Below are 144179 nucleotides of genomic sequence, written 5' to 3'. Positions count from 1 at the left end.
GCAGAGCCGGTTGGATAGTGTTGAAAGCACTGGAGAAGTCAAAAAACATAATTCTGACCGTGCTGCCCAGATCTTCCAGGTGGGTGAAAGCCTTGTGGAGCATGTAGGTGATGGCGTCATCAACTCCAATGTCAGCCTGGTAGGCAAACTGAAGGGGGTCCTGGTGATCACTGACCGCCGGTCTCAGTTGGTTTAGAACCAGCCGTTCGAAGACCTTCATGACCTGTGAAGTCAGGGCGACCGGTCTGTAGTCATTGAGGACCGAGGGACGGGTCTTCTTAGGCACTGGTACAATGCAGGAGGACTTCCACAGCTGTGGTACCTTCCCCGTCCTCAGGGAGAGGTTGAAGAGATGCATAAACGGGACAGCGAGCTGCTCTGCGCAAACCTTAAGCACCTTAGAGTTGATGTTATCAGGTCCCGCTGCTTTCCTGGTGTTGACTTTTCCGAGTTGGCGCCTCACTTGCTCGGTGGTGAGAATCAGGGGAGGTGAAGGAGCAGGGGGAGGGACCGGAACAGGAGAGGGGGGTGCGGGGTGGGAGGGGGGATGTGGGGTGGGTTGGGGGGGAGAAGGTGCAGGGGAGGAAACAGGGCGGCAACCGAGGTCACCGTTTGACCCAGCAGCTGCTTGTTGAACACTAACAGGAGCGCCGTCGAACCGATTGAAAAAACGGTTCATCTCGTTTGCCAGCTCCTCCGTGCCTGGCACAGAAGAGGTGGCAGAGCCGTACCCCGTGATCTTCCTGAAACCCCCCCACACTTGTCTCGTGTTGTTCTCCTGTAGACAGTTCTCTAGCTTAGCTTTGTAGCTCCCTTTTGCCTGGGCCTTGACTGTTTTAAGCTCCTCCACCACCACCCTCACGCCCTCCAAGTCTCCTGCATGGAACAGATCCCTTTTCCTCTTAAGGAGGTGAATGATTTCTTTTGTCATCCACGGCTTGTTGTTGGAGAAGCAACGAACCTTCTTAGTAGGAACGCATACCTTCTCGCAGAAGCAGATATAGTCAGTGATGACCTGACAAAGGCTATCTACATCATCACCATGTTCACTGAAAAATGACTCCCAGTCTGTCATTTCAAAATCAAATCTGAGTCTCTCCTCCACCTCCCCCGACCAGCACTGAACTTCTCTGTTGATTGGAAGCACTCTCTTCACAACAGGAAGATAAGATGGCTCCAGTTTCACCATAGAATGGTCAGAGCCGCCCACTGGGGGGAGGGAGACACAGTTGTATGCGTTCCTAACATTAGCATACAAAAGATCAAGAGTGTTCTCACCTCTGGTTTTGCAAGTGACATACTGGGAGAAATCAGAGAGTGCACATGCGACGTTCACCTGGTTAAAGTCCCCGTTCAGCAGAATAAGGGAGCTAGGGTAGTGCGTTTGAAAACTAGCCACAGTTGAAAAAATAGTGTCCCTAGCTACAGCTGCGCTGCCACTAGGTGGACAGTACACGGTCAACAGGACAACGCACGAGAATTCCCGCGGGAGATAAAATGGTCTCAAAACGACCCCCAGTAGTTCGATGTCTGGGTTACATATGACCTTTTTCACTGTGGCATGTTTTTCCCTGCACCAGCCCTTATTGATGTAAAGCAAAATCCCACCTGCTCTTTTCAATTTGCCATTATTTTTCATTATCTCTCCGTCTGCTCTTATCATACTAAAGCCATTTACAGAGATGGAGTTATCTGGGCATGAACTGTTCAGCCATGATTCTGTTAGACAGATGATGTTAGCATTTCTGTAATCACTCTGAGATGACATGAGAGTAACTAGTTCATCTGCATTATCAGCATCATTGAGAGATCGCACATTCCCTAACACAATAGAAGGAACGCAGTACCGAGTAGTAGGGGGAGGGGGGGGGGGGTGGGGAGGTAGAGGAGGAAGGAGAGGTATTATTATTATTATTTCTCCACTGGGCTCGCTTTCCCGTCTGAATTCCACTGTTTTCCCTTCTCCTCAGGGAGGGAATAATGTCATTACTGGGTAAGGAGTGTTGATCTTTTAGTGAGAGAAGTTCCTCTCTACTGTACCGTAATCGAGCGTCACCACGCGCCGGCGAGCCGTGCGCCCAAATCCTTCCTCCACGCCTCGCTCCGTTCTTCCCTGTCTCCCGCGATACTGTTCATGTCCATAATCCACCGCATCCAACGACTCGAAGGGCTCGGTGAACCGTGTGAGCACCGTTAACCAAGCAACAGCCCAGCTGCCCAGTTACACGACGTTGAAAGAGAAAAACACACGACAACATCCGCAGGTCCGCGCGTAAAAGTCCGCGCGTAAAAGTAGTCCCGGCGGTGGCCGTGTTTTGACTCTCCAGACTGTTCTAGCCTGAGATGCCTCCACGGATCGTATCAAAAAGAAAAACCCGCACCGGTCGATTCAGGCACCGTTAACCGTGTAGGCCTACGGCCTGAATTGCTACTTTAGATAAAGAAAAAAGAAAAAAACGGCACCGTTCGGAAACTCCGCTCACTAAACAGGCTGCGTCCAAGAGTCCTTTGTTCACAGTCTCCGACCAGCTGGTCAGGGCCGAACCAAAAAAACACACGTAAACACACGTAAATACACTAAAAAACAGAAAAAAACAAGGGCACAGACCAGATCTGGCCAGTGATATGATGCCACCCACGCGCCGACAAACGGTTCATGAGATATAGAGGCACTTCCTGTTTGGCAAAGGGCACTTCCTAAGGTCAAGGACTCTTAATCAAGTCATATGACGCCACCCACGCGTCTGTACGACAAACGGTTCATGAGATATAGAGGCTCTTCCTTTTTGGTCCGTCCGTCCGTCCGTCCGGGGTGGGGTACCCCTCGGGGGACCCCCTTGCAGCCGGCCCCGTCTCTCCCGGTGGCAGAGTTACGGCCTTTTTTACCCGCCTGCAGTACCGGCGTTCAGCCACCAGGCGCTCCGCCACGGCCGGCTCCGGGTCCCCGAGCCGGACGTGTGGGTACCGGTCCCGTCTCGAACGGTCACTCGATTCAGGCACCGTTAACCGTGTAGGCCTACGGCCTGAATTGCTACTTTAGATAAAGAAAAAAGAAAAAAACGGCACCGTTCGGAAACTCCGCTCACTAAACAGGCTGCGTCCAAGAGTCCTTTGTTCACAGTCTCCGACCAGCTGGTCAGGGCCGAACCAAAAAAACACACGTAAACACACGTAAATACACTAAAAAACAGAAAAAAACAAGGGCACAGACCAGATCTGGCCAGTGATATGATGCCACCCACGCGTCTGTACGACAAACGGTTCATGAGATATAGAGGCACTTATTGTTTGGCGAAGGGCACTTCCTGTTGCACCAATTAAGGTCAAGGACTCTTAATCATGTCATATGGCGCCACCCACGCGTCTGTACGACAAACGGTTCATGAGATATAGAGGCACTTCCTGTTTGGCGAAGGGCACTTCCTGTTGCACCAATTAAGGTCAAGGACTCCTAATCAAGTGATATGAGGCCACCCACGCGTCTGTACGACAAACGGTTCATGAAATATAGAGGCACTTCCTGTTTGGCGAAGGGCACTTCCTGTTGCACCAATTAAGGTCAAGGACTCCTAATCAAGTCATATGACGCAACCCACGCGTCTGTACGACAAACGGTTCATGAGATATAGAGGCACTTCCTGTTTGGCAAAGGGCACTTCCTAAGGTCAAGGACTCTTAATCAAGTCATATGACGCCACCCACGCGTCTGTACGACAAACGGTTCATGAGATATAGAGGCTCTTCCTTTTTGGTCCGTCCGTCCGTCCGTCCGGGGTGGGGTACCCCTCGGGGGACCCCCCTGCAGCCGGCCCCGTCTCTCCCGGTGGCAGAGTTACGGCCTTTTTTACCCACCTGCAGTACCGGCGTTCAGCCACCAGGCGCTCCGCCACGGCCGGCTCCGGGTCCCCGAGCCGGACGTGTGGGTACCGGTCCCGTCTCGAACGGTCACTCCTAGCCCGAGTTATGGGGTTTTATGTGCCCTGCAGTACCAGGGGGCTGCCACCAGGCCGCGCTGTCACGTTTGCCCCGGTCCCGTCACCCATGGAGGGGGTCCGCAGTCTCCGCACGGTCAAAGTCCCGAATTTCCCATGAAAGTGCCGCTCCTATTTTTGAGCCTCTTCGGAGCCCCTTAGCGGCGGCGCCAGGGGTCCGCGAGGGTCCCCGGAGCTCCAGGGGGTCCCCGGGGGGTCCCTCGGCCGATGCCGAGGCCCCTTTATTTAAAATAAGTACAATAAAACATATGATGACTCCATAGATCTATTAATAGAACATGGGGATGGGCATATAGATCTGAAAACATATGGATGACTCCCTAGATCTATAGAACTATGTATTTTTTATTTATATCATTTTGTTATTTATTTCATTTCATTTCATTGTAGTATTTATGTATTATTTTTTGAGCATTTAGACCTCCATAGGGACTGGTGATGGAATTAGCTAAAATTATGGATAAGAAAGCCCAGAGTACTCACTTTTAGAAGACATGGCAACAGCTGGTTGCCATGCCAACTCCGGAGCCTTTTGATTGGCTAGTGGGACAGGCCTCACATCATTGGCTCTATGCCTATCATGTGATTTTTGGCAGTGTCCTAACTGCTGATTGAGATTCGTACTCGTGCAGATGATGAAAGCATTCGTGATGAAGTAACCAAAAAAACTACTCGTAAAACAGTAAGAAAATATTCGTATTTTGGCTTGTTTTTTTTAGTTTTGGCATAATAATCACTGCAGCTTCCAAAAAAACATTCATACTTTTTTTTTTTTTACTTAAATCATGAACACAGCGTGCAATGTTTGTGAAATTGTGCATGGACATTCCCACTAGGCCGAGGAAGAAATGCCACTTCAAACTTTTCAAATCAGCCTCATGGTGGCGCTATAACAGGCCGCCTGGCCTGGTGGAGACCTGTGCTCGGAAGAGCACTGCTTCTAGTTTGCTTTGTGTTTTCAGAGTTGTCAATTTGGTATGGGGCCTACTGGTCCAGGCGCATACCACTTATGCATTGCCACATAGTCATGGATGCCTGGCGGCGTCGCCGGTTCGATTCCCGATCCGGACCACCTTTGCAGCGTGACGCTCCCCATCTCTCCTCCCATTTCCTGTCAGTCTACGGTGGTTTCATTAGTGTTAATCAAGCTCTGCATTGACTGACACACACACACACACACACACACACACACACACACACACACACACACACACACACACACACACACACACAGTTTACAGTTTAGGCATTTAGCAGATGCTTTTAATCCAAAGCGACTTACAATAAGCAAATAACATCACAATAATAAACAAGTGTCAGTACATCAGCAGCAATATAACAAATGCAAATTAATATCTACCTAGAAAAAAACAATATAATCTGTAAAGGAAAAAAAAGGTTTCTAAAAAAACCTAAAAACAAATGCTAACTAGCTTCATGTATGGTCATTGATTTTTCCAATAGTGCTAAGGGTTTAGGTGGAGTCTGAAAAGTCGAGTCTTCCACGGCGAAAGCTAGTGAGTGAGTCTGTTTGTCTGTGAGTCTGTTCTAAGTGCGACAGCTTTATTCCACAGCTTGGGAGCCAGGAGGGCAAACTGTCTCGGACGAGTGGATTTTTGCCCTGGGGTTTTTAGCGAGGGTTCTGTCAGCATCCCTGTGTTGGTTGATCTAAGTGCACGGGTGGGGGTGTAGGGGTTGATCAGGTTTTGGATGTATGGAGGAGCCATACCTTTGGCTGCTTTGAAGGTCAGCATCAGTGTTTTGTATTCCGTGCGGGCAGCAACTGGGAGCCAGTGGAAGACCAGTCGTGCCGCGGCATTTTGGATCAGTTGGAGAGGTTTAAGTGCACATGCCGGGAGACCAGTGAGGAGAGAATTACAATAGTCAAGTTTTGATATGACAGATGTCTAGATGAGGAGCTGGGCTGCCTCCTGGGTGAGGAAAGTAGGGATGTCAAAAATGGACCTTTATCAAAATCGATTATTCTATAGCAATATTCGAATATTATTCGAAAATCGATAATTAATTATTATTATTTTTTTATAAAAAAAAAAAAAAAAACTTTTTTTTTTTCTTCTGTTTTTCGTTTTTTTTTTTTTTTTACTGGATTTCAATGCACATTTACATATGTACAACATGGCTCTTCAGGTAATTGGTAGCCTAACTACTACTCTTCATCTTTCTTTTTAGTGTGCCAGTGTACTGTTCACCTAATCTCTCAAGAACAGATTCTGTGATGCTTTACAATACAGAGGACGCTGTTTTCCCTTTTCTTTGATGATGGCCACCAAGTACCAAACAATCAAGCCTGAATCAATCACACCTGTGTCTGAGACAGGGGGGGGAGGGGAGTGTGTAGCAGGCAGCCACTCTGCTGTGCTCCTTCACTCTACAGTTTACAGTTGGTGCTGGTGTGAATAATAAATCAATGGCCATTTACTATTATCATTAATACTATTGTTAACCTATATTCTATATTTTGGTTGAAACTAACTAACTAAGCCAAAAAATAGTATTAAAAAAAAAAAAAAAAAAAAAACGAAAAAAAAAAGAAAAAAAATCGATTATGAAATATTAAAATCGAATATTGATTAATCTAACGAATATTCGAAAATCGATTATTCGGTGACATCCCTAGAGGAAAGGTCGTATTTTACGGATGTTATAGAGTGTGAACCTACAGGACCGGGTGACTGATGCAATGTGTGCCTTGAATGATAGCTGGCTGTCCAGGACCACACCAAGGTTTCTAGCAGTTGGAACTGAAGTCACCAATGCATTATCTATGGAAATAGTGAGATCTTGCATGGGGCAAGACTTAGCTGGGAAGAAGAGAAGCTCCGTCTTGTCCGGGTTCAGCTTGAGGTGGTGGGCTGACATCCACTGCGAGATGTCGGCCAAACATGCAGCAATGCGTTCTTCCACCTGGGTGGCAGAGGGGGGGAAGGACAAAAACAGTTGAGTGTCATCAGTATGCCTAGGTCAGCAAGGGTGTCCAGGAGCAGCTGATGATTCACTGTGTCGAATGCCGCTGATAGATCCAGAAGAATCAGGACATCAGAGTGGGAGGCAGCCTGACTGCTAGGAGTGCCGTTTCTGTGGAATGGGCCGGTTTAAAACCTGACTGGTTGGGATCCAGCAGGTTGTTCTGTGAGAGATGGAGAGAAAGCTGGTTAGAGACCACACGTTCAAGGGTTTTTGAAAGAAAGGATAGGAGGGATACTGGTCTGTAGTTCTTGACGTCCGAGGGGTCAAGAGTTGGTTTCTTGAGGAGTGGTGATACTCTAGCTGCCTTAAAGGCAGATGGGACACAGCCTGAAGTTACAGAACTGTTGATGATAGCGGTTATGAAGGGAAGTAGGTCAGGTGCAATCGTCTGGAAGATTGGAGAAGGGATTGGGTCGAGGGCGCAGGTGGTAGGTCTCGAGGAGGTCATTAGTTTTAGGACATCATCTGCAGAGAGAGTAGGTTTTCAAAGTAGGTGACAAAATCATCCGCTGAGAGAGAAGAGGGTGGGGGGGGGGGGGGGGGAGGGGGGGGGGTGGAGGAGGTTTGAGGAGGGTCGAGAAAGTGCTAAATAGTTTCCTAGGGTTTGAGGTACATGATTGAATCTTTGTGTGGTAGAATGCTGATTTTGCAGTGGAGAGTGAGAGGGAGAAACCTGACAGGAGTGAGTGAAAGTGAGATAGGTCCTCTGGTTGCTTCGTCTTGTGCCATGTCCTCTCTGCCGCCCTGAGAGGTGTTCGCTCAGTTCTGAGGGTTTCAGACACACACACACACACACACACACACACACACACACACACACACACACACACACACACACACACACACACACACCACAAATCATGTGGACTTTGTGATTGGCCAACTCCGACGGCTGGGCTCCACGGATTGGCCGAGCTTCGTGTGACCACTCCGCTGTAGTAATTAAAGTGTCACCAGGCACAATAGAACTACATTCTGCCAGAGAGCAACACATAGCAATACATATATTATTATTATTACCTAGATAGACAGACAGACAGACAGACAGACAGACAGACAGACAGACAGACAGACAGACAGACAGACGGACAGACTGTAGCAGGAGGCAGCAAAGCAGTTACTGGTGAACAATGCAAATACAGTAACGAGTAGTATCAGAGAACCCAGAATCACAGGTATAGCGTATAGCAACATACCAACATATCAACAGGGCAGTACATTGCGAACCCCCCTCTTCTCTTAACTCACTGGAAGCGACAGTAAGTGAGTCTGTGTGAAAAAAACATTCATATAGTCTTGAAAGCAAGCGGCTGTGCAACACGGTCGGTAGTGTTGAGGAGTGACGTTAGCAAGTCAGTGGACTTGGCAAGGCTGATCAGGTCCGAACCAGTAAAATATATATCTATTTTTCAGTGACCCATCAGGGGATCCTGAGGAGTTGGGTGGTCACATCCATATCACAGGATGTACCGCTGGACTGTGGATCTGGACCGAGTACCTGGAGGAGACCACCGTGTGGCTGTGGCAGTGGGACAGGACATCTACGCCATCGGATTCTTCAAAAACCTCAACGACCATTTGACGACCGACATGCATGTCTTCAACACAGTGTCTCTGCGCTGGACCAAGTTGCCTCCGTTGACGATCCCGAGAGGAGAATGTCCTCTCGACGGCCTTCTCAAATATTTTCCCGACGCGGCTTTGTTGATCGACGGTATTGTCTACATCTTGGGGTTTCTTTTTAATCGCAATCAATTTCACTTTATGCTCTTTGCGTTCGACTTGGAAAGCCGCAGACTGTTTAAGCCGGAGGTTTCAGGGAACGGTCCGGAGGTGACGCCGTGCGGCCGTGCGGCCGCCTGTGTCTCGCGGCGGGTCATTTATGTCTTTCTGACTGACCCCAGTCCTAGTGAGATCTGCAAGCTGGACACCACCACAATGGTCTGGTCTTTCATTAACGCCGGGGGCACGGCGCCATCCTCTTCAGGAGGAGAAGGGAGTCGTAATTCCGTCGCCAACATCCCAAACATCATCGGAACAAAGATGTTTGTAGTCGGGTGCGGAAAGATGCACGGAGAGTACATGTGGTACGTGAGCGTGTTCGACACGGAGACCAACTGCTGGCTGAGCTCGCCTCGTGCCTTGTCTTCTTCTACGGAAACGTTCACACAGTATGACTGCGTGGTTGCCTACAGTGGAGAGCTGTACATGTTGGCGGCTCGTCCTCCGCAGCACACCACAATAGATCTGTGGAAGTTAAATCCGGCGACCTTCACCTGGAAGAGGATCCAGGCCAAGGGGAAAGTCCCGCATACACATTTTGGGATGCAGTGCTGCGTGGTGGGAGACCGAATTGTGGTCTTTGGCAGCATGAATTGGGCATCTGATGATAATCTCCACATCTTGGACTTGAACACCAGTCTCAAGACGTTATGCAAGCTGTCGGTTATTCAGTACGATCTGGAGCAGTCTGAATTGCCACAGCACGTCAGATGGGAACTGGCAGCCATGAAGACCAAAGAGCCAGAGAGACCCTTTATTTGTCCTTGTGGAAATTCAGTAGGATTATGGAGTAGTGTCCATGTCCATCCCTAGCCTTGCACGGCCAAAACCGTGGCCAAAAATACGTTCTGATTTCCAATCAAATGGCTGCATTTGGAGTGACCCGCCTCACACCGCTCCTGATTGGTCGAACGGCTGCAGCAGCTCTCACATTTTGAAAACAAACATGGCGGCCCCCATACCCGATGCGAGTTTACAAATCGCAAATAAAAGCTGTATTAAGCGAAGTTTTATCTGAAATCAACGGCATCTCAGAACAGTTTGCACTTTTGGAATTTCTGTCTGGAAAAGACGTATTTGCTGTTCTGACTACGGATGACTACGGACTGATGACTACGGACTGGACCTGTCAGTCAAAGTGAGTAACTACGTCATCGTAAAGCGTTGTCTATGGAGGACTCCCAGACTCTCCCCTGAGAGAGTCTGGGAGTCCATCCCCACCTCAGACTCTCCCCTGAGAGAGTCTGGGAGTCCTCTATGGAGGACTCCCAGGGAGTCCATCCCCACCTCAGAGATGATACTGAGTAAGGCTGGGCAATATATCGAAAATGTATCGATATGGAGGTATCAACATGCAAGGTACCATTGTTCCCTATTGAGCTTGGCACATTTCCTGGGGCAAGCTGCCCAGATCACACTTGTCACACATGTCACACGTGTCTTCTTATTCTTTTGTCTGCGCCCTTTGAGGGAAGCAGTCGCATCTCAGTTCGGCTCTGCAGTTTTTTTCCTACTTTCTCTTTTTCTTGCTTTTTTTCCTGTCTTCTTTTTTTTCTTGTGGTGACTCATCACATTGCCCAAGCTGTGCATGTCTTGAGGAACTTTGTTTTATTCGTGTATATAGTAGTTTAGGCTTTTTTCCTGTTTTTTTTCTGATCGGCTGGCAGATAACGTGGGGGAAGGGCCTTCTGTGCCTTGCGTGGAACAATGCATAGGATACAGCGGCCTACCTCTTATCTGTTTAACTTGAGCCTGTTTTAAGCGTGTGGCCCTGGGGCTACGGGACTGTCTCGTTGCTTTGGTGTTTTTATGGACACATCAGTCTGTTGGTGCCGTGGGCATGGAGATGTACGTGGACCTTTTTGTGGATGCATGTGAACATGGCGGCGGGACTCGGGAGTCAGATCAGATCCGGAGTAAACTACATCCGCGCGATGTTCACGCAGGAGAGGAGAGGAGGCCTACACGCTGTCGTCGTGAAAGTCTGTGACTTGGGCCGGAGAGTGCCTGGAAAGTAGTGGCTTTGAAACTACATTGCAGTGCTAGGGGTGTAACGATACATTTTAATAGCGATTCGATACATATCACGATACATGGTTGACGATACGATACATAGACGATATTGGTTCATTCATGGAGATACGATACGATTCGATTCAATGATTTAAAATCGATATAGTAACTATTTAGCAAAGAAATTAAATCTGTGTGAAAGGTGTGGATAGTGCAGGTTTTTAAGGGAAACATGTATTATTATGGATAGAAATAAGTAAACACAGTGATTATCTGCCAAATACATGGCCATTGCATATGGACAAACCTGCACCTTGACATGAACCCAGAGATTACACACATTTATCGATAGACCAGTGTAGCTATATGGAAAGGAAAAGTAATTAAACCCCTCCTTTTCATTTATTCTTCTTAAAAATACTAAATACAATGCACAAGTAGGTAGTATCGATACAATCGATTCTTTGCACTGCCGATTCGATACGATACAAAATAAAACGATACGATTCGATTTTAGCTGTTTTCATTTCGATCTACTTCGATTTTTTAAGTTAAAAACGATATTTCGATACAGTTACTATATCGTTACACCCCTATGCAGTGCACATCACGGGGTGATCACTGCTTGGCTCCTGTGACTTGTTTTATTTTCATTTTTGTTTATGTTCTGTTTATTTCGTTGCTGAGTGAGGTCAGCAGACAAACTGACGTGAGTGAGATGAAAAAAACCTGGGTGAAGTGTGCCAATCTCAACAGGAAACAATGGTGTACATATCGCCGAAGACGGCTTGAAATGAGGTATTGGTGTATGTGTCAAATTAATTAACAGACACACTATGCATGCTCGTAGCACGTGCAAAAAATCAGTCCATCTGTAACCAGGTGTGGTTATTTCAATAAAACCATTGTTATAAAATGGAAATAAGGCATTTAATGTCTTTATGTGTGCTGTGCAGTGTGCATGCATGGGTAGTGCTATTCATTATCTGGGTTATTCTATGTGTACTGTGCAGTGTGCATGCATGGGTATGCTATTCATTATCTGGGTTAGGCAGGCAGTGGACCAAGAGCAGAAAAAAACATTAAAAACAATATAAATTATGCATTTCTTTTTTACATATCGTGACTAATATCGATATTGAGGTATTCAACAAGTTTTCGAATATAAAAGGTCTTCCTAGTATCTCCCAGCCTTTTAGTGCAGTATGCTATGTAATCCCTAGGAATTTTTAGCCAATTTTTTGCTGTTTTGGCTTCTATAGGGACCAAACTATTAGAAAATGACGGGGGTCAAATTTTCAGACCCCTCCCTCATTTCCTGGGGGCGTGTCACTTCAGTTTTGGCCCTATTCGGCCTTGTTTTCCCAATTTCCTATAGGACTTTTTTGCCCAAATTGATTGTTTTGCTGTTTTGGCTTCTATAGGGACCAAACTATCAGAAAATGACGGGGGTCACATTTTCAGACCCCTCCCTCATTTCCTGTGGGCGGGTCACTTCAGTTTTGGCCCTATTCGGCTATGTTTTCCCAATTTCCCATAGGAGTTTTTTGCTAAAATTGATTTGTTTGCTGTTTTGGCATCAGAAAAGTATTGGTTTCAAATTTTCAGACCCCTCCCTCATTTCCTGGGGGCGGGTCACTTCAGTTTTAGCCTTATTCGGCTATGTTTTCCCAATCTCCCATAGGATTGTTTTGCTAAAATATATTTTTTCTTTTGGGGTTCCAATTTTCAGACCCCTCCCTCATATCCTGGGGGGAGTACTTTACAGTACTTTATAAACAACTTCACAGTATATTCTGAGGCTATTCAATAGTTTAGGTAGGAACAGTTCAAGTGAGGAGGATGGGGTAGCATTTATACTTCTGACCTGTTATTATTCTTGTCAAATACAGGATCTATTCATCATCACTGGTATCTATGTCCTCCCTTAATGCTCATCCCCACTGGGCCAGATAAACAGATACAGAAATATCTTTCTCCATTCAAGTGGATGGTAAGATACAGATAAAAGAAAATATCTGTCAGATATTCTTTATCTGTGTCTTACCATCCACTTGAATGGAGAAAGATATTTCTTTAGCTGTTAATCTGGCCCAGTGAGAATGAGCCTTTATACTGTTGGCAAAGTCTCCAGTCCAGTGCCATAGCACTTGTAGAGACTGACTGTCCCTTGCAACCTGCTTTGCAACCACATGTGATGAGCTCAAGTGGGGGCAAGACACCTGACTGGAACATACCCTCCACTCTCTGAATTACATCAATTGTCTTCAATTGGTGGAAGCTCAGGGCTCAGGGCAATTGGACAACGGTGTCAGCAGCCTCTTCGATGTGTGCACCTCCTCAAAATCATGTCCCTTGATGAAGGTATCATAAATGACAAAGAGCATGAAAGAACTGTCTGTCCCTTGAGAAATACTCAAGCAGTCCCTGGCCTAACACATGTCAACTTCTCCTTGGTTGATTACACAGTCAGGAGTTCCTTGATGGACATAGTGAGCTTCATCTCTGGATGAAGACTTCGTATTTTTTAATGACTGATCTATATACCTATTACCTACCAAAGAGCGATCCGATTCCGGATAAACGGTTGAAGATGGATGGATGGATGGACCTACCAAAGACAACTCGACCCTCAACATAGCCAGCCATCATCGTTATGATGCGTTTGTTGAATGCATCCTGAAGATCTGACAGCTTTTTGTCTTTTTCATGTTCTGAAGCACACCCATGGCATTAACAATAAGAACTTTGATAGAATAATCGTCCTCCGTCAGATCATGCTATGGGACACATGGAAGATCTTCCTACAGGGGCTCTGCCCTGGCATCTTCAATTGCATGCATACCCCTATCGGGCCCCTGTGCTTAAGTAGGATCTGATGCCTTTCTTCAGAGAGTTCAGTGATCAGAGGTCAGGAATCACAACCACCTGAACCTGGAACTGGTACTGACCAGCAGGGTGCTGGTACTGACCAGCAGGGCCATCCTCTGGAAGAAGAAAAGTTCTTTGGTAGATTTTTTTGATTACCATAGAAGTCATTTTTTCACTGGAAAGATTAGCCTCCATATACTGTAGGATGCAACCCAAATTGGTAATTTCGTCTTTTCTTGTTTTTACATCGTCACCCATTGTGATTGTGAAGTTATCGACTTTGCTGAGGTTAGGAATCGACACAAAGAGGATGGTTGATAGTTTGTTGTCATTGAGCCAAGTGCAGATCTTATCTACTTCAGAGCCAAGGGCCTTTTCAACCTGCAATTTGTCCCCGTCCGAGACAAGGAGAGCCGAGTCATCCGCGAACAGGAACAGGTTGCAGTCACAAGCAGATGCCATGTAGTTTACATATAGGAACAATAGAGTCCCTAGTATACTTCCTTGAGGAACACCGCAGCTTACTGGGAAGGGGGGGGCAAGGTTCCGTTCACTTCCACCACCTGTTCTTTCCCCACCAGATTGCTTCCATCTCACTGCTGCGCTGTCTTTATGCCCTGTTTTATGCAGGGGGGTTACTTTTGCTATGACCGAATGTCGACCGAATGTCTGTCAGATATGCATGCTGAAACAGTGCCCAAATATGGAGATAACTGACATCACTCATACATATTAAACCCTACTATGATGTCACTGATACCACTGCCATGGTAACAGCCGCACGTTGAAACAGTGCCCAAATTGGGAGATGACTGACACCACTGATATGTCTTAAATCCTACTATCATTATATATATATATATATATATATATATATATATATATATATATATATATATATATATATATATATATATATTTATATATATATATCAGGGACGTGCTGGACCCCTGATTCAGCCCGGGAAAAAGAGTTGGAGAGGCCCTCATTGCACGCTATAGAGAGAGATCTCTCTATAGCGCTGATTCGCCATTTCAGATCATGAGAAGTGACAAGCCAGTGGGCCAATTACATGAGTTCTATTTCGTCGTCGTCAGGTGGAAACCATGTCCAAAACCGTTTGTTTTGTATTTATCATTTTAAAAATGATTTAAACTGCGGTGCGAGGCGTTGTGTGCTTGTAGATCGGCTGTTTTCACTACTTTTGTGTAAACAGTTTAATTTTTACTTTTGTGCAAACAGTTTAATTCTTTCCTAATGGCCGGCCTGGACCGGCCGGGAATGAAGTTCCGGCCGTTCGGGAGTTGTCCCGCTTTTCCCAATGGCCAGCACGTCCCATATACTCTACTCTACTGTGTGTGTGTGTGTGTGTGTGTGTGTGTGTGTGTGTGTGTGTGTGTGTGTGTGTGTGTGTGTGTGTGTGTGTGTGTGTGTGTGTGTGTGTGTGTGTGGGCTGTGCAACAGTATGTACCAGTAGATGACAGATGGCATTTAGCTGGTGAACAGTGACATCTAGTGACATCTATCAGTTGCACAAACAGCGCACTGATCAGAAACACACTTTCTGTGACCATAATACAACTTCACAGTTCAGCAACAATACAACTACACCTCTACCTATTTTTCTTTTCTTTTTTTTAATTAAAAGGTCAGTGACTTGGGGGTTGGCAGGCTGACGTAAATTAAAATGTTATTTCAGAGGTATCAGGTATCAGGTCTATCAATATTTTACACAGACAATTACAGAATGCGGCTGAAAATGTCAAATGGTGTAACCACATAAATCAAAAATGTGAAATAATGAATATTTTATCCACTTCAAGTGTGTGTGTGTGTGTGTGTGTGTGTGTGTGTGTGTGTGTGTGTGTGTGTGTGTGTGTGTGTGTGTGTGCGTGCGTGCGTGCGTGCGTGCGTGGGTGGGTGGGTGGGTGCGTGCGTGTTTATTTGTAAGGCATACTTTATGGAAAAATAGAACAGAATTATCTTGCCCATTGTGACCTTTCACACACAACACAAATGTATAATTAAGAGGACAACGCACCAATGGAGTCAGAGTGCGGCAGTAAGTTATAGTTACTGTATTTCATCAGTTATATTTACTGTATATCTGATATATTTACTGTATATCTGATATATTTACTGTATATCAGCAGCAAATCAAAGGTTGCAAATTGAAATATGTCAGGTTTTCGCTGTTCCACATTTTGCTGTGCAAATGTGGGACGCACGCACGCACACGCGCACGCGCACACACACAAACACACACACACACACACACACACACACACACACACACACACACACACACACACACACACACACACACACACACACACACACACACACACACACACACTTCTTCTGAACCTCAACCACTACACACACAGTTCCTGTTTCCTGTGAGTAAATGTGTAACGGTAATCGTGTCACGCACCATAAATCCGTGGTGGTGAGCGTAGTGAGCTCATATAAATGAGCTGTTTTATAGAAATGGCGTTGAGGAAAAAAAAAATGATAATTTTTGTGCAGTCAACTGTTATGTTTCCACTTATCTTTGATAGCATTCCTGAATGAAGAGCCCTCTCATTCAGCTATACTCATTTATTTAAATAAAATCTCTCTCTCTCTCTCTCTCTCTCTCTCTCTCTCTCCCTCTCCCTCTCCCTCTCTCTCTCTCTCTCTCTCTCTCTCTCTCTCTCTCTCTCTCTCTCTCTCTCTCTCTCTCTCTCTCTCTCACTCTGCAAACATGCATTAATAAATGTAGAACGGCTCCACTTGAATGCTCATTAACGCCCTAAAAGATGAACATTTGTCTTGGTTCTGCTCTCTGCTCTCAGAGCAGCCTCTGACGACCCGGTGAAGAGCAGCCATGCAGGGGAGTGTACAGTAGCTCCATGGAGCTTAAAGTTCTGATCATTCCATCCCATCGCTTCTAACAAGACGTCTGTCACTGATGCTCAGTATACCATGTTGGTTGGTTGGTACTGCAAAGAACTGGTGTAAAACACACTCGCCCCTGTGTAGCAAACTGACACTGTGGGAGCCCAGCCAAAGCACAGCCAGGAAGGGAAAGCGAGTCACCAGTCAGTCACCTACATAGACAGACTGGCACAAAGTGGATCACCAGTCACCTACATAGACAGACTGGCACAAAGTGGATCACCAGTCACCTACATAGACAGACTGGCACAAAGTGGATCACCAGTCACCTACATAGACAGACTGGCACAAAGTGGATCACCAGTCACCTACATAGACAGACTGGCACAAAGTGGATCACCAGTCACCTACATAGACAGACTGGCACAAAGTGGATCACCAGTCACCTACATAGACAGACTGGCACAAAGTGGATCACCAGTCACCTACATAGACAGACTGGCACAAAGTGGATCACCAGTCACCTACATAGACAGACTGGCACAAAGTGGATCACCAGTCACCTACATAGACAGACTGGCACAAAGTGGATCACCAGTCACCTACATAGACAGACTGGCACAAAGTGGATCACCAGTCACCTACATAGACAGACTGGCACAAAGTGGATCACCAGTCACCTACATAGGCAGACTGGCACAAAGTGGATCACCAGTCACCTACATAGACAGACTGGCACAAAGTGGATCACCAGTCACCTACATAGACAGACTGGCACAAAGTGGATCACCAGTCACCTACATAGACAGACTGGCACAAAGTGGATCACCAGTCACCTACATAGACAGACTGGCACAAAGTGGATCACCAGTCACCTACATAGACAGACTGGCACAAAGTGGATCACCAGTCACCTACATAGACAGACTGGCACAAAGTGGATCACCAGTCACCTACATAGACAGACTGGCACAAAGTGGATCACCTGTAACATAGGCAGACTGGCACAAAGTGGATCACCTGTAACATAGACAGACTGGCACAAAGTGGGTCACCAGTCACCTACATAGACAGACTGGCACAAAGTGGATCACCAGTCACCCACATAGACAGACAGGCACAAAGTGGATCACCAGTCACCTACATAGACAGACTGGCACAAAGTGGATCACCTGTAACATAGGCAGACTGGCACAAAGTGGATCACCTGTAACATAGACAGACTGGCACAAAGTGGGTCACCAGTCACCTACATAGACAGACTGGCACAAAGTGGGTCACCAGTCACCTACATAGACAGACAGGCACAAAGTGGATCACCAGTCACCTACATAGACAGACTGGCACAAAGTGGATCACCTGTAACATAGGCAGACTGGCACAAAGTGGATCACCTGTAACATAGACAGACTGGCACAAAGTGGGTCACCAGTCACCTACATAGACAGACTGGCACAAAGTGGGTCACCAGTCAGCTACATAGACAGACAGGCACAAAGTGGATCACCAGTCACCTACATAGACAGACTGGCACAAAGTGGATCACCAGTAACATAGACAGACTGGCACAAAGTGGATCACCTGTAACATAGACAGACTGGCACAAAGTGGATCACCAGTCACCTACATAGACAGACTGGCACAAAGTGGATCACCAGTCACCTACATAGACAGACAGGCACAAAGTGGATCACCAGTCACCTACATAGACAGACTGGCACAAAGTGGATCACCTGTAACATAGGCAGACTGGCACAAAGTGGATCAACTGTAACATAGACAGACTGGCACAAAGTGGGTCACCAGTCACCTACATAGACAGACTGGCACAAAGTGGATCACCAGTCACCTACATAGACAGACTGGCACAAAGTGGATCACCAGTCACCTACATAGACAGACTGGCACAAAGTGGATCACCAGTCACCTACATAGACAGACTGGCACAAAGTGGATCACCAGTCACCTACATAGACAGACTGGCACAAAGTGGATCACCAGTCACCTACATAGACAGACTGGCACAAAGTGGATCACCAGTCACCTACATAGACAGACTGGCACAAAGTGGATCACCTGTAACATAGGCAGACTGGCACAAAGTGGATCACCTGTAACATAGACAGACTGGCACAAAGTGGGTCACCAGTCACCTACATAGACAGACTGGCACAAAGTGGATCACCAGTCACCTACATAGACAGACAGGCACAAAGTGGATCACCAGTCACCTACATAGACAGACTGGCACAAAGTGGATCACCTGTAACATAGGCAGACTGGCACAAAGTGGATCACCTGTAACATAGACAGACTGGCACAAAGTGGGTCACCAGTCACCTACATAGACAGACTGGCACAAAGTGGGTCACCAGTCACCTACATAGACAGACAGGCACAAAGTGGATCACCAGTCACCTACATAGACAGACTGGCACAAAGTGGATCACCTGTAACATAGGCAGACTGGCACAAAGTGGATCACCTGTAACATAGACAGACTGGCACAAAGTGGGTCACCAGTCACCTACATAGACAGACTGGCACAAAGTGGGTCACCAGTCAGCTACATAGACAGACAGGCACAAAGTGGATCACCAGTCACCTACATAGACAGACTGGCACAAAGTGGATCACCAGTAACATAGACAGACTGGCACAAAGTGGATCACCTGTAACATAGACAGACTGGCACAAAGTGGATCACCAGTCACCTACATAGACAGACTGGCACAAAGTGGATCACCAGTCACCTACATAGACAGACAGGCACAAAGTGGATCACCAGTCACCTACATAGACAGACTGGCACAAAGTGGATCACCTGTAACATAGGCAGACTGGCACAAAGTGGATCAACTGTAACATAGACAGACTGGCACAAAGTGGGTCACCAGTCACCTACATAGACAGACTGGCACAAAGTGGGTCACCAGTCACCTACATAGACAGACAGGCACAAAGTGGATCACCAGTCACCTACATAGACAGACTGGCACAAAGTGGATCACCTGTAACATAGGCAGACTGGCACAAAGTGGATCACCTGTAACATAGACAGACTGGCACAAAGTGGGTCACCAGTCACCTACATAGACAGACTGGCACAAAGTGGGTCACCAGTCACCTACATAGACAGACTGGCACAAAGTGGATCACCAGTAACATAGACAGACTGGCACAAAGTGGATCACCTGTAACATAGACAGACTGGCACAAAGTGGATCACCAGTCACCTACATAGACAGACTGGCACAAAGTGGATCACCAGTCACCTACATAGACAGACAGGCACAAAGTGGATCACCAGTCACCTACATAGACAGACTGGCACAAAGTGGATCACCTGTAACATAGGCAGACTGGCACAAAGTGGATCACCTGTAACATAGACAGACTGGCACAAAGTGGGTCACCAGTCACCTACATAGACAGACTGGCACAAAGTGGGTCACCAGTCACCTACATAGACAGACAGGCACAAAGTGGATCACCAGTCACCTACATAGACAGACTGGCACAAAGTGGATCACCTGTAACATAGGCAGACTGGCACAAAGTGGATCACCTGTAACATAGACAGACTGGCACAAAGTGGGTCACCAGTCACCTACATAGACAGACTGGCACAAAGTGGATCACCAGTCACCTACATAGACAGACTGGCACAAAGTGGATCACCAGTCACCTACATAGACAGACTGGCACAAAGTGGATCACCTGTAACATAGGCAGACTGGCACAAAGTGGATCACCAGTCACCTACATAGACAGACTGGCACAAAGTGGATCACCAGTCACCTACATAGACAGACTGGCACAAAGTGGATCACCAGTCACCTACATAGATAGACTGGCACAAAGTGGATCACCTGTAACATAGGCAGACTGGCACAAAGTGGATCACCTGTAACATAGACAGACTGGCACAAAGTGGGTCACCAGTCACCTACATAGACAGACTGGCACAAAGTGGGTCACCAGTCACCTACATAGACAGACAGGCACAAAGTGGATCACCAGTCACCTACATAGACAGACTGGCACAAAGTGGATCACCTGTAACATAGGCAGACTGGCACAAAGTGGATCACCTGTCATCTACATAGACAGACTGGCACAAAGTGGATCACCTGTAACATAGGCAGACTGGCACAAAGTGGATCACCAGTCACCTACATAGACAGACTGGCACAAAGTGGATCACCTGTAACATAGGCAGACTGGCACAAAGTGGATCACCAGTCACCTACATAGACAGACTGGCACAAAGTGGATCACCTGTAACATAGGCAGACTGGCACAAAGTGGATCACCAGTAACATAGACAGACTGGCACAAAGTGGATCACCTGTAACATAGACAGACTGGCACAAAGTGGATCACCAGTAACATAGACAGACTGGCACAAAGTGGATCACCTGTAACATAGACAGACAGGCACAAAGTGGATCACCAGTCACCTACATAGACAGACTGGCACAAAGTGGATCACCTGTAACATAGACAGACTGGCACAAAGTGGATCACCTGTAACATAGACAGACAGGCACAAAGTGGATCACCAGTCACCTACATAGACAGACTGGCACAAAGTGGATCACCAGTCACCTACATAGACAGACTGGCACAAAGTGGATCACCAGTCACCTACATAGACAGACTGGCACAAAGTGGATCACCAGTCACCTACATAGACAGACTGGCACAAAGTGGATCACCAGTCACCTACATAGACAGACTGGCACAAAGTGGATCACCAGTCACCTACATAGGCAGACTGGCACAAAGTGGATCACCAGTCACCTACATAGACAGACTGGCACAAAGTGGATCACCAGTCACCTACATAGACAGACTGGCACAAAGTGGATCACCAGTCACCTACATAGGCAGACTGGCACAAAGTGGATCACCAGTCACCTACATAGGCAGACTGGCACAAAGTGGATCACCAGTCACCTACATAGGCAGACTGGCACAAAGTGGATCACCAGTAACATAGACAGACTGGCACAAAGTGGATCACCAGTAACATAGGCAGACTGGCACAAAGTGGATCACCAGTAACATAGACAGACTGGCACAAAGTGGATCACCAGTAACATAGACAGACTGGCACAAAGTGGATCACCAGTAACATAGACAGACTGGCACAAAGTGGATCACCAGTAACATAGACAGACTGGCACAAAGTGGATCACCAGTAACATAGACAGACTGGCACAAAGTGGATCACCAGTAACATAGACAGACTGGCACAAAGTGGATCACCTGTAACATAGACAGACTGGCACAAAGTGGATCACCAGTAACATAGACAGACTGGCACAAAGTGGATCACCAGTAACATAGACAGACTGGCACAAAGTGGATCACCAGTAACATAGGCAGACAGGCACAAAGTGGATCACCAGTAACATAGACAGACTGGCACAAAGTGGATCACCAGTAACATAGACAGACTGGCACAAAGTGGATCACCAGTAACATAGACAGACTGGCACAAAGTGGATCACCAGTAACATAGACAGACTGGCACAAAGTGGATCACCAGTAACATAGACAGACTGGCACAAAGTGGATCACCAGTAACATAGACAGACTGACACAAAGTGGATCACCAGTAACATAGACAGACTGGCACAAAGTGGATCACCTGTAACATAGACAGACTGGCACAAAGTGGATCACCAGTAACATAGACAGACTGGCACAAAGTGGATCACCAGTAACATAGGCAGACAGGCACAAAGTGGATCACCAGTAACATAGACAGACTGGCACAAAGTGGATCACCAGTAACATAGACAGACTGGCACAAAGTGGATCACCTGTAACATAGACAGACTGGCACAAAGTGGATCACCAGTAACATAGACAGACTGGCACAAAGTGGATCACCAGTAACATAGACAGACTGGCACAAAGTGGATCACCTGTAACATAGACAGACTGGCACAAAGTGGATCACCAGTAACATAGACAGACTGGCACAAAGTGGATCACCAGTAACATAGACAGACTGGCACAAAGTGGATCACCTGTAACATAGACAGACTGGCACAAAGTGGATCACCAGTAACATAGACAGACTGGCACAAAGTGGATCACCAGTAACATAGACAGACTGGCACAAAGTGGATCACCTGTAACATAGACAGACTGGCACAAAGTGGATCACCAGTAACATAGACAGACTGGCACAACAGCAGAGAACACTCAAGAAGACTCGGAAAGGAGGGTGTGATTCAGGCATCACATCACATGTAGTAAATGGTAAATGGTAAATGGTGCATTTATATAGCGCTTTTAATCCAAAGCGCTTTACATAGATTGTGCATTACATTCACCCATTCACACGCACATTCATACACCGGTGGCGGAGGAAGCCATGCAAGGCACCAACCTACTCACCGGAGGCAATTAGGGGTTCAGAGTCTTGCCCAAGGACCCTTTGACATTAACTCAGGGGGAGCCCGGATTCGAACTGGGAACCCTTCGGGATTTATACCCTTCGTGCTCTAATACCAGTTTCTCTACCCCTGAGCTATGCCGCCCCTACTGTACCTGAAAGTCAAACCCAGGCCTCCTGCACGAGACACCAAATGACTCCCAACCATGATCCTGGTCTCAGCACCAGTGTAACACCAGTGTAACACCAGTGTAACACCAGTGTAACACCAGTGTAACACCAGAGATTCCAACCGAGAGCAGAAAAACAGAACAGACAAATGTCCCTTCTTCAGCTGATAAAAGTAGGGAGCGTGTTGTTGTTTCTACATGTCATCTTTTCGACAACCGAACCAAACCTAACCCAAACCCTAACCTCCGTGGGGTGAGGCGCTATCCTGCCGATGCTCCGTTGTCGAAATGATGCGTTGTCGAAAGAGTGAGATTTCTCCTATAAGTATTGTACCTTAAATGTTTCCAATGAACACATATGGGTATGCGCGTAACATCATCATCATACCCGGAAGTTATGCTGGAACGCCTACTGAGTGGCAAGAAAATACTTTCTGGCCTTGACAGAAAACTTTTTTAAATGATAAATACAAAACAAACGGTTTTTGACATACAAGGTTTCCAGTTCCACCCGACAACGACAAAATATAACTCATGTACAGTAATTGGCCCACTGGCTTGTCACTTGTCTTGATCTGAAATGGCAAATCTTTGAGTAGCAGCAAGGTTTAAAGTTCTGATTTGGATTACAGTGCAGGCTTTGTCAAACCACTACCAAAACACTCACAAGCGTAATTTGTATAGGGTTGATGGGTTTAATAAACCCAAGGGCCCCCCTACTGGGGACAGTATTATAAATTCATAGGCTATTATATCGTCATTGTCGGGCAGAAACCTTGTATCTCCAAGTTTCTAATTTGCGTTTTTTTCGCAAACTAAAGCCCTGAATCATCATACAAGGCCGTCGCACCAAGGTAGTGAAAACAGCAGATCTACAAGCACACAACGCCTCGCACTCGCGGTGCGAGGCGTTGTGTGCTTGTAGATCGGCTGTTTCCACTAGTTTAAATCATTTTTAAAATGATAAATGCAAGACGAAGAGTTTTGGACAAGCCAAGGTTCCCCCCCCACACCCCCCCCCCACACCCCCCACAGCCCTGCCTATATTATATTAATATGAAATAAAACCTCACAACAGGGACACCCAAAGAATGTTAGAGAGGCAGGGGCTGAAATCTCTAAAAGGGGCTTTTGGCGAAAATATCGAAAATAGCAGACCTCCAAGCCCACAACGCATCGCACTTGATTCCACACTGAACTAAGCATAATCAAGTCAATACTGGAGATGTGGCGTACATACGGCTTGGATTTCTACACAGAGAAGATGCTGCGTTTAAGTTCAGGAGAGTTTGGACAAGGCAATTCTCTTGAATGCTGCCTTCCGGTATGGCATGGAAAGAGGGGGCTTTTGCATTTCTTTCACCACAGTAAAAACTGCATTCATGGTCTGGAGAGGGCACTTTTTACTGACAGATAAAAGGGCAGGGGCTCAAGCCCCCTTTGATGTCTATGTGTGTATGTGCCTGCCTGACAACAGAGAATAAATGAATATCTTCATCAAAACAACACAACACAAGTTGTTCCGTACACTACATTTAGGTGTTAAATATTCATCCATCCTTTTAACCAATATATTCCCATATTGTTATCACCAAGTATGTGTCTTAAAATATAACCTTTCACACATTTATATGGCATTGTCACCACAAGCGTAATTTGTATAGGGTTGATGGGTTTAATAAACCCAAGGGCCCCCCTACTGGTGACAGTATTATACATTATCGTCGTCGTGGGGTGAAAACCTTGTATGTCCAAAACTGTTAGTTTTGCATTTTTCATTTAAAAAATGACTTAAGTGAAAACAGCCGATCTACAAGCACACAACGCCTCGCGGTGCGAGGCGTTGTGTGCTTGTAGATCTGCTGTTTTCACTACTTTTGTGCGACGGCCTTGCACGATGAAGCAGGGCTTTGCTTTGCAAAAGAACATACAAATTTGAAACTTGGAGATACAAGGTTTACACCCGACAACGACACTATGTATTTTGTAATTTCCAATATATTAGGGGTCTCTAATCTCCTAATCTTGGGCCCCCCCTCACAGCAGTACAGGGTGCTTTTGATCTGAAAACCCATGCAGAATAAGATCTAATTTCGCCCCTGATTGTCACGTTACGTAGCTGGATGGCTACTGGGTACTAGTACTGGCACAAAGGTCACTGATCCAGGACCTGCTGATTCATGTAGCCTACTCCTTTGGTTGATCACATGTCACTAATCTAGGATCTGAACATTATTGTATTTTGGACTTGTGTTATTGTTTAATTTTCATTACATAAAAAACGGATAGTACTTTGATGTAGATTATTATTACAAACCACACATTGTTAGCTTGTAGATCGGCTATTTTCAAAAGATTGTATACATTTTGAACTTGTGAAATGGGGCATTCTGCACATTGAGTACTTTTCACGTTGGTACCATACCCGTACAGTACTATCTACACTGCAGTATTGATACTTTTACTTAAGTAAAACGTGTACTTCATCCATACTGTTTGTGTATTGTCTATTTAATACACAAACAATAAAGTGAGGTATAGTGTATTGTCTATTTAATACACAAACAATAAAGTGAGGTAGAGTGTATTGTCTATTTAATACACAAACAATACAGTGAGGTATAGTGTATTGTCTATTTAATACACAAACAATACAGTGAGGTATAGTGTATTGTCTATTTAATACACAAACAATAAAGTGAGGTAGAGTGTATTGTCTATTTAATACACAAACAATAAAGTGAGGTAGAGTGTATTATTGTCTATTTAATACACAAACAATACAGTGAGGTATAGTGTATTGTCTATTTAATACACAAACAATACAGTGAGGTATAGTGTATTGTCTATTTAATACACAAACAATAAAGTGAGGTAGTGTATTGTCTATTTAAAACACAAACAATAAAGTGAGGTAGAGTGTATTGTCTATTTAAAACACAAACAATAAAGTGAGGTAGAGTGTATTGTCTATTTAATACACAAACAATAAAGTGAGGTAGTGTATTGTCTATTTAATACACAAACAATACAGTGAGGTATAGTGTATTGTCTATTTAATACACAAACAATAAAGTGAGGTAGTGTATTGTCTATTTAAAACACAAACAATAAAGTGAGGTAGAGTGTATTGTCTATTTAAAACACAAACAATAAAGTGAGGTAGTGTATTGTCTATTTAATACACAAACAATAAAGTGAGGTATGGTGTACTGTAGACTCAGACTGCCAAGTTAACGCTCCTTAAAGTTATTACTGTCAACTGCAATTCACAGCAACAACACCACCCACAATGCCTTTCTGGATTTGGGACAATGAAGCAAACCTGGCTTCAATTCACTTTCTATTACCTCACGTCTGGGAAAAGGCTGGTACATTTACAGCAAATCAGTACATTTGCAGCAAGTCACTGGAGTGGGAAGAAGAGGTTTTAAAAACCCTAACCCTAACCCCCGGAGATATTTCTAATCAGTGTTTCCTTATTGGAAAGAATGTGCTGAAAATGATGAGCTATGTTAAAAAGTTGTCAAAATGTCCCTACTACCCCAAAACCCCCCTTTTGCTATAGGTTCTGATGACATTGTGTACAGCCAAATATTAATTCACAAAAATTAAATAAATAGACATGGAAGTCTGAAATGTGGCATGGAGTATCCTGACACATACTGTACATGTAGGGGTAAGTAGCAGAATAGGATTTTGGGGCTTGCTGCAAATGTATTTTCATTATGACCAATATCATCCCCGGAAACATCAAAAATATACTATCCCCTTGACAAATAACGACGAGGATGATTAATTTCCAGCACTTTATGGTGAATATCACTGCCTCATTTGTCTATAGAAAACTACCTCTCCTCCTAAGCTTCAATTCTATCTATCTATCTTGAAAATTACTCTTTCTGTAGCCAAGATTCTGCTCTATATATAGCCTCAATTCAGAGAAAATAGGATATTCAGTCAGTAGATTTCCTGAAGCCCTAGAGGTATCCTGCACCCCCGGATATAATTTATATTTCTAATCAATGTTTCCTTATTGGAAAAAAAATAAACGGTCAAAGCCAGCGGTTGGAGCTTATCTCCTGTTCCAGGATCAATAAGATGAAGACTGCAGTCAAATCAAAATGTATAATATTATTACAAATAAAATCCTATAATTGGATAAATCACTTAAAAACACAGAGGTCAAGTGGTAGTGTAAGTCAGAGCCATAGAAGCACAAGTCTCAGTCTGTCTCACCACCAGTACATTTATGAAATAGACCTTCATTTTAATGTTGGTCTATTTCATGAATACTGGTGGTGAGAACACTTAATAAGTGTTCTGGCAGGAACATGGAATGAAATATGTAATATATGAATTGGTGCCCGGTTGTTAAGTGCCAATAATGTATAGTAAGAACATATGGCTATAGGCAGGGGTGTGCAGTGTTGTAAGAACATATGGCGATAGGCAGGGGCATGCGGTATTGCCAGCTATGGACTGAGAGTTACCTGATTTTGGAGGTAATCCAGTAAAAAAAGCAGCAATACGGTAATTCAATCAGTTTGTAACATTAGCACTCCCGCATCTTTATGATTTAAAAAGTAAAACGGTAGGAGGCTGCTTCACCGCTCCAAAAATGTCTCAAACTTTGTCTGTTCCCTTAATTGAAGGGGTAGCTTTTTTCGTCTAACCTTGTTCAAATATGAATGAACATATAGATCAGATCAAGGGCCCGATTCTAATCAAATCTCCCTTTTCTGCCTTTTAGTCTTAGCTTATAATCTTTTTTCTTTGTGTAGTGAAGCACAGGAGCGGGAATCAAACACCACTCTCCCACTCGCCAGTCCGATGCACAAACCACTGTGCCAATAGAGCTGAGCTCGATTGGCAGGGCATTTGCGGGTCGGTTTATTGGCTGGGGCTACAATCACCCCCTCGATCTTTCGAAGCGCATCCTCGCGCTTCACACTTCACGCCGCGGACCACCGCACACGACGTCCCTCATGTCCCTCACGCAAGGATTTCACGCTCCTCATCCCTGCCGACAACGCCAGATTGTAGTGATGCACGGAAGCGGGGATTGAACCCGGGACTCCCACTCGCCAGTCCAACGCACAACCAGTCGTGCTAATAGGGCTGAGCCCAATTAGCAGGGCTGTTGTCCTGGTTCATGGCTGGTACTAACTGTGGGGGCTACATTTGCAAAAATGTTGCCTTTTAATTATTTCTCTTCATTTACTTTTTTTTATCAATAAAGTAAAAGTAAGTCATGAAGAGCATGACTGTTGGGTCATAGTTGAAAATCTATGCATGTAAATAATAAATAAAATAAACAATTCAAAATGTTCTTTTAGTTACACACAAACACATTGTGAGGCACATCATCAAATCATTGCCATGATTAATGGTACTAACATTGATTAATGTTGCTACCCATTGCAGCTTTAGATTAGTTTCTATACAGGAGAAAATGTAAATAACTAACTAATATTTCTAATTTAATATATCTTTGTAAAATAATATCTGTAATGGGTGAAATGTGATGGTTTTGAATCAGTGTGACCTAAATGTGCTTGTGGGGTTTTCAAACCTTTTTTTGACTCAGGGCACCCCTGTAAATAACGTTATCATCCACGACACCCCTGAATTACACTGTTAACTTTTACAATCTTACATCCTATTGGAGAAATATCCGTTTCCATCAGAACTGACTGAAAATAACGTTATACTTGACGTTTAACTTGACGGTTCACCAAAAATAGCAGATCTACAAGCTCACAACGTGTCACAATGTGATGCCTTGTGAGCTTGTTGTGAGCTTGTAGATCTGCTATTTTTGGTGAAGAGAGTTGTCGTAGATAGAAAAAGAACTCAAGTACAGTGCAAATCAGTTCTGTTTTACTAAGCATAGTGAAGTGATATTGATGAATTCCAAATGTTATCAATTTGTCTCGCTGCACCCCTGGACTGGCATCAAGGCACCCCAGGGTGCCCCGTCACCCACTTTGAAAACCCCTGTTGTAGATGATGCACTGACACTTTGGCTGTATTCATTCGTCCATTCACAAGCCACAACCAGCTCCCTTTGAGGAATGTTGTGATCGTACTGGTCAGCTCCCAGTAACCTGTAGAATGATTATGGTTACAATGGTCAGCTCACAATAACCAATAGAATTACAACATAATGGTTGTACTGGTCAGCTCTGAGGGACCAGTAAAATTCTGTGGTTGTTGTACTGGTCAGATCCTAGTGACCAGTAGAATTCTTTGCTTGAACTGATCACCTGCCAGTAACCACTAACCAGTAATACATGGTTGTACTGGTCATCTCCCAGTGACCAACAGTAGACTGTGGTTGTACTGGTCAGCTCCTATAGTGACCAACAGTAGTAGACTGTGGTTGTACTGGTCAGCTCCTATAGTGACCAACAGTAGAAGACTGTGGTTGTACTGGTCAGCTCCCAGTGACCAGTAGAATTTGTGGTTGTACTGGTCAGCTCCCAGTTGTGTATGTGTCTGTTGAAGGCCAGCCAACCATGATGTTGGCTCTCCACAACAATTTAATCCAAAACTCGTTTAATTTTTAGAACTTTTATTTATAAAACAACAGAAAAAAAACTGTCTATATCATGTATAAAATGAGGTCACAAGGGCTTGTTACCTCCTCAACCGTTGGATGTTACCCTGTTTGTTTACGAGCTTCAATGAACTGAATTGATCATGAATACTTCCAAAATACTGTCTGAAAGTCAGTCATTTATTTGATCAAAATTTTACACAAACAAAATCTCCCAAAACAAAACAAGCAGTAGATAGGTCCCATTATCATAACTTCTATCTTAACATAATATCCTAACAATCCTAGCATATTAAGCTTGGCAGCAGTCCGGTCTGGGGGCATTGTGGTAAATTGATCAGCTGTTTATTGATCGGCAGCCTATATCAGCGGTTCTCAAAGTAGAGTCCGGGGACCCCCAGGGGTCATTGAAGAGGTTCCAGGGGGTCTCCAGTAAAACATTTTAGCATCAAAAATACATGTAACCACTTTAACCCCATACAAATATTTGAAAACAGCAGATCTACAACTTCCTTGACACGGAAAAGTACAGAGAAGCAGCGTTCTGTCTCCCATCCAGGCTGGTTATGAAGACACGTACCAGTGTTGTTTTTGACAGCAAATTTTGATTTAGTTTTAGTCATAGTCTTTTGAATAAAATGTCATTTAATTTTAGTCCTAATTTAGTCACCTGAAAAGTTTTAGTTTTAGTCTAATTTTAGTCGACTAAATATAAGTTTTTTAGGCGACTAAATCAACAGTTGATTTAGTCAACTAAAATGTATTTTGGCAGGCCTTGATGGCATATCGTAATGACTGATTTTACACTTGGTTGTGTGCTGAAAATAGCAGATCTACAAGCTCACAACGCGTCACGCTGCGACGCGTTGTGAGCTTGTAGATCTGCTATTTTCAGCATGCAACACCTGAGAGCAACCAAACATAAAATGACTCTCTTCTCCACTATTCCCTCCCTAACGTTTTAGTCTAGTTTTTTATTTTGTTGACGAAATTGTCAATATATCTAGTTTTAGTCATCACAGCTTAGTTTTTTTTAGTTTTAATCAGTGAAAAAACCCGCAATCGACAAATATTTTCCGTCATAGTTTTAGTCGACGAAATCAACACTGACACACACGTACAGCATTCATCAGTCCGGCGTCTCCGCGTCTCCTCCCCTCGTATCCGGCTGGACACCGGATTGGTCAGGGACGGGGGGGAAGGGGGTGTGGCCCGGGGAGGGGTTAGTAGTGTCGTGGGTGGAGTCAGAGACGGAGTTGTGAACGGTGTCGTGGGTGGAGTCGGCGGGTAAAGGGGTGGAGCTGGAGTCAGAATGTCTGTCCGGTGCCCTGCGATGATGACGCGACGTTGCCGCCTCCTCCCGCCGAACCTTCGTCTCCACCGCTAGCTTGGCCGTCGCCGCCAGAGGCTCCGCCCGACCCACCGACCCGCCTACGGATCCGACTCGCCCCCTCACCGCCACTGCCCCCTCCTCTCTGCCACCCCGCCCCAGACTCTGGCCCCTCCCATTCCTCAGCTTGCTCCTCCCCCTGGGCAGGGTGTGTCTGCCTCGGCTCTGAGGCGCCGAGGTCGACAGCAGCTGCTGCTGCTGCTGCTGCTGCGTCCTCGCGTTAACCTTCTGCTTGTGTTTGTTCCTGTGCGCGGCGGCAGCGTCCCGGGCGTCTTGGCGGTCCCGCTGACTCCCCGCCTCCCTGGCGGTCTTGTCCTGGCGCTGCAGCAGGGCCACGCCCCCCAGGTCGGAGTGGGACGAGGTGCTGTCGATGAGCCTGCGGCCCAGCTTGAGCGGCCGCACAGGCAGCGCCAGCCGCAGCCGCTTCCAGAAGCCCGAGCCGCGGGGCTCCGAGCGGCGCGCCCCGCGCCACGGCACGGTGCTGGCCGCCGCCCGCCGCAGCTGCACCAGCTCCGGGCAGGTGGTGGCGCTGTGGAGCGAGCGGTTGTAGCCCACCACCACAATGGTGGCGCCGGCGCCGGAGCCGCCGCGCCGCCCGTGGTGGAGGTAGAGCGACAGGCGGCACTCCAGCAGGCTGAAGCTCTTCTCTGCCATGTAGTCTGGGCTCACCACCAGCAGCACACGACGACTCACCGACATGCACTGCAGCACCGCCTCCGATAGGTCTGTGCGAAACATGGAGGAGAGGAGAGGAGAGGAGAGGAGAGGAGAGGAGAGGAGAGGCAAAGAATCAAGGGAAAACTAAATCCTTTAATTTTTTCTTTTTCTTTTTTCTTTAGTGCCCTGGACTGGGCACTAAAGTTTTACTGTTAGCCACAGTTGGCACTCATTTAAAGGAATATGTAACTTTAAGACTATTAAAACATGTATATGTATATACATTTTTAGCAGTCATTTCCCTTCATCAGTCACTATATTATTGTGCTGGGGTGTTTCCTTGCAGAAAGACACATCCCCTGGCTGTATTTCTGTTCTGTTCCTCTCTTTATGTTGACATTAAATGTCAACAGAAACAGTGGAGGGACGTTTTTGTCAGGGGGAGCTCAGCCAGAGCTCTTAATTGCTCCCTTTGAACTTCAAAGGTAATTGATTGGGCCATAAAAGTGTCAAGTCCTCGTTAGTGATCTCTCTAATCAATGAAAGCATCAAAGACAACTAACTACCTGTTTGATGCCTGTCATAGAGGGGAGGGGGGGGGGATGTTTTTGTGTAAACAAAGCTTGCATATTTTTCCTTTAAAGGACCTACACCATGAATTTTCACTTTTTCTATTTTAAAACCTTTTTTTGGGGTCCCACTGGCACCTTCTATCCTCACAAAGTCCTATTTCTGAACATTGTGTCTTTCTCTGGTTTTGGGAAGACAGAGATGAAAAGCTTTCCATGGGTTCTCAGAACAGTGCTGTTCTGAGAGTTGATCCGTGTGACGTCACACGGATTCCCGTTTTTTTTTCAGAGTCAAAAAACATTTTTTTTTTCAAAACAAATTTTTTTCAAAAATTTATTTTTTCAAAAATTTGTTTTTTTTCAAAAGACATTTTTTTTTCAAACTTTTTTTTTTCAAAAAACTTTTTTTCCAAAAAACTTTTTTTTTCAAAAAACTTTTCTTTTTTTTCTCAAACATTTTTTTTCAAAACATTTTTTTTTACATAAATACAATGCAGGTGGGGTTGATTGTCTAATGTAGATTAACTTTCTGTAATGTCTGGTCTAGCAACGGTCGCCCTGTGTCATTTGACAGTAGGCCTATATAACATACAACACAGGCCTACAGTAGGCTATAATCAGAGCTGCAACATTATCCTATTTTTGTATTGGCCCAATATTAACATTATTTGTTGTCAACGTGGGGTCCGGGGAGGAGTGAAGAGGAGGGGAGGGGGGAGGGGTGGAAAAACCCCACTAGATGCGCCCCTGAGCAAACAGAGGCCGTTTTGGTATTGCAGCTGGAGAGCCTCATTATAGTAGAGCTAGAACAAACAAAAAGAATGGTCAGAGTGTTTGTTGAGGGTTAAAACCTGTCTAAGACTCAATTTTGAGCATATATTTATACAAAAAATATAGTTTTAAAAGCATGGTGTAGGCCCTTTAAAATCATACTGTCGGTAATTACAGCCAAACCACACCAAATAAAGGTACATTTCTGAATTTGATGTGTTTGCAACTTTACCTCACAACTTCTACTTCCATGACATCCATTGATTACAATATCCCGGCCCACAATCCTTGCCGAGACAAGTTTAAGTTATGTTTTAATTCCAACTCCACTGTCTTTCTTCAGAGATAATGAGTAAACGAGGTAGGCCTACATGTATCTCACAATATTGCCAATATCTCCAACTTGTGCCCTACTTTTTTCAACACGCACAGTGAAAATGGTTAAGCTTTGTGAAATGTTCAATTTTTAAATACAGGGAAAATAGCAGATCTACAATCTCATCACGCTTTGAGATGAAACACGTGAGCTTGTAGCCTAAATCTGCATATTTAGCTACAAGTTGAATTGTACCATGAAAATCAAGTTCTTCTATGCCCATGTACTGTATGTACCCGCTACCCTTTTCTGTTTTCTCTCACCGTTTCACTTCTGCTACTTTATAATTTGATATGGTTTCTTGTTAATCTGCTACTCTTGAAGCTTTTTGGGCAGTTTTCAGTTTTGGACATTATGATGTTTCACCTGACAAGATATGTTTATAGTGAATGAATGAATGAATGAATGAATGAATGATAGCCATGAGATGAGTCATTTATTTACATAAAAAGAATTGAAAAAGTGCAGATTCTTTAGCATTTCATCACAATTACAAAGTTTTTACTTTTTCTTAACAGCATAAGAACAATAAAGTACATTTTACTTTACAAAATTACGAAAATACCTTTACATATAAAATTGGGAAATGTTGGATGACATAAAAAGTGCAGATTAAAATTAAAACCTCGCTCGATACTTTACTTAACAAACTTGATTTACAGCAGAATGTCAAATGAGAAAATAAATTATGACAATACATTTCTACTACTGTTTTTATCATAATGTATTTTCCATTTCTGAATGTGTACAGCACAGAACTTCTTCTCATACATATAAGACGTGCAGTTTTATGTGTATATGAAATGATTATAGATCACTGCTTCTGTTTAAGTTGAACCAGACTAAAACAAGTTGAAAACTAAGCTGGACTCAGTTTGATTGTAAACACTGTATTGTTTGAAGAGTGAAAGATAACAGAAGAACCACAGCAATGATAAGCAGCCACAAAGGTGGTTTGAAACTCCTTGAGTCAACAAAGGATTTTCCAATCTTGCTACAGTATGTGCCAGGGACGTGCTGGGCCCCTGATTCAGCCCAGGAAAAAAGAGTTGTAGAGGCCCTCATTGCGCGCCATTGAGAGAGATCTCTCTCTATAGCGCTGCTGCTACTCAAAGATTTGCCATTTCAGATCATGACAAGTGACAAGCCAGTGACCAAAGCCAATTACATGAGTTATATTTCGTTGTTGTCGGGTGAAAACCGTGTATGTCCAAAACCGTTTGTTTTGTATTTATCATTTTAAAAATGATTTAAACTAGTGAAAACAGCCGATCTACAAGCACACAACGCGTCGCACCGCGAGGCGTTGTGTGCTTGTAGATCTGCTGTTTTGACTACTTTTGTGCAATGGCCTTGTATGATGAAGCAGGGCTTTGCTTTGCGAAAAGAAAAATTACAAATTTGAAACTTGGAGATACGAGGTTTCTGCCCGACAGTGACGATTTACTTTGTTGGCCGCCCAGCCCCCAAAATGGAACGAAGGCCGACATTTTAATTAATTTTTTTGTCCTAATGGCCGGCCTGGACCGGCCAGGAATGAACCGGCCGTTCGGGAGTTGTCCCGCTTTTCCCAACGGCCAGCACGTCCCTGGTATGTGTACATAATATGACGGCTGTTTGCATACATATGGCCGTAAGCTTGGGACAATTCTACTTGCAGCAAAGCGGCAAACACAGCTCTAATAGAAAACTACAACTTATAATATTAGACAAATACAAACAATTCACACCTAACACCTAAACAGGGCTAAAAGTAACACCGTTGCAGCTGTGAAACGCAGTGAGGACTGAGGACTGTGTGAATGTGTAACTTAACCAGCTTATAATATAACACTCCCTCATCATTAGAGAACAAGACGACTATAATTATATTTGTTTATTACACGGCTTGGATTAATGCTCGATTCTGATTGGTCAATCACTGAATTTAGTGGTCTGCTATTTTCCCCCAAAATACAGCTGAATGCAATAACAGACAGCTGTCTAATCTGCATTGCTTGATTTCAGCTGTATCCAACATTGCCATGATGTAAACAGACACACAATGCCATTTAAAGCTAAACAGTCCATCCAAGAAGTATTTTGAAAACATTTGAGGCGAGAAATAGACAAGGCAGTAAAATAATTCAGACATTTTCTGCCCGATTAAGGCACACCAAAGGGCAAGTTAAAAAATCTCAAGGCACACCTCCTCCATTCATATCAAAAATAGCCTCTATTTGCGTATAGAAATGTTCTCTGCGTGAGTGCATGAGTGTGCACACAATACTGATATAGTAAATTAAAATATAATAACATAACCTTTTGTATAGATCCACAGTGAGTGAATATTGAAATAATAATGTGTGATTGTCACACCTGGATCTGTCTCACAGCACCACAGTAACAACTGGCTTACAGTAGATGCTTATGGCCTTAATAACAACTTAGCTGTAAAAAACTGACTTGGGAACAGATATAAAAAACGAAATATAAAAACATAATTCAAAGTAGTGAGAAGGCTTACTTTCATGTCTTCTACATACAAGGCTTTTGTGGTTCAATCAGCCTCTGTTGTAGGACAATATGGGCACAAAAGCACAATGAAATGGGTTTGATATTGGGTGCGTTCGGAAATGTGCACCGGGTGTGTGCTCGCTCAGTGTGGTGAGTGCAGTGGGCGTGACGTTGTAGAGTGCATTCAGTGTGGCTTATTTATGAAGGACCAGTTAAGAAGCAGCTGTGCGCTTTTTTAGTCGGAAAACGTTCTGAATGCTAACGTAACGTTGCTATTGATAGGTAATTTAATTCATAACATTGGTCTACCTGCTGTTAGTTTACACGTTGATGCGTGTGTAACAATAAAGCCCAAAGGACCATTAAAGCAGCAAATGGTGCATTTTGTTATCATTTCCTCCATTGTTCACAGCTGAGAAGCGTGAGAAAACCAACCAATCAAAACACCGCACCGACGCACCACACTTTCAAACCCCAACTTCTGAGTCGGGTCGGTGAGTGCGTGCACTCAGCACACTCGGTGCGCCGCGCACTGGATTTCCGAACGACAACACACCAAGTGCACCGAATAAACGAAGGACAACTTGCCACACCAGTGCGTTGAGTGCATATTTCCGAACGCACCCATTATTTGCACCCAACAGCTCACAGCTCAAGAAGCTGACGAAGATAATTCCCCCTCCCTTCCTCTGACTCCCTCTACACCTCTCATTAAAAATGATCATAGAAATTGGAAAACGCTAAGAAACCCTCTCAGAATCTGCGCACAAAGCTCAGCGGGAATCCAATTGATTATTCAGTAGGTGGTGTTTTTGTACACATTGATCCGTTATGCGGAACATCACCTTCTCTGAAGCAGGTTAGGAGTTCAGCATCACATACTGTACCATGGCATAAGGTACCTTGTAATGCCATACTGTACCATGGCAAGGTACCCTTGGTGAGAAGTGCACCACTGTGTCATAACCCTGGTGTGGTTGTAGGGGAGAGTGTATCACCTTTGCTGTTACTTTACATTGTGTTCGCATCGGTCTAATGCACCATTTACCATATCGTCGTTGTCGGGTGGAAACCTTGTATGTCCAAAACCGTTTGTTTTGTATTTATCATTTTTAAAATGATTTAAACTAGTGAAAACAGCCGATCTACAAGCACAGTGCTTGTAGATCAGCTGTTTTCACTACTTTTGTGCGATGGCCTTGTATGATGAAGCAGTGCTTTACTTTGCGAAAATTGTACAAATTTGAAACTTGGAGATACAAGGTTTCTGCCCGACAGTGACGATATGCATTCACCACTTTGGTTGTTGAGTTCACCCTCCCCTACAACCACATCCTCCCCTGGATGATGATGCGTACGCCCAGAGGCAAATGAACCCACTTTTCTGAGCCTAGAGAATTTAAAAAAATGATAGATTACAGAAAAAACTGTGAATGTTGAAAGTTCAGGTGTTTTTGGTGTAATCAGGAAACATGGAAAAAAAAATACTAAAAAGAATTAAGCCTGAATGTACCTCACTGTAAAACTAGGGTTAAACATCAATGTAAACCCAGAGTTATGCCTGAATGTACCTCACTGTAAACCCAGAGTTAAACCTCACTGTAAACTCAGAGTTAAGCCTGAAGTTACCTCAGTGCAGAGGTGTGGACTTGAGACTTGGACTAGAGTAACTCATGTTATGACTGTTACTGTTATGAAATGTTAAGGCCCATTCCCACTGGGCCAGATAAAAGATATCTGGAGATATTTCTCCAGATATTTTTCCATGCAAAGTGGATGGTAGATACAGATAAAAAAAAAGTATACCACAGATATTTGCCACAGATACTTTTATCTGTGGCAAATATTTTTTTTATCTGTATCTACCATCCACTTTGCATGGAAAAATATCTGGAGAAATATCTCCAGATATCTGTTATCTGGCCCAGTGGGAATGGGCCTTTAGACTTATTCGATCAAATGAAATACTTGGACTCGACTTGGACTTCAACGCCCAATGACTTGTGACTTGACTTGAGCGCTCTCTTGACTTGTGACTTCAAGTCTTTTAAATTCACTTGATTCTAAAGGACTTGTTTGGGACTTGGACTCAAATAGAACTTGGACTTTACTTGGGACTTGCCTGTCTTGACTTGGGGCTTGACTCGATACTTGAGAGCAAAGACTTGAGACTTACAGTACTACCCACCTCATGCCTTACTGTGAACCCAGTGATAAATCTGAATGTACCTCAGTGGAATGCATCAGGCAACATGAGAGTTACAGACCCGTAAGGATCCCTTTGGTTCCTAGCTATCAGTCATTTATCTGCGGGGACCCCCTGGAACCACAGCTCTTATAGTGCAGGAATTCTATTGAAAAGAAGGGGTTAACCAATAAAAATCAAACTAGGGCTTCGTCATCATTCTGAATCCATTGCAAGCATTTGTTTTGCGTGAAAAACATTCCTTGGGTTAACTTTCGGCAACCCAAAACTGTGAAAAGTGGGAAAAAAAGGGATGACTCATCACTTTTCACAGTTTTGGGGGGCCGAAATCTAACCCAAGGAATGTTTTTCATGCAAAACAAATGCTTGCAATGGATTCAGAATCGTGAAGAAGCCCTAGTTTGACCCCTCACATGCTAATTAAAGCAGACATTTTTTCTTTTTTTAAATATTTCTAGTAGCCGGGGACCCACAAGCCCAAAAGCTCAAGGAATAGGGTAGGACATGTGATTTTCTGCCGTACTTTTTATTTCTGTTTTATCTATTAGTTTGGTCATTAAGGTCCACAGAATGAGAGGCCTGCTCTGCCGGAAACATCGCGAAAAAAAGTTATGGCCATGTGTATATTCACTGTCCCATTGACTCCACTAGAAATATTAAAAAAAGGAAAAACATCTGCTTTAATTAGCATGTGGGGGGTCAAACTAGGGGTTCTTCATGATTCTGAATCCATTGCAAGCATTTGTTTTGCATAAAAAACATTGCTTGGGTTAATTTTCGGCAGCCCAAAACTGTGAAAAGTGGAAAAAAGTGATGACTCATCACTTATGACTGTTTTGGGGGGCCGATATCTAGCCCAAGGAATGTTTTTCATACAAAACAAATGCTTGCAATGGATTCAGAATCACGAAGAACCCCTAGTTTGACCCCTCACATGCTAATTAAAGCAGACTTTTTTTTTTTTTATATATATATATTTGTAGTGGAGTCAATGGGACAGTGAATATACAAATGGCCATAACTTTTTTTCGCAATGTTTCCAGCAGAGCAGGCCTCTCATTCTGTGGACCTTAATGACCAAACTAATAGATAAAACAGAAATAAAAAGTACGGCAGAAAATCACAGGTACCCTCCCATTTTGGTGACTGGGTCCCCGGCTATATCATTTCTTGCACTATTAGCAGGGTGAGAGCAGAGCAGTCTGGGAGCTGTTGCTGCTCTGACTCTGATAGGTCCTATAGGTGGCCTTCTCCTTCCCCCCTCCTCCCCCTCCTCCCCCCGCCTCTCTCCTGACGGGCAGCTCCACCCGGAGCCTCTTCCAGAACCTGGAGTTGAGCTCCCCATCCTCCCGCTCCCCCCTCCAGCGGACCAGCGCCAGCGCCAGCCGGGCCCGGCGCAGCTCGCTGACGCCGCCGCGGTGGTGGCGCGGTGGCGACGCGCCGTACTGCACCAGGATGACGCGCTGGTGGCCCCCCAGGGCCATGCCCTCCAGGCCCGCCCGCAGCTCCAGCAGGCCCTGGGAGCCCCGCTCCCCGTAGCCGCCGCCCAGGACCACCAGGAGGCGCCGGCTGCGAGCCACGAAGGTCAGGGTGTCGTCTGTGATGGCTGGACGGATGGAGGGATGGATGGATGGAAGGATGGAGGGATGGGGGGATGGAGGGATGGAAGGATGGAGGGATGGAGGAGATGAGAGAGGGGTGAGTTAATGCAGTGGTTCTCAACCGGTGGGTCGGGACCCAAAACTATTTTGGGGGGGGGGTCCCCAGGTCATTAGCTTAAAGGACAACTCCTCCCTAAAACACTTCTAGGCTCCTTTTCCTACTTATATTGATCCATAAAGACTGTCCATGGGGTCTATTAGGCAGCAATGCCCCAGTTGTCCAGTTTCCCCAGCAGAACCCAGCAGCTCTCATAGCATAGAGTGTGATGGCTTGTGTGGGACAACGATGACATGGATGTGTTTGTAATGACAACTAGTACTACATTCATGAAAAATAAAAACACTTTCGACCACAACAAATAGTGCAAAAGCGATAGACCTTATAGGCTCCACTCTATGCTATGAGAGCTGCTGGGTTCTGCAGGGCAAACTGGACAACAGGGGCATTTCTGCCTAATAGACCCCATGGACAGTCTTTTTGGATCAATATAAGTAGGAAAATGAGAAACTAGAAGTGATTTAGGGCAGAGTTGTCCTTTAATGTGAAACATTGTTTTCTCACCCAACAGTAAACAAACCAACATACAGTGTAAGTATATAGAGGGTATCTGCACATTTATAAAGTGACAATTTAAGGACTTTTAAGACCCTTTTAATACCTACCTATAATAAAAAATTAAACGTTGGCCATATTGTCAAATATTAGAGGCAGGAATTGTGAAAATTGCCTCACAACGCAGTGAGCATGTAGATCGGCTATTTTCACAACAGAACCGTGTTAAACTAAATGTACTGTAATGCCTCAAGTCTTACAACTCCAATAGCTTGTCAGGGTGGGGGGGTTCCCAGTTCAAAAAATATTATTTGGGGGGTCGTGGCCTGAAAAGGTTGAGGACCACTGAGTTAATGGATGGATGGATGGATAAGACAGGCATGACATATGGACCCTAACCCTAGATGGCTGTCTAGATCTGTCTGGACAGAAACACAGACAGCAGACATCATTCATCTATTCAACCACTCACTAAAGGCCTTTGTACTTTGCGTTTTTCTTGCACGGAAAAAAACGGACGATTTCATTTTTTTAAAGAAAACAATGTTTCTCTATGACCTCATGCACACCGGCTCCGAATTTGCCATGCGGCAGGTGGCTGCGGCAGTGCGTTTTTTTCCCGATCGAACCCAGTTCGATTTGTGCGTCTTGTCGCATGCGGGGAAAACTCATCAACTCCTTTTATGAGTCCTTTTTGGATCCACAGTGTGGATTCCACACAGCCTTGCACACCAAATGCAACGCGTTTTACTCATGCAGCAAACGGAAAAAACGCAACGGCCCTGTGTGCAAAGCCCTTTACTCAACATTCATTCATTCATTCATTAATTCATTCATTCAATCAGATACATACTTCCTCTAGAGTTCTCAAATTCTGCCCGAACCCGACCCGACATTTAGGGTAGGGTAGGGCCTAAAATGTATGCTAATTAGTCGGGCCGGGTAGGGCCTCGGGCTCAATGAAAAAATAAAATATATCTTTCTATTATTGTATTACTATTACTCTGTGATAAACCCGACCATACCCGACCCGATGTTTTCGGGCCGGGTATAGGGCCTAAAATGTATCCTAACTAGTCGGGCCGGGTAGGGCCTCAGGCCGGCCCAGTTAGGGCCCAGTTAGGGCCCAGTTAGGGACGGTCCTTAATTTTCAGGCATGTTGAGAACTCTTAACTTCCTCCAGGCAGGCTAAACAGAAATGTAATTGTCACGGACGAAAACACAATTAAATCGTTAATTATTTGAGTGACAATTAATCGTCATGTAAAATGTCATAATAAGCCTTATTCACGGCCCGCCCACTCAGCAAATTTTTCAGCATCCCCCGGGTGCTGACATCAATTTAGAAGGGGAAACTATAACAGAAATAGCTGGACTTAAAGCCAACGAATCATTATTTCGAACGGTAAAGTAAATTATACTGCTTTGTGCCTTTTACTATCTTGTGTTCTTGATCATGCTAGCCGTATTTTATACTTTACTATTCGGAAATTGCATTAAATTTGCGATTTCTGTGTTAACTCTATGGGCTTTAGTAGGATTTTCCCCTTAAAAATGTGACTTCAGCACCCGGGGGATGCTGATAAGCCTAATTGTGACAGCCCTACAGCCATTGATTGATTGATCCATCCATCCATCCGTGTACTTCCTCCTAGCAGGCTGTCTCTATCAAAGATACACACATTCGGTGCTTTTAAAGGGCAGTTGAAGCAATGGCTAAAACGCTCACAAACATGTAACCACTTATAAGAAAATATTTGATGCCTGTACGAATTACTCTGCCAGGTTAGTCTCTCCTGTGTGGTTTTTAACTTACTTCTGGCACAAGGCACCGTGTCGCACCAGGCAAGCGGTTGCGCCAAGCACCTTGTTTTTGTTGTGTTGTTGTTCGCCCTGTACTGTTCTGTTCTTGTTTTTGTTAGTCTTGTTTTGTTTCTTGTTTTATGTCCTGAGGACAACGGATGAAATTTAGCTTTAAGCCAACTCCGGCTGGTTTACACTAAGATCCTTGTATGTTGTATTATGCAATATGTCATTATCTCTGTGTCCATGAACTGGTACTGTCCTGTCTAAATAAACAAATAAAGTAAAGTAAAGATACACACGGTGTATCCTATACCCATATACGTACTTCCTCTATCAAAGATACACACGGTGTATCCTATACCCATATACGTACTTCCTCTATCAAAGATACACACGGTGTATCCTATACCCATATACGTACTTCCTCTATCAAAGATACACACGGTGTATCCTATACCCATATACGTACTTCCTCTATCAAAGATACACACGGTGTATCCTATACCCATATACGTACTTCCTCCTAGCAGACTGTCTCTATCAAAGATACACACGGTGTATCCTATACCCATATACGTACTTCCTCCTGGCAGGCTGTCTCTATCAAAGATACACACGGTGTATCCTATACCCATATACGTACTTCCTCCTGGCAGGCTGTCTCTATCAAAGATACACACGGTGTATCCTATACCCATATACGTACTTCCTCCAGGCAGGCTGTCTCTATCAAAGATACACACGGTGTATCCTATACCCATATACGTACTTCCTCCTGGCAGGCTGTCTCTATCAAAGATACACACGGTGTATCCCAGCTCCTGCTCCAGAACCTTCCTCAGGGTGTTCAGAACAAAGTGCTCCTCCTCGCTGTTCCTGGCGTACGAGATGTACACGTCGTACTCCTTGTTGTCTGCAGGACCAAGCAAACGCACGCACGCACGCACGCACACGCACGCGCAGACGCACACACACACACACGCACGCACGCACGCGCAGACGCACACACACACACACACACACACACACACACACACACACACACACACGCGCACAGACTTTAGTTACTTTGTAGATTTTGATTACTACTACAACACATACATTAACTACCTCAGCCCTATATACCGATGTTTCCTGTAGAAACCGGCACATTTCACCCAGGTTTTTTTTTCATCTCACTCATGTCACTTTGTCTGCTGACCTCACTCAGCAACAAAATAAAAAACAAAACAAAAATAAAAATAAAACAATTCACAGGAGGCAAGCAGTGATCACCCCATGATGTGCACTGCAATGTAGTTTCAAATGCACTACATTGCAGGCGCTTTTTGAGAGTGAACAAATAAGAAGACACGTTGTGTGACATGTGTGATCTGGGCAGCTTGTCCCCAGGAAATGTGCCAAGCTCAACAGGAAACAACAGTACTTTTGGCTAATATAAGATATAGCTACAAGATATACACACAAGCTCACAACTGAATTTCCCCCTTGGGATAATAAAGGTATCTATCTATCTATCTATCTATCTATCTACAACGCGTAATACAATACAGTTAGCAATATAGTGCAGCACAGTAGATAGTAGGGCATTCACCAACTATTCAAATATTCAAATATCAAAGTCACTATTCGACGTTGTTCACCGAAGTCGAATATTCGCTTATTTTTTTTCATTTTTATTTTTGTATTGTTTTCTCTTTAAAAAAAACATAATAGTTTATAAAGCTTGGCTAGATAGGAAGGTTGTTAATGCTCTATACCAGGGGTTCTCAAACCTTTTCAGGACGTGACCCCCAAAATAAACATATTTGAACTGGGGACCCCCTAGCCTGACACTTCAGTCCGCACATCACCAACCCCTGCTGGTGGGTGGTGTGTAGTGTGGACTGAAGCTGCACACATTTTAATCTATTTCGAAAGCGCCCAAAGAGCGGGCGCATTGAATGGGCCAATCAGGGTTGTATGCTTGGGGCACGTGGTGTGGCTGCTCCGGTCCCAGCCCCCTCCAAACAGAGCTCTTGAGCTCACGTGAGACTCGCTCGTGGACTCTGATTGGTGTCCTCTGCCCACGTGAGAGTCTAGTGGACTCTGATTGGTCCGTGAAAACTGTCATGGCGGAGTCAGACTCGACTCGTATTATTTTAATAAACTATGAAATAGTGCCATTTCTTCACGTTTTAATACCATTTTGCACTAACGTAAACATGCAGACATATAATATGTTATGAGAAATAACGTATTTTTGCAATGTCACGCCACGTCGCCGTCGCGTGTGTGTGTGTGTGTGTATGTGTGTGTGTGTGACGTCAATAGGCTTTAGCCCCCCCCGCCGAAATAGAATGTCTGCCCTCAATTTCAGACTCTCATCCCGAAGTGAAACGTAGTGTGAGATGTCTGGCGCTCGCAGTCAGGCAAGGGACCCCCACCCTGACAAGCACTTGGAATTGTAGGTATTACATTTAATGTGACTCGGTTCCGCAGATAAATATTGTGATGAAAAAAAAAAAAACATGCTCACAACGACTCGCGTTGCAAGGTGTTGTGAGCATGTAGATCTGCTATTTTCACAATGTTCGCCTCTTGCTTACTTAATATTTGACAGTTTGGCCAGTCCTGTCGAATATTCGACTATTCGAATACTTTGAGGTCGAATAATTCGAATACTAAAAATCACTATTGGTGAATGCCCTAGTAGATATACAAACATACACTGTCATACATGCTGTTGACTGACTCTGTTTGAATATGTCTGTCATGGCTCTACTGTAACCAGGAAGCTGTAAAACATCAACAGCTGCTCCTTTATGAAGGCTTATCACATGAAATAATTTACTTTACAGCCTGCTGTTCATCACGGCTTAGAAACATTATTTGATCTGAGTAAATAACAGCTGCTACTGTATATACTGTACAAGGTAATGAGATCACAGTGTTTAGACAACAGAAAACATGTTGAATCTGCAGAAGGGCTGAATAAAACAATGGTTGTACACATGTAGAGTCCTTAGTGTTCATTCATCTACTTGTAACTGAGAGTTAACCAAATGACCTTATAGCAGCAACAGCAGTAAGAATGGAACGCAGGACAGGTACAAGTTAAGAGTGTAAAAATCACACCCAGTGTGAAGTGAGCGGTGCTATTTATGAGTCAATTTCATTAAGTGTCCCGTGAAGCTTGGCCAATGTGGGTCAAAGAGACACCAAATGACCAATGACAGTCCGGACAGAAGTGGGACAAGCAGCTTGGCCAATGTGACCCTGGACGTACAACACACGTTGGGCGCTTTGTGCAAAGGTGTAGGCCAGATGTGACCACAAAGGTGTAGGCCAGATGTGACCACAAAGGTGTAGGCCAGATGTGACCACAAAGGTGTAGGCCAGATGTGACCACAAAGGTGTAGGCCAGATGTGACCACAAAGGTGTAGGCCAGATGTGACCACAAAGGTGTAGGCCAGATGTGACCACAAAGGTGTAGGCCAGATGTGACCACAAAGGCGTAGGCCAGATGTGACCACAAAGGCGTAGGCCAGATGTGACCACAAAGGCGTAGGCCAGATGTGACCACAAAGGCGTAGGCCAGATGTGACCACAAAGGCGTAGGCCAGATGTGACCACAAAGGCGTAGGCCAGATGTGACCACAAAGGCGTAGGCCAGATGTGACCACAAAGGCGTAGGCCAGATGTGACCACAAAGGCGTAGGCCAGATGTGACCACAAAGGCGTAGGCCAGATGTGACCACAAAGGTGTAGGCCAGATGTGACCACAAAGGTGTAGGCCAGATGTGACCACAAAGGTGTAGGCCAGATATGACCACAAAGGTGTAGGCCAGATGTGACCACAAAGGCGTAGGCCAGATGTGACCACAAAGGCGTAGGCCAGATGTGACCACAAAGGCGTAGGCCAGATGTGACCACAAAGGCGTAGGCCAGATGTGACCACAAAGGCGTAGGCCAGATGTGACCACAAAGGCGTAGGCCAGATGTGACCACAAAGGCGTAGGCCAGATGTGACCACAAAGGCGTAGGCCAGATGTGACCACAAAGGCGTAGGCCAGATGTGACCACAAAGGCGTAGGCCAGATGTGACCACAAAGGCGTAGGCCAGATGTGACCACAAAGGCGTAGGCCAGATGTGACCACAAAGGCGTAGGCCAGATGTGACCACAAAGGCGTAGGCCAGATGTGACCACAAAGGCGTAGGCCAGATGTGACCACAAAGGCGTAGGCCAGATGTGACCACAAAGGCGTAGGCCAGATGTGACCACAAAGGCGTAGGCCAGATGTGACCACAAAGGTGTAGGCCAGATGTGACCACAAAGGTGTAGGCCAGATGTGACCACAAAGGTGTAGGCCAGATGTGACCACAAAGCCAGATGTTGGAGCTTAGCTCCTTCTAGGAGCAACCGCTCAAAAAACAAACCAAGATGAACAAGATCAGTTAAAACAATGGCATCAAATATCTGCAATCTGTCTCTGAATGAATAACTGTACAGTCTAACAACAATAGGTACAGTATATGAATGAATATACAGTCTAATATCAACCATGAATATGAGTGACTATATATTTACAGATGGGTGAAATGAAATGAAAACTGTCTAGGTCACTGGTTCTCAACCTGTAGGTCGGGAACCCCAGGGGGGTCCCCAAATTATTTTGCGGGGTCCCCAGATGATTAACTTAAAGTGCAACATTGTTTTCTCACTCAACAGTAAACAAACCAACATAAGGTTTAAGTGTATAGAGGGTATCTTCACATTTCTAAAGTCACAATTTAAGGACTTTTTAATACTCCTAAAATGACAAATTAAACAATGACCAAATTGAGGCAGAAATTGTGAAAATAGCCAATCTACATGCTCACAACGCCTTGCAACACAAGGCGTTGTACATAATACTTATGTATAGATAGTGGAAAAACAGTATATCTCCAACAGTTTGTGGAACAACAGTATAAGTCCGTACAAACAATATTCAGCAGACAAAGGGAGCAGATAACATTAAAACCGACAATCAAACACAATGAGGGGGGAGTGCATTAACAATTTAACAGATTAAAAATGACTAGTTTGTGGTTTACAGTCTGGTAAATCCAAGAGAGAGGGGGGGGGGGGGGGTCCCCAGTTAAAATATGATTATTTTGGGGGTCACAGCCTGATTCTAGAACAGTACAAGTCAAGTCATTTGGGGTTTAGACGTTGTTGGTGAAGAGCTCCCATAGGTGTTCAGCTGGGCTGAGACCCGGGGACTGTGAAGTTTTGCTTCATTTCCATACATTTTCATACATGAATTACAGTTTCCCATTGACTTTAATGGGAAGCCCCAGTTTGGCACACTACTCCTCCCAAGCCATATGTCGAATACAACCGGCTTCATCAGGAATGGTGTGCTTCCATTTTGCTAAGAGATATCTTGAATAGTTTAAATGTATATGAATTTATTAGTGAATTCAATTTTCCCATGGACTTTAATGGGGACCCCTCCTTGTGCCCTGTGTCATCCAGGAAGGGACCCCTCCCATCAGGACAGAAGGGACCCCTCCCATCAGGACAGAAGGCGACCACAGTTTTCCCGGTGAACCAAAGCGCAACGGTGGGGGCGCGGGAGTGTGGGGAACACACACCACTGACTATTGCCCATGATGGAGAGGTTCTATAGCCCTGAATACATGACGGGCATATGTACAGTATTCAGGGCTAAGAGGTTATATAGCTTTATGTATTGAGAGGCACTTTTGCAGATTTCGTAAGAGACTCATCGCCAATTGCAAGATATTTAAAAGTTATTTGGGGCCATGATGATAATCTCTTCTTCCCACTACTAGGATTTATATTGACTGTGTTATTGTTTACAACCACAATTAGTCAGGTGTGGCAATATCGCTGTTCTACTAGTTTTACAGTAGGCTAGCCTAGTGTAGGATTAGAAGCTTTTTCAGAAGTTTTCCATTTAATGATTTCATTTATCCTCATCTAATCTTGCGCTAAATGCATGCAACTGTTTTCGCCAGGTTTTAAGGTCTTATTTTAGTTGTTTCTCATGAGCTCACAACCCTCCTTGCCCATCGGCCCCCACCGTTGCGCTCAGGTTCACAGGGAAAACTGCGGTCGCGGACATAAGTGTTTCATCCTGGGATGAAGGTGATCACTTAGCCTGATTATTAGAATCCAGCTAGAAGCTTGGGTCTCCACTCTTAACTCAGTGATTGCCAAGGCCCGAGTTTCCCGAGTTATTACAGTAGTCCCAGGCTGCCACAGCCCGAGTTTCTCAAGTTGGCAGCCATTTTTTTTTTCTTTTTTTTTTTTTTCTTATAAAAAAAATTCCAAAAAAATGCCTAAAATGTATTAGGCATGATCGCAATCGCGAAATTGCATGTTTAGCCCCATAACAAACACATCTTTCAAAATGGCAAAATGTTTGTTTTGTCTGACTTTGAAGGCTTCTATCTCATGAATGCCTGAACGGATTTCCAAGCGGATTTTTTTGTTTGAAAGCTGTACAGCTGAAAGAAGTACTACACATATGGTGCATAATCTAGGCATGGGCGTGCACGATCCGTGCACTAAAAATTGATCCGTGCACTAGAAATTTAGGAACGTGGCATCCTACTTGGCGGCCATCTTGAAAAGGGCAATCAATGAGTTAAGAGGTTTCCAAGGCAGAGTGCATCAGACTGCCCCTAAACCAATCACCAGAGATTAACATCCTCTGCCCTCAAGGTAAATGGTTGTAGTTTGAGCCAATCGTCAATCAAATAAACATGTTTACCATATTCCCATAGGAGGCACATTTCGAGTACATGACGCAACACGAGTGCCTGGAATTTAGATCCCATAGCCCAAGGGTCTTACACAGGGGTCCTTTTTTTCCCTCTTTCTGTTTTCACGACTTTTCAAAAAATGTCGGTGCCGCGCTGTGAGCTTGTACATCTGCTATCTTTCAATTCCCTCAACTGCGTTATTATTATTATTTCTCTCCAGCGCGCACAGCCTGACAACGGCCAGCGGGCGCTGATTGGCTAAATGTTAGACCCACGCCTCCTCAGTGTTGGATAATGGCCTTTTCAATCGTTCTAAACACAAGAGGCCGAGTCGATGATCGGGATCCAGTGATCAGTCAGAGTAACGTTGCATTGATTTGCAGGGACCCTCCCCTCTACTCCAAGGGCACAGAGTGACCCCATCCATTCCAGGAAAAAGCCACCCACAGCATAACAGAACCCTGTCGCTGTAGGCGTCAACATTCATGCTCAGACCGTTCTCTGGGTCCATGCACGCTACACGTGCACTCAACCTACTTGACCAAGGAGTGTGGATTAGAGGATGACACGGGAGTGGATTTCCACTCCTGTCCCGTCCCACTCCCGCAGAAAAAATCCTGTCCCATCCCAATCCTGGGCCAGAGTAAAAAAATAGATCCCGTCCTGTCCCACTCCTGTACAATGACTCCTGGTCCCTTCCCGCTCCTGGTCAAAATTACTCCCTTTCACATCCCGCTCCCGAATTTTTTTTTTATTAAATAAATCGCGCATGATGTTTTTCTATTTTGATCCATATTATATTTGATATCATGTTTATTATTATATAACGTATAATTTTATAATGTTAGCAGTTCAAAGACCTCACTTTCATGTGCAATTTATTTCTGCGATTTGATAAACTGGTCTGGGATGATTCCCGCTCCTGCCCACTCCTGTTGATTTTCATTCCTATCCCGTCCCGATCCTGGCATTAATACAAATTTGACTCCTGTCCTGCGGGAATCCCACGGGACCCACGGGAATTCCTGTCAAATGTCATCCTCTAAGTGTGGATCACTAGCATCCTTTAAAATCGCCCTGAAAAGCCACTTACAGGCAGCAGCCGTTCGCAACTGGTAAAAAACAAACATAGCCCAGCCCTACCCTCCCCTGACCCCTCTTTGTGTTTACCTACTGTATGTTTTTATTTAATTTTTTTGAAAGTTTTCTTTTTTTCCTGACTATATCTACTGCATAGTACTGTGTTCTATCCGTCTGTCATTCAATGTTATATGAGATACTTCAATGGTTTCCTATGGAAATAAGCTTTTTCTAGGATCTCCTTTTAGTAGACCTTGTACCAGGGAACTGTACCGTCATGAAACTGTACCTTTTCCTATGCAAACTGACAATAAAGTCTTCAATCAATCAATCAAACCAAAACGTGATGAAGGATGACTCATATGACCATTATCACTAATTCTCCCCACATCACTGTAGACAAATGCCTATGATTTGTGCTCCACCGAACTCAAATCTGCGTGTTTTGTCTTTGTAATGAAGGTTTTATGTATCTAATATAACACCTGTCTCTATCTAGTTCAAGGGTCTTCAACAGGGGGTCCGGGACCCCTAAGGGGTCCTCAGAGTTACTACAGGGGGTCCTCCAAATCGTTATGTAACTTTTTTCTCCTTTTTTATATTAACCACTTGAACCCTAGTGTCCATATTCTGAGAACTTTAGCCAAAAATAGCAGATCTACAAGCTCACAACGCTTGTAGATCGGCTATTTTCGGCAAAGAGGTTTGGTGTAGAGGGGGAAAAGAGCAGACTAAGTACATTACAGAGTGAAAGGTCAAGTTTATTAAGTATTGAAGGTTCAAGTGGTTAAATATCTGAAAACACAAATTGACATGAATCCAAAACACATTGATGATTGTGCTGTCAAACAATGAAATATGGAATCTATGAACAGGTTGTGGGGGTCCCTGCTTCATCTCTCTCTCAACTAAGGGGTCCTTGGCCTGAAAACGTTGAAGACCCCTGCACTAGTTGATGAGTCTGATCACGTCCCGCCTTGACATTCTCCTTCTCATGCTAGTCTGCTGTAGCCAGACGATCAATATGTCTGCTGACATCTACTTTAAATTCAATGAACAGGCTGAAACCGGGTGGTTTATGGAAAAAAATAATTGCGACCGAAGGTTGCATTTACCCTGAAAAACCTTGTCGCTTGAGTGACCTTCTGTAATCTTTCTGTACAGGAAGTGATGTCAGTGTGATGTCAGCGATTTGTGACATCACTTCCTGTACGGGGCGGCTACACAAGACTAAGAAAGACAAAAAAAAAAGAGAAGGATACACAAGACTAAGAAAGACAAAAAAAAGGGAAGAATAAAAAAGAAAAAAAGGAGGAGGAGGATAAAGCTACCAAAAGGAGAGAGAAGAAAGGGTGGATGAGGTACAATGTGCAGTCGGCAGTCTCAGAAAAGACCAGATAAAGTTAGACCAGATAAAGTTATTAGGACTGGATCTGACTTTAAGTCGACACACAGGATTCCAGAAGTGTAGTGCTTATTTGCTCTTGTATCAAACCGGTACTCGAAACGTTCTTAGAATTTAACATATTTTCTATAGTAAATATGGGGCGGCTGTAAGAATGTTTCGTTGTCAAGCTCAGCGTTGGGCATTTGGACCTATACATGGAGAAATGGAGCAAACCTGTTTGGCCTAAACATAGAGATGTGGAGAACACTATATATGGAGATAGTCCAGTCCATCATGTCATATGGGACTACTGTCATAGACAGTAGCCATTGTTAGGCCGGAGTCAATGGCTGTCTGTCTGACTGTCTGTACAGGAAGTGATGTCACATACTTTTTATGCCCATATAGGAGTCATTCTGTACCACATCTCCATGTTTAGGCAAACTCCACACAGAAAGGCCCTATCGCCAACCCCAACTAGGGTGTGTTCTCCCCGTGTCTCCTAGGTTTGATACCCTCACAAAAGCATGAACAAACTCCCCCCAGAATGACAACAACTAGAATCGTCAGAGAAACGCTGTGGTTGGCCAGATGGTCAAGAATTGGCGCGACCTCGCCGTTTAGGGCGAGGTCGCATGTCACCCTGAGGTCGCATGTCACGCTCAGGTGTCTTACTAGTAATATGGGGAAAAAATGACAAAAGCAGAACCAATGCAAAGACTGGAGGGCGGTTCTTCTCATGGCACCACCTGCGCGCGCCAGCAGAGCTAACAAGGAGTCCCCGGCGCCCAAAGTTGGTGTTGGCGAAACCGCACTCTGCATGGCTTTGGTTTTCACAGCGGTGAGATGGTGTTAGCGGTCGTTCCCCGCGCTGTTCAAGCCCATACATTGAATTTAGATTCCCCCAGATGTAGACAGTAGAAAGAGCTGGGCGCGTAGCGATATTTCCATGTCCCGATGTTTCGAGGTCCCAGCAGTCCGAGGCTAACCTGCCGACGCTGGTGAACGCTAACCTGCCGACGCTGGTGAACGCTAACCTGCTGACGCTGGTGAACGCTAACCTGCTGACGCTGGTGAACGCTAACCTGATGACGCTGGTCAATGCCAACCTGGTGAATGGTAACCCTACCTCTACCCCTATCCCTAATCCTAACCCTAACCATAGTACTGGGACCTTGAAACAACGAAATATCGAGATTTGGGCGGGGGAGCGCTCTGATGATCTGACTAAAGCGAGACGGTGTTTCTCCACTCAGATATCCAGGTTTTTCCTTTCATTTATCACCCTTCTGTATTAGTATAAGTTAGCCTATTGTTACATACATCTGGGAACTAAATCTAAATCACTAGCTTTCTTCACAAATGTGTTCATAAAGGTGTCTACTATCACCTCTGAACTTTGTCAAACCCAACTCCCTTGACATACTTTGTGGGAGCCAATCAAAGTTATTGGGTATCCCGAGGGCCTGGGATTAAAGGGGGAAAAATTAAAAATGGCCAATATGAACGTATGAGGTGGGTAATTTGGGTATTTTGGGGCTGCTGAATCCATTCCAACCATTAGTTTTCAGTTAAAATGACTCCTTGGCCATAAAATAGGCCACAGCTACTTTTGTCTGTCCATGAGACATATAATATTGGCAATAAAAAAAGGTTGGAGTAGGGTTTGAATTCATGAAAACTATTTAAGATCAGGTGGGTAAGCGCACATCATGACACACATGATAACATGATACAATCTGACAAGGAACACTCAAACACAGGCAGTAGAGAGGGTTGATACATTCAAGCTCCTTGGAATACAGCTCTCCTCTGACCTGAAATGGGATGCACAAGTTCAGTTTATGCTAAAGAAGGCTCAGCCAAGGGTTCACTATCTGAGCGTGGCCAGACGAGCACAGCTCCCCCCAGATGTGTTGACCCAGGTATACGTGACCTTCATCAGACCAGTGCTGGAATATGCATCACCTGTCTGGGCCGGCCTTCCAAAACACCTGACCCAGGAACTGGAGTGTCTGCAGAGAAGGTGTTGCCGCATTATTGGGATACCAACTAATTCCTTCCCTACTCTGGAGGCGAGGAGAGAGGAGGCCACTCTTAGAGAATTCAATCGACTACTGAGAGAAGGGACCAGTCCGATGATACAGAGCCTGTCTGCAAACCCAAGCCGCTACAACCTGAGGAACGGGAGGACACTCACACAACCTGTGAGTCACACACAAAGGCACCAGATGTCATTCCTCCCAAGAGCATACAAGCTTTACCAGAAGTAATATAAATGTTTTTATTGTTGTATTTTCATATTTGATGATCTGTTTTTATTTTTTAATAGAGCGGTCCTCTTGTTTTATTTTTCTGAACTGTAAGAAACATCAAAATTCATACTGTTATGATGTTTTCTAATAAAACTTGAACTTGAACTTGAACAGGGTTTAAAACATAGGGACTAACAGGACACAGGTGAACTCGAATGACATGATTGGCTAAGCCTTAGCCAATTAGGCCAATTTTTCCCCCTTTAAACCCAGGCCCTGGGTAACACGGGAGGCTCTCTCCATTCCGACATGTCGCCACTCCGAAATTGACTTCTTATTGTCGGAGTGGCGACACTCCCATAGGCCTAAGGTTTAGGGTTAGAGATAGGGTTAGTGTCGGAATGGAGACATGTCGGAAAGAAGACATGTCGGAGTGGAGAGATGCACTCGGGTAACACGATACCCCCAACTTTGATTGGCTCCCCCGAAGTATGTCAAGGGAGTTGGGTTTGACAAAGTTCAGAGGTGATAGTAGACACCTTTATGAACACATTAAGAAGAAAGCTAGTGATTTAGATTTAGTTCCCAGATTGATGTAGCAATAGGCTAACTTTCCCTTACTATATAATGATGCTCTAATGTATTACATTAATGAGACAGGCTGTGAAGCTTGTAGAACGGCACTCAAATATTTGATATCCTGAGTTAAGCCCTTTGCACACATGCACGTTTATCCGCACGGATAAAACAGACAATTTCATTTTTTTTAAAGAAAACAATGATTCTCTACGACCTCATGCACACCGGATCCGAATTAGCCGTGCGACTAGTGGCTGCGGCCGTGCGTTTTTTTCTCGATCGAACCCAGTTCGATTTGTGCGTCTTGTCGCATGCGGTAAAAAACTCATCACTCCTTTTATGACTCCTTTTGGGATCCGCAGCGCTGATTCCGCACAGCATTGCACACCAAATCCAATGCGTTTTATTCATGCAGCAAAAGAAAAAAAAAAAAGAAAAAAAAGAAAACGCAACTGTCCTGTGTGCAAAGGGCTTTATTGTTGCTTTACTTTAGCAAACCCCTCGAAGAGGCACAAGGTTAGGTCCATTAGTAGCCATGGATTATTATGGGATATGGAATATTTGTCAGCTTATATGTGCTTGCTGCATACAATTACAACACATTGTTTTTGGTTATAAAGTGACAGCGGAATATTGCTAAAAATGCATTGCTTGATGCATTTACATCCAGCATAGGCTTGAAGGACAGTGAATGAAAGAAAAGTTTTTTTCTGCAAGAAAGGCATGTGGTGCTAAAGATAATGAGAACTAACTAGACCAGAGTTTGGTTTGTTCAAAGGTTGATATAAATAAATAAAAAGTCTGGCGAAAGTCGTGCGAGCACCTGGCGAAAGGTCGGGCGAAAAATATCCGCCTTTTTTTGGGGTGAACGGCCAGGAGGGCGAACAGACTTTTATTCAGGGGCGTTACAAGGGGGGGGGGGGGGGGGGGAGTGGGACTGAGTTACAGTACCAGGGCCCAAGGTGGAGGGGCCTTGATTATTTTATACTTTAGCTATTGAAAAATAGCAGATATACAAGCTCACAGCGCGGCACCGAGTGCCGCGCTGCGAGCTTGTAGATCTGCTATTTTTGAAAAGTCGTGAAAATATGTGCAAATCTTTGACTATGTATTTTTTTTAAGCGAACATTTGTAACAAAAAATGTGCTTCTGGGGAGTCCCTGGGACTAAATATTTTGACATGGGGGTCTGTGGCCAAATATATATCATTTTGGGGGTCCTTCACATGAAAAAGTTTGAGCTCGACTGACATAGAAAGGTTTTTCAAAAAACCTTAGAAGGATTTGAAATATTCAAAGACTTGCACAAATGTTCACGATTAAAAATAAAAAAAGATCTACTGCAGATCTACAAGATTGCAGATCTACTGTGAGCTTGTATATTTGCTATTTTTCAGTAGTTAAAGCACAACATGTGAGAGTGGGTCCTTGTACCCTGGGCCCAGAATTTGGTGAAACACCCCTGGGTTGTGTTTACCTGTGTAGCGTTGTGTTTACCTGTGTAGCGTTGTGTTTAACTGTGTAGCGTTGTGTTTACCTGTGTAGCGTTGTGTTTAACTGTGTAGCGTTGTGTTTACCTGTGTAGCGTTGTGTTTACCTGTGTAGCGTTGTGTTTACCTGTGTAGCGTTGTGTTTACCTGTGTAGAGTTGTGTTTACCTGTGTAGCGTTGTGTTTACCTGTGTAGAGTTGTGTTTAACTGTGTAGCGTTGTGTTTACCTGTGTAGCGTTGTAGCGTTGTGTTTAACTGTGTAGCGTTGTGTTTACCTGTGTAGCGTTGTAGCGTTGTGTTTAACTGTGTAGCGTTGTGTTTACCTGTGTAGCGTTCGTCGGTACCGAACCAGCTCCTGTACAACAGCAGCAGCTCCAACCAGAACACATGGTACACCACGAACAGGACCAACATCAACGCTACCGTCACACCCAGCCCACACGCCAGCTCCACCGATGGTAGAGAGACTATAGGAGGGAGAGAGAGAGAGAGAGAGAGAGAGAGAGAGAGAGAGAGACACAGAGAGAGAGAGAGAGAGAGAGAGAGAGAGAGAGAGAGAGAGAGAGAGAGGCAGAAACAAATACAGAGAGAGAGAGAGAGAGAGAGAGAGAGAGAGAGGCAGAAACAAACACACAGAGAGAGAGAGAGAGAGAGAGAGAGAGAGAGAGAGAGAGAGAGAGAGAGAGGCAGAAACAAATACAGAGAGAGAGAGACAGACAGGGAGAGAGTGAGAGAGATAATTAGAATTTTCATTTCTTAAAAGCACTTAATGCAAAACAGACAAAGACATGAAGATTAAATAAAGACCACGTGTGCGCACGCAAGCACACACACACACACGCACGCACGCACGCACGCACGCACGCACGCACGCACCAAAACAATCAATGAATGCATATATTACAAAAACAGATTAGTGTCAAGGAATGGAGAGTTAAAAGGGGCAAATAAAAAAAAACAAAAAAAAACATTTACAGTGGGACTGGTGAATCATTAACATTGGAAAGGACATGAATTATTGAGAACTACAATTTAGTAAGTAAGTAAAGACTTTCTACCTTGAAGATGAACATAAATCTCTTAAATGAACAGTTAAGTGACTGTCTTTCTTTACTGGGACAGACAGTAGGACAGCTGAGAGAGAGACAGTGTAGGAAGGACTTCCTTCCTAACTTAGACTGATGGAACTATTGCTGTATTGACTTTGACCTCTTAAGGACCTTCCAGGGAGAGTGCTCATGTGCGTCTTGCGGTGACACGCTTCCTAGTTTCTTCTTCTCTGAGCCTTTTTTTTTCACACCGATTTTTGACATTGCACTATTAGGTTGTGTTGGTAGTTTTCGAGTATTTTGCTTTGTTTAACAATGACAGTGAGATACTTGTTGCACTAACTAGCATTGACTGCTACGGTCTCTTTTGTAAGACACTTTATGTATATATACTTATATATTATTCGCCCCCTCTATTGATGCACCTTCTCTTTATTGGTACTGTACTGCTCTTGTTTTTTTTTCCTCTTATCTATCTTTTTTCTTACTTCTCTGTAACTTTGTAAATAACTGTATGCTGTGCTACAACTGGACAACTGAATTTCCCCCTTGGGATAATAAAGGTAGGTGTGTGTGTGTGTGTGTGTGTGTGTGTGTGTGTGTGTGTGTCTGTGTCTGTGTCTGTGTCTGTGTCTGTGTCTGTCTGTCTGTCTGTCTGTCTGTCTGTCTGTCTGTCTGTCTGTCTACCTACCTACCTACCTATCTATCTATCTATCTACAGTAGGACAGCTGAGAGGGAGACAGTGTAGGAGACAGACAGTAGGACAGTTGAGAAAGAGAGACAGTGTAGGAGAGACAGACAGTAGGACAGCTGAGAGAGAGACAGTGTAGGAGAGACAGTAGGACAGCTGAGAGACAGACAGTGTAGGAGAGACAGACAGTAGGACAGCTGAGAGGGAGACAGTGTAGGAGAGACAGACAGTAGGACAGCTGAGAGAGAGACAGTGTATAGAGACAGACAGTAGGACAGTTGAGAGAGAGACAGTGTATAGAGACAGACAGTAGGACAGCTGAGAGAGACAGTGTAGGAGAGACAGACAGTAGGACAGCTGAGAGGGAGACAGTGTAGGAGAGACAGACAGTAGGACAGCTGAGAGAGAGACAGTGTAGGAGAGACAGACAGTAGGACAGTTGAGAGAGAGACAGTGTAGGAGAGACAGAGAGTAGGACAGCTGAGAGGGAGACAGTGTAGGAGAGACAGACAGTAGGACAGCTGAGAGAGAGACAGTGTAGGAGAGACAGACAGTAGGACAGCTGAAAGAGACAGTGTAGGAGAGACAGACAGTAGGACAGCTGAGAGGGAGACAGTGTAGGAGAGACAGACAGTAGGACAGCTGAGAGGGAGACAGTGTAGAAGAGACAGACAGTAGGACAGCTGAGAGAGAGACAGTGTAGAAGAGACAGACAGTAGGACAGCTGAGAGGGAGACAATGTAGGAGAGACAGACAGTAGGACAGCTGAGAGAGACAGTGTAGGAGAGACAGACAGTAGGACAGCTGAGAGGGAGACAGTGTAGGAGAGACAGACAGTAGGACAGCTGAGAAAGAGAGACAGTGTAGGAGAGACAGACAGTAGGACAGCTGAGAGGGAGACAGTGTAGGAGAGACAGACAGTAGGACAGCTGAGAGGGAGACAGTGTAGGAGAGACAGACAGTAGGACAGCTGAGAGAGAGACAGTGTAGGAGAGACAGACAGACAGACAGACAGACAGTAGGACAGTTGAGAGGGATACAGTGTAGGAGAGACGACAGTAGGACAGCTGAGAGAGACAGTGTAGAGAGACAGACAGTAGGACAGCTGAGAGAGACAGGTAGGAGAGAAGACAGACAGAGACAGCTGAGAGAGACAGTGTAGGAGAGACAGACAGTAGGACAGCTGAGAGGGAGACAGTGTAGGAGAGACAGACAGTAGGACAGTTGAGAGAGGACAGTGTAGACCGACTGTAGACAGTAGGACAGCTGAGAGAGAGACAGTGTAGGAGAGACAGACAGTAGGACAGTTGAGAGGGAGACAGTGTAGGAGAGACAGACAGTAGGACAGCTGAGAGAGAGACAGTGTAGGAGAGACAGACAGTAGGACAGCTGAGAGGGAGACAGTGTAGGAGAGACAGACAGTAGGACAGCTGAGAGGGAGACAGTGTAGGAGAGACAGACAGTAGGACAGTTGAGAGAGAGACAGTGTAGGAGAGACAGACAGTAGGACAGCTGAGAGACAGTGTAGGAGAGACAGACAGTAGGACAGCTGAGAGAGACAGTGTAGGAGAGACAGACAGTAGGACAGCTGAGAGAGAGACAGTGTAGGAGAGACAGACAGTAGGACAGCTGAGAGAGAGACAGTGTAGGAGAGACAGACAGTAGGACAGTTGAGAGAGAGACAGTGTAGGAGAGACAGACAGTAGGACAGTTGAGAGAGAGACAGTGTAGGAGAGACAGACAGTAGGACAGTTGAGAGAGAGACAGTGTAGGAGAGACAGACAGTAGGACAGCTGAGAGAGTGCTACTGTCTCCCACCAAAGAAGGATTACAGCAGCAACTCCTCCTCCTGCACAAATTCTCACACATGTGGGCCCTGACAGTAAATCTAGCCAAGACAAAAATCATGGTATTCCAAAAAAGACAACACCACCTAAACCATCAATTCCTCCTAAATACCACAGCTCTAGAACACACAAAAAACTATACATACCTTGGCCTAAACATCAGTAGCAAAGGAAACTTCCACAAAGCTGCAAACGACCTGAGAGAAAAGGCGAGAAGGGCTTTCTATGCCATCAAAAGGAACGTTAAGCTAGATATCCCAATAAAAATCTGGTTAAAAACTACTAGACTCTGTTATAGAACCCATCTCCCTCTATGGCTGCGAGATCTGGGGTCCCCTTGCCAACCAAGAATTTGAAAAATGGGACAAACACCAAACTGAGACTCTGCATGCAGAACTCTGCAAATCTATACTCCGCACCCAACAGAAAACAACAATCAATGCTTGCAGGGCAGAATTAGGACAATACCCACTCATTATAAAATTAAAAAAGAGAGCTTAAATTCTATAATCACCTAAAATAAAGCAATCCAGAACCGCTCCATAGCATAGCCCTCAACCATAGTGAAAACCTACAGGGTTGCCCCCTCAGCCAGCTGGCCCAGGGACTCTGTGCACAAACAGCACAAATACCAAATGGAAAACACTTTGGACCAAACCAGATTATAAGAAAACAAAAAGAAAGCTACCTAACATACTGGAAAGAGACAACCCAAAACCAAAGCAAAATGGAATGCTACCTGGCACTAAAAAGAGAATTTACATTAGCAGAATATCTGAGCACAGTAAATGACCCAAAACTCAGGAAAACCTTGACTAGGTACAGACTCAGCGAACACAGCCTTGCAATAGAGAAAGACCGCCACAGACAGACCCCGCTCCCAAGGGAAGATAGACTCTGCACCCATTGCACACAAAATGTGGTAGAGAAGTAGAAAAGAAAGAAGTAGAAAATAATGTTCCGCCCTACGATAATGGATGTTGGGGATATTTTGATTATCGCGATAATATTGTAAATCAATGGTCACAATAATCGTGATATTTTCATATGGTCTCATCCAGGGCAGGAATTTCAGGGAGGCCATGAAGGCCATGGCCGTCGTTGCCCCTCAGTTTGGCCTTGTGCACCTCAAACCAATGGCATGACCTGAGGCCACAGTGGCCTTAATGCCCCTCAAACCAATGGCATGACCTGAGGCCACCTCAAACCAATGGCATGACCTGAGGCCACAGTGGCCTTAATGCCCCTCAAACCAATGGCATGACCTGAGGCCACCTCAAACCAATGGCATGACCTGAGGCCACAGTGGCCTTTATGCCCCTCAAACCAATGGCATGACCTGAGGCCACCTCAAACCAATGGCATGACCTGAGGCCACAGTGGCCTTAATGCCCCTCAAACCAATGGCATGACCTGAGGCCACAGTGGCCTTAATGCCCCTCAAACCAATGGCATGACTTGAGGCCACAGTGGCCTTAATGCCCCTCAAACCAATGGCATGACCTGAGGCCACAGTGGCCTTAATGCCCCTCAAACCAATGGCCTGACCTGAGGCCATAGTGGCCTTAATGCCCCTCAAACCAATGGCATGACCTGAGGCCACAGTGGCCTTAATGCCCCTCAAACCAATGGCCTGACCTGAGGCCATAGTGGCCTTAATGCCCCTCAAACCAATGGCATGACCTGAGGCCACAGTGGCCTTAATGCCCCTCAAACCAATGGCATGACCTGAGGCCACAGTGGCCTTCATGCCCCAGCTGACTGTGGTTACACTAGATTGACTTCTATTATTCTAAATGGAGGTGTCACCTAACCCTAACCTAAACCCTAACCCTAACCTCAGTGGGGGTGTTTCTGAATGGGGATGTTTCTAAGTGGGGGTGTTTCTGAATGGAAGGTCTGCCCCCGCTAACGGTACCACTTTTTCCTTTGTCTCTGTCTGGTCAATATGTAGACAGTCGTCACCGGTGTCTCTTTCTTGTCATGTAGACACCAGAGTCTTTTGTTCTGAAATGAGAATCTGAAATCTTAACTCCCCCGAGTCCCCATCTTTAAACCAATCCAGTGACTTTGATTGGTGCAGGGCTGAGCATGAATCAGATTGTTAATACCATCATTTATCTATTTCACTGCAGATTAGGTTATCAACCCTAAACCTTACATTCAACACATTCTTTCAATTGTCTAAAACATGTTTTATTTGATGGCCTTCCTGCCCTGGCATTTGGCCTTTGTGGCCTAATAAAAAGAATGGACAACACCAAAGGCCAAGTGGCCACGCCCCTAAAATGTCGAAATTCTAGGCCTGGTTGAGGCTGGTCCCCTCCCCGCTCACCTTCCAGCTGCAGCGTAGCTCTGCGTGTTGTGCTGCCTCTCTGGTTCCAACACTCACCTTCCAGCTGCAGTGTAGCTCTGCGTGTTGTGCTGCCTCTCTGGTTCCAACACTCACCTTCCAGCTGCAGCGTAGCTCTGCGTGTTGTGCTGCCTCTCTGGTTCCAACACTCACCTTCCAGCTGCAGCGTAGCTCTGCGTGTTGTGCTGCCTCTCTGGTTCCAACACTCACCTTCCAGCTGCAGCGTAGCTCTGCGTGTTGTGCTGCCTCTCTGGTTCCAACACTAACCTTCCAGCTGCAGCGTAGCTCTGCGTGTTGTGCTGCCTCTCTGGTTCCAACACTAACCTTCCAGCTGCAGCGTAGCTCTGCGTGTTGTGCTGCCTCTCTGGTTCCAACACTAACCTTCCAGCTGCAGTGTAGCTCTGCGTGTTGTGCTGCCTCTCTGGTTCCAACACTAACCTTCCAGCTGCAGCGTAGCTCTGCGTGTTGTGCTGCCTCTCTGGTTCCAACACTAACCTTCCAGCTGCAGCGTAGCTCTGCGTGTTGTGCTGCCTCTCTGGTTCCAACACTAACCTTCCAGCTGCAGCGTAGCTCTGCGTGTTGTGCTGCCTCTCTGGTTCCAACACTAACCTTCCAGCTGCAGCGTAGCTCTGCGTGTTGTGCTGCCTCTCTGGTTCCAACACTCACCTTCCAGCTGCAGTGTAGCTCTGCGTGTTGTGCTGCCTCTCTGGTTCCAACACTCACCTTCCAGCTGCAGCGTAGCTCTGCGTGTTGTGCTGCCTCTCTGGTTCCAACACTCACCTTCCAGCTGCAGCGTAGCTCTGCGTGTTGTGCTGCCTCTCTGGTTCCAACACTCACCTTCCAGCTGCAGCGTAGCTCTGCGTGTTGTGCTGCCTCTCTGGTTCCAACACTAACCTTCCAGCTGCAGCGTAGCTCTGCGTGTTGTGCTGCCTCTCTGGTTCCAACACTAACCTTCCAGCTGCAGCGTAGCTCTGCGTGTTGTGCTGCCTCTCTGGTTCCAACACTAACCTTCCAGCTGCAGTGTAGCTCTGCGTGTTGTGCTGCCTCTCTGGTTCCAACACTAACCTTCCAGCTGCAGCGTAGCTCTGCGTGTTGTGCTGCCTCTCTGGTTCCAACACTAACCTTCCAGCTGCAGCGTAGCTCTGCGTGTTGTGCTGCCTCTCTGGTTCCAACACTAACCTTCCAGCTGCAGCGTAGCTCTGCGTGTTGTGCTGCCTCTCTGGTTCCAACACTAACCTTCCAGCTGCAGCGTAGCTCTGCGTGTTGTGCTGCCTCTCTGGTTCCAACACTCACCTTCCAGCTGCAGCGTAGCTCTGCGTGTTGTGCTGCCTCTCTGGTTCCAACACTAACCTTCCAGCTGCAGCGTAGCTCTGCGTGTTGTGCTGCCTCTCTGGTTCCAGGCGGTGCAGTTGAACTCTCTGTTCAGGTCCTCAGCCTGGAAGTTCTCAATCAACAGAACACTCTCCACCGTCAGGTCCTTCAGCTTGTTCTCCAGCACGCTGACACACGCACGCACGCGGAATAATAATAAATAAAATAATAAATTAAATCATTATAACAACATTACGTGGTTAATCATCGTTTATTTGGAACATACGTGTTTGCATCGCTAAGTAATGGAGTCCCGATATTACCGCATTAGGCTACAAAGGAATAACAAAGGGTGGCTTGGTTAAAAATAGACAAGCATTTTAGCTGCATGGCCGGGAGGACCAACAGAATTATGTCCCGATCTCTCACATTAATTAAAAAAAGTCTTATTTACATGCAGAGTTAAGCTCTGGCGTTTGTTTAAGTGAAATGTAGCCTAGATATTTTAAGATGCTGTTGTGGTTTTATTACATTTTAGAGAAAAAAACAAAACAAAACGTCATAATATCTCCAGTGAACAATTGAGCAGTGCGAAATGACTGCCCCTGTGCCACGCTCAGTCACATTTTATGCCCATATATGGAGATCTCTGTAGGACCCGTTTTGACCTTCTGTTTGCCTGTGTCCATTTATGCTCATATATGGAGATATCTGTATCTGTCTGCAACATTTTATGTAGTCAAGGACCCAGTCCCTGATAATGGGAGAGGACCTGTGATGTTCTGCCGTACTTTTTATTTATGTTTTATCTATTAGTTTGGTCATTAAGGTCCACAGAAAGAGAGGCCTGCTCTGCCGGAAACATCGCGAAAAAAAGTTATGGCCATTTGTATATTCACTGTCCCATCGACTTCACTATACAGGAAAAGAATACAAAAAATAAATGTGCTTTAAGTAGCATGTGAGGGGTCAAACTAGGGGTTCTTCATGTTCTGAATCCATTGCAAGCATTTGTTTTGCATGAAAAACATTCCTTGGGCAAAATTTTGGCCCCCCAAATTTTTTAAAAGTGATGAGTCATCAAAAAATCTTCACTTTTCACAGTTTTTGGGGGCCGATATGTTGCCCTAGGAATGTTTTTCATGCAAAAAAAATGCTTGCAATGGATTCAGAATCATGAAGAACCCCTAGTTTGACCCCTCACATGCTACTTAAAGCACATTTATTTTCTTGTTTAAATATTTTTCTTTTCCTGTATAGTGAAGTCGATGGGACAGTGAATATACAAATGGCCATAACCTTTTTTCGCGATGTTTCCGGCAGAGCAGGCCTGTCATTCTGTGGACCTTAATGACCAAACTAATAGATAAAACAGAAATAAAAAGTACGGCAAGACATCACAGGTATCACCCCTATTCCTTGAGCTTTTGGGCTTGTGGGTCCTTGACTAATGCCCATTTTATGCTGGTGGGACAAAAGGTGCTCGAGATAATCAGATTACATACACATACATACTCACAGAGATTTTTTGTTGACTCATGTGGCGTACGTGATGTCAGAGCCTTTTATGAAGTGATGTCACAATGAGTCAGCGCTTGCGCCGATTTCCTCCAGAACAGCCTGATGTCAACAATCAGCTCTGCATAAGGAGATTCAGAACGTTTCGCGCCGGTTTCGGAAATCCGCGCGCCGGGTCGAGTCGGGTCGAGGCCCGGCACTGCACTCCGCGCCGCAGCGGGGAACGCGCGTGACGAATCTGAAGCCGGTGGGACGAACGGTTCTCGAGACGGTTCTCGAGATACGCGGGGCACATAAATACATACACAGAGATTTCTCGCATTTATAGTAAGATAAAATGTACTGAAAAAAAATATATTTTCTTTTTCAAAAACGTCCCAAACTCGGGAAACTCGGGGTTGGCAACAGAAGAGTTAATGAGGACAGTCAGTATGTGATACCTGTTGGTTTGAGTAAAACGTGGGTCAGACAGTTGCTCCACAGTCTCCCCATCGATGGTCCAGCCCCAGTCCCGTGGTCCCTCCACGTACGGAATCGTGCCCTTACACTTCAAATGCACCTCCGTTTCTGGAATCATCATGTTAATAATAACACTTTAGTATAATCATAACAATGTGGGCAATGTGTATTCTTTTCTTCCCTTTCTGTCATTTTATTGTGTTGTGTTTTTAATGGGATTTGGATCTCCCTGGGTCTGAAATAAGGATTGCATTTAATTTGATTTAATGTAATAATTAAACACTGTCATCATCAAAATGACAATGTTTTTTTCCCTACCTGGTTTAATGTTAAAGACATCGTTGATGAGGACGCTGGGACGACGCTGGAAGATTTCGGGATCTGGAAGGAACAGATGGATTAGGTACATAAAAGAACCTTCTGATCATGATGTAATCATAACATCATGTGCTTACAGATAACAGTAATGATGTTATGTGCTTACAGATAACAGTAATGACGTTATGTGCTTACAGATAACAGTAATGATGTTATGTCCTTACAGATAACAGTAATGATGTTATGTCCTTACAGATAACAGTAATGACGTTATGTGCTTACAGATAACAGTAATGAGGTTATGTGCTTACAGATAATAGTAATGACGTTATGTTCTTACAGATAACAGTAATGACGTTATGTGCTTACAGATAACAGTAATGACGTTATGTGCTTACAGATAACAGTAATGACGTTATGTGCTTACAGATAACAGTAATGATGTTATGTGCTTACAGATAACAGTAATGATGTTACAGATAACAGTAATGATGTTATGTTCTTAAAGATAACAGTAATGATGTTATGTACTTACAGATAACAGTAAAGATGTTATGTTCTTACAGATAACAGTAATGATGTTATGTTCTTACAGATAACAGTAATGATGTTATGTTCTTACAGATAACAGTAAAGATGTTATGTTCTTACAGATAACAGTAATGATGTTATGTTCTTACAGATAACAGTAATGATGTTACAGTATGTTCTTACAGATAACAGTAATGATGTTATGTGCTTACAGATAACAGTAATGATGTTATGTTCTTACAGATAACAGTAATGATGTTATGTTCTTACAGATAACAGTAATGATGTTATGTTCTTACAGATAACAGTAATGATGTTACAGATAACAGTAATGATGTTATGTGCTTACAGATAACAGTAATGATGTTATGTGCTTACAGATAACAGTAATGACGTTATGTGCTTACAGATAACAGTAATGATGTTATGTGCTTACAGATAATAGTAATGACGTTATGTTCTTACAGATAACAGTAATGACGTTATGTGCTTACAGATAACAGTAATGACGTTATGTGCTTACAGATAACAGTAATGACGTTATGTGCTTACAGATAACAGTAATGATGTTATGTGCTTACAGATAACAGTAATGATGTTACAGATAACAGTAATGATGTTATGTTCTTAAAGATAACAGTAATGATGTTATGTACTTACAGATAACAGTAAAGATGTTATGTTCTTACAGATAACAGTAATGATGTTATGTTCTTACAGATAACAGTAATGATGTTATGTTCTTACAGATAACAGTAAAGATGTTATGTTCTTACAGATAACAGTAATGATGTTATGTTCTTACAGATAACAGTAATGATGTTACAGTATGTTCTTACAGATAACAGTAATGATGTTATGTGCTTACAGATAACAGTAATGATGTTATGTTCTTACAGATAACAGTAATGATGTTATGTTCTTACAGATAACAGTAATGATGTTATGTTCTTACAGATAACAGTAATGATGTTACAGATAACAGTAATGATGTTATGTGCTTACAGATAACAGTAATGATGTTACAGATAACAGTAATGATGTTATGTGCTTACAGATAACAGTAATGATGTTATGTACGTACAGATAACAGTAATGATGTTATGTCCTTACAGATAACAGTAATGAGGTTATGTACGTACAGATAACAGTAATGAGGTTATGTCCTTACAGATAACAGTAATGATGTTATGTGCTTACAGATAACAGTAATGATGTTATGTGCTTACAGATAACAGTAATGAGGTTATGTTCTTACAGATAACAGTAATGACGTTATGTTCTTACAGATAGCAGTAACGTTGACGGCTCGGGTGAAGTTGAGGCTGCGTCCCTTGCGGGTGTAGCTGACGGTGCAGTAGTACAGGCCCTGGTAGCGCTCCACCATGAGATGGAAGACCAGGCTGTTCCCCTCCATCGCTCTGTCGCTGTTCCCCCAGGGATAGACCTGACAGCTCTGCAGTGCAGGGACACAACGCTCGCTTCTTCCAAGACACGTTGAATTCTGTGGAATCCAAATGACTGAAATCAGTCTTGGAGACTGAGTGAGCAAAGGATGCTACTGCCAAGGTGATCTGCTAATCACAACAGGCATTCCTTTACTGTAGGTTAGTTCGTTTTTTTGTTTGGCTAGGGAGGTCAAGATCTTTAATGGGTTTTGGTAGGGCATTCCACATTTTAGTGGAATGCATTTGTCCCTATGTTTGAGCCAAATGTGGGGGGAACAAGATCAGATGAGCTCTTTCTGGTGTTCTGCACCATGGGCATCACTGGGAAATGATCCTCTGAGTATCTTAACTTAAAGAGTTGGTGCCATTAGTTTTGTACTTTTTCTGGTTTTCATGTGTCTACTGGTTGACAGTATTTCATTAGACCCCCTGGTGTGGTTGTTATGAGCAATTATGTATTTCCTTTGCATTTTGGATTTTTTTCTCAAGGCTTCCACTTTGTGGGTCAAAAGTGCCGATCCAAAAACACAGATAGAGTGACATCACTCTATCTGGAGATAATCATCCCCTCCCCCTTTTACCATTCACCCAACACTGCGGGTGTGGCTAACTTCAGTTGGGTCGCCACCCACCATGACAGCCAGGCATACTTAATGAACTGGTGGGTGTGGCCACATAAAAAAACACATTCTTCTATGTCTTCTACCCAGACATCCCAAACATTTATCATTTAGAACAGCTTTTCTGGATCAGGGCCCATCATTGGCAGGATCTGGCCCACCACCCATCTACTCACATAGTACCAGGATCTGGCCCACCACCCATCTACTCACATAGTACCAGGATCTGGCCCACCACCCATCTACTCACATAGTACCAGGAGATGGCCCACCACCCATCTACTCACATAGTACCAGGATCTGGCCCACCACCCATCTACTCACATAGTACCAGGAGATGGCCCACCACCCATCTACTCACATAGTACCAGGAGATGGCCCACCACCCATCTACTCACATAGTACCAGGATCTGGCCCACCACCCATCTACTCACATAGTACCAGGAGATGGCCCACCACCCATCTACTCACATAGTACCAGGATCTGGCCCACCACCCATCTACTCACATAGTACCAGGAGATGGCCCACCACCCAACTACTCACATAGTACCAGGATCTGGCCCACCACCCATCTACTCACATAGTACCAGGATCTGGCCCACCACCCATCTACTCACATAGTACCAGGAGATGGCCCACCACCCATCTACTCACATAGTACCAGGAGATGGCCCACCACCCATCTACTCACATAGTACCAGGATCTGGCCCACCACCCATCTACTCACATAGTACCAGGAGATGGCCCACCACCCATCTACTCACATAGTACCAGGATCTGGCCCACCACCCATCTACTCACATAGTACCAGGTTCTGGCCCACCACCCATCTACTCACATAGTACCAGGAGATGGCCCACCACCCATCTACTCACATGGTACCAGGTTCTGGCCCACCACCCATCTACTCACATAGTACCAGGAGATGGCCCACCACCCATCTACTCACATAGTACCAGGAGATGGCCCACCACCCATCTACTCACATGGTACCAGGATCTGGCCCACCACCCATCTACTCACATGGTACCAGGAGCTGGCCCACCACCCATCTACTCACATAGTACCAGGATCTGGCCCACCACCCATCTACTCACATAGTACCAGGAGATGGCCCACCACCCATCTACTCACATGGTACCAGGATCTGGCCCACCACCCATCTACTCACATGGTACCAGGAGCTGGCCCACCACCCATCTACTCACATAGTACCAGGAGATGGCCCACCACCCATCTACTCACATAGTACCAGGATCTGGCCCACCACCCATCTACTCACATAGTACCAGGAGATGGCCCACCACCCATCTACTCACATGGTACCAGGTTCTGGCCCACCACCCATCTACTCACATAGTACCAGGAGATGGCCCACCACCCATCTACTCACATGGTACCAGGATCTGGCCCACCACCCATCTACTCACATGGTACCAGGAGCTGGCCCACCACCCATCTACTCACATAGTACCAGGAGATGGCCCACCACCCATCTACTCACATAGTACCAGGTGACAGAGGGCACGCTGTCACTGTCGGCCATCTTGAGCGCGTCCTGCAGGTCGGGGCAGTCCAGCTTCCCGTCGTCCTGGAGAGGGATTATGATCGGCCTGGGCGCCACGGCGACCTGGCACCCCCGCCCAGACTCCGCCCCCTGGCGTGGCAACACCTCCAGATGCATGGCGATCTTTGTGCACGAAGACTTGTTACTGGAGGAGGAAAAACACCTCGGGTGAAGGAGTACTTCAGACAGGAGGTCGCAGTTTAGTATGAGAAACGGCACATCATGTCTGTGTGCATGTCAGACTAAGAACAGAGTGAAAGGTCAAGTTTATTAAGTATTGACGGTTCAAGTGGTTAAATATCTGAGAACACAAAATTGACATGAATCCAAAATACACTGATGATTGTGCTGTCAAACAATGAAACTATATAATCTATGAAAAGGTTGTGGGGGTCCCTGCTTCATCTCTCTCTCAACTAAGGGGTCCTTGGCCTGAAAACTTTGAAGACCCCTGAAGACCCCTAGTGCATTGTAACGGGGAAAGACTCCTGAGTTCTCGGTTGATACCGACAATAAATCTCTCTGACGTACTTACTCACTACTCATTATAAGATACAACCATTTAAATGTCTACTCGCTCTCTGTCTCTAAGTGGAACGACAGTTCAGAAACCTCCCAACAGGTGTTCAGCTAAAATAATGCTACGTTGGCAACTCTGGAGACGTGTGAAACCAGGACCAAGCACAGTAGTGTGTTGGCTTAACAAAATTATCGAACCGAAGCAGATAAACGCGCCAAACTTTTTTTGAGGCTTCTTTAGGACCTAAAGACGAAGGTTTAGTGATGAGTCATCATTCACAGTTTTTATTTTTGTGTTTTGGGGGCCATTTCTAGCCCAATGAAAGTTTTTTGTGCAAAACAAATGCTTGCAATGGATTCAGCATCATGACAAACACCTAGTTAGACCACTCACATCCTACTTAAAGCAGATTTTTTTTCTGGGTATTTTCCTCCTGTATAGAAAGTCGATGGGAGCCCAACTTGATATGGATAATAATTCTATGGGTAAACTTCAAAATAAAGTTTGGTACGCACGGCTAAAATCCATCGTTAGGTCCTAAAGAAGCCTCAAAAAAGTTTTTGCGCTTTTATCCGCTTCCCCACTGAGCATGCCGTCTAAAAGTGGTCTAATAGTGGTATAGATTTGAACGTTTTTTTAGTCGCCTAAACTTAAACTAGACGACTAATAGACGTCTAATCGTCGTCTAAATGTAGACCGTCTAGAATTAGACGGCATGCTCAGTGGGTTCGTTTCGATAATTTTGTTAAGCCAACCCATTAACAGGTGTTCAGCTAAAATAATGCTACGTTGTCAACTCTGCAGACGTGTGAAACCAGTACTAAGACCAGTAAATGGAGCAGCAGCAACAACACACAGGAAACTCCCCACCGCCACATCGCATGCCATGAAGTGACACACTTTGTGTTCCGTCAGGTTGTTTCATCTTGAGAGATCTGGGTTGCAGGGGTGTCACAACAAATTCTGGGCCCCGGGTACAAGGATTCACTGCGGGGGCCCCCATGAATGTTCTTCATAGGGGGAGGGGGTTTAACCCATTTAGACTGGGAACGAATACTTTTGTGCTTTAAGAAAAATGGCAGATCTACAAGCTTGTAGATCTGCTAAATCGCGAATTGTTTTTGAAAAACCTATGTTTCTATGTCAGTGGTGCTCAAACTGTTTCATGTGAAGGACCTCCAAAATGATATGTATTTGGCCACGGACGCTTAAAAAAATACATATATTGCACACATTTTCACGACTTTTCAACAGTGTTGATTTCGTTTCGTCTACTAAAACTATGACGATTTTGTTTCACTGACGAAAACGTGATAAAAACGAAATAAAAACTAAGCTGTGATGACTAAAACTAAGACTAAATATATTGACAATTTCGTCGACAAAATAAAAACTAGACTAAAACATTAGGGAGGGACTAGTGGAGAAGAGTCATTTTATGTTTGGTTGCTCTCAGGTGTTGCGTGCTGAAAATAGCAGATTTACAAGCTCACAACGCGCCGCAGATCGGCTATTTTCAGCACACAACCCAGTCATTACTAACAGCACAAAATCAGTCATTACGATGCCATCAAGGCCTGCCAAAATACATTTAATTTGACTAAATCAACTGTAGATTTAGTCGACTAAAATTAGACTAAAAACTAATTATTTTCAGGTGACTAAATGATGACTAAAACCAAGTTACATTTTATTCAAAAGACTATGACTAAAACTAAATCAAAATTTTCTGTCAAAAACAACACTGCTTTTCAAAAATAGCAGATCTACAGGCTCGCAGCGTGACACTCAGTGCCGCGCTGTGAGCTTGTATATCTGCTATTTTTCAATAGCTAAAGTATAAAATAATTGAAGGCCCCATCCACCTTGGGCCCTGGTAACTCAGTCCCACTCCCAGCACCTTATATTTATAGCATATCGTCGTTGTCGGGAGGGAACCTTGTATGTCCAAAACCGTTTGTTTTCTATTTATCATCTATAAGATGTACTAAACTAGTGAAAACAGCCGATCTACAAGCTGCTTGTAGATCGGCTGTTTTCACTAGTTTTGTGTGACAGTCTTGTAAGATGAAGCAGGGCTTTGCTTTACCAACAGACGTACACATTTGAAACTTGGAAATACGTTGAGATAACAGCCATTTTGGTTAGAACTGACTGAAAATAACGTTGTACTTCAAGTTTAATATGATACTAAATATGTTTTCAAGTGTCCATATAAATTCCAAATATTATCAAATGATCTTGCGGCACCCCTGGACTGCCGTCGCGGCACCCCAGGGTGCCCCGTCACCCACTGTGAAAACACCTGTTTTATAGGTCGATTGCACACCGGAAAACGTGGTAACTCTGAGTAGAACCTAAAAAAAAAAAAAAAAACGTTGTGAACTACCGTATTTTGTACAGCATTTGAACCACAAGGTCAGAACTATTTATGAACTTCCTGGCAAAGTCTGAGCAGTCAAAACCCCACGTAGAGCAGAGTGAAACTATGAACTGGAGCTTTGGTTTTTATAGAGCAGGGGTTTTCACAGTGGGTGACGGGGCACCCTGGGGTGCCGTGACGGCAGTCCAGGGGTGCCGCGAGATAACTTGATAATATTTGGAATTTATTTGGACACTTAACAAATATTTAGTATAATTTTAAACTTGAAGTACAAACGTATTTTCAGTCAGTTCTAACCAAAATGGCTGTTATCTCAACGTTTTCCTCGTAACATAATCACTAGAATATTGTCACTGTCGTGCAGAAACCTCGTATCTCCAAGTTTAAAATGTGTACGTCTTTTGGTAAAGCAAAACCCTGCTTCATCATACAAGACTGTCGCACAAAACTAGTGAAAACAGCAGATCTACAAGCATGTAGATCTGCTGTTTTCACTAGTTTAGTACATTTTATAGATGATAAATACAAAATGAACTACCAATTACCAAACTAACAACGATATGCTATAAATATAAGGTGCTGGGAGTGAAAATTATAATGTAGGGGTGCCTCGGATTAAAAGAAAAATATATTTATGGGGTGCCCTGAGACAAAAAAGTTTGGGAACCCCTGTTATAGAGTACAGTTTGTCAGTACTCTCAGATAGGGGTGTAACGATACATTTTAACAACGATAAGATGCGCATCACGATCGATACATGGTTGACGATACGATACATGGACGATATTGGTTCATTCATGGTGATACGATTCAATGATTTAAAATAGATATAGTGACTATTCAGCAAAGACATTAAATCTGTGTGAAACGTGTCAATAGTGCAGGGTTTTTAAGTGAAAATCTATTATGGATATAAATAAGTCACTGTGATTCTCTAGCAAATGCATGGACATTATATTTCAACACATATGGACAAACCCACACCTTGACATGAACACAGAGATTACACACATTTATCGATAGACTAAGAGTAGCTATACCAGTAAGACTCCCTAATCGGGAGATAAGCGACCGTAGGTGGCTTATCTCCACAAATAGGGCAAAAATTTGTTTTTCCCAAATCTTCCTGATCCATGTTGATGACATGAGTGTAGACATGCTGTGTAGTGATATTCGTGATTTTAGGGCAAAAACTGTAGGAGCAGTGTCCAAAAATGTGTTTTAAAAATCGGCCTGAAGGTGGCGCTAGAATAGGGCCATGTGAGAAATGAGGGGTGGGGTCTCCGCGTTGCCTTGGCGGACGAATAGGTACCGGCCCCGGCTCTCCCGGACGCTCCTAGCCCGAGTTACGGCATTTTATGTGCGCTGCAGTGGCAGGGGGTCCTCCACTGGGGGCGCCACCACTTTTGCATCCGTTGGGGTGGTCATTTGGTCATTTTTGCACATTTGGTCATTTTTTACATCTGGGGGTCCCCCAGGGACCTGGGGGTCCCTGGGGCTCCGGGGGTCCTTGGAGGTTGTAGTTTGGCAGGCAAGGAGTGTGTGTGTAAAATCTGGCATGGATCGGGTCAACGGGTGCGGAGATATAAGCAGGGAAAAAGTGTGACGTGTGACGTGTGAGCACATTTGGTAATTTTTTACATCTGGGGGTCCCCCAGGGACCTGGGGGTCCCTGGGGCTCCGGGGGTCCTTGGAGGTTGTAGTTTGGCAGTCAAGGAGTGTGTGTGCAAAATTTGGCATGGATGGGGGCAACGGTTGTGGAGATATGAGCAGGGCAAAAGTGTGACGGACTCACTCACAGACAGACAGCCCGTGGAGGTTTTGGTAGTAAATGCGACCTACGGTCGCAAAAATGGAAAAGTAATTAGACCCTTCTTTTTCATTAACTTGCCAAATACAAGGCACAAATTATACTTAGTTTCCATACAATCAATTATTTGCACTGCAAAACGATTTGATACGATTATCTGCATTTCAAACGATACCGATACGATACAAAGTGGTACGATATATACTTTTGCATATCGATATAGTAGATCATTGCCAATTAAAATTTTTCGATTCTGTTTAGAGATGGACCGATTGCAAAATTCTTGGCCGATACCGATCCCCCGGTTTTATGATAGTCTGACCTACCGATTTCTTTAGCTAAGAACTAGAAAATAGGGTTGCTCCAATACCCTTTTTTTCAGGCCAAGTCGGCCTACAAGACATACTTCAATGTGAGTACCAATAAGCTAGACGAACACTAATGCCAAATCAATCGCAATAGTACAATATCCAAAATCACAGACAATATCCAGTCTAATATGACCGTCTGGACTAGGCAGGAGGAAAGCAGGTGACGCATGTTTTTTTCCCCCTTCTTTTTGGAGAAGACATTGACACAGGATTATGGAATATATCCTTACATTGCAAAGGTAATCAGCACCATCTGTATTCTGTAGGCTGCCACTAAGTAGACTGGCTGCTACTTGCTAATGTTTACTTTAGTCACAGGACCAGAGCAACATGCTGTGCAATGCCATAGACACAATTGGCATAAAACCGGTATTTATGTCAGTGACCTGCCGGTCACCGAATCAGCCGGTTTGATATCATACCTGCCGATTTTTATCGTTACACCCCTCCTCTCAGTCTGTCTTATCAAACACACTGTAAGGATCAAACATATCAGACAGTCAGACATGCATTTCTCTAAAGGAAGTGCATGTACAGTACGTACAGTATTAGTCCGGGAGCCGTGGGGGTGAACGTGGATTCGCCTGTAAAAGTTTTTTTCTCAACTGATTCTTGTAGCTTGGGGTCACCTCTTAAGGATTCAAGATGATGACCAGTGATATCCATTGAGCATTTTTTATTATTAACCCCTTAATGCCTGAAACACAAGAAATCCACCCTAGGGGTTTGTCATGATGCTGAATCCATTGCAGGCATTTGTTTTGCACAAAAAACATTCCGTGGGCTAGAAATGGCCTCAGAAAACAATACACGTATGGGTGAGTATTCATGTTAGTCGGAGGCCTTAGGGTTTTTTTTCTCGCGCTAATCAGTCTAAAAGTGCAAAATTTTGCACAGATGTAGCTCAGGGCATGCTCTAATGATTTAGCTAGGGCGCCCGAGTCGGCGACCTTCGGGGTCACCACAGCACCCACAAAACTCTGACTCATCACTTTTCATCACTAAAGTCGATGGGAGCCCAACTTGATTTGGCCGCTGTGGCGACCATTTAGGCCTGAACACATTATGACGCAATATTTTATGCTTTAAATATTAAAAAATAGCAGATATACAAGCTCACAGCACGGCACCGAGTGCCGCGCTGCGAGCTTGTAGATCTGCTATTTTTGAAAAATAGTGAAAATTAGAATTTTTACCCGATTCTATAAGTGTCTTTTGAATCCTTCTAAGATTTTTGGAAAAAACCTATGTTTCTATGTCAGCAATCTGGCCAGCCATCGTCAAAGAAAAGGTCCTTTTCACTTAACTGGAGCTCAGTTAGTCTGTTCTTGAGAGACTACTATGTCAGTGGTGCTCAAACCTTTTCATGTGAAGGACCCCCAAAATGATATTTATTTGGCCACGGACCCCCATTTCAAAATATATAGTTCCAGGGACCACCCAGAAGCAAAATTTGAGTTACAAACGTTCGCTTTGAAAATACATATATTCAAAGATTTGCACACATTTTCACGACTTTTTCAAAAATAGCAGATCTACAAGCTCGCAGCGCGGCACTCGGTGCCGCGCTGTGAGCTTGTATATCTGCTATTTTTCACTGGTTAAAGCATTCAATAATTCTAGGCCCTAAATGTGTTAATGACCAGAGATATGATATCAAAGCAGAGGCATATACAGATGCCCCCCAAGCAAGTCCATGAATGATTTACGAGTTAATAACCCACCCCATGGTGACTTGTAGTTAGCTCGAAAATCAGCTCTTGCACGCAAGATAATTCCTCACTCTATTAATAGGGTATACATCTTTTCCTTGAGTCAGGTGTAGTTTTGGAACAAAGCCAAATGGTATTCCGTAAAGCTCCATTACAATAACACACCTCTGAGAACACTTAGCAGATTACTGTCTAAAGCCATCCCACTGCTCTGGACATGATGCAATATGAACTGTAAACCCATCTTACTGGTCTTAATGCAACATGAACTGTGGCACTCCATTTATTAGTGACTTCACCCGCCTTTATATCCATCTGCCCTGTATCTAATCCAGGGGTCTTCCAACGCGTTATTCAAGCCAAGGACCCTTTAGCTTAGAGAGAGAGAATGAAGCACTACATATTGTATACATGTTGTGTTGCAGAGGCCTAGAATTATTGAATGCTTTAGCTATTGAAAAATAGCAGATCTACAAGCTCACAGGTGCCGCGCTGCGACCTTGTAGATCTGCTATTTTTGAAAAAGTGCAAATCTTTGAATATATGAGGGAGTGGAGGAAGTTGCTCAGGATAAGGAAATCTGGAGGTCTCGGTTGGAACTGTTACCCCCGCGACCCCATTCCGGATAAGCGGTTGAAGATGGATGGATGGACATTTGTAACTCAAATTTTGCTTCTGGGGGGTCCGATGTATTGTCCAGTGTCCTTACCGTAACATACAGATGTATTGTCCAGTGTCCTTACCGTAACATACAGATGTATTGTCCAGTGTCCTTACCGTAACATACAGATGTATTGTCCAGTGTCCTTACCGTAACATGCAGATGTATTGTCCAGTGTCCTTACCGTAACATACAGATGTATTGTCCTTACCGTAACATACAGATGTATTGTCCTTACCGTAACATACAGATGTATTGTCCTTACCGTAACATACAGATGTATTGTCCTTACCGTAACATACAGATGTATTGTCCTTACCGTAACATACAGATGTATTGTCCTTACCGTAACATACAGATGTATTGTCCTTACCGTAACATACAGATGTATTGTTCTTACCGTAACATACAGATGTAGTGTTCTTACCGTAACATACAGATGTATTGTCCTTACCGTAACATACAGATGTATTGTTCTTACCGTAACATACAGATGTATTGTCCAGTGTCCTCTACGGCAGCAGGCTGGAGCCACAGTCTCTCTCTCTCCTTGCAGAGGTGCTGGCTGGAGCTGCTGGCAACACAACGTCACAATAGGATTAAGTCGGATTACAATCGAGGCGAACGCATTAGACTAAAACGCTCTGATTAGATTAAAACAACCCTAATGTCTTCAGTAAAAGAAACGCTTAAGTGTCCATTTTGAAATAATTAACCACCATGAACCCTAGCGAGTCCTTATTCTGGGGTAGATAGATAGATAGATACCTTTATTATCCCAAGGGGGAAAATCAGTTGCCCAGAGGCAGCACAGCAGGATAAGGTTATTTACAAAGTTACAGAGAAGTATGAAAAAGAAAAAAAAGAAAAAAACAAGAACAGAGTAGAGTACAGTAAGTACAGTAAGAGCAAGGTACAACAAGAAAGGGAACACATAATATATATATATATATAAATATATATATATGCATAGTGTCCTAAAGCACATCTATCAATATAATACAGTGCCCAAATCAAAGTGACCATAACAGTCAATGCTAGTTAGTGCAACAAGTATCTCACCATCATGTCAAACACAAGCAGAAATACTAAAAAAAACAACTAACACAACCTAATAGTGCGGTGTCCAAAGGTCAGAGCGATAAAACAACTAGCAAAAGAAAAAAACAAGAAAGGGTGATGCAGCAAGACGCACAAGAGCACCCTCCCTGGAAGGTCCTTAGAGGTCAGAGTCAGTGCAGATAAAGTTCCAGTAAAGAAAGAAGGGTGAGCGTTCTGGTAAAATAGACGATCTATAAACTCATAAAGCAGAAGAGAAAATTCTGCAAAGAAAGGTTTTTAGCTTTGATTTAGAAAGGACTGAGCGTTGCAGCAGACCTGCAGTTCTCTATAGCCGGGGAGCCACTGTGCCAAAATGAGAGAAGACCTGTGATGTCATGACATACTCCAAATTTTTGTTTTTCACATTAATTTGGTCATTAAGGTACACAGAATGAGAGGCCTGCTCTGCCGGAAACACTGCGAAAAAAAGTTTCCCATTGACTTCACTATACTGGAAAAAAACACACCAAAAAAAGTAGCAAGTGAGGGGTCAAACTAAGGGTTCTTCATGATTCTGAATCCATTGCAAGCATTTGTTTTGCATGAAAAACATTCCTTGGGCTAGATTTCAGCCTCTCAAACCTGTGAAAAGTGATGAGTCATCACTTTTCACCGTTATTTTGGTCCGTTTTCTAGCCCAAGGAATGTTTTTCATGCAAAACAATTGCTTGCAATGGATTCAGAATCATGAAGAACCCCTAGTTTGACCCCTCACATACTTAAAGCATTTTTTTTTTGGTGTGTTTCTTTCCTGTATAGTGAAGTCGATGGAGTGAATATACAAATGGCCATAACTTTTTTTCCGCAGAGTTTCCGGCAGAGCAGACCTCTCATTCTGTGTACCTTAATGACCAAATGAATAGAAAAAACAAAAATAAAAAGTATGTCATGACATCACAGGTAAACCCCTATTCTTTGAGCTTTTGGGCCTGTGGCTACTAGGAGTTTGTTTCAGATATGTGGAGCATAGAAAACTGAACACCGCTACTCTTTGATTATCTCTGATTCTAGAGCAGGGGTCTTCAACAGGGGGTCCTCACTATTACTTCAGCGGGTTCTCCAAATCTTTGTGCGATAGAAACTTTTTTTCCTCCTTTATTATATTAACCACTTGAACCCTAGCGTCCATATCCTGAGAACTTTAGACAAAAATAGCCGATCTACAAGCTCACAACGCCTCGCGCTGCGAGGCGTTGTGAGCTTGTAGATCGGCTATTTTCGGAGGTTTGGTGTAGAGGGGGAAAAGAGCAGGCCAAGTATTGATGGTTCAAGTGGTTAAATATCAGAAAACACAAATTGACATGAATCCAAAATACACTGATGATTGTGCTGTCAAAAGATGAAACTACATGGAATCTATTCAACTCAATTAGCGCCGATCCCGAGAATACTCATGAAAAATACTCGAGTAGCACATGCTGCCGATCCCGAGTATACTCGTGAAAACTGTAACGGCGGTACTCTATTACCTGTTGGTGCGCGGAAGGTCCTGACACGATCGCCCTCGCCGATTCATCATCATCACGGATCCACGAGCACAAAATAGTAATCCCATAACATTGAGGCAGACGGGGAATCTCATCTTTAATGTCCATTATCTCGAAACAACACTTTCAAAGGGAGGATGGCAGTAGATTCTCGCTTATATAACACATGTTGAAAAGCACCGATCCGCCATTACACAACAGTATGTTGATGACGAGCGATTCCGGTGAAGGACGTGATGACGTCAAACCGGAAGTGTTTACGCTATGGACTTCTGGCCTTCAAAATAAGACAACGGTCGTGGATGCAGCCTGCGGGAGGCACGCTGGACATTTTAATCCGTTAATTTCAGGAGCACTAAATGAGTTAACAGGTTGGGGGGGTCCCTGCTTCATCTCTCTCTCAACTAAGGGGTCCTTGGCCTGAACACGTTGAGGACCCCTAGCTCTTCCAGGGACATAAAGCAGACCTGAGAGCTCTGGGTGGTTCATGATGAAGTCCAAGACCAGAAAGGTATTTTGGCCCTAAACCGTTCAATGCTTATTTGAAATCAATCCTGTGACAGACAGGCAGCCGGTGTAAAGATCTAAGGAGCGGGGTGATATCGCTCCAACATCTTGGCATCAGTAAGGAGTCGAGCAGGCACTGTTCTGAATCAACCGCAGACGTCTGATCGATTTTCTAGCGAGACCTGTAAAGACTCCGTTAAGTCAAGTCTACTGAAGATGAATGCACGGACACGTTTTTTAACCCATTCAGAACGGGTACACTATATTGTGTATTATTATTTTATGTTTTAACTATAGAAAAATAGCAGATCTACAAGCTCACAGCACGGCACCGAGTGCCGCACTGCGAGCTTGTAGATCTGCTATTTTTGAAAAATAGTGAACATTTGAATTTTGACCCGATTTTGACCTGATTCTATTAGTGTCTTTTGAATCCTTCTAAGGTTTTTTGAAAAACCTATGTTTCTATGTCAGCATTCTGGCCAGCCATCGTCAAAGAAAAGGTCCTTTCAGCTCCGTTAGTCTGTTCTTGAGAGACTACTATGTCAGTGGTTCTAAATCTTTTTCATGTGAAAGACCCCCAAAATGATATGTATTTGGCCACAGACCTGCATCTCAAAATATTTAGTTCCAGGGACGCCCCAGAAGCAAATTTGAGTTACAAACATTCGCTTTAAAATACATATATTCAAAGATTTGCACACATTTTCACGACTTTTTCAAAAATAGCAGATCTACAAGCTTGCAGCGCGGCACCGAGTGCCGCGCTGCAAGCTTGTATATCTGCGAGCTTGTATATCTGCTATTTTTCTATAGCTAAAGCATTCAATAATTCTAGGCCTAAATGGTTTAAATCAGGGATTGACACTAAGGTCTCAGAGGCACTTGCCCGTCGGACAAGTACAGGTCATGTTCTACTTGCCCAAAGGTCATGCCCACTTGTTCGATAAATAAATAAATCGTCCATTATAAAATGATAGGTAAGATTTTAATTACCGCTCAATTTAACACTTATTTCTTTACTTTCTGAGGCTGTGCGATCAAAAAATGTCAACCCTACAATTCCAAATACATATCTATGATTGAATAGATTAATAATAATATATTAATAATATGTCTGTTATATTTTTATTTTGTTTTTTCACTTATAAGAGTTCACTTATAAGAGCACTCTTAATTTTCTCTAAAAATAATTTTTATCCCACGATTTTGCAACCCATTTTTTCACCCAGTGCCAATTGCCTATGTAATCCTGGGCTCTGCTCTCCCTCTGCCGCGCCTGGGGAGACAACGGACTGACCTCATGCTTCCTTCTATGCATGAGTAGTCCAAGTTGTTTCTTTTCACCTGACAGGGGGTATTTCCCTGAGATGGACGTAGCGCGTGGAAGGAACACGTTATTCCAACCAGTTCCTTTCCCCTCCATCAGGCGCCCGGCTGGCCAGGGGGAGGCATTATTGAGACCAGGATTATTGCATGTTTTTGTGAGGGTATCAACCCTAGGAGACACAGGGAGAACATGCAAACTCCACACAGAAAGGCCCTATCGCCGACCCCACCTAGGGTGTGGGCGCTGATGACGCGGAGGGAGAAACACGCCCCCAGAACCCACAGCGTCCCCCGGCGGGAATCGAACCCAGGACCTTCTAGCTGTGAGGCGAAGCGCTAACCACTGCGCCACCGTGCCCGCACTCTTAATTTTCATTCCGCAGACCAGAAGACAGAGCACTCTGGCCACGTTCAGGTGTTTCTATACAGATATTTCATGTTATGTTTGTAGACAGTAGCGTCCCCTCTTAAATGAGCACTTAAATTGCCCGGTCGGGCAACCTGAAAGCAGACTTCACCTGCCCCAAAGTTTTATTTACCTGCCGGGGGCAGGTTGGCAAGCCTTAGTGTCAATGCCCGTAAATCCTTTAATCCTTGATAGATTATTCTTAAAGCTGACTCTGCAATTGATTTCTTTGTAATTGCGTGGATGTTAAAATTCAGGTCTGAGTGACTCCACGACAAAACCAAGATGTTTGGCTTGGGTTGTGTTTTTTAAACATTAACAGTTGAAGCTGAGCGCTCTTTTAATCTTTCTTCCTTGGCACCAAAAAACAATTACTTCAGTTTGGTCTTTGTTTAATTGAAGAAAATAATCAATGATTTGTTCAATGCATTTGCTCCAGTGTTTGTGGAGGACCACACCATAGAGTCACCTGGTGAAGTTGTGTGTGAAGTTTGCATGTCATTTTTGTACTCTCAGATATGTAATTACCTACAGGCCTGTCCTTTATCATTCATACAGAAAGTCCAACACAATTTTGCTCTGTCTAGTAATGTATTGTGGTCAAGTTAACCGTGTTGAATGCAGCGCTGAGGTATAGTTTACAGACTGAAAACGTGCCACTGTCTGTGTTTAAGTGGATGTCAATGAAAACTTTAACAAGAGCAGTGTCAGAGTGCTGTGTTGTGGTCAAAATCCTAATCCTGTTTTGTGCTAATGAGTTGTTGAAATAATGACAAGCCCAAAATAGGTATGCCAACAATCGTATATGATTTAATTTGAATTGAAATAAGTGTTGAGAACCACTGACCTACTGCATTGTATTCAGCCAAAGACACGTCAACAGCCTCAGGTTCATTATTATAACAAATTGCTTATAGTTGCATTTGGTGGAAATTGATTGACTCTCCAAATCAATCTAAGCAGAAAGCAAACGGTGCAGGCGGTGTAACAAAAACACACACATTATCATCTATAAAAATGAAACCATAGCACAAAACTCTGAAACTTCAGAAATAGCCGGCACAGCACTGGGTAAAGCTGTTATCAATGACACAACGCACCAACAATACAATCAATAGCACTTCAGGCCATCAAAATCACAAGTGCTACCATGGTTAACCAATTTAGGCCTGAACACATTATGACGCAATATTTTATGCTTTAAATATAAAAAATAGCAGATTTATACAAGCTCACAGCGCGGCAACGAGTGCCGCGCTGCGAGCTTGTAGATCTGCTATTTTTGAAAAATCGTGAAAATTCTAATTTTGACCCGATTCTATAAGTGTCTTTTGAATCCTTCTAAGAAAAGGTCCTTTTCACTTGACTGGAGCTCAGTTAGTCTGTTCTTGAGAGACTACTATGTCAGTGGTTCTCAAACCTTTTCATGTGAAGGACCCCCAAAATGATATTTATTTGGCCACGGACCCCCATCTCAAAATATCTAGTTCCAGGGACCTCCCCAGAGAAGCAACATTTGAGTTACAAATGCTCGCTTTGAAAATACATATTAGATATAGACTAGAAGAGAAAATTTCTAAGAAATTTTAAGTGTGCCTGCAGCTCGCTAAGTCTGTGCAACCTTGTGTAGCGGTTGGTGTTAGCATTAGCGTTATTTCATTTGACGCAACCCGCGTGTCTGTATGACAAACGGTTCACGAGATCAAGGGTCACTTCCTGTTTGGTGAGGGGCACTTCCTGTTTGGCGAAATAGGCCCCAATTAAGGTCATGGACGATTAATGAATTAAAGCTGCAAGCAGCGATGACCAGGCCCTCGCAGCTCTACCCACGTCACAAGGCCAGCAGCCAATCAGAAACCAAACAGGAAGTCAGCCATTTCGACTAATTAGTGGCGTTTTGGAGCATTTTTGGCCGTTATCACGGGTCGCACTTTAACGACAGTTTTTTGAGAAAAAATTGTTTTGTGAGAAAAAAAATTTGAGAAAAAAACTTTTTTGAGAAAAAGAAATTTTGAAAAAAAAATTGTGAGAAAAAAAAATGTTGAGAAAAAAAAATGTGAGAAAAAATAATTTTGAGAAAACAATTTTGAGAAAAAAAAATTTTGAGAAAAAAAAAATTTTGAGAAAAAAAAAATTGAGAAAAAAAATTTTTGAGAAAAAAAAAATTGAGAAAAAAATGTTGAGAAAAAACATTTTTTGAGAAAAAAAAAATTTTGAGAAAAAAAAATTTTGAGAAAAAAAAAATTTGAGAAAAAAAAAATTTGAGAAAAAAAAATTTGAGAAAAAAAATTTGAGAAAAAAAAAATTTGAGAAAAAAAAATTTGAGAAAAAAAAAATTGAGAAAAAAAAATTGAGAAAAAAAGAAAAGGTATGACACCAGCCGCAAGTCTGTACGACAAACGGTTCATGAGTTATAGAGGCACTTCCTGTTTGGTGAAGGGCACTTCCTGTTAAAGAGGGGGCGAGGCTTAATCAATTACAGCTCATCCCTATTGGTCGGAAAAAGACCAAAGTTGTGTGAGCATTTTACATTTTAAATGACGTTGCTAGGCAAAAGTATGGCAGAGTTATGTGGCGCCAAAGTTTCTGGGTTTTTTTCGGAGTCCCCCATTCAAAGTCAATGGAGTTTTTGGGCGTTGTTTTTTGCGAATTACATCGCAATCGGAAAGCGGATCGGAAAGAAAAGTAATAGCACACCATTCCCGGCCGAGCCGCACATTTTGATGTATATATTGCGGGGGTGGCGTTAATCGTGCGGCAGTTATTACGTGCCGAAGTTTCCCCCATTCTAAGTCAATGGGGTTTTTTGGCGTCGTTTTTTGCGAATTACGTCGCAATGGTAACGCGGATCGGAAAGAAAAGTAATAGCAACCTATTCCCGGCCGAGCCGCACGTTTTGATGTATATATTGCGGCGGTGGCGTAAATTGTGCGGCAGTTATTACGTGCAGAAATTCGTGGCGAAAGACTTAATTAATGACTTAAGTATGGCGGATTACAATAAGTGTTTTGCTATTGCATAGCAGGCACACTTAATTACATAAAGATTTGCACACATTTTCACGACTTTTTCAAAAATAGCAGATCTACAAGCTCGCAGCGCGGCACTCGGTGCCGTGCTGTGAGCTTGTATATCTGCTATTTTTCACTGGTTAAAGCATTCAATTCAATTCTAGGCCTAAAGGCCTCTCCATACTTCGACCGAAATGTTCGGTGAGTTGTGTTTTCCGACGTGCAAATTTCCGAACTCTCGTTCGGTCCAATGCTTTTCAGAAGTCCCGAGGGATATAATTTTATGGTAGAAAAGGACCTTTTGACCGAAAACGGCGGTTTCGGTGGAAGTATGGATAGGCCTTTAATGGGTAAAAAAAAAAACACCCCTTTTTCTCCCCAATGTAGTCATTATGCCAATTAATTCCTTCCCACTTCCTTGTCACATCTGATGTATCCTATTGGCTCACCTGCCATGGCTGTCATGATTATGACATTTTACGATTTTAACGATTAATTGTGTTTTTTGTCGTTGACAATTACATTTCTGCTTGGCTTTTAGTCTTTGAAGTTGCACATGGCAGATATGACACATAACCTAAATATACCAAGAAATTGCTGACATATTTGACAACTTTATACTTAAAAAAGAGCATTGATGCGACGCGTTGTGAGCTTGTATATCTGCCATCTCCACTATATTTGAAAATCTTTGCAAATATATGAACATTTATGTATTAAATAGACCGTTTGTCAGCCTTCTGATTGGTCTCTGAGACTCCCTGACTGGCCAACCAGAAAAAATCATTCACTTTTTGCTATCGGGGGTGGAGTTGTGCAGTGGGAGAATGTTGTGTTGTGCTTTCAGCACGGTGCGCACTGTGGAGCACGGCGAGCATGCAGTACGGCCCCGCGCGACAATAGCGATTTCGATCATTATAATGAATAAGCTTCAACAGACTAGTTCACATGAACAATATCAATGTAACTAAGAGTTTCGATTGGGTACATATATTTTAAATGGCCAGAATTACGACAGCGAGCCTATTTAGCAGTGGATTTATAGGCTGGCTGACAGAATTCCTACCCAAGATGCACTGCGCTCTCTCTCTCTGTAACTCTCCTCCGATTTTTTCAGAGGATTAAACTAATTAAAACATGTATTTTTGGGGGCAAACCCCTGTTTTGCAATGTAACTACTGTACTTTGGTCTTCCCTTTTTATTAATTATTAATCACCTAGATGTTTTTCCTTTGGTACTTTAAATAGCAATAATGAGGCTATGAAAAATCTTTTTCCCCCATCCACTTCCACTATAAAAGAATCTGCCATGGTAAATTTGTTCTACCTAGTAACAAGAGCAAAATGGGTCGGGATTGACATACGGTCTATTATCTAATATTGTGACAGTCCTCCTCCCTGCTGACATGGCCTCGCGTGGCCAGGCTTCCTCATCTGTGAAGAGAAAAGCCTGGTTACGACGCGAGGCTGATACGGCATAGAACGGTGCTACTTCCACCGGGAGAATTTCACCGGATGTTAGGGCATTCACATATTGATTTCGAATTATTCGACCTCAAAGTATTCGAATATTCGACAGGACTGGCCAAACTGTCAAATATTAAGTAAGCAAGAGGCGAACATTGTGAAAATAGCAGATCTACATGCTCACAACACCTCGCGTTGTGAGCATGTAGATATGCTATTTTCACAATATTTATCTGTGGAACCGAGTCATCATTAAATGTAATACCTACAATTCTAAGTGCTTGTCAGGGTGGGGTCCCCAGTTCAAATATGTTTATTCTGGGGGTCACGGCCTAAAAAGGTTTGAGAACCCCTGGTATAGCATTAACAAATTCATCCACCAGGGGCATTGACAACTCATTCTTATGACTTCCTATCTAGCCAAGCTTTATAAAGTATATATTTTTTAAAGAGAAAACTAAAAAAAAAAAGAAAAGAAAATAACAGAATATTCGACTTTGGTGAACAACGTCGAATAGTGACTTTGATATTCGAATATTCGGTGAATGCCCTACCGGATGTTATTGTTTTTTCACAGTGTGGTGTATTCCCCGCTGGTGAAAAAACTGTTCTACTTTTCCCGACCCTTTGGTTGCGCTCGTAATAAACAATATCCGAACTAAAACATGGATTCTGACAAAGTTACACCTATTAAGAGCGAGTTAAGAACTTCAATCTATTTAGGTTTGTCTAGGGGGATGTAAACAGACCTGCAATGTGTGACATAACTTCCCTTAACCGCAGCACCTCCACCACTTCAGTTATGCAGCCCACAGTGGATATTAGCGACGTTAAGCAGCGTGTTTCTACAACCGCTACGCGTGGTGGGACTACGGCTGCTATGACGCAATCGCTGTTGCGGTCCAAATCGTTAAGCAACGAGCCGTCGGCGACGGGGTCCCACCCCTTTCACTGAGCGCTTTGGTTCCCATGAAGACGCGTCTATAAAGCAGGCGTTGTAGGCGCAACGTGGGAAGGGACCTTCTGGCGTAGTACAGACGGCTGCTACGGCAGCAGGTTGATCTATTGAGCGCTGATCATTTCTGGTTACCGTTGTCATCTGCCGTTGCCGTAGCGTTGCTTAAGGTCGCTATAGTGTCCAGAGTGCTGCTGACAGGTGCTGTTCCGGCCCGTAGGAGTGCGTGCGGTGACAAATATCACCCTCCCCACCAGCCAATTGTGTTGTATTCAAACCCCTAGAGTAGGTACTTTTCCACTGCGCCTCCCCAGAGCCCTGACCTTGGCATGTTTCTGTTTGACTCGTTGAGTCGGCAGTTATTAAAGAAACTGTACAGGCCTGCGCTTTAAATGGCTTGAAGATGTTATGACACGCCAAAAAAAAGATACATCAGGCTCTCTCTTTGGCTAATATTGTTGTCTCCCCTTGTCCATAATATGAAAACCAGGAAGTCGCCTTACGTGAGAATGTTTTTTACAGGGCCGCCACAAGGCATTTTGGTGCCTGACTCACAACTGGCTGTTGGGTGCCCCCCCCTCGCGACAACGACCCCCTGCGACAACCCCCGTTGATGCTATTTCCTCAACTTTCTGGTCAGTGAGAGTCAGCTCTCTCTCTCTGCCTGTTTCAGAGGGTGTTTACAGACGTGACCTACTGTATCATAATGTAAAGGTGTGACATGACACCTTTAACCAAAAGAAATGACACCGCCTGACAAACCTGTATCCTGACATACCTGTATCCGATTGGCTGCTCCAGGTCCTGGCCAATGGGGACGCGGTACCAGAAGAGGTTGAGGCCGGCGCTCTGGGAGGAGGTGTAGTTGTAGATGGTGGGATGAGAGAAAAGAGGACAAGACAACCAGCCCACCTCCCCCTCCATCACCTTCACTGCACCTGGAACACATGATGGTGGGATGAGAGAAAAGAGGACAAGACAACCAGCCCACCTCCCCCTCCATCACCTTCACTGCACCTGGAACACATGATGGTGGGATGAGAGAAAAGAGGACAAGACAACCAGCCCACCTCCCCCTCCATCACCTTCACTGCACCTGGAACAGATGTTCATAACGCTCTCAGTGTCACTGTCACTCTACAGCAGGGGTCCTCAACCTTTTCAGGCCGCGACCCCCAAAATAATCATATTTTAACTGGGGACCCCCCACCACTCTGACGAGCACTAAGAGTTGAGGCATTACATTTTGTATAACACGGTGCTATTATGAAAATAGTCGATCTACATGCTCACAACGCCTCGCAGAGCATTTTGCATAACACAGTTCTATTGTGAAAATAGCCGATCTACATGCTCACAACGCCTCGCGCTGCGAGGCGTTGTGAGCATGTAGATCTGCTATTTTCACAATTTCCGCCTCTAATATTTGACAATTTGGCCAATGTTTAATTTGTCATTTTAGAGGTATTAAAAAGTCTGTAAAATTGTGACTTTAGAAATGTGCAGATACCTGCTAAACACTTAAACTTTATGAGAATGTTGCACAATAAGTTAATCATCTGGGGACCCCCCAAATTAATTTGGGGACCCCTCCGGGGGTCCCGACCCACAGGTTGAGAACCACTGCTCTACAGTATTGACTTGATAGCAGTGGTCCATCTGGACAGCTGACTGCCCCATGCCCACTCCTAAAGCCCCTATCATAGTAGGCACCGCGGTGATAAGCTATTCACCGCGGTGTAGTCTTTTTAAGTCATAAAACTACAACATTACGGGCTCTATTTTGATCCATGCCTTATGCCTAAACTTCTTTGCCTTTTTTTTACTATTCTGAAAACATTTTTAAATATTTCAAATAGCTGATCTGCAAGCTCACAACGTGCAGATGTAGATCAGCATTTGAAGAATTTAAAAATGTTTTTCAAAACAGTAAAAAAAAAAAGGCAAAGACGTTTAGGCATAAGGCATGGATCAAAATAGAGCCCAACGCCATTACTCGCGGTGAAGAGCTTTCCACCGCGAACCCCGACACATCCTCTGTTTTTACTATCAGACAGATCGGCCCATCACCCCGTTCACTGATTGGTCGATCTAGACCAGCCAGTCACAGTGATAGGACTTCACCGTGACTGACTATGATGGCCTCCACTTGTTTTATCACTTTAGGTGGATACTAGCTTATCACCTAAAATGTGTGGTTATAGGCTCTTCACCCTGGACTCTGATAAGGGCTTAAAGGAGTAGTTCACCCCCAAAATGACTTTTTTTCTATTGATTACGCCATGGAGAGAAATGTGATAACAATAAATGTACCCCATTCACTCCGGATGGTGACCCGTTTCGAAACGGGTCCCCATCCGGAATCAATGGGGGTAAATGTACTCGAATCAAATTGTTGTCTTAGGAATGTGACAAAAAACTAAAAATATTATTGAACTCTACTCTCCATGGCAGGAGTAATCAATAGAAAAAAAGTCATTTTTGAGGTGAACTACTCCTTTAACGTCATCAGTCCATGCATGGAAGACTTCTGTAAGAATAGACTTGTATCTGTAACCATCCTCCTACTGCTGTGCTCCTATGAGAAGGGTCGAGAGGACACTAGCATGCGTGTACCTCAGAGCTCTTAACTTTGTTGTTAAATAAATATGTTGTATTCATTGTCTCTCTGCCTTGTGGAAATTCAATCTCTATACGATATACTATAGTATGATATGAAACATGCTATAACACACCTTCCTCCACCTCCCCCCAGTCATGACACTGAGGCCCTGCAGAGAGAGAGACAGAGAGAGAGAGAGAGAGAGAAATAGAGAGAGAGAGAGAGAGAGAGAGAGAGAGACATTCATAACACATAGGCCACACACAGAAAATCTAGAGATGCCCCCTCAGCCAACTGGTCCGGGAACTCTGTACACAAACACAAGCAGAGCCACCAGACAGATAATTCACTGGACTAAACCAAATTATAAAACAGCAGAAAGAAAGCTACCTGACACATTGGAGAGAAGCAACCCCAAAGCAGAGCAAACTATTTGGCCCTAAACAGAGAATACATCATGGCAGAAATGAGCAAGGTGACCGACCCAAAACAAAGGATATCAAATGGAACCCAACCACCTTAAAAACCATTGTATATATCCCTGCTCTGCCTGCACGTTACTGTGATGCATTTTTTCACCTGTACATATTTTGTTCTGATTGTATTGTATTGTATTGTATTGTATTGTGTACACTTCTGCTTTGACAATGTAAACGTATATTTTCTCATGCCAATAAAGCCCTTTGAATTGAAATTGAAATTGAATTGAGAGAGAGAGAGAGAGAGAGAGAGAGAGAGAGAGAGAGAGAGAGAGAGAGAGAGAGAGAGAGAGAGAGAGAGAGAGTGTGTGTGTGTGTGTGAGAGAGAGAGCCTTAGTAACCAACAGAGTATTACACTTTTAGTGCCTCTTATTTTGTAGTGATCCCGACAGTGAGTTGCCACGAATTCCTTCCATAGGCGTCCACTTTTATTTTGAAGAGCCAGAGTCAAAACGTGCACGTTTGGTGTCACTTGACACACCGACAGACCAGAACATGTCTGGATGTTGTCATCCTTCAGCATGGAGAAAACACTGCTGAGTGCAACCAGCCATTCTCTCACTGTTATGCCCACTACAACTGTGGTTCTCTGCCATCCAAACCTTTTTTGGAGCTGTGTGAAGCACAGGCTCCCTATACGTGGCCGTGTGGGTCTGTCTGTGTGTCTGTCTGTGTGTGTGTCTGTATGTAGCCTGAACTTCCTAAACTTCGGCACGCTACTAGTCCCACAGTTTTGCCACCACACACTCGCGCCATATGTCAAATCGACCGGCTTACTCGGGAATCGTGGGCTAGTAACTTGCTAAGAGAAAGGTTCAATAGTTTAATTGATATTAATTTATTAGTGAATTAATTTTCCCCATTGACTTATAATGGGAATCGCAAAAACTCACATTCAATTATTTGTCTCTCGCAAACCATAGGGGCTAGAGTTTCAAGACTTGGAGAGGAGGTTCATAATGATTTCAAGGATTAAATAAAAAAAAATTGTGTCATTTGGCCGCATGGTGGCGCCATAACACCCCACTTTACGTTTTGGCCTGTACCTCTTGAACCGTAGGTCGGAAAATTAAAAATATTTTTTCCCTGGATTCCTTGGGTCATGACGCATCTCCCCATATAGGCCACGCCCATTTGCGCCATGATAGATTTTCCGCCATCTTGAATTTTCTCCCAAACACACTTTTTGCTCCTTTTCCTACATATTTTCTTCAAATGTCACGAAAATCGGTACACATGATCCACACACACACACACACACACACACACACACACACACACACACACACACACACACACACACACACACACACACACACACACACACACACACACACACACACACACACACACACACACACACACACACACACAGCTCCACTTCACACGGGTGTGATTTTTTTTATTTTTTTTAGATAAAGCAGCTTTTTTTTAGCACAATGAAGGGGACTCTATGGAGGATTTTCGCTGCGTGATGAAGTCATCGCCCAATGGATCCGCGAGTCTGACTCAAGCTCAAGCTTGTAGATCTGCTATTTTTTGAAAAATCGGGAAAATGTGTGCAAATCTTTGAATATATATACAGTATATATTTGTATATATATATATTTTTTTTTTAATACAGTAATGGTCTTTTTCCGTTTCTTTCTTTATTAAAAGGATCTTGGGTCCTTAAATTATGACTTCACTGTCATCTGGCCATGGGACTGCTCCAAAATCATTTGGGGACCTTACTTGACTGAAGAGCAACAACCCTTTGCAGGGAGAACAGAATGTAGTAAATCAAAGTGAAGCAGAGATATTTTGCGCCAGTGTTTGTTGCTCTGGTTTCTTTTAACAAACTGGGATAATCTTCGAATACTTTATGCTTGTGTCGCAAGTCGCAACGTGAATATCGATCTGAAAACAAGGTGTCGCGCGTCGGAGACGAATCGGCTCGGCTGTAACGAGTACTGTGTGCGGCTCGCAGCTGGCTTTGCTGCATGGCTCGCTGCATATCCATGCAGAAAGAGAGAGGCGGCCATCACAGGTCGTGGCACGTCGCGACAAACTCTCTGGAGAGAAGATTACAGTCCTGCAAACGTATTCACATCGATGTTGTTGTGCGTGAATGAAACCCACTGATTTATAACTAGTTGAACTGTTGCAGGCTCAGGCTGTAGTGAGCTGCTGCTGCTCACACACGCACGCACGCACGCACGCACGCACGCACGCACGCACGCGCGCACGCACACGCACACGCGCGTGTGTGTGTGTGTGTGTGTGTGTGTGTACACACACACACACACACACACACACACACACACACACACACACACACACACACACACACACACACACACACACAGACTTAGAGCGCATGCAATGAAGTGAATGAATACAGGTGGAAACGAAAGGTGGAGATATTTTTCCATGTTTTTTGCTCTAGTTTAATATAGCTATATGGTTTCAATGCTTTCCTGTAAATATTCTCTTTTTATTTTTCCTTTTCTTTATTTGAACAACTGGGTAATCACAAAGCAGAGTGTTTTAGTTGAATGAACTGAACTGTGGTTGGGAACAGCATCGCTTCCTTGTTCCTTCCCTTTGTTTGAACAACCGGGGGAATCCCCAACGTTTGATTCTGGAACAGGGATGAACTACTTCTTCTTTGATTCAATATAACCTCTGAAAACTGACCCGATGTTGGTTGGGTTTATTTAATCTGAGTGTGACATCACCCCAGCTCCTCCCCACAGCCACCGGCGGTCTGTCCGTCATTGATTAAAAGCCTTTATCTCTCTATCAAACACAGCTTAGTGGATGTAACCACTAAACGCTGTACAGGAGGGGCCATTAGTATCGCTCTGCCAATTACTGGCAGGCTCGTTAAAACATGCTGGACCGAGCTTCAAGGATATTACACTTTCATTTCATTAAGCGGACGGACGGACGGACGGACGGACAGACAGACGGACGGACAGACGGACCTGGACGGCTGTAAATCTGTTTTAAAGCTGTTGGAACAGTAGCTGAGCTTAAACAAACTCATAAATCACCTACATTAAGATACTCTTAATTACCATTATGATCCCAGCACCTTGAATGAACTCCACAAGATCTTGCTATGGGCCTGGTGTACACGATACACTAGACCAGGGGTCTTCAACGTTTTCAGGACAAGGACCCCTTAGTTGAGAGAGAGATGAAGCAGGGACCCCCACAACCTGTTCATAGATTCCATATAGTTTCATTGTTTGACAGCACGATCATCAGTGTATTTTGGATTCATGTCAATTTGTGTTATTTAACCACTTTAACCGTCAATACTTAATAAACTTGACCTTTCACTCTGTAATTAGTCGTCTCTTTTCCCCCTCTATATCAAAGCTCTTTGCCAAAAATAGCTGATCAACAAGCTCACAACGCCTTGCAGCGCGAGGGGTTGTGAGCTTGTAGATCTGCTATTTTTGGCTAAAGTTCTCAGAATAAGGACACTAGGGTTCAAGTGGTTACTATAACAAAATAAGAAAAATGTTTCCACCACACAAAGATTTGGAGGACCCCCTATAGTAAGTCTGAGGATCCCCTAGGGGTCCCGGACCCCCTGTTGAAGACCCCTGCACTACACCATTAACACATCGGATGCCCACGTGATCTCTGACGTCTTAATTTGCTGGTGCCCATGGCAACGTGTCATTTTACCTACCGGCGAGAGTACTGGCGAGAAAAGTAATCCGAGTAAATGTAATCGGAGTATGTCCTGTTTATTTCGCGAAAATCTTTTCTTTCAGTCAGGACCGTTTTTATCATTTCTAAGCCACAGTGTTTGTGTTACGGCATGTAGAAGAGGCTGCCGTTTTGAGAAAAAATGAAAAAAGGAAGAGAATCCGGAGAAAACAGCACTTTTGTGCAGCCACTAGACAGGAAGTCAACGAGCCACACAGCACGTCCGGGTGACGTAATTGCGCGCTGCATGTTGGGAAATGGAGTTGTTTCATCACCGCGGTAGCCAAGTGCAGTAGCTACAGTACAGTATAGTTTACTGTACAACGCGTCAAACGCGTCGTTGGGCACTCGTAAAGATCAAAGAGATTGACGCGTAGACACCACGTGGGCACCCGATGTGTTAAGATACCCATGTGCCTGACCAAATACTTTATAAACGTTAAGGACGTACACAATTACAACACCAGAGGCAGCGCCACAGATCACGTTCAACCCAGAGTCAACTCAAACAAAGGGTCAAACTCGTTCTTCTGCTATACAACCAAAATGTGGAACGCCTAACCGAAGGCCTTAAAGGAGTGTGGTTCCCCTAGCATCCTTTAAAATCAACCTGAAAAACCACTTACAGGCGGCAGACATTCGCAACTGGTAATAACAAACCTAGCCCAGCATCCCCTGACCCCTCTTTGTATTTACCTACTTTATATATATTTTATTTACTTTTTTTTTAAACTATATCTACTGCATAGTACTGTGTTCTATCCGTCTGTCATTCAATGTTATATGAGATACTTCAATGGTTTCCTGTGTAAATAAGCCAAGTGCTTTCCTAGGATCTCCTTTTAGTTGACCTTGTACCAGTGAACTGTACCGTCATGAAACTGTACCCTTTTCTATGCAAACTTCTAATAAAGTCTTCAATCAATCAATCAATCAATCAATCTAGAACTCTAGATTCAATCTAGAATCAAGAACAATTTGATGCCGGTACGAATTACTCTGCCAGGCTAGTTTGTCCTGTATGGTTTTTAGCTTACTTCTGGCACTAAGCACTTTGACGCACTAGGCACTCTGTTGCGCCAAGCACCTTGTTCTTGTTGTGTTTTGTTCTCCCTGTACTGTTCTGTTGTTGTTATTGTTAGTCTTGTTTTGTTTCTTGTTTTATGTGAGGACAACGGATGAAATTTAGCTCTAAGCTAACTCCGGCTGGTTTACACTGAGATTTGTGTATGTTTGTATTTATTATGCAACATGTCAATGTCAATGTGTCCATTAACTGGTACTGTCCTGTCCAAATAAATAAATAAATAAAGTAAAGTAAAATCAAGCAATCAATCAATCAATCAATCAATCAATCAATCTGTGTAAACAATATACAGGTATGTCCACCAGGGCCCTGCATACCCAAAGTACATGACAAATACCGGTACATCAAATATAAAAGACGGAATTATTCGACTATTTTATTCTGCTTTTATATAATGAAACCCTATTATTAACTCAACCTTTTTTTATTTCAATGACCCCCAGCTTGATTAGCTACAATATGATACGATATAATACAAGTAAAACGGGTATACACGTGTTACAGGCAAGCATTACAGGCAGTGTGACAGGCAAGAGTAACGAGTGACACAATTGCTGCAGGTTTTCACAATAACCGTGACCTGCGGTCACAACTATACTATGTTTTATTCAGACTCGTAATAATGTAACTCTGGGAGTGTACAAACTCCCTCTGTGAGTTATAGAGCTATAAGGATTCTATTTGGCTCATTTTGCAAACTAACTGGCATTTTGATGAACTGTTAAAGTAAGCAGTCAATTAACTAAGGAGTGTGTTTCTCAGACTACAGACTCTGTTGTCCTCTTGAGCGGTGCAAAACATACGACAGATGTTGCCACTTGTCTGCTCCATAGCCACCAGTACTGGGCAGCCAGGCTTATGCTAGCCTGGTTCAGACCCTGAATCGCTAGTCACACCCCTTTACATTTTTGTTTGGGCGATTCAGGGAGTCTGGTGTTGCTCTCACTGAAGAGGTTTTCCTCGTTTGGAAATCCGTATACGGCGAATCAGCGTCTTGTGAGCAGTGTGGTTGGGGTTTTCCCAGAACTCATGTGTGATTCCATGTAACCCAGCGCCGGACCGGACCGCACATTCCCAAACATAAGCATCGCGTCGCCCGTCGCGGTAATATGCGATCGTATCGATCTCGCTATGAAACACCAGTAGCAGACATGTTATGTTGTGTTTGATTACTAGTTTGTAGCGCTCCTATTCTGCCTGTTTCTTTGGTTAACAAGTAGCACTAGCAAGCAACAGGCTAGCCACTAGCCAGCCACATAACAACACTACGTCATCTGCTTTGCTACTGTTGTGTTGGTCAGACGGCAACGCCCATCCCAGAAACTGCTGCAGAGGGAAGCGATTTCAGACTGAATAATGGAGTGAAACGAAATGCAATTCAGTGTCAGGCTAGGCTTATGCATGACCTGACCAGAATTAGGTGCCGGCCACACAGAGCTGGATATTTCTGAAGCTAGACATTTGCTAGACATTTATTTGTGCGGTTGGGGCTTGCAGCCACAAGAAGCTGGATATTTCACCCTGAGAAACTGGATATTTTTGAAACCGGATGAATAAGTGAAGACATTGAAGAATATCCGATTCACTGGATCCGTGTAGCCATGGAACCCGGATATCTCTGAAGACTTTACTGTGTGTGCATGTCCCCCTATGAGGTCTGGGGACTCAGATTATTTTAGACCTAGATATCTTTGTCGTGTGGACCTAGATATGTTTCTATGTGGATGTCTGAAAAACCGGGATATATGAGATATCCATATCCATATAGCCTAGGAGGCCTTAGGGATGGGACGATATGAAAATGTCATATCACGATTATTGTGACAAAAGAAATCGCGATTTACGATATTATTATAATCAAAATCCATTATCCTGGGGCAGAACATTTTCCCAAAAACAGCAGATCTACAGGCTCACAACGCGACGCGTGGTGAGCTTGTAGATCTGCTATTTTTTTTGGCAAAGACAATTGATAGGGAATGAAAAAAAGACTGTATCAAGTACGTATATTATAAGTACCTTTTACCAATAGAGGGTTTAAAGCTATACTGTGTAAGTTGCTCAACTAGTGGTCAGTAGCTCTATAGGAAACCGCGGTCGCGTCCGCGTCTTTCGGACGTTTTTCGTCGCGGACCGGGCCTCACACCCCTGCGTCTGCCTCCACCTCGCCGAGATCTATCTTTAGAGGGGTCCCTGGTTCCTGTGCGTTCAGGCATTCCGGAGAAACGGACTCCTTCACCCGAGAATATGCTGTTGTTTTGTTGAGGCAAGCTACTTCCTGAGAAGTCAGCAAGATGCGCTGTGATTGGCCGGCAGTGTATAACCCTCCCAGTGCATGACGGAGGACGATATCACGATACATTAAATCTCCACGACACGATTATCGTGAGTGTTTTTTATCACGATAATATCGCTTATCGTCCCATCCCTAAACTGAACTGAGCTTCAGGACTGATGGAACAGAATGCTGGGTTTCAGGTGTACGAACACCGTTTTCTTTTGGAGCACCAAATGCCAAGAGGCGTTCAGAGCTGTGCCAATAACCTCAGTACACAAATTGGTAAATCACCGGTAAAAGTATGTGATAAAAGTAATGCAATAGGTTCTGGACCAATAGTATTAAGCTGCCTATATCAACAGTAAAACAACTGGGAACTATTATATAGATTACACTAAAAGCAACATCGTTTAGCGAAATTGACTAAACACATATTTTTTCACATACAAAAATATTTAACGAGTGCAGCGCTGTTGTATAAAATCGATAAAACACACGAGGTCATGTTTTATGGCGGTTATTGGCACGGCCGTGCGGGTCCACAACACTCTGCCTCACGTCGTGCCTACGCACCATAAAACACTCTCCGTCTCATGTGTTATGGCTTCATTCATTAAGGAGGCACTAAAAACCTTAGCATTGGGACACTACGGTAATGGCTGCTGAAAATAAAAACTTTAGCATTGGGACACTACGGTAATGGCTGCTGAAAATAAAAACGTAAGCATTGGGACACTACGGTAATGGCTGTTGAAAATTGGGCTTTTTGCGCTGGATCACAAAGACAACCGGAACAATCAATCCTGACCAAGACCTTGAGCTGCTCCCTGTAATATAGTGATAATAAAATAATATAGGTTCAGGGAGACTTTAAGACTTTCCCATTCCTAATAATGAATTATTGCGACCGAAGGTCGCATTATACCCTGAGAAATATCGTAGCTTCTCTGACTGTCAGTATTGTCTGACTGTCAGTACAGGAAGTGATGTCACGTGATGTCACTTTTATGCCCATACATGGAGATTTCTGATGTCATAAATCCCAGGCCGAAAATGAGAATGTTAGGGTACCCCCTTATGCCCATATATGGAGATCCACAGGCATCAAACGAAGGCCCTAACTCACCAAGGCCCTGCTTGGCATTACTTACGTACGTTTTATGCCCATATATGGAGATTCCTATATTAAGTACATTATTAACTATATTATGTTATCAATATTAAGGACATGTATGGGAATGCCCATATTTGGTAACGTCCATATATGGGCATGTTTTGACATAACATAACTATCATGAAGGGGTTATATGAGTAACTGGTCCCAGGGGGAGGAGAGGGTGGGGGTGGGGGTGGGGGTGGGGGTGGAGGAGGTGGGATGATGAATGTTGCAGGAGTTTTTAATGGAAAGACTAATACCGTAGCAGGGAAAATGTGACAGGGCAATTACACACACGCGCGCACGCATAAGCGCATGCACGCACGCACACACACACACACACACACACACGCATGCACACACACACGCACGCATGCACACACAGAGCAGTCGACCTCCATGCTAATTAATCTCCTGCAGACCCTGAAGTCTTCCTCCAAACGTCTCAACATGCAGCAGCTCCTCTAGCATGGAGAGGAGCTGCAGCACTGGGGTTTACTGACTGCTACTGGCTTCTAAAGCCCCTATCAGAGTCTGCGGTGAAGAGCCTGCCACCGCAAATGTATAATCCACCTAAAGTGAGAAAACAAGTGGAGGCTATCACAGTCAGTCACGGTGAAGTCCTATCACTGTGACTGACTGGTCTAGATCGACTAATCAGTGAACGGGGTGATGGGCCGATCTGTCTGATAGTAAAAACAGAGAGATGTATCGGGGTTCGCGGTGGAAAGCTCTTCACCGCGAGTAATGACGTAATGTTGTAGTTTTATGACTTAAAAAGACTACACCGCGGTGCCTACTATGATAGGGGCTTTAGGTGTTTCACAGGCTTCTAGTGAGTTCTACTGGCTTCTAGTGAGTTATAGTGGGTTCTAGTGAGTTCTACTGGGTTCTAGTGTGTCCATAAGTCCATCATGATTATTAATGTTATGTCTGTTTGTGGTAAATGGTGCTTTTATCCAAGGCGCTTTACATGGATCGTGCATTACATTCACCCATTCACACACACATTCATACACCGATGGCAGAGGAAACCATGCAAGGCACCAACAACCTGCTCACCGGGAGCAACTAGTGGTTCAGAGTCTTGCTCAAGGACACTTCAACACTGGGGGAGTCCAAGATCGAACTGCCCTTTCCTTCTCCAAGGCACCTTCCCCCATTCGGTTACTGTCTGTACACGAGTGCTTCTACTGCAGCCGTGCTGGTGGCTATGCTAGCGATACTTTTCAGTTCTACTCTTGAGTCACACGTGGATTATTTGAGGGGACATTTATGTCAACGGATCGCGCACGCGAAACGCACGGGGACATGATGCGTCAGCCGAATCTCCCACTCTAAGCCAATGCAGATTGAGTTTTTCACTGGGAACTGGGGTGAGTAAAACAACGGGGGATCGCGGAATGGTAATGGGGGATGAAGACCACGTGATATAGATGAAGACCACGTGATATGTCTGGTAAAATGAATGCGGTTCAGATCATAATATAATAATAGAAATTTCACGGCTAATCTACCAACAACCATTCTATTTCGGACGGCAAAGTGTTAAGCATTCTCCTTGTTCAAAATATGGATTAATTCATGGACCGGATCACAGATGCAGCGTGCAGGCTACCCTACTCGAGGTAGCGAGTCATTCACATCCAGTATCTTTTAGACACTTTGCCATTACATTACTCACGCAACTTTTCAGAGTTATGAAAGATGCTGTGCAGGCAGCAGACAGCCTGCCTTGTGTGTGGCTGCGTGCAGCCATGCACACTCACTGCAGGTCACCACGACCACTGGCCACAGCGCGCACCAGTCAGACTGTGACACAGACAGTCATGCTCCGCACATCAACCAAGGGAATGCTTAATGTGCTTGTTAAAAAGTAAAACAATTTTAAGACATGATAGTAATATGGGTGCAGGAAGGATGTAAATGTTTAATAAAGTTAATATCTCAATAATTAAAAAAAAGAAAAAAAAATATATATATTTATAATTTTTATCCCATGGTTTTTGCAACCCATTTTCTCAGCCAGTGCCAACTACCTAACCTGTAGCCCTGGTTTCCGTTCTCCCCCTGCCGCGCCAGGGGAATTGGGGAGCACCTGGCTGGCTAGGGGGAGGTAGTATAGAAACCAGGACTACTGCATGTTTTTGTGAGGGCATGTACCCTAGGACTAGGAGACACGGGGAGAACATGCAAACTCCACACAGAAAGGCCCTATCGCCAACCCCACCTAGGGTGTGGGCGCTGATGACGCGGAGGGAGGAACACACCGCCAGCGCCCACAGCGTCCCCCGGCGGGAATCGAACCCAGGACCTTCCAATTGTGAGGCGAAGCGCTAACCACTGCGCCACCGTGCCCTGCATTAAAAATATATTTAATAGAATAACCGAATTGTATTTTCAAAACAAATAGTGGTTTACACACTGGATACCCGGATACACGCGCACATCCCTACTAATGACGGTATCTCTACCCCCGAGCCACTGCCGCCCCACAACAAGTCAGGAGCGCTGACCGTGAGTCACTACAGACCAGTGAGTGTCCGTGTGAGTCACAGCTTCTCTGACTCTAATCTCAAATACCCGGAACGCGCCCGAGTCGCGTTAGATTTGAACCACTTTAACCATTATTGTATGCTTTAACCTTAGAAAAATAGCAGATATACAAGCTCACAGCACGGCACCGAGTGCCGCGCTGCGAGCTTGTAGATCTGCTATTTTTGAAAAATCGTGAAAAACGTGTGAAAGTCTTTCAATATCTTTGACCCGATCTTTGACCCAACTTCTAAATCCTTCTTCTAAATCAGTGGTTCTCAAACTTTTTCCATGTCAAGGACACCCAAAATTACATTTATTCGGCCACGGACCCCCCATCTCAAAATATGTTGTTCCAGGGACCCCCCAGAAGTAGAGATTTGAGTTACAAAAGTCTGCTTTGAAAAATATATATTGAAAGATTTCACGATTTTTCAAAAATAGCAGATCTACAAGCTCGCAGCGCGGCACTCGGTGCCGCGCTGTGAGCTTGTATATCTGCTATTTTTCAATTGTTAAAGCATTCAATAATTGTAGGGCTAAATAGGTTCTAATGTAGCTCACCAGTAACAGCTAACGCCCCTGGATAGCAGGCCTATGACTTCCAGGATAATTGTCCTGGAGTTGCAGGCAAATTCAATCGAAGGAGTTCAGAGGTGGGAATATACCATGGGAATACCGTAACTGAATGGAATCCTGCTATTTATACAGGATAGGGGGATTAGCCAAGCCAAGCTGAAGAAAGCCTTAAAGGAGTAGTTCACCCCCAAAATGACCTTTTTTCTATTGATTACTCAGGCCATGGAGAGTAGAATTCAATAATATTTTTTGTTTTTTGTCCCAAAAATTTGATTCGAGTAAATTTACCCCCATTGATTCCGGATGGGGACCCCGTTTAGAAACGGGTCCCCATCCGGAACGAATGGGGGTAAATTTATTGTTATCACATTTTTGTCTTAGGAATGTGACAAAAAAACAAAAAATATTATTGAACTCAATTCTCCATGGCGTGAGTAATCAATAGAAAAAAAGGTCATTTTGGGGGTGAACTACTCCTTTAATGTTTCTAGCTTATCTGATTTCTAAAGCAGGGGTTTTCAAAGTGGGTGACGGGACACCCAGGGGTGCCGTGAAGGCAGTCCAGGGGTGCCGCGAGATAATTTGATAATATTTGGAATTTATTTGGACACTTGAAAACATATTTAGTATCATTTTAAACTTGAAGTACAAAGTTATTTTCAGTCAAAAATGGCTATTATCTCAACGTTTTCCTCGCAACATAATCACTAAAATATCGTCACTGACGGGCAGAAACCTCGTATCTCCAAGTTTCAAATGTGTACGTCTTTTGGTAAAGCAAAGCCCTGCTTCATCATACAAGACTGTCACACAAAACTGTCATAGATACAAGACTGTCGCACACAACGCCTCGTTGTGTGCTTGTAGATCTGCTGTTTTCACTAGTTTAGTACATTAACTCTATCAACGCTTTGAACGTTCCCGTTCGCCCCATTTTTGACGGCGGCGGAACGCCAATTGTACGTTCTTTGGCTCGTTCTTTTGTACCTTGGTTTGATGTCTGTAACCTGATGAGGGGTCGCGCGGGTGTGTACCGTTGAAACAGCTCCCGTAAAAGTACTCTCAAAATCCCACTGGACGTTAGCATCAATGGAGTAACAAAACACTTCCATGTGTTTTTCTCTGGATCTATTGCTCTGTAGCGACTGCGCAGCCTTGAGCAGCCTTGACAAGCGAGAGCCTATCTGAGACCATTTTCACATTAATTCTTGCATGAGGCTGCCCCCTACTGCTGGTAGAGCCACGGTACACCTCTTTAAGAGAAAAAAAAAAAAAAATGAATACATCTTTGTCTATATCATCGCAAAGGTAAGGTGCTTTTGCTGGCACAAAACCCAATAATAAATAACAACATCTGGCAGGGAAAAAGTTAATAGATGATAAATACAAAACCAATGGTTTTGGACATACAAGGTTTCCACCCGACAACGACGATATGCTATAAATACAAGGTGGTGGGAGTGAAAATTATAATGTAGGGGTGCTTCGGATTAAAAACAATATTCATGGGGTGACCTGAGACAAAAAGGTTTGGGAACCCCTGATCTAAAGAGGGTCTCCATGAATATCAAAATTGGAGGAACTGTACACAGCAACATTGATTTCACAGAGCGTGTGTACTGTATACTAGTAAGACACCTGAGGGTGGCCTCAGGGTGACCTCAGGGTGACATGCGACCTCGCCCTAAAGGCTTGACCATCTTGGCCAACCACAGCGTTTCTCTGACGATTCTAGTTGTTGTCATTCTGGGGGGAGTTTGTTCATGTTTTTGTGAGGGTATCAACCCTAGGAGACACAGGGAGAACATGCAAACTCGACACAGAAAGGCCCTATCGCCAACCCCACCTAGGGTGTGAGCGATAGGGCCTAAACATGGAGATGTGGAGAACACTATTATGGAGATAGTCCAGTCCATCATGTCATATGGGACTACCATCATAGACAGTAGCCATTGTTAGGCCGGAGTCAATGGCTGTCTGTCTGTCTGACTGTCTGTACAGGAAGTGATGTCACATGACATACTTTTTATGCCCATATATGAGTCATTCTGTACCACATCTCCATGTTTAGGCCAAACAGGTTCGCTCCATTTCTCCATGTATAGGTCCAAATGCCCAACGTCGAGCTTGACAAGGAGGATACCGCACATTGTACCTCATCCACCCTTTCTTCTCTCTCCTTTTGGTATCTTTATCCTCCTCCTCCTTTTTTTCTTTTTTATTCTTCTCTTTTTTTCACAGCCGCCCCCATATTTACTTTAGAAAATATATATTAAATTCTAAGAACGTTTCGAGTACCAGTTTGATACAAGAGCGAATAAGCGCTACACTTCTGGAATCCTGTACGTCGACTTAAAGTCGGATCCAGGCCTAATAACTAGCCTAATCCAGCCGCCCTGTTGCCACCTCCTTTTTTTTCTTTTTTATTCTTCTCCAGCCGCCCTGTTGCCACCTCCTTTTTTTTCTTTTTTATTCTTCTCTTTTTTTGTCTTTCTTAGTCTTGTGTATCCTTCTCTTTTGGCTACTGTCTATGACGGTAGTCCCATATGACATGATGGACTGGACTATCTCCATATATAGTGTTATCCACATTTCGTGTAGCCACCCCGTACAGGAAGTGATGTCACAACTCGCTGACATCACACTGACATCACTCCTGTACAGAAGGAAGGTTACAGAAGGAAGGTTACGGAAGGAAGGAAGGAAGGAAGGAAGGAAGGAAGGAAGGAAGGAAGGTCACTCAAGCGACACGGTTTTTCAGAGTATATGCGACCTTCGGTCGCAATAAGCAGCACACAATCATGTGTGCCTTTTGCAGCTTGTCCTTGAGGTAAACAATGTGTTTGCTTGGTCACTGGTGATGAACACAGAGCATGTAGTGGTCAGTCTGCATTGGTACACTATAGACAGAACCATGCAGTAATTTGACAAAAGGTCAAATGGTGGCGTGTACTGTACATTCAACCCAAACTGGTTCTGCCACTGCAGGGTAAGGCGCTGTTCAGACGACACCGTTTTATATGAAAACTGCAAAATAAAATGTCAGTTTGTGGGTTGAAAACGCAACAATGCGATAAATAGCAACTACTGGTTTAGAACAAGGGACTTACTTCAACAGGGGGTCCGGGACCCTAGGGGGTCCTCAGAGTTAACTATAATCTTTGTGTGGTAGAAACTTTTTTCTTACTTTTTTTATATTAACCACTTGAACCCTAGTGTCCTTATTCTGAGAACTTTAACCAGAAATAGCACGACTAATTACAGAGTGAAAGGTCAAGTTTATTAAGTATTGACGGTTCAAGTGGTTAAATATCTGAAAACACAAATTGACATGAATCCAAAATACACCGATGATTGTGCTGTCAAACAATGAAACTACAGTATATGGCATCTATTAACAGTTTGTGGGGGTCCCTGCTTCATCTCTCTCTGAACTGAAAACGTTGAAGATCCCTGGTTTAGAACAATCGCAATCGCCATTGATTTCGGATGGGGAACCCAAATGCATTTGGGGGTGAACTACTCCTTTAATAAGTCATAAAACCCATAATGTGAAGGCCATAGCCGTGCCAGCGCAGGTGCCCTCCATGCTGTGGTCCTCAGCAGCTCTGGTACGTCACTGCCAACCATCAGCAGAATGATGCCAGCTCTGGTACGTCACTGCCAACCATCAGCAGAATGATGCCAGCTCTGGTACGTCACTGCCAACCATCAGCAGAATGATGCCAGCTCTGGTACGTCACTGCTAACCATCAGCAGAATGATGCTAGCTCTGGTACGTCACTGCCAACCATCAGCAGAATGATGCCAGCTCTGGTACGTCACTGCCAACCATCAGCAGAATGATGCCAGCTCTGGTACGTCACTGCCAACCATCAGCAGAATGATGCCAGCTCTGGTACGTCACTGCCAACCATCAGCAGAATGATGCCAGCTCTGGTACGTCACTGTCAACCATCAGCAGAATGATGCCAGCTCTGGTACGTCACTGCCAACCATCAGCAGAACGATGCCAGCTCTGGTACGTCACTGTCAACCATCAGCAGAATGATGCCAGCTCTGGTACGTCACTGTCAACCATCAGCAGAATGATGCTAGCTCTGGTACGTCACTGTCAACCATCAGCAGAATGATGCCAACTCTGGTACGTCACTGTCAACCATCAGCAGAACGATGCTAGCTCTGGTACGTCACTGCCAACCATCAGCAGAATGATGCTAGCTCTGGTACGTCACTGTCAACCATCAGCAGAATGATGCCAACTCTGGTACGTCACTGCTAACCATCAGCAGAATGATGCCAACTCTGGTACGTCACTGTCAACCATCAGCAGAATGATGCCAACTCTGGTACGTCACTGCTAACCATCAGCAGAATGATGCCAACTCTGGTACGTCACTGTCAACCATCAGCAGAACGATGCTAGCTCTGGTACGTCACTGTCAACCATCAGCAGAACGATGCCAGCTCTGGTACGTCACTGCCAACCATCAGCAGAACGATGCCAGCTCTGGTACGTCACTGCCAACCATCAGCAGAATGATGCCAGCTCTGGTACGTCACTGTCAACCATCAGCAGAACGATGCCAGCTCTGGTACGTCACTGTCAACCATCAGCAGAATGATGCTAGCTCTGGTACGTCACTGCCAACCATCAGCAGAATGATGCTAGCTCTGATACGTCACTGCCAACCATCAGCAGAACGATGCCAGCTCTGGTACGTCACTGCCAACCATCAGCAGAATGATGCCAACTCTGGTACGTCACTGCCAACCATCAGCAGAATGATGCTAGCTCTGGTACGTCACTGCCAACCATCAGCAGAATGATGCTAGCTCTGGTACGTCACTGCCAACCATCAGCAGAATGATGCCAGCTCTGGTACGTCACTGCCAACCATCAGCAGAATGATGCCAGCTCTGATACGTCACTGCCAACCATCAGCAGAATGATGCCAGCTCTGGTACGTCACTGCCAACCATCAGCAGAACGATGCTAGCTCTGGTACGTCACTGCCAACCATCAGCAGAATGATGCCAGCTCTGGTACGTCACTGCCAACCATCAGCAGAATGATGCCAGCTCTGGTACGTCACTGCTAACCATCAGCAGAATGATGTCAGCTCTGGTACGTCACTGTCAACCATCAGCAGAACGATGCCAGCTCTGGTACGTCACTGTCAACCATCAGCAGAATGATGCCAGCTCTGGTACGTCACTGCCAACCATCAGCAGAATGATGCCAGCTCTGGTACGTCACTGCCAACCATCAGCAGAATGATGCCAGCTCTGGTACGTCACTGTCAACCATCAGCAGAATGATGCCAGCTCTGGTACGTCACTGCCAACCATCAGCAGAATGATGCCAGCTCTGGTACGTCACTGTCAACCATCAGCAGAATGATGCCAGCTCTGGTACGTCACTGCCAACCATCAGCAGAACGATGCCAGCTCTGGTACGTCACTGCCAACCATCAGCAGAATGATGCCAGCTCTGGTACGTCACTGCCAACCATCAGCAGAATGATGCCAGCTCTGGTACGTCACTGTCAACCATCAGCAGAATGATGCCAGCTCTGGTACGTCACTGCCAACCATCAGCAGAATGATGCCAGCTCTGATACGTCACTGCCAACCATCAGCAGAATGATGCCAGCTCTGGTACGTCACTGCCAACCATCAGCAGAATGATGCCAGCTCTGGTACGTCACTGCCAACCATCAGCAGAATGATGCTAGCTCTGGTACGTCACTGCCAACCATCAGCAGAATGATGCTAGCTCTGGTACATCACTGCCAACCATCAGCAGAATGATGCCAGCTCTGGTACGTCACTGCCAACCATCAGCAGAACGATGCCAGCTCTGGTACGTCACTGCCAACCATCAGCAGAATGATGCCAGCTCTGATACGTCACTGCCAACCATCAGCAGAATGATGCTAGCTCTGGTACGTCACTGCCAACCATCAGCAGAACGATGCTAGCTCTGGTACGTCACTGCCAACCATCAGCAGAACGATGCCAGCTCTGGTACGTCACTGCCAACCATCAGCAGAATGATGCCAGCTCTGGTACGTCACTGCCAACCATCAGCAGAATGATGCTAGCTCTGGTACGTCACTGCCAACCATCAGCAGAATGATGCTAGCTCTGGTACGTCACTGTCAACCATCAGCAGAATGATGCCAACTCTGGTACGTCACTGCCAACCATCAGCAGAATGATGCCAGCTCTGGTACGTCACTGCCAACCATCAGCAGAATGATGCTAGCTCTGGTACGTCACTGTCAACCATCAGCAGAATGATGCCAACTCTGGTACGTCACTGTCAACCATCAGCAGAATGATGCCAACTCTGGTACGTCACTGCCAACCATCAGCAGAATGATGCCAACTCTGGTACGTCACTGCCAACCATCAGCAGAACGATGCTAGCTCTGGTACGTCACTGTCAACCATCAGCAGAATGATGCCAGCTCTGGTACGTCACTGTCAACCATCAGCAGAATGATGCCAACTCTGGTACGTCACTGCCAACCATCAGCAGAATGATGCCAACTCTGGTACGTCACTGTCAACCATCAGCAGAATGATGCCAACTCTGGTACGTCACTGTCAACCATCAGCAGAATGATGCCAACTCTGGTACGTCACTGCCAACCATCAGCAGAATGATGCCAGCTCTGGTACGTCACTGCCAACCATCAGCAGAATGATGCCAGCTCTGATACGTCACTGCCAACCATCAGCAGAATGATGCCAGCTCTGGTACGTCACTGCCAACCATCAGCAGAATGATGCCAGCTCTGGTACGTCACTGCCAACCATCAGCAGGACGATGCTAGCTCTGGTACGTCACTGCCAACCATCAGCAGAATGATGCCAGCTCTGGTACGTCACTGCCAACCATCAGCAGAACGATGCCAGCTCTGGTACGTCACTGCCAACCATCAGCAGAACGATGCCAGCTCTGGTACGTCACTGCCAACCATCAGCAGAATGATGCCAGCCCTGGTACGTCACTGCCAACCATCAGCAGAATGATGCCAGCCCTGGTACGTCACTGTCAACCATCAGCAGAATGATGCCAGCTCTGGTACGTCACTGCCAACCATCAGCAGAACGATGCCAGCTCTGGTACGTCACTGCCAACCATCAGCAGAATGATGCCAGCTCTGGTACGTCACTGCCAACCATCAGCAGAATGATGCCAGCTCTGGTACGTCACTGCCAACCATCAGCAGAACGATGCCAGCTCTGGTACGTCACTGCCAACCATCAGCAGAACGATGCCAGCTCTGGTACGTCACTGCCAACCATCAGCAGAACGATGCCAGCTCTGGTACGTCACTGCCAACCATCAGCAGAATGATGCCAGCTCTGGTACGTCACTGCTAACCATCAGCAGAATGATGCTAGCTCTGGTACGTCACTGCCAACCATCAGCAGAATGATGCTAGCTCTGGTACGTCACTGCCAACCATCAGCAGAATGATGCTAGCTCTGGTACGTCACTGCCAACCATCAGCAGAACGATGCCAGCTCTGGTACGTCACTGCCAACCATCAGCAGAACGATGCCAGCTCTGGTACGTCACTGCCAACCATCAGCAGAACGATGCCAGCTCTGGTACGTCACTGCCAACCATCAGCAGAACGATGCCAGCTCTGGTACGTCACTGCCAACCATCAGCAGAATGATGCCAGCTCTGGTACGTCACTGTCAACCATCAGCAGAATGATGCTAGCTCTGGTACGTCACTGCCAACCATCAGCAGAATGATGCTAGCTCTGGTACGTCACTGTCAACCATCAGCAGAACGATGCCAGCTCTGGTACGTCACTGTCAACCATCAGCAGAATGATGCTAGCTCTGGTACGTCACTGTCAACCATCAGCAGAACGATGCTAGCTCTGGTACGTCACTGCCAACCATCAGCAGAATGATGCTAGCTCTGGTACGTCACTGTCAACCATCAGCAGAACGATGCCAGCTCTGGTACGTCACTGCCAACCATCAGCAGAATGATACCAGCTCTGGTACGTCACTGTCAACCATCAGCAGAATGATGCCAGCTCTGGTACGTCACTGCCAACCATCAGCAGAATGATGCCAGCTCTGGTACGTCACTGCCAACCATCAGCAGAACGATGCCAGCTCTGGTACGTCACTGCCAACCATCAGCAGAATGATGCCAGCTCTGGTACGTCACTGCCAACCATCAGCAGAACGATGCTAGCTCTGGTACGTCACTGCCAACCATCAGCAGAATGATGCTAGCTCTGATACGTCACTGTCAACCATCAGCAGAATGATGCCAGCTCTGATACGTCACTGCCAACCATCAGCAGAATGATGCTAGCTCTGGTACGTCACTGTCAACCATCAGCAGAATGATGCCAGCTCTGATACGTCACTGTCAACCATCAGCAGAATGATGCCAGCTCTGGTACGTCACTGCCAACCATCAGCAGAATGATGCCAGCTCTGATACGTCACTGTCAACCATCAGCAGAATGATGCCAGCTCTGATACGTCACTGCCAACCATCAGCAGAATGATGCCAGCTCTGATACGTCACTGTCAACCATCAGCAGAATGATGCCAGCTCTGGTACGTCACTGCCAACCATCAGCAGAATGATGCCAGCTCTGGTACGTCACTGCCAACCATCAGCAGAATGATGCCAGCTCTGGTACGTCACTGTCAACCATCAGCAGAATGATGCCAGCTCTGGTACGTCACTGCCAACCATCAGCAGAATGATGCCAGCTCTGGTACGTCACTGCCAACCATCAGCAGAATGATGCTAGCTCTGATACGTCACTGCCAACCATCAGCAGAATGATGCCAACTCTGGTACGTCACTGTCAACCATCAGCAGAACGATGCCAGCTCTGGTACGTCACTGCCAACCATCAGCAGAATGATGCCAACTCTGGTACGTCACTGTCAACCATCAGCAGAATGATGCCAACTCTGATACGTCACTGCCAACCATCAGCAGAATGATGCCAGCTCTGGTACGTCACTGCCAACCATCAGCAGAACGATGCCAGCTCTGATACGTCACTGCCAACCATCAGCAGAATGATGCCAACTCTGGTACGTCACTGTCAACCATCAGCAGAACGATGCCAGCTCTGGTACGTCACTGTCAACCATCAGCAGAACGATGCCAGCTCTGATACGTCACTGCCAACCATCAGCAGAATGATGCCAGCTCTGATACGTCACTGCCAACCATCAGCAGAACGATGCCAACTCTGGTACGTCACTGCCAACCATCAGCAGAATGATGCCAGCTCTGGTACGTCACTGCCAACCATCAGCAGAATGATGCCAACTCTGGTACGTCACTGCCAACCATCAGCAGAATGATGCCAGCTCTGATACGTCACTGTCAACCATCAGCAGAACGATGCCAGCTCTGGTACGTCACTGCCAACCATCAGCAGAATGATGCCAGCTCTGGTACGTCACTGCCAACCATCAGCAGAATGATGCCAGCTCTGGTACGTCACTGCCAACCATCAGCAGAATGATGCCAGCTCTGGTACGTCACTGCCAACCATCAGCAGAATGATGCCAACTCTGATACGTCACTGTCAACCATCAGCAGAATGATGACAGCTCTGGTACGTCACTGTCAACCATCAGCAGAATGATGCTAGCTCTGATACGTCACTGCCAACCATCAGCAGAATGATGACAGCTCTGGTACGTCACTGCCAACCATCAGCAGAATGATGACAGCTCTGGTACGTCACTGCCAACCATCAGCAGAATGATGCTAGCTCTGGTACGTCACTGTCAACCATCAGCAGAATGATGCCAGCTCTGGTACGTCACTGCCAACCATCAGCAGAATGATGCTAGCTCTGATACGTCACTGCCAACCATCAGCAGAACGATGCCAGCTCCGTGTTGGCAGCAGTCACTGTGCCCTTTCTCTGCCACGGATCCAATTAGCGTACAATAATAACTGGCAAACCAGAGAGACCCTTTTTAACGAGATTGCTGGGTTTCCAAATATTATGATTGATGCGTTAAATTATTATTCAAAAAGTATTCAGGGAAATTATGTGGTCAAAGTTCAAACGGAGCTAATGGTCCTAAATACCACGGTGTCTGGCAGCTTGGAGCTTTGCTGTACATAAAAAGAGAGTGATATGAGAAACAGACAACGCACGATGTTTAGTCAATGTTTGTATGTGTTGATTGGTTTACTTTATTTGTCATGTATCTCTTTTAAAGAGTGATTATTTTCCAGATGACATGATGCTATATTGGATTTTCAGACATTTTCGGTTTTGTTGCAAATAGATTTTGTCCAAAACACAAACACTTACAACGCCGTCGCGTCGTGCCGTGTTATGAGCTTGTTAATCTCTAAATTTCTTTGACGATGGGTTCCCAGATTGTTAGCTTATAGATCTGCCATTTTCATTATGTCTTATTTTTGTATTTGTTTTCTAATTCATGGAATTTCTTTGATTATTAATTACTTACAAAATACCATGAAAGAATTAAGAACAAAATGTAGGAAACAAAAAATGAATTGGTATTCATTCACTCACGACCAGTGGTGTGTTCTAGACTTTTGGGGGGGGGGGGCATATGATCCACGGCTATTTGTGTGTCCAGGGCAGACACCAGTGCATAATGCCTATCAAACTTTGAAAGGTTCACGAGAGCAGACGCTATTCATATATTTCTTTACGACAGCAGACGTCATATACGTTTGCACTGATTTTGGACCGATAGCAAAATTCTTGGCCAATACCGATCCACCGGTTTTATGAAGGTCTGACCTGCCAAAACCGAATTTGAGTACCAATAAGCTAGAAGAACACTAATGCCAAATCAATCACAATAGTACAATATCCAAAATCAAAGTCTGGACTAGGCAGGAGGAAAGCAGGTGACTCTTTTTTTTCCCCCCTTCTATTTGGAGACGACATTGACACAGGATTATGGAATATATCCTTATGCAAAGGTAATCAGCACCATCTGTATTCTGTAGGCTGCCACTAAGTAGACTGGCTGCTACTTGCTAATGTTTACTTTAGTCACAGGACCAGAGCATCATGCTGTGCAGTGCCATAGACACAATCTGCATTAAACCGGTATTTATGTCAGTGACCTGCCGGTCACCGATTCGGCCGATTTGATATCATACCTGCCGATTTTTGATATTGGCCGATTCCAATTTCCATCCCTAATATGTGCATTACAGGAAGAACACAGCACTGCTCACGACCCATACAAACTGGCCCCGCGAGCCATTGTTGGGGAAACAGTGATGTAAGGCAACCAACATGCTCATCAGGAGCAGTTCAGTGTTCATTCATTGTCTTGGTCAAGGTCACTTCAACACCCTGACAGAGGAGGAGCAGTTTAGTGTTCATTCATTGTCTTGGTCAAGGTCACTTCAACACCCTGACAGAGGAGGAGCAGTTTAGTGTTCATTCATTGTCTTGGTCAAGGTCACTTCAACACCCTGACAGAGGAGGAGCAGTTTAGTGTTCATTCATTGTCTTGGTCAAGGTCACTTCAACACCCTGACAGAGGAGGAGCAGAACAGCTCCCCAGGGTGCTGCAGTGTGTGTCAGTCACATGGATTAACCATCACTGCATGTTCAGGGATTGACACTAAGGTCTGAGAGGCACTTGCCCATCGGGCAAGTACAGGTCATGTTCTACTTGCCCAAAGGTCATGCCCACTTGCCCGAAAAGTAAATCATCCATTATAAAATGACAGGTAAAGACTTTAATTACCGCTCAATTTAACACTTATTTCTTTACTTTCTGGGCCTGTGCGATAAAAAATGTCACATTTCGATACCTCCAAAAAATCCAAATACCTACATACTGTAGCTATGATTGAATATGTCTATGGTTTCACACAGTAGCCACAGTAAAAAGTAAACAGCACATTATAGGTAAATAGATCTCTTATTTTACATTCCACAGACCAGAAGACAGCGCACTGGCCACGTTCAGGTGTTTAGACGGATATCTCGTGTTGTGTTTATAGACATTTGTGTCCCCTCTCAAATGAGCACTTGCCCGGTCGGGCAACCTGAAAGCAAACTTCACCTGCCCTGACGTTTTATTTACCTGCCGGGGGCAGGTGGGCAAGCCTTAGTGTCAATGCCTGATGTTGCATGCTGCAGTTGATTGGTCTTCATTGACATCTCGCAGGTTACAACATTGGTTGAATTTTGTATACAAAGCCTTACTTGGTGAGCTTCCTTTTTACATTTCCTCCAAATTTGTACTGGTCAAGAATGGGCTAAATCTCAGATCAAATGCCTGGTTACGCTGTGTAGTACCTGCATTTACATCTGAGGGAGGCAAAAAAAGCCTCTCCTTTTTTGGCCCCTGGTCATGGAATGACCTTCAGTCCAGACTCAAATTGGCTGTGTTAATTCCTTTGAGAAGTTTTAAGAGAATCACTCTAGACAGATCTACAAACGCTTGTTCAGACCTGTAATTAATTTGCTCTGTTGATCTCTTCCTTTGGGTACATTGGGCACACTGTGCGTGTACTGCTACCTGTGAATTGCAAACTAGTTTGTTATTTAGTGTACATTTTGTATTTTTGGAGTTCTTAGGTATCTGTTTGTGTATCATGGATGTTCTATTTTTGTTGTGATGTCTTGTATGTAAGCAAGGATTGTGTAATTTTTTATTTCTGCCTCTTGGCCAGGTCACACTCGAAAAAGAGATCATGTCTCAATGTGTTTTTATCTGGTTAAATAAAGGTTAAATAAAATTAAAGACCTGGAAGATATACAAGCTCACAGCGTGGCATCGAGTGCTGCGCTGCGAGCTTGTAGATCTGCTATTTTTGTGTGCAAATCTTTGAATATTATGTATTATTATTTAGAGCGAACATTTGTAACTCACATTTTGCGCGGCACTCGGTGCCGCGCTGCGAGCTTGTATATCTGCTATTTTTCAATAGTTAAAGCATTAAACAATGGTTTAAGCGGTTCAAGTTTAACACGACACATATGCGTTCACAATCTAAATGGATTGATGGACTAATGGCAGCAGTGTGTGTCAGTCACATGGATTAATGGACCAATGAGAGCAGTGCGTGTCAGTCACATGGATCAATGGACCAATGGGAGCAGTGTTCTGGTGCAGTTCTGCTCTCCCAGTCAGCCATGCAGTGGAACCACTGCTGACCCCAGTCACACCTGTCACTCACCTGATTGGTCGGTGGACTGACTGACAGCTAGGCTGGTCCCGCCCACCAGGACGGACAGACACAGGACAATGATCCGGAGAGTCCTGAGAGGGAGAGAGAGAGAAAGAGAGAGATTTTTTGACTTTTTTAATAATTTTTATCCCACGATTTTGTAACCCATTTTTTCAGCCAGTGCCAATTGTCTATGTAATCCTGGGCTCTGCTCTCCCTCTGCCGCGCCTGGGGAGACAACGGACTGACCTCATGCTTCCTTCTATGCATGAGTAGTCCAAGTTGTTTCTTTTCACCTGACGGGGGATTTCCCCGGGATGGACGTAGTGCGTGGAAGGAACACGTTATTCCAACCAGTTCCTTTCCCCTCCATCAGGCGCCCCAGCTGGCCAGGGGGGAACTCCACACAGAAAGGTCCCATCACCGACCCCACCTAGGGTGTGGGCGCTGATGACGCGGAGGGAGAAACACGCCCCCAGCACCCACAGCGTCCCCCTGCGGGAATCGAACGCAGGACCTTCTAGCTGTGAGGCGAAGCGCTAACCACTGCGCCACCGTGCCCCCTAGAGAGAGATTTTTTGACTTTTTTCTCTTGATATTCCAAATAACATTTGCAATTTGCAATTTATAATTTACAATTTACAATTTAAATTAAAATGTACAGTTTAGGCATTTAGCAGACGCTTAAAGGACAACTTTGTTTTTTTTACAGCAAGAGTTCATGTTTTAGATAATCATTAGAGAAAAGAAAAGATGAGTGTTAAAAAATTTTCATTTTCTTCTTTCTATCGTTTTAGTGATTTTAACGATTTTTGATTTGCATGCAAGTGGCTAAATATGTATTTTCAGACACAATAAGCCCATTCTCAAGATGCACCACAATATTTCATGGGCAGATGTGACTTATGGGGGCTGGTGTAAATAGTAACCAAGAAATTGCCTGCTTATTGTGTCTAAAAAGACACATTTAGCTACTTGTACGCATGAACTGAATACACTGAAATCAAACTCTCTAAAATGGATAAAACGATAGAAAGCAGTAAATGAAAACATTTTAACACTCATCTTTTCTTTTCTCTGATTACAAATCTAAAATATGAACCATTGTTGTAAAAAACTATATCAATTTAATCCAGGAAATAAACCGCAAGCAGAGAGAGAGAGAGATGGAGGAGATGGATGGAGGAAGAGATGGACGGAGCAGGAGAAATCATTATTGTCCATCCATCTCTAACACAGTCATAATTCCAATATTCATTCTATCTGCATTGATTTCACACTCACTCACTCACTAGTGAGTGTATGTGCGTGCATGTGTGTGCATATGTATCTGTGTGCATAACAGTGGCGTCAGTTCAGAACATAGACTGTAGAAAAATATGGACGAAGCGAAGCCATTGGTTTCTATGCAGCGCAAATGGCCCTTTCTACCCCTTGGAATGGGACGTCGCCATCATAGAATTGTAAAGGCATCAGAGATGCTATTGGCTGCCAACGGTCACGTGCAACGCAGGGATACATGGGAGAATGTGGTCGGAGCCTCCCGAAATACAGCACACGAAGAAGAACACAGCCGGCTGGTATCAGTTTAGTTGGCCACGCCCCCCCGCAACTTTATCATTTATTTTAAAATACATTGGACCACATTTCGACAAAACTAATATGATGGTGATTGAAAGGCAATTTTTAACTAGCGATAGGAACCATAAAGTATTCATGAAAATGTTAATTAAGGTTAGAAAACGAAAGGGGAAAATGAATGGTATCCAATGGAGCACAATTCTTTTTGCGATCGGCCGGGGGGGGGAAACAGCGCAACTAGCGGCCAATCATAGGAAGTTTTAGTTCCGTATTGGAGTCATTTTAAATCGGCAGAACTATGCCCCTGGTTCAGAAAAAGCTAAGGTATGGCAACATGACTGGTGTCTTGCACGCGCGCAAAGGCGCACGTGCAAGACACCAGAGACTGCAAGGAGGATTAGTCATCCTTCATACAGCCAACCTGGAGGCGACTGCTTGGCTTAAAGGGGAAGACCACCCATTTTCAATATTGAACTATGTCATTAATATACCTTAGAGGAGTTGTGTGGAAATAGAAAAAAAGTTCCCCCTCTTCTGTGTTGCCTAGAACTGGAGGATTGATTTTGGGGTTTGTATTGTAAAGTACAACTTGATGACATCACACATTGCACTTTACAATAAATCCTTGATGCCCTAGTGTACAGTAGCTCTGCTATTTTGTCTATTTTTTAAAAATGTAATCCTGAAAGCTCACAGTTGTGGACATACAAGGTTTCCTCCCCACAGAGACCATATAAAACTGATGGTTTAGTTTCACGGCTGAGAGACACACTCTGTGTGTGTGTGTGTGTGTGTGTGTGTGTGTGTGTGTGTGTGTGTGTGTGTGTGTGTGTGTGTGCGTGCGTGCGTGCGTGCGTGCGTGCGTGCGTGCGTGCGTGTTTTGTGGATCCCAGGTGGGGCATACAGTACAGAGCCTCAATAACAACATCAATCACATCATTTTACAACCACAGCAAGCTGACAGGCGCACACACACACACACACACACACACACACACACACACACACACACACACACACACACACACACACACACACACACACACACACACACACACACACACACACACACACACACACACACACACACACAGTTACAGCTGGTGGCTTCATGCTGCCGAACTGTGCCTGGCAAGCTGTCCCCCCCCCAAGCCCTGTATGTGTGTGTGTGTGTGTGTGTGTGTGTGTGTGTGTGTGATTGGATGAACCAATCAGCAGCCATCCTATCTGCTTAGCTCAGCTTCATGTTGACAGCACCATGCAGTATGAGAACATACAGTTTACACCTTACTACTGTACTCCGTACTGTACACCGTACTGTACACCATACTGTACCCCGTACTGTACACCCTACTGTACACCGTACTGTACACCAGTGGTTTCCAAACCTTTTTGTCTCAGGGCGCCCCATAAATATGTTTTTAATCCGAGGCACCCTTACATTATAATTTTCACTCCCAGCACCTTATATTTATAGCATATTGTCGTTGTCGGGTGGAAACCTTGTATATCCAAAACCGCTGGTTTTGTATTTATCATCTATAAAATGTACTAAACTAGTGGAAACAGCAGATCTACAAGCACACAACGCCTCGCAATGCGAGGCGTTGTGTGCTTGTAGATCGGCTGTTTTCACTAGTTTTGTGCGACAGTCTTGTATGATGAAGCAGGGCTTTGCTTTACCAAAAGACGTACACATTTGAAACTTGGAGATACAAGGTTTCTGCCCAACAGTGACGAAGAAAACGTTGAGATAACAGCCATTTTGGTTAGAACTGACTGAAAATAAATTTGTACTTCAAGTTTAAAATGATAAATAAATTCCAAATATTATCAAGTTGATCTCGCGGCACCCCTGGACTGCCGTCACGGCACCCCAGGGTGCCCCGTCACCCACTTTGAAAACCCCTGGCCTACAGTACAGACATCTGTAGTGAAGGTTGGTAGAAATGATATTCCGTTGTGAAACAACAGTTTAAATGGTTGTGTTGTTGGACAGCCTGTGCTGAATCCAACACAGCAGTGTGTTTGTGACCTGCTGCTGCTGTTTGAAGGTGGAAGTGCTTGTAAAACTCTGCCCTGGCGGTTTACTGGCATCCCATCAACCTCCTCCTCACTGAGTCCATGGGTGGCTCACAGCCAGCGGTGCCAGATTTCGAGTGAGAGAAACTAGAAGCAGTGCTTTTCCGAGCACAGGTCTCCACCAGGCCAGACAAATTGCCCTGTTATAGCGCCACCATGAGGCTGATTTGAGAAATTTGAAGTGGCATTTCTTCCTCTACCTAGTGGGAACGTGCACGCCCAATTTCACCAAGATTGCACGCTGTGTCCATGATTTGAGGCATTTTGTTCAAAACGGAGCAATCCTGCAAACTTTGGAAGCCAATTTAGCCAATCAGGATGGAATATGGAAAATCGGACGTATCCATGATGATCACATGACTGTCGAGATACTGTCTACCGATTTGTAGGATTTTTGGACAAAATCTGTAGGAGTAGTGTACAGAAATGTGTTTTGCAAACATCGGCCTCATGGTGGCGCTAGAACAGGGCCATTTGAAAAATGTGGGGCAGAGGTTCTGAATTGGCATCCAGGGAGTGTGTGTGCTCAGTTTGGCAGCGATCGGGCCAACGGCGCCGGAGATTAGCTGTACACAAACTCGGAGGACGGACGGACGGACGGACGCACGCACGGACGCACGGACAGGGGCGAAAACATACTCTCCCCCTGCCTTCAGCTGGTGGAGACAATAAGCAACCGGGTCTATGAGGGGCGGAATATTTGCCAAAAAAATTGCAGATCTACAAGCTCACAACGCGCCGCTGCAATTTTTTTGGCAGATAGTGGAAAAAAGGCTGTATCAAGTACGTATATTATAAGTACCTTACAGCAATTATAGAAGGTTTAAGTGGTAACGGATATGCAGCTCTGCAAATAAAAGGTGAATTGATCCCAGTGCATGACAGAGGACGATATTCACTATGAATGTAATCTTCACGATACGATTATCGTTTTTTTATCACGATAAAGGATAATATGGCTTATCGTCCCATCCCTACTCCCAGCCCGGGGGGGGGGCTCATATCAAGGAGGAGTCTTTTCCCTGCGACTGTCAGAGCCCTGAACAAGGACAACACAAGACTGACATGACATGTCATTTACAGCTTGGCTATAACGGCTACCAATAAAAAGAAAACAAGTGCATCTGTGTCTGTGTCTGTGTCTGTGTCTGTCTCTGTGTCTGTCTCTGGCCTCACTAGGGTTTCAGACGATGTAAGCATGCGCAGTGTAGCATTTTAAAGTGGAAGTCTTACAGACTTTAAAGGTGATACACCATGAAAATTCACTTTTCCTATTTTAAAACCTTTTTTTGGGGTCCCACTAGCACCTTCTATCCTCACAAAGTCCCATTTCTGACCGTTGTGTCTTTCTCTGGTTTTGGGAAGGTGGAGGTTAAAAGCATCCCACGGGTTCTCAAAACAGGCTGTCCAGATTTGCTGCCGTTTGTGACGTCATAAACGGGGGGGGGGGGGGGGGGGGGGGGGATCGCAGTTCAGGCCAAAGGTGGTACTTTCAGCTGCAGTACCACCTTTGGCCTGAACTACGCATAAATAATATGACATAAATACTTTTGAAATGCATGGTGTATCACCTTTAACCACTAGGAAGCTTCACTGTTCTACCCATAGAGTTATAATAAGTATAGAGAGGACACCAGATATCCCCGCCCGTCCACTTGCATTGAGTTGCTCACCCAGCGCATGAAGCGTACTTCCGTGTTTGGAAACGCCTCTGAAACGTGACGTAGTTGGGCTTCTGTGACGCATTTTGCGTCATAGTTTGTGTTCATGAACGCGCTGGGGCTCCGATTCATGAATGAGCACTTCTGCTATGAACGTGCAGTCAATACAAAGAAGCCTAGAGTGCGTTCATGTGGTTAGAAGCCCCAACTGCAGTACCTCAAACCATAGACATAGAAAGGTAGACGCCTCCTTCGGCTAGGGGGCGTATGCATTGAGCAACTAAGGGAATCTTCGTCGCTTCCGTGTTCATTGCTTTCGCGTGCGTCACACATACAGAAGTCGGTAAGCCAATCAGAGGCAGGTAGGGGCTGGTCTTTACGTATGCAGCCTATAAGAACAGCTGAGCAGCGCAACATCGGAACTGGCTCTGTTGAATTGAATTGTGGTCCTTGGATAAGTCACGGAAAAGACACACTGTGATTGGCCAGTAGTCACTTTGACTGACAGCGTTCCCTTAGTTTTTTCAGGAAGTCCGGACTAGAACTTTTGCACATCGCTCCAATTAACTGCAGAGGCGAACGAGGCATCTAGCTCTTTATATCTGTGCCTCAAACGGCCACCATGTCCATGGCGCTTCAGCCCTCCCCCTTGGTTCTGGGGGCTTGGTTCAGAGTATAGGAAGCCATTCATTGGGGGCCCCTCATTGGCTGGCTTTTAGCCAATAGGGAGAACGGGAGAAAGTGAGAAAGTGACGGATAGTTACAGTGTTGACAGCCTGTTGCCAAGCTGTAAAAACTAAACAAACAAAAACTATTGGAAAACAGTGTGGCATGAAGACGGAGTGGTTAGGGCGCTGATGCCTGTCAGCGAGTGCCTTAGATTCCCTTGCCAGACGGATCATTTGCAGAGTGTCACTCCTCTGCTCTCTCTCCCAATCCTTCGCTGTCTGCGTCCAACTTGTGCTTAAGGCTCAGAAACAGGGCTGGGCGATATGGTGATAATTATCGTTGAGACGATACAATGTCTCCACGATATGGCTTTTCAGATCAGGTATCGTATATATCGTGATACAATTGAGGGAGCCTTGTAAAAAATCCTCTTTAAGCGTTAATACAGAGATTCATTGCAGAATTCAATTTAAACCTGCATTTTGGTCTAAATCAGTAGTTCTCAAACTTTAAAATGTCAAGGTCTCCACTTAACTCTGACAGTATACGAATGAAACCAAATGGACCCGTATTTGTACACTGTCAGAGTTACATACTTGTAAAGTTAAATTTAGACCTCCAAAAAGGAACCCAGAGGGTCTAGTTTTTGTCAAGTAACTTGAAAAATAACCATAAAAAACAACGCGAAAAAGAATCTTGATAAAATCGTGTATCGTGATACAGCTTGGGAAAATATTGTGATATTGTATTTTTCCATATCGCCCACCCCTACTCAGAAAAGACCCTCAAAAGATAACTTAAAAAATATGTTTGACAGTTTATGTACACGTGGCTGATGACATGTCCTCCAGTATAAGGAAGGATTCAGTCTCCATGCTGATCAGTGCTGTGTGCACCGCTGGCTTTAGTTTATGAGTTCATTTGCACACTAGACCGTGCTTTAAGTACAGCTGTCATCGATTTATTTTTCATTGTTTTTTAATATAGTTTTAAATTCAGCGACTGCCAGCATCGTTCTGTTGTGCCGTTGTCTTGCAGAGCAGTAAAAAGGCAATAACGTTTCTTTATCTATCTTCATATTTTATCTCATCTCTCCATCTCTCATATTTTATCCAAGCGCTCACTGAATATACTGTAGGCTCCACAGCAATCATTCATTAATCCATTCAGAACGGGTACACATTATTGTGTATTGTTATTTTATGCTTTAACTATTAAAAAATAGCAGATCTACGAGCTCACAGCGAGCTTCTAGATCTGCTATTTTTGAAAATTCGTGAAACTCTGAATTTTGACCCGATTCTATAAGTGTCTTTTGAAGATTTTTTGGAAAAACCCATGTTTCCATGTCAGCAATCTGGCCAGCCATCGTCAAAGAAAAGGTCCTTTTCACTTAACTGGAGCTCAGTTAGTCTGTTCTTGAGAGACTACTTTGTCAGTGGTTCTCAAACCTTTTCATGTGAAGGACCCCCCAAAATGATATGTATTTGGCAACGGACCCCCCATCTCAAAATATTTAGTTCCCGGGGACCACGCAGCAGTTTGCTTTAAAAATACATATATTCAAAGATTTGCACCCATTTCACGACTTTTTCAAAAATAGCAGATCTACCAGCTCTGTGAGCTTGTAGATCTGCTATTTGTCAATGGCTAAAGCATTCAATAATTCTAGGCCTAAATCTATTTTTCAATAGATAAAGCATTCAATAATGCTGTCTCCAAAGCCATAGAAAAAGAAGCTGTTGACAGTTCAGGACCATGGACAGCGTCTGTGGTCAATCTGTTTAAAACCCATTCAGGCCTAGAATTATTGAATGCTGTGAGATTGTAGATCTGCTATTTTTGAAAAAGTTGTGTGCAAATCTTTGAATATATGTATTTTCAAAGCGAACATTTGTAACTCAAATTTTGCGTCTGGAACTACATATTTTGAGATGGGGGTCCGACGTCCGTGGCCAAATACATATACTTTCGGGGGTCCTTCACATGAAAAGGTTTGAGAACCACTGACATAGTAGTCTCTCAAGAACAGACTAACTGAGCTCCATTTACAGTAAGTGAAAAGGACCTTTTCTTTGACAATGGTTATAGCCAGATTGCTGACATAGAAACATAGAGTTTTTCAAAAAACCTTAGAAGGATTCAAAAGACACTTATAGAATCGGGTCAACATTCGAATTTTCAAGATTTAAAAAAAAAAATAGCAGATCTACAAGCTCGCAGCGTGGCACTCGGTGCCACGCTGTGAGCTTGTACATCTGCTATTTTTCAATAGCATAAAATAATGATACACTATAATGTGTACCCGTTCTGAATGGGTTAACACTGCACCTCATCACAACACAGCGCACAACTTCACCAGAGCAGAACGTCAACTATGAAAATAATGCCTACATGCATTTCTTCTAAGTAATATAATAATAATACTATAGATGCCTCAGTGATCTTTACTAGAGCCTGGCCCACATAATCAGCTCGGACAATATGTGTAGGGCTGTCACAATATGAAATTTTACATGACGATTAATTGTCACTCAAATAATTGGCGATTAACGATTTAATCGTGTATTTGTCGTTGACAATTACATTTCTGTTTGGCTTTTAGGCTTTTAAGTTGCATATGGTAGATATGACACATAACCTACATATACAAATACATTACTGATATATTTGACAACTTACTACTTAAAAAATAACATTGATAGTGGAAATAGCCGATCTACAAGCTCACAACGCGTCGCGACGCGTTGAGTGCTTGTAGATCTGCTATTTCCACTATTTCTGACATTTTTGAACATTCACGATTATGACGATTATGACAAAATAATTGCGATAATGTCAAAGAATCACGATTAGACGATTATGTAATAATTGTGACAGCCCTAGATATGTGAGTCGTCATTTCACTTTTTTGATGACCTCTTTATCGACATTTATGTCACTGAGGTGTCCTGATTTCTGATGACTATTTTGGGCATGCAATTATTGTTTAAAGGTTTTAAAAAATGTCAAACGGTTTCAAAAACAGCAGATCTACAAGCTCACAATGCATCGTGATGTGACACATGAGCTTGTAGATTGATTGATTGATTGATTGATTGATTAATTGATTGATCTGTAATGACAAGCCCAGAATAGGGCTAATATATTGCAGAATTGATGATGCAGAGGACAAACTAGTAGCCTGGTCGGACGGACTCTTCTTAAAACCTTAATAACGTTGCTTTCTATCACTATAGTCACTACAGTTCAAACATTCTATGGTCTCTCAGGGTCTGGCGTTGCTGTGTTTTCTCTGTTGGAGATTCAGCCATCAGTGCTAGGAGACGATGAAAGCAAACTGTGTGAGACATTCAGAAACAGTTTTGAAAAGACTCACAAGAATAATGAAGTGATAGTAGTCGGGGAGCCACAGGCCCAAAAGCTCAAAGAATAGGGTTTTACCTGTGATGTCAAGACATACTTTTAATTTTTGTTTTTTCTATTAATTTGGTCATTAAGGTACACAGAATGAGAGGCCTCTCAAAACTGTGACTTTCACCGTTTTGTGGGGCTTACATCTAGCCTAAGGAATGTTTTTCATGCAAAACAAATGCTTGCAATGGATTCAGAATCATGAAGAACCCCTAGTTTGACCCCTCACATGCTACTTAAAGCAGATTTTTGTTTGTATTCTTTTCCTGTAGTGACGTCGATGGGACTTTTTTTTTCGCAATGTTTCTGGCAGAGCAGGCCTCTCATTCTGTGTACCTTATTGACCAAATGAATAGAAAAAACTAAAATAAAAAGTATGTTATGACATCACATGTCCTATCAAATTTTGGGCCTGTGGCTCCCCGGCTATAGGAAATTCAGGCTTAGTGTCAGGCTATTCAGAAACCCACAGTCTAGTGAAATAGTTAGTGTTACACCAAATTAGGTGACTTATCAAATGATGCGATTGGTTATGGGGATGAACTAATCAGTGAGGACTCCCTCGTCGGCAGACACTCTCATAACAACGGCTGCGATGGGATTCATGGGAGCAGCAGCGGACTGGATAATGAAGTGAAACCAGATGGAAATTCACGCTTCAGGTTTAATCCTTCTAGGATTTTTTTTTCTTTCCTTTTTCACCGAGGCATTTAGAATGTCACCTTGCATAGAAGAGGAGATGATAATATACCAACTCTTTAGTATTCATATTGTTGTGAATTAAAAACGGCACAATTCCCTGCACCAGTGGACAACAACAACAGTAAGTCATTTGACACCTCAAGGAGAGCTGACTCGGTGCTGCGGCCTCAAACCCAAAGCCCTGCAGATTAAACCTGATCCCAGCTCCCTCTGATTTGTGATCTGTTGTGTTCTGTCAGCAGGACTGCTCAACTGGAAACATAGAGTCACTCTTTTTTACAAAATGAAACAAACAGGGCTGCAACTAGGGGTGTAACAATTTAGTAAATGAATCGAAAAATCGATTTGAATTTGCAATGATCTGCTATATCGTTTTCAAAAGCGAAATATCATACCGTTTTGGCTTTGTATCGGTATCGAATCGTTTTGCAATGCAAATAATTGATTGTATGGAAACTAAGTATTTGAGCCTTGTATTTGGCAATTTTAAGAGGGGAAATTAAAAAGAGGGGTCTAATTACCTTTCCATTCCATATAGCTACTCTTGGTCTATTGATGAATGTGTGTAATCTCTGTGTTCATGTCAAGGTGGGTTTGTCCATATGTGTTGAAATATAATGTCCATGTATTTGCTAGACAATCACAGCGTTTACTTCCATAATAATGGATTTTCTACACGTTTTTCACAGATTTAATTTCTTTGCTAAATAGTTACTATATCAATTTTAAATCATTGAATCGAATCGTATCGTATCGCCATGAATGAACCAATATCGTCCATGTATCGTATCGTTAACCATGTATCGTGATGCGTATCGTATCGTTGTTAAAATGTATCGTTACACCCCTAGCTGCAACTATTGATTATTTTATTAGCAATTATTCTATCAATTACGTTTTTAATTTATCAAATAACTGGGAAGCGTGTATAAAACAAAACAAACAAATATACCATGAGTCGACTAACCAATTGAGACGTATCATGAGCTTGTGGTTCTGCTATTTTCACCCTTTTGTCAAAGAAAGTTGACATTTTTGAAAACATTTCGCTTAAATGACAAGCACCAAATAGAGACTGAATATAAAGGGGGGCTCTCTCCATTCCGACATGTCGCCACTCCGACAGTGACTTCTTATTGTCGGAGTGGCAACACTTCCATAGAGGTTAAGGTTAGGGTTAGGGTAAGAGACAGGGTTAGTGTCGGAATGGAGAGATGCACTTGTTACATAAATAATGTATTTTATCAAAGTATCAATTATGGATTATTTTCCATCATCAATTACATCTATAAGTTTGATTAACTGTTGCACGCCTGGACTCAAATGTGTATGTGTACAGCAGGCATGTGTCTATTATGCCCAACATCCCTGGCCCTTATCAAGATGAACATTTGACAAATAATTGTCACAGGTTTTTGTAGGACATCTTGCTCCATAGCATAAGACATCCAATGTACTACATGTCTGGTGTGAAATGGCACAACGTGCCCCCACAAAAAGACAACCCCAAAAATCGGCGCGAGCTCATATACTGTATGTGTCCTTTTCTGGGGTTTGAGCACCTGCCCCCTCAGCGCTCTCTGCACTGCCCTGGGGCAGGTTACACCACCAGAACTTCTGCCCTAAGTTAGGGAGTAAAGTCCTTACTAGAGGCTTAGTAACTACTAGTTAGTTTGTAACTAAGTGAGTTACTAACAGGTGTTGCACCACGACTGCTTAAGGCGTAACGTAACTAGTAATGCGTAGACTCTTACTAAAGTAAAGTATAGTCGCATAAAATGACGTCATAGCTCCCGAATCCAATGAAAGTGAACTGTTTCTAGTAAGGAAGTAAAGCTTGTATCGTCTTTTGTCAACAGACAGAGCTCCGTCTCTCCACTGGCATGTACAAAAGTCATATGCGTGCTCATGGCGAGCGCATCCCTGCACACGGATTGTATCACACATTATATTGGCCCCTCATACATTTTGCCCTGTTGTGAAGTAACGCAGGGCAGGGCATATTGGAGGGGAGAAGAGCAACGTTCAAGTCGCTGTTGTGCTGTATATCTGCCGCGGCTTTATGCAGTGGTTGAGAAAGTACTCAAATGAATTAAAAAAGTATCAATCCTGCAATATAGAAATACTCCATTAATAGCAGACACATTGTGAGCTTGTAGATCGGCTATTTTCATATGGCCGAAATGTATATAGGGCTTAATGTATGTGTTAAACAGATGGGTCGTTTCATTGTTGAATTAATTAAATAGCCGATATAATGCTGTCTGCCACGTTAGTAGTGTAGTTGCTCTACTCCCATAGAGATAGGTTACTTAGTAAGGACATAGTGCTGCCCAAAGGCTGGTGTAAATATTTAGTAGTTACTTACGTTAGAGTGGTGCAACAGCTGAAATTTTAGTAATGCGTAAGTCTTGACTTAGAAGCCATTTACGTTACAACTAGGCTACGTTTGAACTTAGTGTGAGGTGGTGCAACCCCACCCAGCTGTACAGTACATGTACTGTAAATGTGTTTATCTTGAACAAACATGAAGTAATAACAGACTTTCCTGACTTGTTGGTATAATAGTCTAGACCAGGGGTCTTCACCGTTTTCAGGCCGAGGACCCCTTAGTTGAGAAAGAGATGAAGCAGGGACCCCCACAACCTGTTCATAGATTCCATATAGTTTGGCAGCACAATCATCAGTGTGTTTTTGATTCATGTCAATTTGTGTTTTCAGATATTTAACCACTTGAACCGTCAATACTTAATAAACTTGACCTTTCACTCTGTACTCTCTAGTCTTCTCTTTTCCCCTCTACACCAAACCTCTTCCTAGAATAGCAGATCTACAAGCTCACAACGCCTCGCAGCGCGAGGCGTTGTGAGCTTGTAGATTTGCTATTCTTGGCTAAAGTTCTCATGAAAAAAGGTTTCTACCATACAAAGAATTGGAGGACCCCATGTAGGAACTCTGAGGACCCCCTAGGGGTCCCGGACCCCCTGTTGAAGACCCCGGGTCTAGACAGTTGAATTGACACTCATTCTAAAACGCAGAGCGAGAGATAGAGAGAGAAAGCACCAGTGAAGCTAATATTATTAGTTGATAGATTTAAGCAGGCAACAAGGCCAGACCCATGGGTCCAATTCAATAGTTTTACAGACTACCCTGGGAGAACAGAAATAGATGTAGACTCACTAAACAGGACCACAGCATTCCACAGCCATGTCTCTGCCTCGTCCCTTACCACAGACTGGGACACGTTATGTCCAGTAACTTGATGAATCATTTGATTGTAACGGACACTCCTCGTTAAATATGAACCACTTCCAACCTGCCAGCCCTAAAATTCGCTGTAACCCCAAAATACAGTGAAAAGTGATGACTCATCACTAAACCATAGTTTCGTCAGGCCGGAATGTTTTTCATGCAAAACAAATGCTTGCAGTGGATTCAGAATCATTAAAAACCCCTAGTTTGACCCCTCACATGCTATTTAACCCTGCAAGGCCCAGCGAACCCATTAGAATGTCTAGAACACGTGCATATGTTAATATTGTGAAAAATATCCCCAAAATGCAAATTAGAGCATGATTTATGATTTATGGCTATAAAACCTTACAAAAACAATATAAATGTTTTAACATGACATTTTCCTGTGATTAGGACTGCTACAACACCATCTGATTCTTTTTTTTTTTTTTTTTTTTGGCCAGTAGAAATTAATTTGGGTCTTGCAGGGTTAAAGCAGATTTTTGGGGGGTAGTTTTTTTCCTTCCTAGTATAGTGTATAGTAAGTGAATGAGAAACAAACTTTCAGTGGCTGTCAAACATTTTGCCTGCATTTTTGCGAGGGCCATGGGAGCTCAATTTGTTATTTAACCTTCATAGTTGACAAAACCACTGAGAAACGGACCTCCACTCTCCACGGTCACAGAAGTATCGGATTCTACCCAATATGGAGATAATACGTTTCTGCCAGGAAGCACCGTTATGTACGCAGATACGACCAGTAGGTCACCAAAAAAAGAATTCACATGTTTTAAGTTTTATACTTTTTTTATGCCATTTCCATGTGGTTCCCAAGATCCCAAGATGTTTGCCTATAATGTGATTTTCTTTGGTTAAAATACGTGTGTGTTGTTGTTGTTATTATTGTATTCTGATAACACTCGAGCAATCTTCGTTCCCACTCTCACCTATGGTCATGAAGTGTGGGTCATGACTGAAAGTATAAGGTCTCGGGTACAAGCGGCCGAAATGAGTTTTCTCAGAAGGGTGGCTGTTATCTCCCTTAGAGATAGGGTGAGAAGTTCAGTCACCCGAGAGAGACTTGGAGTAGAACCGCTGCTCCTTCACTTGGAAAGGAGTCAGCTTAGGTGGTTGGGGCATCTAGTACGGATGCCCCCCGAGCGCCTTCCTAGGAAGGTCCTCGATGCACGTCCCACTGGGAGGAGACCCCGTGGCAGACCTAAGACCAGATGGAAGGATTATATCTCCAAACTGGCTTGGGAACGCCTCGGTATACTCCCTGAGGGAGTGGGGGAAGTTGCGCAGGATAAGGAAATCTGGAAGTCTCAGTTGGAACTGTTACTCCTGTGACCCGATTCCGGATAAGCGGTTGAAGATGGATGGATGATAACACTCATTTCTATAGAGTGTTTGAGTCTCTTTCATTTTCAGGACAGGATACCAATTTTATCCAATCAGGAGAGAGAACTCAGTCAGGATAGAGATTAAACAATCTGTGTCCTCCTGAGCATGAATGAGCAGAGACAATTGGAACTTTGTTTTTTTACAACAAGGGCAGCAAATTTCTATTGTTTTAGCGATTTTAGTATTTTGATTTCAGTGGGTGGGGGCATGCGTACACAAGTGGATACATATGTATATTTAGACAGAATAATCCGGCAATTTCTTTGTTACTATTTACACCAGCCCCCATAAGTCACATCTTCCCATGAAAGATTGCGGTGCATCTTGGGAATGGGCTTATTGTGTCTAAAAATACATATTTAGCCACTTGCATGCATGCCCACCAACTTGGGGGGGGCATGCATGTAAATCTACATCTTTAAATTCACTAAAACGATAGAAGGCAGTAAATGAAAACATTTTAACACTCATCTTTACTTTTCTCTAATGACTATCTAAAATATGAACCCTTGTTGTAAAAAACTAAGTTGTACTTTAACTAAAAAGAATATCACTTGCCCTGCCTATAAACATGCATCAAACGGTGCATCAAACAGCAGGTGATCAGTCTACAGTGAATTAATCACTGGTATTAATCAGGTATCAATCAGTTTATAGTGAATTAATCACTGGTATTAATCGGTATCTTATCAATCAGCATGTTTTAATCCTTAGATCTCATTATCCATTCTGCTGGTCGTACGTTTTTCTCCCAGCGTCTCATTAGTGGCCAGAGCCGTCGATGAGCAGCGTCGATACGGAAGATCTGCTTTTTACTTTGTTTTAATGACTCCAAATTCCTACTGTAAACTCTAAGAAGACCACCATCGATCCTCCCTGTCTGGGACACAGCAAGCCATTAGCCCCGCCCCCGGATTACAGCCTCACTCCCCAGAGAGAGAGAGAGAGAGAGAGAGAGAGAGAGAGAGAGAGAGAGAGACATAGAGAGAGAGTGGGTGTGGGTGAGAGACAGAGAGAAAGAGAGGAGAAAGACAGAGAGAGAGAGAGAGTGGTGGGTGAGAGACAGAGAGAGCGAGAGAGAGAGGAGAGAGATGACAGAGAGAGATAGAAAATGGTCATTTGTTTTAAAGGAAATCAAATTACACCAAACGATCGATACTGCACTGCCTTTCTGCGGCAAAAGCTTGTCAGTCAAAACGGAAACTCACTCAGTCAGACAGACAGACAGACAGACAGACAGACAGACAGACAGACAGACAGACAGACAGACAGACAGACCGACCTAACCAACCAAATAGGAACCAGTAAGACTCCCTAATCGGGAGATAAGCCACCGTCAGGTCACAGCATGATTTTAGGGCAAAATGTGTAGGAGCAGTGTCCAAAAATGTTTTTGAAAAATCGCCCTGATAGTGGCGCTAATATGAGATCCATGTTGATGACATGAGTGTAGACATACTGTTACCGATTTTTGCGTGATTTTCGGGCAGAATTTGTAGGAGCAGGGCCCAAAAATGTGTTTTACAAGAACCGGCCTCATGGTGGCGCTAGAAGAGGGTCATGTGAGAATTGATGGGTGAATTGTGGTTTGGCAGGCAAGGAGTGTGTGTGCAAAATTTGGCATGGATCGGGGCAATGGTTGCAGAGATATGAGCAGGGCAAAAGTGTGACGTGTGACGTGTGACTGACGGACAGCTGGTCAAGGTTTTGATAGTAACTGTGAACTGACGGTTACAATAAAACACAATGCAAGCAGCATTCCTTCTTTTAAATATCAAAAATAGCAGATGTACAAATTCAAAACGCTGCTACTTTGATCTTTTTGTTAGTGACACTATGGTATGATCAAGTAGGCTGTACATTTACGGGGAAAGCGGAAAAAAAGGGCAAAAAGTTAAAAAGATAAGAGGTTTCGTTTCCGATAGAAACCACAATGAAATCTCAACGAATGGTTTCTCATCAACTCCCACATGAATGAACCCTAGCCTCTCCAGTCTGGGCCAAGTCATAAGTCATACGAGGTGAGCATTCAGCAGAAATAGGAAAACAAAAACAGACCCGTCTACAAGCTCACAACTCATAGCATTTAAGAGAGATTCGAGGGAGAAAAGGAAGGAGGACCAAGAAGACACAAGTCTTACGGTCTACAGCAGGAGTCTTCAACGTTTTCAGGCCAAGGACCCCTTAGTTGAGAGAGAGATGAAGCAGGGACCCCCACAACCTGTTCATAGATTCCATATAGTTTCACTGTTTGACAGCACAGTCATCAGTGTATTTTGGATTCATGTCAATTTGTGTTATCAGATATTTAACCACTTGAACCGTCCATACTTCATAAACTTGACCTTTCACTCTGTACTTAGTCTGCTCTTTTCCCCCTCTACACCAAACCTCTTTGCCAAAAAATAGCCGATCTACAAGCTCACAACGCCTCGCTAATGTTCCACAGAATAGGGATGCTAGGGTTCCAGTGATTAATGTAAAAAACCTGATCTTATCACACAAAGATTTGGCGGCCCCCCTGTAGTAACTCTGAGGACCCCCCTAGGGGTCCCGGACCCCCTGTTGAAGACCTCTGGTCTACAGGACATAATCTCCTTTGACTGTATTAATGCACATTAATGTACAAAACTATTGCACGTAACGTGAATTTTCATTCATCATTATGAGGGCAAAGAAATGGCTTAGACTGTAGACGACAAAGCTACACAAAGACACCGCATTTATCACACGCAGAACACTGATATTGGGATGATAATGAGAATCACATGAAAAAACAAACAAATAGATAAACTAATTAATTGTTATTATTGTATGACAACTAATCCATTTTGAGATTATTACAGATGTAATTTCTCAATGTCCTTTGTCTGGAACTATAGCTACATGTTGTATTATGCATGGAAGGCACCAACACTAGAAACAGCATGGAGTATATTACAGACCGAGTATCTCCAAGTTTCACATTTGTAGTGTTTTCTTTTAGGTTGTAAATTAATACTACAACAGCGTCACATTCACAATAAAGTATGAAAAATAGCAGATCTACAAGATTGAAACGCAGCGTTGAAGCAAGGTGTTTTGTGCTTGTTTGTATTGAATTTCAATCCTGAAAAGTAAACAGTTTTGAACATAATGGGGTTTCCACTTGACAAGAGACATGGGTATACTGTATATACAGTATGGGTAAGATGGAAAAATATATGGCAAAACACCCAAACAGAACATGATAGTATTCCAGGTAAGATAGTCCACACCATGATGTGTATGTAATATGTATGTATATGTATGTATATTTAATAACGCCATGTGTTCATAATAACAGAAACAGTGAAAACAAGGTGAAATGTGTTACTTACATCGACGGCAGGGTTGTAAGGCAGCAGCTCAGCTCTAAGGACGCCAGCGGATAAAACGTGTGTCGAGTCCCTCTGAGTCCCTCTACGATGCTGACTCAGATCACACTGAGAGAGAGAGAGAGAGAGAGAGAGAGAGAGAGAGAGAGAGAGAGAGAGAGAGAGAGAGAGGGAGAGAGAGAGAGAGAGAGAGATGAGAGAGAGAGGTGGGTTAGGGAGGGAGGGAGGGGGGAACCTTGGGCAGATGATTTAGTGCTCCGTTCAGAAGCACACTGTAAATTGTTGTACACAGCAAACGGCTAAAACCGACAAGGTGTACAGGACTGTCTGAGACTGGGGGGGGGGGGGGGGGGGGGGGGGGGGAGGAGGGGGTTAATCAGGGGCGTCAATTGGGTATGGCAGGGTGTGCAGCTGCCATACCCTGGGTCCAGGGGGGAAAATAACTGTTACTTTTAAATATAAATCCATGAATGTCTCTTTTGTCTATCTGTGCTGGTTATTATGTTAACTCATTCGTAGTTTACGGCCGTAAAGCCCGTTAATTTCTCTATGTCTTTCACTGCCGGCTTCTCCGAGTCCTACCTGTTAACGTGGCGCTCGTCCAGTCAGACACTGCTCGTGTGTTCGCGTATTCCATCAGCTTCTCAAATCCGTTGAAACTTTTTCAATTGATCAATAAATTCTCCATCTGTAAGCCGCGGAGTGTAGACAGTAAGCTGGGCCAAAATAGAGGACGGACTTCCGCTTCAGGGACTCCAATGTTAAAGTGGTCCGCTCAATAATGTGTCCGTGTAGAAAACCGATCACGGAGCATTAGTTCCGGCCTATTTTAGTTGCGATTCGATAAAAAAATGTTTTTTAATTAATTTTTATTACATTTACGGGCTCTACGGGCATGGCAGAGAAGGGGTACAAAGGGGTATTTTGATGGCAGAGTTTGTGTTAAATTACACTAAAATTTTACAAATGGTCACTTTTAACAAGGTATTATAATTATATTCTCTCCATCTTGAGAGAATGGTATATTCCCAGGTTCTCCAGTTCAGCTGCACAGGTGCAATGCATTATTGTTAATTGTGGCACGTTTACTAACATGCCAAGTTTAGCTGCACTTGAACAACCGTTCCAGGCTGCCATATCCAACCCAAGAAACCGTAGAAACGGGGTGAAAGTTTTAATGTACTCCTTAAAATAAATGTATCATGCCTGTTGCTAAGGCACTCGTGCAAGACACCAGTCATGTTGCCATACCTTAGCTTTTTCTGAACTGACGCCACTGGGGTTAATGCCCATTCCCACTGGGCCAGATAAAATCTCTTTCTCCATTCAGGTGGATGGTAAGACCACAGATAAAAAAAAAATATCTAAATATCCGTCACAGATTTTTTTTTTTTTTGTATCTGTGACAGATATTTATATTCTTTTATCTGTATTTTACCATCCACTTGAATGGAGAAAGAGATCTGTCATCTGGCCCAGTGGGAATGAGTCTTTATGCTGGTTTTCGGGAATTCGATTCATCCATAAAACCACTGGATCTGGACTCACACACAATTAACAGGAGTCGACATTAGAACCAGCCCGCTGGCCCGTATGTACTTTTTAGAGTGACAGGGCCACCAGAACTCACCAGGACTTGCCCGTTTGGGCCAGTGAATTTAATGCCTTGAAAATAAAACAAGTAATAACGTTTATATCTAATTTCACATGTATTCCCTGTGGTACTGTAACTGTTTTGTAATAATTTCGGTGAAATCGTCTCGTAATTACTGCTAAAATATAGCGTTGCGTGATCCAGATCAAAGTTACCTTCTGCGTGCTTGCGCACAGCGCTGCAGTCACAGTGGAGTGGCTCCACTACAGATGGGATTTATGGCTCTTTGAAGTGAGCCGGATCTCTAAGATCCGTTCCTTTCAAAGAGCCGTTCATTTACAAAAGGAACGGCTCCCTATACTGCGAACCGGATCCCATCGTTCATTTCAAAGAGCCGTTCAAAAGACTCGATTCGTTCATGAACGCCCCATCCTCTATGCTCCACGCTGACACGCTCATTCACATCCATGCGTTCGGCTCCGTTGATGCTGCTAACAGCTAAACAGCGTTAGCTTCTACAGATTGTTGTGTGTGTGTGTGTGTGTGTGTGTGTGTGTGGTGTGTGTGTGTGTGTGTGCGTGGCGTGTGCGTGGAACACATTCGGCAAATTAGTTTCTTTTAACTGTTGTAAATATTTAGAATCAACGTGTACTGTATGTAGCCTATTGAGAATATGTATATCAAACGAGAAGATGAGAATGGTCAATGGAGTGTCTCAGTGTCAGAGATGGATGCATCATGTAACACATGGGCACTATAAGGAAGAGTGGGAACTTTGATGTCAAATTTGGCAATTCTTTTTCTACATGTTAAAAAAGTCAAATATTTAGAAAATGGCCTTAAGTAATGTAACACATAGGCATACATGATTGAACATTCCACAGTTAAGGTCTAATATTTCTATAATTGCTGTCCTATCTTCTGTATAACTGACTAGCTGGAGCAGGAATGTATACACAGTTTATAAATATGATGCAATTATTTTATTTTATATCATCTATAAAATACAGCTTTGATAGCCTTGATCCTAGGCTAATTAACCCCAAATTAGGAGATCCTGGGAAGGCAGACAGACAGCTGTCAATCCACCCGATCTGGGCTGGGGCCCTCACCAGTTAAACAGGCTACAGCTGGTGTTAGGAGCAGGCCTATATTTATGGGGGATGATATTTTGAATGGCAAAAGGGACAGGACAGTACAGTTCACTGATACAACTTCTACTGAAAGGATTTAAACCACAGAAAGCTCAATGGCTTGTTTGGCATTGGGGTCCTATGTACTCAATTCATAACCAAAAAAAAGACGCTGGTATCGAAGATGAACGAGGACGCAAGTTTTGCGTGCACACGCGTGTCAGGGCCAGTGATCATCAACATCCACTGGCCCTGAGGGCCAGTAGTAAATTTCCCTTAATGTCTACCCCTGATTAACATCCGTCCGTCCGTCTGTTCGTCCCTCCGTCTCTCTCTCTCTCCCCCCTCTCTCCCCCTCTCTCCCCCTCTCTCTCTCTCTCTCTCTCTCTCTCTCTCTCTCTCTCTCTCTCTCTCTCTCTCTCTCTCTCTCTCTCTCTCTCTCTCTCTCTCTCTCTCTCTCTCTCTCTCTCTCTCTCTCTCTCTCTCTCCCTCCCTCTCCCTCTCCCTCTCTCTCCCTCTCTCTCTCTCTCTCTCTCTCTCCCTCTCTCTCTCATTGAAGTCGTTTCGGTTCCTGCAGCAGCTGTTGAGGGAGGTGGTATGTTCATGTTCACTGCCTGGGCCGCTCAGACAGGCTCTGGGAAGGGAGCCTGATGACGGGCAGAATGGAAGCCCTAGAGGTCTCTGCAGCAGTAGACCAATGGGAAGAGGAGGACGGACTGCTACTCTCCTTCAAGACACCAACACTGGGAGACCTACAGGAGCTGACGAGTAAGACCTTATATGCAGTGAGTGTCAAGGTCAACAACAAGGACAAACTGGTTGGAGTAAAGGAGTCAAGGTGGTCGGAAGTCCTTGCACCAGGCTCTTCTCCAAGGGGCAGCTGGAGGACCATGTACAAAAGTCCAGTGGAGAAACGCACTGCAGATCTACAGTGGCGGATAGTACATGGGCCATGGCTACTAACAGATCTACAGTGGCGGATAGTGCATGGGGCCGTGGCTACTAACAGATCTACAGTAGAGGATAGTACATGGGGCCGTGGCTACTAACAGATCTACAGTGGCGGATAGTACATGGGCCGTGGCTACTAACAGATCTACAGTGGCGGATAGTGCATGGGGCCGTGGCTACTAACAGATCTACAGTGGCGGATAGTGCATGGGGCCGTGGCTACTAACAGATCTACAGTGGAGGATAGTACATGGGGCCGTGGCTACTAACAGATCTACAGTGGCGGATAGTGCATGGGGCCGTGGCTACTAACAGATCTACAGTGGAGGATAGTGCATGGGGCCGTGGCTACTAACAGATCTACAGTAGAGGATAGTACATGGGCCGTGGCTACAAACAGATCTACAGTGGAGGATAGTGCATGGGGCCGTGGCTACTAACAGATCTACAGTGGCGGATAGTGCATGGGGCCGTGGCTACTAACAGATCTACAGTGGCGGATAGTGCATGGGGCCGTGGCTACTAACAAATCTACAGTGGAGGATGGTACATGGGGCCGTGGCTACTAACAGATCTACAGTAGAGGATAGTACATGGGGCCGTGGCTACTAACAGATCTACAGTAGAGTATAGTACATGGGGCCGTGGCTACTAACAGATCTACAGTGGAGGATAGTACATGGGGCCGTGGCTACTAACAGATCTACAGTAGAGGATAGTACATGGGGCCGTGGCTACTAACAGATCTACAGTGGAGGATAGTGCATGGGGCCGTGGCTACTAACAGATCTACAGTAGAGGATAGTACATGGGGCCGTGGCTACTAACAGATCTACAGTGGAGGATAGTGCATGGGGCCGTGGCTACTAACAGATCTACAGTGGAGGATAGTACATGGGGCTGTGGCTACTAACAGATCTACAGTGGCGGATAGTGCATGGGGCCGTGGCTACTAACAGATCTACAGTGGAGGATAGTGCATGGGGCCGTGGCTACTAACAGACATGTGGCACACATTGACTCTAGGGCCAGTAAAAACTGTCCTTTTTGTCAGGAGGACGAGACACTAGAACATCTATGGTTAAGGTGCCCAAGGCTTGGTAGTCTGTTTGCGTTGCTACAGGGATGGTTTAGAGGGTTTAATGAAGTGCTAAGTGATGAGATGTTTATATTTGGGCCAAAGTATAAAGCATCACAAAAGGCACGAGTGGGACTTCTTAACTTTTTGGTTGCACAAGTAAAAATGGGTATCTGGCTTTCAAGGAGGAACAAATTCCAGGGAGTATGGTCAGTTAAAGCAGAACTCATGACAAAGGGATTGGTTGCAGCTCGAATAAGAATAGAGTTTTCATATTACAAAATGATTTCTCGTCTGGAAGAATTTGTTTACATGTGGGGGCAAGAGGATGTCCTGTGCAGTATTGAGCAAGAATCGTTGGTCTTGGCTTTTTAGGGGGGGAAAAATAAAGAAAAATAAAAGTGGTTTTAAATATAATGTATTTGTTTTGATACCTCTACACATATGTTGTAGAATGTCCTGAGGTTTTTGTAAGTGTGAGCAAAGATTAATTAAGGCGTGGTTAAAGGTCTCTATCTCTCATATTCTCTCTATTGGCATCAAAATGTACTTTAAGCAGAAAGTGCTCATTATGCAGAGTGTCCCATTTCCCATGCATCGCATCACGACACATTGACAGCTTGTAGATCAAAATGTATATAGGGTTGAAGCAGTTGATGTTTTGTAATAATAATCAATATACAAACTAGTGACTAAAGTTCTCAAATAAATGTATAGTGTAGTTAAAGTACAATATTTTGATCCGAGATGTAGTGGAGTAGAATTAAAAGTATTGGAAAACTGTGAATACTCAAGTTTTAGTACAAATACCTTAAGTACAGTACTTAAGTAAATGTGCTTACTTTTCACCACTGTTTTAAGACTTCTTCTCACCATGTCAATTATTCATTGGACTCCAAACAGCTCCTATAAACTCTATTAAACAATGTTCTATATCTCACGTGCATTTGACATGCACATAAGTGTTTTAATACGATTGCAGAAATGCAGATTCTCCTACTACAGGTCTATGTGATATACATTATAGCAGGGGTAGGCAACCTTGTCAACATTGGCAAAGGGGAGGGTGATCACACTGGCAGAAGTGTGAGAGAGGATTTATATTTTAAAAACAAATCTTTTTTTTTTTTTTTACGTGGTCAATTAAATGAAGTTTTACGCAAATATACATCTTTCACAAAATTATACAGTCATTAAAACGTTGAACTCTGACTGGGTAGGGAGTCGGGGAGATAGGTGGGTTATTGCTGTCTAATGATCGTTATAACAATGTCCTGCCAATCAAAATATGACAAAATATTTGTCATTAAAATGTATGTTGACACGGCCTGTAAATAACTTTTTCATCCACGGCACCCCTGAGTTACTCTGTTAATTTTTTGAATCTTACATCATATTGGAGAAATATCAGAACTGACTGAAAATAACGTACTTAACTTGACGTTTAACCACTTGAACGCCAGCATGCCTATTCTGGGGGGAAGGTTCACCAAAAATAGCCGATCTACAAGCTCACAACGTGACGCGTTGTCGTGAGCTTGTAGATCTGCTATTTTTGGTGAAGAGAGTTGTCGCAGATGGAAAAATAACTCATCAAGTACAGTGCAAATCAGGTCTGTTTTACTAAGCATAGTGAAGTGATTTTGATGTAGTGATATTGATGAATTCCAAATTATCTCGGGGCACCCCTGGACTGACATCACGGCACCCCAGGGTGCCCCGTCACCCACTTTGAAAACCCCTGCTCTAGAAAATAAAAACATGGTACTTAATTTCAAAAAGGTTGCTGACTCGGACCCCTGCATTATAGGCTACTGCAAAAGTGGTTCCTGTGTAAATAAGCTGTAAAGCTTACTAGGATCTCCTTTTAGTTGACCTTGCACCAGTGATTTATGCTGTCATGAAACTGTAAGCCTACTTTTTCCTACTGCAAACTGCTAATAAACTCTTCAATCAATCAATCAATCAATCAATCAATCACAGCTCTGGTCCAGAGCTTTAGCGAGGTCTCTCTGACGCTCTGACAGGCGGCAGGCTAAAAGACTACACCAGGATTTCTCTGCCACTACGAAGGCTCAACTTGAGTCAAAATAAACTAAACTACTTCACTACTCACCTAAACAAAGGTAGTTTTGTGTTGTTGAAAGTCTATTCTCCACGGTGGGAAACCTGTCATCAGCCCACCCACTCTGTAAAATACACTTTTTGAGCAGAAAATAAAACATGTTTGCCAGACGGAAATGTATTGTGTTTTAATCCACAGTGCCCCCTAACGGTTATGGTCAATGGTAATAGATCTGTAGGGGGCACGGTGGAGCAAAACACAATACTTTTTATTTTTAGTTTAGTTTTAAAAAAAAGTGTATTTTACAGAGTGGGTGGGGTGCTGAGAGGTTCTCCACCGCGGAGAATAGACTTTCAACAACGCAAAACTACCTTTGGTTTGGTGAGTAGTGAAGTAGTTTAGTTTATTTTGACTCAAGTTGAGCTCTCGTAGTGGCTGAGGAATCCTGGTCTAGTCTTTGAGTCAACAGCCTGTCAGAGCGGACCAGAGCAACTGCAGTAGCTGCCTGCTGTGCCTTCCTTACACAATGTGAAGCAACGAATACCAGTCACTTCGCCAAAAATCCATCTCGCCAAATCAGCTTGCTAGGACACCTCGCTAATGTGCAGGGTTGTCAACATTAGACCGTTAGTCCAGGAGAATCCAGGAGATTTATTTTTTAGGGGGTGTGCGGAACTCCCCAACAGGGGTCTGGTGGTCCTCCCCCCAAAACTTCTTAACAGATATATATTTCCCTGTGTTCTGTTGAATTTTGTGCATGTTTGATACTTTTATTAGGCTTGCTTTACTAGCATGGGTACAATTTCAGCCTTAAAATGCCAAATGGAGGTGTACAGATTTGATGACTGAAGCAAAGTAAGACATCCTTAATAATTTAATAATGACTTCTCATCTGGGGGTCCTCCCCCAGAAAATATTTAACATAGTAGATGTAATTGCCAATCATCCTGGCGAATCCAGGAGCTTTGACATGCCTGCCCAATGAGCGTGGACAATTTGGCGAGTTGGATTTTTGGCGGACAATTTGGCGAGTTGGATTTTTGGCGAGGTGACCCGTTACCCAGTAGCTGCCTTAGTGTGCCTTCCTTACCCAATGTGAAGCAACAACAACAGTCAGACTGTCAGCGACCACATTAATTTCACAACGTCTTCATAAAAACAACACAGTTTCATAAATGTTCCACTTACTGTGAGGTTGTGTGTTCAGTAGTACAGCTGTCAGTAGCGCTGGGTCCACCATGCTTCACTGGGTTGTTTGTCACTTCTTACACACATAGATCTCCAGCGTGGATCACATTGTGACTGTTGTTTTCTACTAGGAAGGAAGTAACTGTCACTAGAAGATAGAGATGGGACGTTCGAGAACGAATCGAGTCTTTTGAACGGCTCTTTGAAATGAACGATGGGATCCGTTATTTTCTTTTTCTTTTTTTCCCCCCTTTTTCTATTGATTGAATAATTGATTAGAAGTCAGCAATAGAAAAAAGTACAGTTTCATGACAGTACAAATCACTGGTACAAGGTCAACTAAAAGGAGATCCTAGAAAGCCGAGGCTTATTTCCACAGGAACCACACTTAAAGTATCTCGTATAACATTGAAAGACAGACGGATCTAGAACATAGTAGCCTACTTTATCTAGGATAAAAGCAGAAAAAGCATAACATCAAATACAAAGGCAGAAAAAAAGGGTGGGGGGAGCATGGGGGCTTGTCTATTTACAAGTCACGGGTAGCAGCCGCCTGAAGGTGACTTTTCATACCGATTTTGAAGGGATTTGCTCTCCTTTAAGGCTTGTGGGAGGGCGTTCCACATGTTGATGGTATAGCAGGAGAACGAGTTAGAGCCTTTCTTGTTTAGTGTTCGCAGTAGGGAGCAGTTCCTTTCTAATGAACAGTGGTGGGAAAAGTATTGCCTGACTGCGAGCGCCAGACATCTCACACTACGTTTCACCAACAGGGGGTGGTGATGTGCGGACTGAAGTATCAGGCTAGGAAAAGTAGGCCTACTCAATTGCTTGCCTTTACTTGAGTAAAAAATATCAATAGCCTACTGCAATCAATGTGGAAATACTCTGCCACAAGTAGAAGTTTGGAATGTTAATATACTTGAGTAATAGACAGTACAAACGTATTGGTATACAAAATGTAATTAAAGTAGCATACAAAGTACCAATAGTAGAAAGTATTCATTATGCAGAATGTCCTGTTTCACAGGTTTTCCAAAGAATAAAATGTAGAACAAATATTTGAAAATAGCAGATCTATAAGCTCACAATGCGTCGTGTTGTGACGCATTGTGAGCTTGTAGATCGGCTATTTTCAAATGGCAGGTAATATGTACCTATAATATATGTCAGAAATAAATCTATATAGGGTTGAAGTTATTTGTAATTATAATCAAAATCTACAAAGTAACTATAGTAACTCAAATGAGCCATTCTTTTGAACGGCTCTTTGAAAGGAACGGATCTCAGAGATCCGGCTCACTTCATAGAACCATAAATCCCATCTCTAGAAGATGATTCCGGGCACTAGGCTCCTCCCCCTCCCAGCCCGATGGGTGATTTCCCAACTTCTGTCTGTCTGTCTGTCTGTCTGTCTGTCTGTCTGTCTGTCTGTCTGTCTGTCTGTCTGTCTGCAAAAACAACTTTTAACACAATAGCAATTACCTACTGTATGTTTTTTATACCTACTGTATGTTTTTATTCTTTTATTTTTAAATTATTTTCTCCTTTTTTTCCTGATTATGTCTACTGCATATGCTGTGTTCTATCCGTCTGCCATTCAATGTTATATGAGATACTTCAATGGTTTCCTATGGAAATAAGCTTATTCTTTTCTAGGATCTCCTTTTAGTAGACCTTGTACCAGTGAACTGTACCGTCATGAAACTGTACCTTTTCCTATGCAAACTTCTAATACAGTCTTCAATCAATCAATCAATCAATCAATCAATCAATCAATCAATCAATCAATCAGTCAATCAATCAATCAATCAATTTAGCAATGATTCAATCCATTTTAATTAATTGATGTTTTAAATTAAAATGGATTTTAATACATTGTATTTAATGGATCAATACATTAATTTACCTCTTAAAGGAGTAGTTCAGCCCCCAAATGACTTTTCCTATCTTCCTAGACTTGAGTTCATAATATTATTTTGTGTGTTGCATAAATATCATAGTAAGTGTACCCCCATTGATTCCGGATGGGGACCCAAATGCATGTGGTCAAAAGGTCATTTTGGGGGTGAACTACTCCTTTAAGCCCTATTTCTATACTTTTTCCACACGATGGTCTCAAGCAGAAATAGCTGATCTACAAGCTCACACCACGTAGTGCGTTCAGAGCTTCATTGTAGATTGGCCATTTTCTTAGTATTTTATTCAACTTGTTCCAAGTGCAGTGAGAGAGGTATCTTTCATTTAAAATTAAATATATAAAAAAAGGATTAGTCAGTTTAGTCAAGCCCCCTCACAACATTTTACATTCATTCAAACCAGTGGCGTCAGTTCAGCAAAAGCTAGGGTATGGCAAAGATGGGAGTCCTCAAAGAGGCATTATTTTGTATAACACGGTTCTATTGTGAAAATAGCAGATCTACATGGTCACAACGCCTCACAGTGCGAGGCGTTGTGAGCATGTAGATCAGCTATTTTCACAATGTCTGATTTTCACAATGTCTTTTTTTTTTTTTTTTTTTTAGTTTTTTACCCAGGTTTCTACGGTTTCTTGGGCTGGCTACGGCAGCCTGGAACGGTTGTTCAAGTGCAGCTAAACTTAGCATGTTAGTAAACGTGCCACAATTAACAATAATGCATTGCACCTGTGCAGCTGACCTGCGGAACCTGGGAATATACCATTCTGTCAAGATGGGGAGAATACAAGTGTGGAGAATATAATCATAATAGGCTACCTTGTTAAAGTGACCATTTTGTTAAACTTGCATTTGTAGTTATTTTTACTGTAATTTAACAACATAATAACCAGCACAGTAACTTTTATTTTCCCCCCTGGACCCAGGGTATGGCAGCTGCATACCCCTGCCATACCCAATTGACGCCCCTGATTCAAACTCCTAACTCTGACTGGGCCAGTACCTCTACATCTGACTTCACGGACGCCTCATATCACCCTTAGGGCGTCTTACTGGTTATAGACAATAAAATAAATAAATACAGGCTGTGGTGGAGTTAGAGGCACATAGACTTCAATCCCAATTATTTGTACTATTTATTTTGGTGATATGAAACCTGTCATGAACAGTGACCTTTAAGACACAAACACTGTAGTTTCCTGTTGTTTCCAAGGCAGTGCATCGAGCTACCCATGCCTGTTCCCTATCACAACACCGCCATCTAGTGGATAACTGTCAGTGTCAGTGGAGTGCCTTGAATCTGATCTACCACCTTCTTTGGGAGAGCTGTGGAAAGTAGGAAACTGGTGTTATAGACGGGTTTCTTGTTT

General features: G+C 44.0%; 2 protein-coding genes across 2 annotated transcripts; one reads left to right on the top strand and one right to left on the bottom strand.

Annotated features, from left to right (window-relative positions):
• Positions 1-8444: 8444 nt before the first annotated feature.
• On the top strand, positions 8445-10752 carry LOC308289450 (kelch domain-containing protein 3-like; the record flags this gene model as incomplete). Its single annotated transcript, XM_080731139.1, has 2 exons — positions 8445-9425; positions 10585-10752. 2 exons carry the CDS (start codon positions 8445-8447, stop codon positions 10750-10752), a joined length of 1149 nt encoding a protein of 382 aa, XP_080587265.1.
• A 28565-nt stretch (positions 10753-39317) lies between these two features.
• On the bottom strand, positions 39318-141022 carry il1rap (interleukin 1 receptor accessory protein; the record flags this gene model as incomplete). The annotated part of the gene is made up of 14 exons (XM_080731138.1): positions 140897-141022; positions 132891-132995; positions 114794-114876; positions 89883-89918; positions 87926-88085; positions 77366-77458; positions 69365-69572; positions 67076-67292; positions 65258-65320; positions 64921-65047; positions 63002-63150; positions 56034-56177; positions 42929-43072; positions 39318-39745 (listed from the first exon to the last, which is right to left on the bottom strand). Coding segments are annotated over exons 2-14 (1854 nt in total). The 5' UTR covers positions 132893-132995; positions 140897-141022.
• Positions 141023-144179: the final 3157 nt, after the last annotated feature.

The sequence above is a fragment of the Nannobrachium achirus genome, assembly GCF_963921795.1.
Source record: "Nannobrachium achirus genome assembly, chromosome: 8".
Lineage (NCBI taxonomy): Eukaryota > Metazoa > Chordata > Actinopteri > Myctophiformes > Myctophidae > Nannobrachium > Nannobrachium achirus.
This window is presented reverse-complemented; position numbering and strand designations above follow the sequence as displayed.